Genomic DNA, 144,179 nt, shown 5'->3' with positions numbered 1-144,179 from the left:
ATTCCTTCACATTGCCATCTATGGACTGCATAAATAAACTGCACACCCCAGTTCATGAAAGCCGTCCACTTGACATACAAGGACACGATTAATTTGCTTCTCTGTCCACAGCAATGCAAAAACAAATGCTTTGTATCTGCTCGGGAAAATGATGCCACTTGTGCGTCAAGGGGGAGAATGCGCACAGCAGAATCGCTTTTTCTCGTATCGTTCATCAACTTTCAATTAGGAGTATCCCAAAACTGAGATTTATTTTATTTAACAGAATAACTTTGGAGAACAATATTGCACGAACAGGCTCCTTTTCGTGTTCTTCTTAAGGAGCGGCCACTGAAGGGGGCTGCGGGTTGGGCAGGGATGCTGCAGGAAAAGAGCAGCAGCGTCTGTTTGCCAAACTTGCCTTTACACAGAAACACATCTATAATAAGCTCGGGATACCACCAATAAGGTATTATATTCTCCTTGCAGACATTCACATGAAATACCAATATTCTGCTTTTCCCTACAACTTCGAGGCGCAGCGTCGCGCAACGGAGAAAGTGGCCCCATAAAGCAGCGAAAGCCGATTCCAGGAGTGGGGAGGGGAAAATAAATAGTTTCCTTGATTAATAATTACAACAATCAAAAAGGACAAACAAATAAAAAACTTTGAACTTATTCGCTCACCTACCTCATATCAGCACCGATGAGCGCAGTCAAAGGCAGCACAAGTAATGGCAATCCACTGAAACTTGTCGCGGCTCCGCGTTTGGCACAGCAGCAGCAGCGAAGCAGTCCAGTCCAGTCACATCTGAGGCACCGCAGCACTCGGTGAACGAGGGAAGTAGCCACCTTACGCCGTCACCGAGCCGCAGACTGGGCGGCGATGCGAGGAACACCGCGGGATCTCCAAGGGCGCACGGAGTGTCGCCCAGTCACGATTGGTCAGGGAGGGGCGTGACGCACCGGCAGGTGGCACCCCAGTCCAATTAAAAAAAAAAAGGAAAAAAAGGTCCTCGTTCATTCAAAGACAATAGCACAGGGGAATCGCTGGAGTGCGAGAAGAAGCAAAGGTTCTGTGACAGACGCGCAGGAACTGTCAGGGTGATCCCGCTTCCAGCTTCGTCTGGGACAGAAGTTGAGTCTGGACTCCGTCACATCCAAAGCTGTTCAGTGTTACGCACAGTGGGTTGTTGTTTTTTTTTATGTGGAACATGCTGCGTTCTGCACTCTTTTCCCAGAAACTAAACATATAAAAAAGACAAAATGAACAGAGAATTATATTATTATTTTCCCAATAAAATACAATGCAGCCTATGTGAATGAAAATTATATTCCGACCCGTACTTGTAGCTTATGTCTGAGCATCACTGTGACCAAATGGAAGTGAGAAAATTAAATAAGGTGTTTAATCAGGGGTATAAAAAGAAAATCTGTTTACTTGTGTTTATTTTTTTTCTTTCTTCAGAATAAAGTAAGTGGAAACAGTCCATCCTGACACTTGTCTGAGTGTAATTCCGGGAGCCAAAGCAAATGTTTTAATATTTTTCACAAACACAAATAAGGAGTGAGTGTTAATCCTTGGAGGAATGTGGAAGCCAATTACAGCTGGCTGCAGGGACTTGTGGAATGAAACCTCAGAGCTTCCTGCTCAGACTCAGAACAGAGCCTCGGACCACATTTCCCGCTCGCAGCACATGGTCTGCGTCTTTATGGAAACATAGAATAATAAGAAACCTGAATAGGATATTGCACTAACTTCCTCCGACATTCATCATACTCTCATCAGTGGAGTGTCTGCTCGAGGCCGGCTGTGCATGCTTTCCTATCAACAGCTTGTTTACATCTTGAGAGTAGTCATACATCCCATTCCATCTGGATGCTCGTGCATGAGGAAGTGTACATAATATTATGTCTCTTGTAAATACATGAGAAGGATGTTGCTGATCTGGTTAGTTCATTTCACAGAGTTCATACTGAGTGTGTTACATACTCTGCTATGGCTACAAGGATATTTGCTCTTCTTCAGGTATTAATGGGAGCTTGCAAACGTTTTAGGGGCCAAGATGCAAATGATCAACAAGAAAAATCATATTTTACTTTTGCTTACGTTTAGGCTCAGAGTAAACATAGCAAACAAAGGCTGCAAATGACATCTGGGATACTGGGGATAACTTCAGAACGCAACCATTGTGTGATACATCATGTCATGAGCGGGAACAGCAAGTTGATGGAAAAACCTTAAAATGGTCTGACATTAAGATCTGCAGTTGGTCCTGTGTCAGAGCTAAAACAAACGAAGGCATAAATAACATAATCATGAAGAGGAACCCAGTTTGGTTCTTGCTCTGCAGTGGCCTGCGATAAACGCCAACTCTGGGCTGAGTCTCAACACTCAATGTCCTGCAATTTCACACTGTCTGATTCCTCAAGAATTGCATGAACACACTGATAACAAAGTTACCGTAGGCCACTGGTCTACAGAGAGAGTTTTCGCTTCATAATGGTCTCTCCCGTCCAACTCTCCCTCTAAAAATGTGGCAACAAAATCGCAGATTACACAGGAATAATGTAGATGGATGTTTCACTTGAACAAACCGCTGCTTTCTGCTGAAAAAGTCACGGTTTTCTAGAAATCACAGCAACAGAGATCCAGTTAGAGTTAATCAAACAGATATATTCTACCTGTGCGAGGACACACGGTTCTACCGACACATTTTCTTTTATGTGAAGTAACATTCAGTGAAAAGGAGTAAAAAGCTTTGCCCTCAGATACTGCAGGGACAAAAGGTGCTGCGAGGTGAACGCATGGTGGGAAAACATAAACCAAGTATTTGTGATAGCTAGTGCGCACTCAGCCCATTAAAAATATATGATGAATGCAGAATCTCAAAGGCTATGAGAAGGAGTAGGGGCTCAGCTTTTCTGAAATGAAATTCACAATCAGAGCGCACATAACTCTTTTCTGTAAGCACATCATAAATACATTAAATACAGTGTGAGTACTTCAAATATAACCATCAAATAAACTGTATACTGTATTTTTTCCTTTTTTTTCTTTTGGCTGAGGCTTGAGGCAGGAGATTTTCAGGGCTTCTCACACATAAAAAGTAAACCCAGGTTGGCCATTAGAGAACGAAAATAGCATGAAAATCAATGTGAATGATGAAACTCCTCTCTCTGTGATGGCTCTCACTGGAGAATCCCTAAAGGGTGGTCATCATAACGTTAAAGACAACATCTCTTCAAACATCAGTTCAGGCTTTAGATCAATACAGTTTTATAGATAAATGCACAGGAGAATCTCCTGCCTTTCATCAAATTCTCCCACATCCGCTTTCTCTATGAGGGACACTTGTTTTAGCATAACCATCCAATCATGGGAAAAAAGTTTGTTTGGTTTTTTCTTAGCTTTGTTTTGCACTTGGGTCAGTAACATTTTTTAAACATTTACATTTTGAATTTGATTATATATTTGAGTAAATTATTAAAATGAGAAAAAAAACAATACCCACTTGGAAAGTATATTCCTACTAATATTTGCACCCTTAAATGCACTCATCTTTATTGATGGTTGTTTGTACAGATTTGGGGTTGGTTCCAGAATGATTCACCAAATTGTACTCTCACTGGTAGTACTCTTGCTTGTACAGGCAATTTCATTTGTGTGAACTAAAAGTTGCGTTGGAGAAAGCAGTTTGAGATGACTGGAGCTTTGTGACACCTTGTCTTATCCTGCCGCAAGTCGGACAGAAGATGATATTCCGCGGTGCAGAAAACTTTGACATGTTCCACAACAGTTCCCAGATGAAGTGTTGGTGCTGAGGAAGAAGTTGGTGCTGAGGGGAAGACATGAAAACATCCACCAGAACATCTTTAAAACAATTGTGTGGATTTGTGATCTTTCTTCTGACCAGGGGGTATTCCGGAAAGGAGGTTCAACAATGTCTGAGTCTGGACCTAAAGTCTGAGTCGACTCACTCTGAGATGGAAATCTCAGGGTACATCCGAATAGTCCCTCTTTTCTCCTTCCCTATCTACTTTTCCTTAACCCCGTGATGTCACCCCCACCCACACACACTTTATTACCCACCCCCCCAAAAAAAAAAAAAAAAAAAAAAAAAAAAACAGTAGTTTCACTGCGAAGGTGACTTCTCTAACCGCTCTACACACTGTTGTTTTACCAATATTATAAAGAAAAGCACCATTTTGCACACAAAAAAACATAATGCTGTGCAAAAAATGTGCTCTGATGTGAGCCTCAATTCGGGAAGGAATTTCCCCCACGCGGGATTGCAAAAAAAAAAAATAATAATAATCTCATCTGGGCCGGGGGACACGCTCAAGTTGCAACACACCTGATTGCAATGAGGGGCTCGTTATTGGGCTTTTTCACAACCTTGGTGATGACATCATCATCATCATCATCAGATTCAGGTATGCTGAAGCAGGGAGAGCACTAAAACATGCAGGACAGGGGCTCTCGAGGACCAGGGTTGGAGACTTCTGTACTTAATTCATCTCAAATCATTTCTGGGAGCTTCAGGTGGGAGGAGACACGTAGAAACACAGGGTTCCCTCTACAAAATCTGACAGCTGGCAGGTTATGTTCACAGAGTCCGACTTATTTAGAGCTTAATTCAGCTGTGAGTTTTCCGTTCCAGAAAGAGAGCTGAATTAAGCTTGGGGTCAGTCACCACGGTAACAGACTCTTTGAACTGAACCTGCTGGCTGGCAGGTTTTGTAGAGGAAACCCTGAGGTTCTACTGTCTCCTTCCACCTGAAGCAGCTGCTGGAAATGAATTGTCCGTTATTTCCAAACCCGATCGACATCAAGGCAGGAATTATTTGAGATAACTTATGTTGCGAGAGTCTTCCGGCCCGAGAAGATAATCATTTTTTTTACTGTATTAATTCCTTCCTGAATCGACCCATGCCTCACATCAGAGCACATTTTATGCACAGGATTGCACTTTTTTTTTTTGTGAAATGGTAGTTTTCTTTATAATATTGGTAAATCAACAGTGTGTAGAGCGGTTAGAGAAGTGCTCCTCGCACTGAAACAAGTGATTTTATTTTATTTTATTTTTTTATTTTTCAGGGAGAGACTCAAAGATTGTTGAACCTCCTTTCTGGAATAACCCCCTGCCGCATAACTTGACTCAATCTTGTGTTTCCAGTGTTTCCATTGTTTTTGTTTTATTTTTTTTAATTATCATCTGGGTCCAACAAAGCATGAATGCTGAGAAAACTGGCTCACATCTGGCAACATAAAAAACATGTTTAAAGTCACTTGCATCACCTTTATAGTCATCGAAGGAAACTTAAAGGGCAGCCTTCAGTCGCTTTCACGACTAAATGCATTGGATTGCTACTGTATGATTGGCCGATTGGATATATTTGGCTGAACGATTGTACTTTATGTTGTAGTCAATGAGTGTTTCCTCACACTCATCACCCACTGACATGATTGATCTGATTTGAAAAGTTTATTTTGGACATGAGGCAACAACAACAGAAAAATAAAATAAAATATAAGCATATAACATAATTTTCATATAATAGGCAAGAACCACTTTTTACTTTAAGTTGATGTGTTTGAATCAAGATAAGCAAAATAATTTGTGTTTCTTTAAGCGCTAAAGGCTGATTGCCAGACGATGAAGTCAGATCGTCAGGGGTCAGTAGCTATCAAAAGTGGTCCAAGGAAGTAAAAGTGGCGATCAATAACAGTCAGTTGTTGCATATGGTTTCTTTGAGTTCTCACCTCACAATTCCCAGGATTTATATCTTAGAACCAGATACCACAGCAGATCTTCAAAAATCTACTGAAGTCCAAAGCTGTTTTAACAGAAATAGAGAACTATACAATATAAGCCTGGAAGTCATAATGTCAAGTTGAATTGGTGTATATCATAAAATCACAGTTATTCAACACAAGTATCACTCTCATTGTCACAATATTAACAAGCAGACACTAATAATTTAGTCTTAAAGGTTTGTCAGCTAGTCCAGGTTCTTTTAAAACAAGATGTTTGCAGCTAAAATTAAAACAAAAGAAAAGCATCTAAAGACAGCTTTACTAAACTGCTTGGGAATATCTTTTTGAGATATGATTACCTAATACTTTCAGGGATTTATTTGTTTACTCAAGGTTAACTGGAACTGGTGCGTTGAATCTGAATGCAACTACAATTTATTTTTTTAAATAGTTCTTGAAAGTCCATGTGATGATTATTTCATATGCGATACAGCTGAACGTTATGAATGGAATATTTTTAAAAAAATAGTGTGAAAGAAAACTCATGTTGAAGTTTTGTGGCTTGTCCTACTCATATCCAGACACTAAGATTTTAATTGCACCGTGTAAGATACTTATCGTAAATAAAAAGATGTGGGATATACATGTCTGCTTCTCATATACAAGGTTATTCTGGGCCATAGTCAAAGGAAGCATTGGCTTAATGTTTTGTTTCTGATTTCACAGCATGAGTAATTGAATTTTAGAAGATGATTACAGCTCGGACATAATGTTATGACGCTTCAAAGCCTCACAATGGCAAATATTTCCAGGAAACACATCTGGACTGATTAACAAATTACTACCACTAAGGACTAATTATCATATTTTAACATAACCGTTCATTTAAAATGTGGATGAGCAGCATTTACAGATAGAAAAAATGAATACTAGGTTTTAACATATTTCGACACTGTCCACTGGTGGTGATGGGATTGTCTTTGATGTTGTGGACGGCTTTTTACGAGATCATTTTCCTTGAAGAATAATCAGACGCTCTCAGGTTGAATAGTGTGTGTTCTGTGTCACTGTCCGCTTTCTCAACATGTGCCATGAGATATTATCTCCTGAATGCTAATCGCATGAAGAATGATGAGGGAATCATATTGCTCTTCATATTTTCTCTTCGTTTTTTTTCTGTCATGAATGATATCCAGTCCCGTATTTACTTCCTTATATAGGCATCTTTTCGTCGGCCTCTTCACATGAATAAAACACCTAATCCTCCCACCACACCTAAAGAATTCTGCATTTTCATACACATTTTATCTCTGACCTTAACTAACCTGACAAGCCTAACTTGTCATATCAACTGTCAGCCTTGTTCGCAAGCAGGTTTGTTAGTGGAGCATACCAGCAGGGCCAACGTCTACAATTTATTTTACATTCACCACAAAAACCCCTTAAATCGTTACATAAATGATCTGATTGCAGTTTTATCATCGCGGCACTAGGCACGCATTCAGTTCCCGCAAAACAAACTTAGACAAGCAGGAGACATCAGCACGACATCCAGACATTGCATTGTCCAAATCTTTAAGGTGACTCATCCGCGAGGAAACCTTGGGGCGGCCAATCAGGCGATAATCGCTCAGAGGTCAACAACCTGTAGTTACAGCTCGGGCTCTGACAAAGAGTAATCACAATCAAATGGAGCCAAGTAGAGAGAAAAGGCTTCTCTCCGTCTGGAGAAGTGGTGCATGACAACTAATGGCTGGATTCAATCAACTTTCCACTCAGCTCTGAATCAGAAGGCTGCATTGCTTTAGTTTCTAATTAAAGTATAGATGAAGACGACGTGTAACACTGCATCATGTAATATCCCCGCATTATTAAATAATGCGACAGAACGTCATGAATTTACCCTTCATTATGTAATAACACTACTGTTTTGTAATAATAAATATTTTTGTAAGAACTAGCCCAAATGCATTATGCAATTTATCTAAGAAATTCTCACATATTACAGTGATTATCACATAATGCAGGAGATATATTTATATATAGTTTTTTCTCCTATAGGAATATGTTTCATTCTCTCATGACCAAACAGAAATAATGTATATAACCTTAAAGAAAAGTTAAAATACATATAATGACTATAATTCTTGCATCCTAACATCAATATCATTTGCAAAATGTAAAATAGGAACTTCAGTTGGTCAAAACTACATTGGGTTTTTATATTTATTGTATACGTTGATGTAGATACTGAACAGCAACAGTTACACACACAAAAAAATAATGTGAGTTAATCAGTTCAAATGTACATATTCTCTAAATGACCATTATTGGATGTTCAGGCAGTAAAATCGACCATACTGTAGGATGAACATGTAGACTATTAAGCTTTTGTAATAACTGCTACCTACCAGATGGTTTATGGTACCGAAGTCTAACAAAATGGTATAGCAATGGAGCAAAACTCCAATAAATCAACCTGTATTACTCTGTAGTGGTTAAATGACCTCTACAGTATTTTATGTGCTGTGACATGTTGGTCCTACAGAAATGACAGAGGGTGAAATACAGTATATTGTTTTTAGGAAAGTCATTAATTATTCTTCACATGGATAATACTTTAAAGGGGGCCTCAAAGTCAGGGTTAAAGAGAAATAAATCTTTTTTCTTTCTTTTTTTTTCATTCCCATAGAAGATTTTTCTAATTTATGGTTGCAAGGTGCTGAACCATATAAGCATAGGGAGAACACGTAAACTGTGCCCCCAAACTAGAACCAGGGATATTTTTGGTTAACTCAAACATCACCAAGCAATGAGGTCAGAAATCTAACCAGGATTTGTATGATTGAAAAAATTGGCATACATAGGAATTGTATTTTTAAATTGCAGGAAGTCTATCTGTGGGCTGACAGTTAAAAACTTTCTTTACCCATTTTAAGATTCTTGTTTAGAATGAATTCTATGATAACCACAGCATCAACAGACACACTAACTCATGATAATTAGAGGGCACTAACAATAACAGGATGTGTAGAAACATTTATCCACGACCTTGTTAAAAGGGATTTTCTGCAGAGTAAGGTGGAGCCGGTCAGTCTCAACTCAACATCCAACAGCATACTCCCTAAATAAATCCACTACTTCATCTCAGAATTTCAAAGAAATGTTCGTTGTTTGTTCCCTTTTGAGAGCGGAAAATAAATCAACTCAAAAATGTTAAACTGTCTCTATTCACATGATTTAAGCATATATGTCCCAACATTCCGAATGCATTGAAAAAAGAAAAATGTCTGATGTTGCTTGATCCAGTCTTTAAATATAAAACTGGTGGTCATTTCAAACGGGGGAACCCCTCGGCTCGGCGAAATAGATGTCTCACTGCCTCGTCACACTTGAGTCAGATGAATGGCTTGTTATCCAGCCACTGTGGGGTTTGGTGATGGACCATCTATTTGAATCAGGAGCGCTTTAGCAGAAGAACATCTAGATCATAAGGGTGAGGGGGTCCCAAAGGAATGTGGCGGGAAAATGCTGAGCTGAAGAACTGTGAAATCAAGATTGATTGTTATTGTAAACCAGAGCAGTAACACTTTTTCATTTTTTCAAAAAATATTGGCAGATAGTAAAATGACGGTGATGATAATACAAGTTTATATAACACATCTTTGAAATGAGCCTTATTTGAAGTATTCTGTGTTGCCTAAAGGTCGGATTGTGCTCTTCAGTCACACCATTCATGGACGTCTTTTCTTATTCTAACTGCTTCAACAGCGTAGTCTTTTATTTTTTTGATGAGAACTTGACTGAATATGTTTTTTTAAAAAATAGTAAAATTTTAAGCAGCAAAGAGCATCCAAACTGGCCAATAATGTTAGGTTTGCTTGTCTTATAAATGCGTCAAACATTTTTCTCCCTTCCGTCTATATTTTGCACCAGAAGGTTTTTAAAAAAAAAAAAAAGCTTTCGGTGGAGATTGTGGTAATCTTTGGTAAAAATTGTTTGTTTTTGTGAAAATCTCTAGACATTTTCCTCATGACTACTCTGCACCATGACAACAAAGACAAACTTTAAAGTTTAAACTTAAAGGTTACTATGACATGACCTGACCAGTCTGGTCAACCCAAGATAAAATTGAGCTGTATGTTGCCCCTGAACTGAAATGTGTTTGACACCTCTGCTCTTGTGCGATGTCAATCTCATTTCGACCCCGGAAAGACTCACAAACACGGATATGCGTTAGACAAGCTTTATTAGCTTCAGGAAGTTATTTGGTGCTCAGACCCCAGCGGGAGACTGTGAACGAAGTTATGAAAACATGGACACAGTGATCTGGGATTAGTCTTCCCCCAGGGTCTGGACACTGGTGGTGGCGAGTATGAGGATGAGGCTTGAGGCAAATGGGGATCAGAGTCACTTCATGCATGTAGCACGGTTACTGTGCAGACAAACTGGGTGCTTCGAGAGAAAATCCAACAGATCCCAGTGAGCAAGCATGAGCGACAGTGGAGAAGAAGAACTCCCTTTTAGGAAGACCCCTTAGCAGAATCGGGCTCGGAGGTGTTCTGCTATCCGGTTGGGGTGAGGATAGGGAAGAGGGGGATAGACTGCAGAAGATGGGGGGTAGGAATTCGGACCCTGAACCAGGTAGGGTGTGGATGCAGCTGGATGATGTTGAAGAGACGAGACCAGGTGGAGGTGGGGCGGAGGTGGGTTGCAACACAACAGGGATTCGCTGCTGCGGGGGAGTGCCTGGAGGCGAGCGTTGATTGGATGATAGGCTGGAGGACTGTCTTCCAGGTTGAAGTAGCGCTTAAGCTCCATCAGACATTACATCTTTTAAACCTTTGCAGAGACTTCACTCAGTACTTATTGTTTTCCCAAATGTTCACGTATAAAATAAGTGGCTGATCATGTACTTCTTACAGCAAAAAAACCCCCAAAAAGTTAAATCCTTAAATTATTCACATATTCTGTAGTCAGCGTTGGACTCAAGGTCGAGACATTGTCATTGCTGGTTCATTGGGATGCATGTTACACAGTGTCTTTCATAAAGTCTCACATGCTCTCATCCTCACGGCAAGTGGATAAATAAAAAGAGTGTCTGAAGAGCAACTTTGTTGTCCCCAAACAGCAACACATGTGAAGCAGTAGGTTAAAGTGACTCTGCAGTAGCACTCGTGTCACCATGAAGATCCTTGTTTCTCCACGTCCCATCTGTCATAAGTCAGACGCTTTTCAGTGAGAACACAAGTGAGATTATTGGGGAGTTTTAATTACGTCGATGAAATAAGCTAATTAATTATCACTATCAGTGGTATGGAACAGCCCTTCAGATAAAGAACCAGAATCTAATTATCTTTTGACCTCTCTCTGTTTCCTCCATAAGCTTCTCAGCGAGTGTACAGTCGAAACAACACACACGCGTACTTGAAAGTCATTCATTATCATTCTGCAAAAATTTCACCGCAGACATTTGCAACAAATCACATTCGCTGGCATCCTCTGTCCCACAATCACACAGGGGATAGGCAGCAGCTTTTCCATGCTTGAGATAACTTACAGCATGGCTCGGAGCTTTGACAGACCCGGTTGGACTAATTCCTTCTCTACCCGCAGACACAGGGCTTTCCCCCACATACAACAATGCCACGCCAAAGTGCATGAATCCCTTATTTGTATCAGCATGCCATGAACACACCACTCGGTTGCCATATGCTGCTTTGTTTTCCGTCCCTGAGCCCCAGCTCCACTCCTCCCGAATCGCCAAGTGCACACCTGGTTAGTCAAAACGCTGATCTCCCAGTCCTCACAAAAGAAGCCCTGTGGGGGTTTTACTGGGTACAGTTCAGAATCCAACCACTCATGGGATGCGTGTGCGCATGTGATAAGAATTGAGTGTGACGGTGAGAAAACAAGTGATATAAAAATGAGTATGATAAAGATGAATTGAAATGCAGCGCTATTTCTGCTTTTTGAACCCTTATATGTACTGGATAATAGCTGAACCTTCAGGGCCGATGTACAAGGGCTCATCCTTTTTGTCTCCATAACAGATTCTTGGCTTGGTTTCGTCCTTTTGAATTAAGCATCCAGAAGTCCAGATGTGGAAAAATGCCCAAGAGATCTAAAGGTTTGGGAGAAGTAATGAAGACAAGCACAGTCAAATGAAGGGATGCGGTACGATAGTGAATTAACGTGTGTGTGTGTGTGTGTGTGTGTGTGTGTGTGTGTGTGTGTGTGTGTGTGTGTGTGTGTGTGTGTGTGTGTGTGTGTGTGTGTGTGTGTGTGTGTGTGTGTGTGTGTGTGTGTGTGTGTGTGTGTGTGTGTGTGTGTGTGTGTGTGTGTGTGTGTCTGCTGACTGTTGGCATGCGTGTCTTTAAGCACCCAAATTTATTCTGTGATCTCTTTGCACTGATGAAATCAGGTTAAGCTGATAAATATCTTCTTCCTCCTCCTCAGCTCTCCTGAAAAAAGACCACATCTGGTCTTGGTTGTTAGATTCATATTAGCCTTTCATGCAGGTCTAATCAGAGCCATCCCCGCCTGGCTTACAGGATAATGCTGGATCATATCGTTTTGATGGACTGGCATCCGGCGTTCTGCTACTAGTTCATCGTGTCTCCTACCTCGAGGACAAAATCTGAACTGGGAATTCAGCAAAATAACATCTGCATGTGACAGTTTGGAAACAAAGTACAAAAGTTCTCAATTGCAGTATTTTGCTGCAACGGGAGGTTTATTACATGCACAAGATATAAACACTTTATAAAAAATAAAATTTTAACAAGATTTTAACATCTTGACCCTTGTCAGACTAATATTGCTTAAAACAGAAGTTGTTTTCTTGACCTTCTTAGGTTCTTGGAAAAGTCTGTTATTGATAGTTGAAGAGTTAAATGTAAGATTGTTTATGATTATTGAAACACCAATGGCTGGTATACAGAAGCATTTGGCCAAATGAGTACGAACACATCATATCTGCCATATGATATGTTTGTTGTTTAAACTATCTTTGGAATTACCAAGGAGTGATTTAGATTCCTGTAGCATGAGACCACAGGGTTAACCAAAGCATGTTTGTGTAACGTGAGTAACAACATGCTTAATGTATCAATAATCTCAGTCAGGACCAAAAAAATAAATTTCTTCTTTCTTAAATTGTGATGTGTGCAAGGTTAAACAGCTACAATCATCATGTCATCTTGCAGATACCCATCAGCGTCCTCAGGAGAACAGTGGTGTATCAAGGTCTGCAATCTAACAATCAGTGCACTGCAGTTCAAGTGCATCTGGTATCTTGACGTATAACAAATTAGAAACATGTGTTTCTCTTAAAATCTTAGACATCAATACAGCAAACAAGGCCTCAGACATTCGATTGACGGCTGCGTCCATAAATACACTTTCGTTTAATCAAACAAATTTAAACAAATAGCACGTTCAGAGCTCACCTGTCAAGCCTCGATGTAGTTTGGAGCTTCTCTTTTTGTCAAAGTAGAACTTGAAGACAGTATCAGACATACAGGATTTACAAGGTTATCTTTCTGCGACATTTTGCCACTCATTACGTAGATATTTCGGGTTTGTACCGAACAGATTAAAAGCCTTTTTTTTTTTCTCATGTGCAAAGCTACTTTGTATTCAATGTACCAAACATACACACTTGCCATCGGTATTATTATTCAATATTCCATTATCTGAACCACACCTAATGACCGCCAGCGTTGCCTCAGTCTGATAAATTATTCAATGCCGCACACAAATGTTTTCAGGCTTTCTCTATCACATATGCATTATATCATGGTAAAAATCACTGGCGGGGGAAAAACCAAAAAGAGAAGAACAGCATTGCTGAGCTGTCTCGAACAGTTAAATCTCACAGACAACATACCGGTAACTCAATAAACATACACGTCAGATAAGGTCATTAAACTGACAGATTATCACAGCACCAGGGGCGATCGACAAAGACAGATGAGCAGTACAGACAGAGAGGGAGAGAGAGACACGTATTCATCGCACTCTACAGTGTAGTTGCTTGTTTTTTGTCAAAGATTCCAGAGTAGATGACACATGTCGCGTTGTTACTGTATTTCCCCCGCAGTGAGATGAAACTGGAACAACTCAACTTTAATGTTCATATTTTTTTTGAAATATTTGAAGTCCATGAGAGCGTGAAGCTCCATCTCTCCGTCGAGTTTCAAAAAGGAGTCTGTGGCTCCCGACACGACCATGGTTCACTTATTGAGCTCTGATTAGAACAAGATTTAATCTCGAGTTAATTACGAAAGATGATTAGATGCGGACCTGAAAAACCTGCCCTCATGCAGATTGAGCTTCATATAATAAATTAAAAAAACAAGGTTTGAAGCAGACTTGGGATTGGGAGTTCGCAAGTTCGAATACCACACCTGACGTGTCACCACTGTGGGCCCCTGAGCAAGACCCCTGACCCTCATCAGCTCCCTGAAAAAAAGAATTTCCCGAAGGGAATTAATCAAATATGATTAGTTAGTTTGGGTTCAGGCTAAACATACACATATTCAGTTTATCATTTAAAGGGGGGGTATCAAATATAAAGCCTAAAGGTCAAAACAGGCTCCAATCTAGGCCATCAAATGTAAAATATCAAAATTACAACAACAAAAAAAAGAAAAACAGATTTTTGGATTTAGGATTAAGGTTTTTATTCATTTATCTATTACATTTCACTGCATTTGCAGCAGAAGGTTTCATTAAAAGTGGCTTGATGTTTTAGTAATTCTTTGTTTTTTTTAGGAAAATATAGGCATTCTCATCACATATACTCTGAGCCACAATAAAGAAAAACTTTAAAATGTTTAATTTAAAGGTTATTATGGCACTATTCTACTGGTCCTGCCCACTGAGGATAGAACTGGACTGTATGTGGCCCCTGAACTAAAATTTGTTTTCCCCTCTCATAGGAAGACTAAGAGAGAATGAATGCATTATTAAACTAAACTCAATGTAATCTGGTTACTGGAGAGTTGCAGTACATCCAGTAGGAAAAAAAAGCTAAAAGCTCAAATAAACTGAAGGCAACAGCTGCAAAACTTTGCAACAGGACTTAGCTAGACTGTCAAAGTATGTAAAGTACTGCAAGTTCTTACTTACTAATTCTGTAGCCTGATTAAAAACTTTCCTTTTCACAAATATCTGCACAGTAGATCAGAGCAATGCCAGTTCATTGCTCGTGAAATAGCTTCTGTATAAAGGCCCCAGATGAGGGTGAGTTCTTGAAAAAAATGCACATTGCGCTCTGCGGGAATTGTGTGGCAACGGGCAACATGCTGGAGAGAAAGAAACTTTGGTTGATGGGATTTAAGAATGCACTTATATTTCCCTCAAATATTCTGGCTACTTATATATGTTTGTTTGTTTTTTTCCAAAAGAAAAGAAAAGGGTTCATTCAATGTGAATCGATGTAGAAAGTACTTGCTGCAGTATTAAGATTAAACGGCACCTAAAAGGAGCTTGAACGTCCCTCATCAATTGTCCAAGTGTATTTCTACATCCCTGCTCCCAATGGCATTCTGAGCTCAAGCACATAGATGTGTGCTTCTCACTCTTAAATGCACTGGACTTTAAGCTCAAACATGTTTAAGTGCAGAACTGAGTGTGAAGGTACAATCTTAAGATCCTCAACAGCAGCATACATTACAGTACATAAGTGCAGGTATTTTCATCACTTAGCAGGGCTTGTTAGCACAGTCATTACAAGTTGTGCACAGACCAAAAATCTTGGCTGCTTCAAAATGAAAAAAAAAAAAAAAGAAAAAAAGGTTTAAATATACATTTCGGAATAGGTGCGTGTGTGTGTGCGCACATTACTGTGACTTTGCCAGGATCCTGATGTGTTCATGATCACACTTCTGTATTACCGGCTCTGCATTGAAAGGCTGCCAAGATCCAGCAACCACAGGGAGGACTGACTCAGGATGCAGCACAGGTGCAAATAACATCTGGGAGAGGGAGTCCACAATAAGTAGCACCCACAAAAAGAGACACAAAAAATAGATCCTGATGCCCACCTGCGCATGCCTGAAATCCCAGCGGTCCTGCGTTTTTATTAAAACCGGAAACTCAATTTCAATTGTCATGAATAAAATGGATACAAGGAACAGCGTACCAAAGCACCTTGTTGTCGTGGACCTCTTCCAATTGCTTTATTTGTAGATATTAATGCAAATTTGTGCCAGCAGTGTTGTTATGCCATCAGCGTTTCCTTTGTATATAAAGGATGGTCCTGCGTCCATGATGCAGTGTGAAAGGCCACAGAGGCCAACAGAAATATCTCCACCGGACGGAAGAGAGAAAAGTGGTGGTACACACACTCACAGTATGATCTTCTGTTTTCCGATAGAACAACAGAGTCGATATTTAGGACTATGGAAGACCTCTTACTGGTCTGTGTTAGTGGCTTTGTGCTGAACTCCATAGTAACCTTGTCGTTTGATGGCACAGATTCTTTGTTTTCACTGTTGCTCACACTGTGGAGGCACAGCCTTTTCTTACGCGGATGTATTCATAATGTTTGGAGTGAGTTTGACAAACAATTTGAAAAGTTGCATATTTCTTTTTGTAAATATAAAGATGATTACTTGTACAGAAACAAAACCCTGCGGTTGAGGATAGTCCACATTGCATTGGAAGAACCGACTGCTTTTATAGTCTATGTAAACATCTGGTACATGATGAGATATAAGGAAGAGATGTAAAACTGGATATGTTACAAAATATGTCATATACTGACATCAATTCGAATGGCGGCAACACATTTCCCGCAAAACAAATCAAGTTTACACAAGTTAAACTAAAAAGGAAAATCTCCAGGACCCAGTTTTAGTTGCAGATGTACATCTCTAATACGTTGTCAGTACCTTTCTGAAGGAAATTCGTCATTTCACTTACGAAAACAGGAATTTCCAGCATTTAAAATTTGCAGAACAAACCCGAGATGGTTGACATCTTGCAGTCACGGAAACGTCTGAAGGCAAGAAGTGATACATTTTATGGGAAGTATATTTCAAAGATTTTTTTCCGGTCGAGTAACTTTAATGTTTACTATTGCATCCCCTAATCTCTATTCAACAGGCCGTGCATGCTTCAGAAGTGAGGACAACACGTTCTGTGGCTCTGAGAAAGGACTATTGTCCTAATCCTGTTTGATGTAAGAATTTAGCCGCTCAGCAAACCTGCCTCTTCTTCGCTGGATTTGGTCCATATCAGCACCCGGGCTCTTCTAGCGCGAGGAATGCAGTATGTGGTTCGGCACAAAATATTAACTTCTCTGCCATGATAGATCCTATCTAAATTATATTGTCTGTGGTCTATTGTATTCTTACCATTTACATTTTAGAGAGTCGTCACAAATAATGACAGCTACACATTGACAGTGCACAAATCGACCCTCCTGCCAGACAAAGTAAAATACCTTTCGTGTTTAAATATTCATGAACGAAACACCCTGGAATCAGACGCTTAAGAAAAATCCCACTGCACTCAACCATCAATTTATTTGGAATATTAACATTTTTTCATGTCGTTTTGAATTTACTATAACAAGATCTCCTTAATATTTCATTTGTCACTATTGTGGTATAATTATGGCTTGAATACTGTAGTAAATGTTAAAATGTCATTACAGTCTGTCCAACACACGTGCCCCTTTTTGGTATTTCTTTCCAAAGCATTAGAAGAACTACGTGGCACATACTTGAAAATCCAACTTGTTTATTCATGTTTGACACCATGAAGATTTTTTTTCAATTTCCTACTCCTGTAAACAGCGCTGAGCCAAGTTTTCAAGAACATCAAATTAAAAAGAAGGCTTAAATGAACAAACTCCGGAATAGTTGTTTGTGCTCCTTTCAGTAAACAAAATGCCGTAAACAGGCGGGGTGAGATGTTTGTGTTGCTTATTAGAAAGGCGGCGGAGGATTGTGACGTGCTGGCTGCTCACTCTAAATTGGTCTGGGTTAGGAACCAATTAGTGCAGCGTGGAACAGTTAAAACTCTCATCCCCTCCTGTGCCAATCATCATAATGTAATTTCTGCTGACAAATTAAGTCAAATTTATGGAGACAATTAAAATAAGTAAAAGCAAAAATGAGCTTTGGACCCTTTCTTTTCCCACAAGGCTTGAGATAATATGTCGATGTTTTCTTTTTCCTTTATCTTTTTTTTTTTTTTTTTTTGTAAAGTAGAATTGAAAAGAATAAATCTTTCTCTCAGCCGCACTCTTTGAAACGAGTCCTTGCACTATCCTCTTACACAGACAGGGGCAAAAGGAGAAATAGAGATGGAGACACAGTTGAGGGAATCGCAATTGGATCCAGAACGGCTGCATTGGAGATGAGCAGCCACAGGTCAAGGTAACTGAACAATTCCAATGGTGAAGTAACTGTCTGCCTGCCTACTCTGAGGCTTATTTACACCATACAAAGGATCTAGATAAGAGACACAGTGAAGTGTGTGTGTGTGTGTGTGTGTGTGTGTGTGTGTGTGTGTGTGTGTGTGTGTGTGTGTGTGTGTGTGTGTGTGTGTGTGTGTGTGTGTGTGTGTGTGTGTGTGTGTGTGTGTGTGTGAGCGCCGCAGAGTAAAAGTGATAAAGAAACGGAGCAGGAAAGCAACAGATCCCATTAGAATGGAAAGCTGACAATGAAAAGCAAGTGTCCAAGACAGATAGTAAGAGCAATCGATGGATGCCTGAAAGGTGGTGTTGAATAGCCACCAGCAGATAAAGAATCATTATTTGAAGGGACAACACAGTCAACCAGACTGAGCGACCGCAACTCGCAGACACTTCTTCATGATTCCAACTCCTCTCTCCTTCCTCCTCTGCATAACAGAAATAAATAGAAAACGAGTTTTCTGAGCAGTATCCTAAAAAAAATAGGGAGACGTGCAGCAGTAAAATATGGGAAAAGAAAAAAATCAGATTTGTTTCAATGACATTTTCTGCAGCCTGGGAATCTCACTTTCCACCAGAAACACCTGCAAGTCAAAACTTTCACTTCTACTGAGGGTAGAATGTGTGCATGTTTTGGAGAGGATTTCACAATATGAAGGAGATTGTAGAGGTAAATTGCAAATCATTCAATTAAATATTTTTAGCGATGACTATTATGTCAATAATGATGTACAGATACCAGTATCAGGTATCGGGTCCGATACTGCATGACTGACGTCATGCGTCAGCAGCATTTACACAAGAGAGCATGAGCCATGTCATGGTTTGGAGATTCTTTAATATTAATGAGAATGAAACCATTAAGGCAGACTGTAAATCTGAAGATGAGGGGCGAAAACTGCTTCATATGACACCATCAACTTAACCACCAGTGACATAAGCAAATGCCAGTGGTCTATACTGCAGTTTATGATCCCAGTCATGAACAGCAAACACTTGAAACCTTGTAATCGATGTTTTTGTCAAATTACATTGTGTTGAATTAAATTTGTATTGTGAAAGGGGAGATTTTTCTTTTAAAGAGGCAATTCTTTGACTAAAAACTAACAGTGTTACAATCACCCACATTAAATACATTTGCAAACGTATGAATTGACTATGGTAAACATCTTTTACCTTCATTATCATTCATCCTTATCCATTATGGAATGTGAACCTTAAAGCAAAGCATCACAGAGCAAGTATGGTGACTGGGTGCAAATACTCAATTTTATTGAAATTACTTATACATTCAGCTTTATAATTGTGGGTTTGTATAATTTTCTACTGGAACCATATCCTCTACTTTTACCATCATCGTTGTTACCTCCACCAAGGAGGTTATAAAATCACCTGCATTTATGTCTGTCTCTTTATATGATATCTCAAAAACTAATGATCTAATCTTCATGGAAATTGGTGAACAGGTGCATTTTGATCGAAGGAAGAATCCCTTAAATTTTTGTGGTGATCCAGACGAAAAATAATTGTTACAAACTTTCATTTCGCTATATATTGTTAAATGCTTAGCCTGTCACTTCACATGACAAGTGCATTGTGGGAAATGGAGTCGTAGCATGTTTTGGTTTTGGAAAAGTGTAGTTTGTTTTTTGTCCCGTGGCGCTTTAATGCAGGTGTGTGTGAAATGACCAGTGTTACTCCAGTGTGTGTTGAAAGAGGAATAAATGGCCACAATTTGGCAACGGGTAGCGTCTTCCCTTCTCCCTCCATCCAACTCCACGTTAGCATTAGTGGCTTCTCAGCTACAGTTCGGCTGATGATGACAGAAGGAAGTAACAATATTGTCTTTTCTTTTGTTCTTTCAATTTATGAAATAAAATCATGGGATCACCAAACTAAATAAATGAATAAAGGCAATTGGTCTGAATCTGAATCTCTGATTGCTCTTGTTCTAAATGTGGTGCCGTTAAAAGTATCCAACAATATTTCTGAATTTTTTTTATTTTTTTTTAAATACCACTTTGATTTGACTCTGATGCATGGAGAACTCCCACCTATTCGGGCAGAAAACAACCGGGCCGAATTGTAAATAAATCTCAATTTGTTTTTGTTGCACTGGTCATCTCGGGAGTAAGCTTGATTTGTCTTTTGAAACAAAAGCGGGGAATTAGCATTTCTCTTTCTGGAGTGAATGCGGCAAAAAGTCATCTCTTGTAGAAAGAAAGGGAATGCGACCAGAATATAAATTCGTCAGCTGGCACGACAGCATGTCTGTCCTAATCTATGGAGCCAAAAGGGATTACAAGGGAGCAATGTCCCAGCATTTTAACCTGACATATTCACAGACTGCAACACTCTCTTGGTCTGACACGCTCTCTGTTCCTTTTCCTAACTGGAGGCAACACCTCATTCCTCATCTGTCAGGGAGAGCGTATAGAGACAGACGGACAGACAGCCAATCAGAGGACAGAATAAGCGAGCAGCTACACTTGTCTGGGAACACCAAGTCCGATGATGACAACACATTCTTATCATAGCCACACAATGTTCTCAGAGTTGTACATCACAAAACATCCCCACAAAAGACCAATGGGGGCAAAAAAAAACAACAAAAAAACCTTTTCCCTTCCTGCTTCCAGACTTTATTAACTGCCCTGCAAAGTTGTACTTTCCAGAACTGTAAATCCTGTCAGAAGACCAGGATTGAAAAAGGATCAGCTTTGGGCTAAAGACAAAATATCTGGATGGTCGTTTCAATTGAAACAGAGCAATACAGAGTTTGTCGCAGCGTCTCATGGCCGTCCATTTTGAAAATGCAGAGCACATAATAGCACACGTAAAGGAGGTCTTTTTCACCCCAGAAAATTCTTTATTCAGAGAAATTAATTTACAAAACTTTTGGAATTTACGTCACATTCTTTGAGATAAGCTGGTTATCCATCAAACGCCGCAGGCTTGCCTGAGTTTGATTTGGTATGCATCCTGTTCCCCTTAATCCACATGCAAGTGGACGAGACTCATTGAAAAGAACTAAAACAAAAAGAGAGAGCAGTAAGTGTGGCGTCCATCAGGGTTCAAGCTTGAAATGTTCATTTTTCTCCATATTGACCAGCCTTTGGAGAAGGTCCTGATATGCACATATTCTGAAAATCAATGGGAAGCCTCAAACAGAGAACAGATTAGTGAAATCACTATATTACTGGGTGAAATAAATGAGGTGACAAACAAATCATGAAAACATTTTGGACCGAGAGACTTTCAGGATAATATAACATATTGTCCAGCTAATAAGGCAAACAGATAGAAAACTTGTGTTGTGACTTGTGGCTGTGTTGTCATTTGTTGATTACTTTGCTTATTTGCTTCCTGCCTTGAAAAAAAATGTCTTGTTTATTCCTTTAAATTTGTTGTTTGCTTTAGATTGGCTTTGTTAGTTTTCTTAAGGAGTAGAATGTTAATTCCTCCTGTCTAATTACCACAACTGCGCTCTTATTTTAAACTTTTATTTTGTAGCTTTTTAAAGGGACAACCAGAAAATTACCATTTCTGACTTTTAACAGAGAAGTGTACAAATGGTTATCAAAGAAATGTATACCAGTCAATTCAGCTGCACTCATATTGGTGCAAAACAAATGAAGAGGTCATTTTAGAAACATACATGGAAAAGATGTTTGCTAAAAATATGTGTATTGATGGAACTTTGCAGTCTGGATCATTGTGAGTCACATCTGCTACCCCTCTTGTAACTTTAAAGTTAGTTGGCTGTTCTCTGTTAATGGCACAATTTGTTTAATAAAGCTCACAGCATTCAAGAGGACATGAATTGTCTATTCCCAAAGCCTGCATCCTTATCTTCCACCCACATTTGCCGTTTATGTATGCTCACCTCATAATTGTAGTTGCTGACTCCGTTCATAATAACTCTGCTGTATTGACATGAAACTATCTTATAATTGTTCTGTATTCCAATATATCAAGTGGTTGAGAGATCAGTGGAAAGGAGGAAAAATGAGGTACCAGAGGTGGAACCAATGAATTGGTTGTATAGCGGTTAACTCTTGTTCGTGTTCAGAGTCTGCATGTCCCACCTGTACAAGTTTTCTCAGGCTTGCTCCACTTTTCTCCCACAGTCCAACAAAAAAAAATAAAATTATTTTGGTGACACTGAACGGCCGCTCTACCGACCGAGCCACAGCCGCCCATTTGTCTGTAGTTGTGAATGTGAGTGTGTTAATTATGTGTGTTCTCTTGTGAGTTCCCTGCCTTTACCCAGACTCAGCCGAGACATATCTGACTTGAGTTAGGAGTAACTTGATATTCAAGTCATACTATTTCAATCATCCAAATTTGGCTGGCTGGTTGAAAAAGGTTTTTTTGTGTTGTGAGAAACTCATTTATTCCCGTTTTACCTGAGCAGCAATTATTGCTTTGAATGGCAGCACTTAACTCAAAGCTACTGCACATCACTCAGACGTTTGAGTGTCAACTTTAATCTACTTAACAAGGATTTTATCGACTTTCATCGCTCCCTTATCATTGGCTTGACTTAGCTTTTTTTTTTTTTCTCTTGAAGTCACTAAGCAGCCTGCTTTCTCCTAATAATTAGTTTTTCTTGCATTCTTCTTGCACTTCTGCAAATTCTTTATAACTGTACATCAAAACTATCAGAGTCCTTGATAATCACGAGGATAAGACATTAGCTGGGTGGCTTTATTCCAAATGACTCAGTCCTGTATTTACTGGCCAATATGCAAGAAGTGATGCACGGACGGAACAAAGGCTTGTTTCTTGATTGAATAAAAAGCAAAGACAGTCTGGTTTTCTTGAGGAGGAGCCATAAAAGGTACTTATTCATGGATCAGCACATCCTCGGTTAGGAGGCACAGGCAGCGTGGGATTGAAGGAGTTGGAGTGAGTATGAAGATTTATTTCCAAAGCAAAATGGATTTTGCCTCGTAGCAGGAGGAGGCTCTCTTAAAATATTATGAAATGTATGCAGCTTTACCTTTGCTTTCAGAAGGCCTCTTTTCTCAACGTGACAATATGTTTACGAGGGGTTGTCCAATTAATTGATTGAACCATATATTGTGGTACCTTGAAGCCTGGCTACATTTGGAAGTGAGATGTATTTTCTGTCACCGCAGAGATGCAGCGACGGCTCCATGCTGTGATCTTGGCTCCACCGGCCTGGAGATATGCAGTTTTCACAAATGTCACCGTACTCAGAATAAAAACTGCTGCCAGCAACCCAGATGAGGGTTGTTTTATAATTAATGTCATCGCTCCGCCATTATTGGCTTGTTGGAAGCTGTATGCCACGCTCGCCGGGAAAATGCTCAGTTGACTCAGTTGGAATATGAAAAACTCACTAAACACATGCGTTCATATAGTTTATGTCAAGTCAGGTGAACACACTATTGATTTCCACATATTACTTATGGGCCCTGTTTACACGAAAATGCATCGATTTTGCATTATCAATTTAGGAACGATTTGTGTTTGTGTGGCAACATTTTGCAAACGATGTAGTTGTTTTTCTCATGAAACCAAGCGCAGAAAACAAGATGCGATAAACAGAAACAGTGGAGTCCACGGACATTCATATGGACGGACGGGCAAAGTTGGATTGCTGTTACAGGAGACTCTCAACTATAAAACTACCAAGTCCCAGGACCAATATGGACAGGGAGCCATGCCACTTTAGAGGCCGTCCCGTTGTGTAACCAAGGCCTTGGTTTCCATGCACACACCAGCCACTGCTTCCAACAATGAAGACATACCGAGTCCCACTGGTTACCTTAAACAACCCTACTTCCAAAGAATTGCCGACTCACTAAATGGAGACCACTGCATCTTGATCAAAACAGTACGAAGCTGTTCATAATAACTGGTATCAATCAACGTGGCACTGTCTGAGAGAAGACTGCAGCTTGATTATTATGAGGACGAAAACAGGCAAAAGGGACAGAGAGCAGTGGCAGTCATCCATCCCAATCACAAGCAAAACAATCAGCCCGTATTTATATTCAGAAATCTCTGAAGGCCACACACGCACCAGAACACACACACGCACACACGCACACACCTGCAGCCTCAATCAAGAGGCGGATCAGATTGCAAAAAACTACTGAGAGGGAAAACGTGTGCAGCTGAGATCCACCGTGACTCCGACTTGTGCTCAGCGTGTTGAACTGATTTGATGAGACTATTGCTGCGTATTTGCACGGATGGACACAAATTTTGGGAATGGCCGATGAAGCATTAATCAGCATTTTCGCTTAGTTTGATGCCTCCGAGTTAATCTGTTGTCACTGAACAGACTTCAGCTGCTCTGTGCGAACAAAATCCATGCTCTCAAATGTGGAAGTATTCACTTCCAATGCAAGAGATCCAACGTAAAGAGGCAGCGGACCAGCACGCTTTGCACGCATATACAGTATATGTTCTTCTCATTTGAGGTTCCAAGTAGCAACGACTAACAGCATCTCATTGAACCCTGCCTGAACTTTGACCTGGAGGAACTCCCGAGGGATTCAGTAACAATGTCAAGTCAATTTGTCATGGGCGATACCATCTCCATGATAACCACCAGCCTTCTGTTAGAAAGGAAAGGGCAACCCGATGACCTTGAAAGAGGAGCCAGCATATTTCTCACTTTGACCGCTTTGCCCCTGATTTACAGAAATAACCCCAGAACGGTATTCAGATCCAACAGCAACATGATAAAATGAGTCAAGGCCGAGAAACTCTCCTGGCTTTTAAAAGTCAATTATTTAGGTTCTTTAAAATGTAAATTTCGAACATTTACCCAGAGAGTGCCACAGTCATTTCAGTTGAGTCGGCCGCATAGAAAAACAGTCAAATGAAAACAAAATAACTGAAAATAACTTCCAGTGTGAACATTTATACATTTAAATAAAAATCTTTTCTCAAACCTGAACAAGTTGAAGGAAGCTAAATACAATTTTATCATGATGCCGTTTTTACTCCCCCCCCCCACCCGAACCAGTCAAATGATCCAAAACATTATTCATCATGTTAATGATGTAAAATTTTGTCGCAAAAGAAATGGGAAAAAATAATACAAAGAGTTTGCGCTTCAATCAACAAATATGCTGATGCTTTCATTCTTAACTGATAACACAGCTTGGGTTCAAGAATTGTTTTGTCTACCACTGTTCCCAAAACAGTCTGATCCTCGGTGAACAAATTAAAAACAAGAACTACTCATATTGGGGGGGGGGAAATAAAAGTATTTGTAATGTTTAATTTATAATTCTGCCAGCCGCATTGAACCCTCCTGCAGCTGGTTTTGATGTACGCTAAGATATTTACTTTCTGCCATACAGTCAACACCGAGTGGGCCAAACCACAAAGGAAGACAGTTTAAGATCTAGTTTACACGACAGTGTTTGAGTGGCAACATATTGTTTTTGCCTTTTTACTTAAGAAAGGTTCCGCGCTTACACCGCAATGCTTTGAAGTTGATGTCCATTTGCATTTATAAAAATGCTGAAAACAATGTAGTTTTCATGTAGGGCCACTAGGGAGGGGGTGTTGTTTGTTTTTGTAATGAAACTTCACACATGACTGTTGTTTGTATTAATTTGTGAGTGGTTGTGTTACATAAACACAACAACCACTACTGGTCCCACATGAAAACTACATTTTTTTACAGCATCTCTGTGTACAGCAAACGTTTTCAAAGCATTGCCGTCTCAACGCAAAACGTTTTTGAAGGAAAAATACAAGAAGAAAGTCAATTGTCGGTGACTTTAACCACAGTCAATGCAACCGCAGATGTCAAAACGACATGCCTCCATTGTTTTATTGGTGGCTTTTGACTGGCCCACACAAGAAGAACCAGATGTTGATATCGGTGCTTTATTGCAACACAAAGGTGGAAAATATGACTGTGAGCTCCCGTTGGCAATATCTGGGTCACTTAAGGAGACAAGAAACCAGCTGATTTGCCAGCAGTGCGGTTATTCACACGCTACCACATTTGCCCCCGATTCAGCTGTGCTGCCATCAAAGCCGACCAGCACCATCTGCCACCTTTCCCATACGCTTTGCCCAGGTAGGGCAGAAACGGTGCAGGCTTATCATTTACTCCCAGGCAGTGAGCAAACCTCTGCTTGCTGCAACCTTTCTGTGCAGCGTGTGCAACATAATGAGAATTTGGGTCTTCCCTTCACACAGACAGTCTGGCGAAAGGACCCATATTTTGTAAATGAGCGCTACCGTGGTGTGTCGGCCCTCAACATTTCTATGCAAACCTGAAGCTCAGGGCATAATAAAGCAGGTTGGCTTCAGCAACCGTGTGCCATCAAACAGGAGCCCCCGTGTGCTGCGGCTCGGAAGCTCTTAACACCAACCAAAAGTATGTGTTTGTTCACTTCTGTGATTCTATTTGAAGAAAAAAAGAAAACAATGATCTCAGATTAGCCAAGTCGAGTTACATCACGCTGTTGTGTTTTGAGAGACTGGACTTTGGTGCTTTATTACCACTTCGATTTCTATCTCTCAAAAGGATTTTCAGTGTGAAAAGAGGGATTTTCAGAGGTCTTACTATATTGGTCTGATTCTTACAGTATATGGTGGAAGAGGATTGTGGTTTAACTATAATGAAAATCGACAGCTCGATATTGGGCAAAAAAAGAAGACTTTCTCTGTGGATTCTTATAGGGTAGTGGGATCAATTGGAAAATTTGCCTTTAGAACGATTATAGATAAACCATTTACAAAACAACAGAATTTGACACTGTTCTGTTTTACCACATGTACAAATCTTGCTTATAACTGGCCAAATGCAAGATGGATAGTTATTCTCACGAAAATGTGTTTTTTTTGTTGTTGTTTCTTGTTGTAACCCTCAAATTACTCATAGATCAAAATTCTCACAGGAGTTTTTCACATTTTGCATCAACCAAGCACCAATTTTTTTAACTTCGCTCACAGATGCGATTTACGCGCATGGATTTGATGAACATATTTCAAAAACTTTGGCCACAACAGATTCTATTTCTGATCACAGAGAAGTGCGCTCGGTTATAGAGCGAAGATGCCTGTTCAAGGAAGATGAAGAAGAGCGTGTACCTGTGATGCTTAGGTGAGGAAATAACAGGAGAGAGTAAGATTCAAGAAGACGGCTGGCCGTGTGCAATATTTAACTTTTACGTTCAAATTCATGTATTTATTTGAAATGAAGATGTGTTATTAATGTTGTTAGAATAAATGATTTGATTAATTTGGTGAGTGATGCTGCACATTGGACTAAACCTATGTTGAAATGTGTTACTGACTTAAGGTGGTTAATGAATTTTTATCAAAGTACTGCATACACACACTATCCATGTTTTAGCATGGTTATTTAATCAGTTCCTAAATATGTCGTAAATAGTTTGGTAAAGTGATCCATCTTCCAGGCTGAAGGCTGGCGGTTCAATTCCACATCTCATGTGTCCCTGGGCAAGTCGCTAAACCTAAAGTTGCTTCCTACGGTGTGTATCCACTTTCCAGAGCAGCTTTAACCGTTGGTACTGTGAATGACTGTGTGCCTCTGGGTGATTGTGATGGATCATGTGAAGCAGGTTGAGATTCCTCAAGCAGTAAAATGTGCAGTGAAACTAATTTGCCAATAAGAAGTTGCACAACATCCCGGAGAGAGCAGATCTTTCGTCCACGTTTACTATTAGGTTTTTTTGTTGTTGTTCTGTTTCAATTACACACAGCTGGGGGCTGCACTGTGGAGTAGTGGTTTGCACTTTTGCCTCACCATGAGGTCATCCTCAGTTCAAATCCAGGATTGGGGAGGCTTCTTGAGCAGAGTTTGCATGTTTTGTGTAGCTACTCCTCCCACAATCCAAAAAAACATGCCAACGGAGATGATGTGCATTTATGTGGCTGTGTGTTTTGTGCTCTCTAACGGATCGTGTTCAAAGTGTATCGTGCCGTTGCTCAGTCAGCTCCAGCTTCAGCCAACAAAACAGTATAGAAAAGGTATGGATGGATATGGCTTGGGTAGGTTTTGTCTTTTTACTATGATTTTATGCAGATTTTTATGAACATTTAACTTTAAAAGCTATATAAAGTATTCTGATATCGTAAAATGTACAGGAGATTTAAATTTTTTTCCGTAAACAACAATATGAGGATGTGCAATAAATGCATTTTACCCCTAAGTTACCCATTGGTAACTTAATCTAATGACATGAACTTTAAAGCCGGGTTGGCCCATACGAACTGTTCATTAAATTAATATAGAACTTTGATAATATTAACACTGTTCAAAAAAGTAATCAAAGCACAAAAGCTGTGTGTTAAAAGTTGCTTAAAGTATTTAATTTTATAACAGAAGTATATTTATGTTGGATTGATGTCTAAATAAAAGAAGTCACACAATGTTGTCTGGGAATAAAACAATATGTCAGAACCACTGTGTACTTTCAGGGAGCGTGCAGTTGAACGCTTGTGTTTTAGCAGGAAGGTTATGGGTTCATGTCCAGATCTTTTATTGGTTGGTTTGAGGCCAACTGGTGATAATAAATTGGCCCATTGTTGGCTGTGATCGACTCCTAATTGTTTTAAGCAGATTACTGGAGCAACGGCATCCAGCAGAAATCTTGCAGTAAAATGTCTCAAATAAATAGTCACAAGGAAATTTTAGAAAGCAATGAATATTTTTAACTTTGTAATGCAAGTTCCTACACAACGAATAAATAAGTCACTACGGTAATAAATTCAAGTTGGATATTCTAATTGCATGATGTATTAAAAAATATTACAACCACAATAAATGCCACAGTGCCCTGCAAATACCCCAAAACATTTATATATATATATATATATATTTTATTTTTTTTTATTTATTTTTTTTTTTTTATGAAGAATCCAGAACAGTGCAAAAAGAAAAGCAGACACTATGAGATTACTCGGATGAAAGGTAGGCATGAATGATTTCTGTGTTCAAAGGAAAATTAAAACCAGTGGAGATGAACAGATGGACAAACAGAAGAGAAAGAACAAAAAACAAAAAGCCAGACAACACACTATGATCTACAATATATGTATGTTTGAATGATATATCTTCCAAGATAAATATGAAATAGAACTGAAGTATTTCTAAATGGCCTAAATACAGATTTAACAAGTCAAGCTGAAGCTGACATAAGGTTACCAAAGCTTCTGTCTTCCAAAAAAAAAAAAAAGAAAAAAAAAAGGCGGGGGGGGGGGGGGTGTCTTAATACTATGTCACTACGCTTCAGCCAAAAGTTTCAGATTTCTTCAAACTAATAAATGGGTTAAAGCAAAAGCTCCTGAAGTGTTGGTGAGTGCTTTTATGGTGTTGTGCACTCCATTAGGGAGTCGACACACACTCATGCTTCACACGCATAAACTAAAGATAACAGCTGAACAGGCAGATGTCCAGACAGCTGTAGACACAAAAAGCTATTTACAACTCTTTACTTTAAACCAGGCCAGAATTGAGACACTGGGTTTGAGTCTTTAAAAACTGAAAACAGTAATGATTAAGAACAATATTGACATTCATCCTACTTGGCTTGAGGTTAGATTTCCTATGGCTAAGCAGCGATATTCCTGATAATCCCTCTGGCCAATAAACAAGTGCTCCTCAAACTTTGAGCTTTTGAGTAGCACATAATTTCACTGGGTTGGAAAATGGGACACTTCCCCAACTGTTCAAGCTTACCTTTGGGTGAGCCAATTTGCCCGTTTCAATTATTAAAAAGCAGCACCTGTCTCCTTTCAAAATTTCAGAGGCTCAGATCATCCCTGCAGAGGCGAAATCCACTCCATCTGCAGGTTTTAAAGTAAAACCACTGAGACGTAGTAAGATGTTGGTGCGATACCGCGTTTAAAGAGGAGTGACGTGAACAGACCTCATCTGCTGGGATATACACTCATCTCCATGCCATTCCCTTTCTGAGGCGTCATTGAGTAATTGGCTTTCTCTTGGCATGAAGTTGTCCAATCTAAATGGTAATTTGGGAAGCCGGCCTCTCCTCGCTGGTGGTAATGCTTGTTTACAAGAAGACAGTTACTCAATACGTAAAATTAGAGTTGTAATGAGAAGGCAGGGGGTCTGTCTGCCTGACTGCCATGAGACAATACGTATCAGATCTGGATCACGCCGCGTCATAAACTACATTGCCGGCAGAGTGACTATGATATCCGAAAGACAAAAAGTTCAAATTAAAAATGTTCTATACATGTATACAATTAATTCATCAATGATGGTGCTTGCCTTGTTTACCTGTGGTTTCCAAAAGGCACTATGGTCAAAATATGTGGAGGGAAGAGGAAATCCCGTAATAGTCTGCAGGTATAAATTTTCATTCTCTTTGTATTAGCTCTGATGGATGTGTCCTGTCCAAGGTGCTTCCCTGCCTTACACCAAAAAACACAAAAAAACCCTGCTGGGATGGGACTGAGGACACATTAAATCTAAATGGGAGTAATGGAGTAGAGAATCCTGATAAATCATCATGTTGGGAAAGAAATGAGGCTGCACAAATACAAGTACAAGATTTAGTTAAAGAGTTTGGACTTCGACAATTAATGCAAGTGAATTTGTGTCAAGTGAGCTCTGTATTGAGAAAATAACTGTCAGGGAACATTTCATTTGTCATTTTGACAACAAAGCACAGCTGTCAAAGCACCAGAAGAAAAGTCTTCCGTCATACCCTCTGCTCTATCATTTTCTGTTTCCCGACCTTGCAAAGTCCAAGCATCTCACATCGTTTTTTATATCTTTAGCTTTGGAGAGCATGAGAGCACAGAGTAGAAATAGAAAAATTGCAGCAACAAAGCAATGTGGTTACACCCTTCCAAAGCTCTAGGTGGTTGTCTGGTCAGCTTAAAAGTGAATTGTATCAGTAAAGGGCAGTTTATTAACGCTCCAAAGGCTGAGACAGGATTATTGGAGTTGCCTGTGTGCTCAAAGTTAAATCAGATATAAAGGTGTTGTTGGATCTTTATCTGTTGCACACACAGAATTTCATACTGACAGACCTTGTGGCGTTGTCTCATTCTCACTACAGTTATTAATGAGGTTGCATTTAATCTCTCTACAACATGCCTCTGGTGCCAAAATTTTATAATGTGCAATATTCTCATTTAAGCCCCATTTACACAACAACGTTTCAAGTGAAAATGCATAATGGTTTTGCATTTTTGTTTCAGAAAACCTTTGCCTTTTATACAGCAACATTTTGAAAACAATGTCTTTTTACAAGTAAATGGCAGAAATGCTGAAAAAAATGTAATTAGCATGCCAGTCCACAAGTTGGCGCAGTTGGTTGTTCTTTTTGCCTGAAACTACACACCGCGTCTGCAGAGAACAATATGTACACAGACGACCAAGTTGGATTGCTATCACGGTGACTCTCACGTATAAAACTACAAAGTCGGAGGAGAAGATGGACGGGGAGTCATAACATGAAAACATTCTTGTCCATCTATTCATGCATATGCAGAAAAACTATTAACTACGGTCGTGGTGCCTATGCACAGTAGCAGTGTTTTCAAAAAGTTGTCTTTTCCCCCTTTACTTTGGAGCAATTAAACTAAAGCTGCAGTTCCAGTGGCTCCAGCACCGAAACGCAACAAAAGTTTTGTGTTTTCAAATGAAAACATTGTGCTGTAGACACGGCCTAAGAAAGTGATGAAACCCCAATTTACAAGATGCTCTAAATAGAGTTAAGACTCAATTTCCAAGGCTGATGTTTGCATTGCTGCAGGAACAAATAATGGATGTGGTAATAATTTCAAAGAGCTGTAAAAATGTAATCAGATAGCTTGAAGGGTTTCTTTACAAAACCATGATAAGAATGATAAATACAGTAGAACCTGTGAGGAGCGGACCCGGTAGGAGTGGACACCCTGTACCGGGCGGACACGTCACTGTGCACGGACACATATTTGACTGTTAACACACCTTAATGAGCAGACAACCGGCCGAACGCGGACAACAGACAGGTTTTCCCGGCAAATTTCAAGCTGAGTGACACTTAAACGGCCAAAATACTTGAGCTGGACCCGAATTTTGAAATATTTAGACGTTGTAGTGTCAGGAGATTAAGTTTGAGATCTGAATAATCGCCGCTTCCCCGCAGCACGATGCTGCTCTGTAAAGCTCCTCTGCGTCGGCCCCTCCGTGATTTCCGCATTCCGTGTTCGCAGACGCGGGCCGTGGGTGTGAACACGATTTCCTCCATACTACACTCTGGACACACTTCCGTGCGCGTTCCATAACGTAACGTAACGATCCCGAAACTATCTCCACTCCTGCTGCCCGGCGTTCTCCACCTTTCCTAAAGTAGTTTATCTTTCACTTCAGGAGTTCTGAGTTGTCTGGCTCTTTATTTGCTTTTAAATTGTGATTGTTCGGACGGAGAGACGGAGGATCTCCTCACACAAGCGCCCATTAGGCTCTGGAGCATGAGTAGTCGACGCAACCTGTTACAAAATTTGGGCTGTGCGGTCAGCTGAGTGTCGGAGCGGACCCTAGCGCACAGGGTGGATGACGATTTTGACGTCACGCGAACTCTGCGCACACGAAAGTTTAGAGTACATAAGGCCCGTGGGCCAAAACCAACCTGCAAGAACCTCAAATCTAGTCCCACCAAGCAAGGAAGTTATATAGGATTTATACAAGTTTTATTTTGACATTTCATTGTATTTTGCACCAGAATGTTTCATTAAAATTGACTTTATGTGGAGATTTTAGTCATTTTCAGTACTAACTGTTTGACCTTGCAAAAATATAGACGATTTCATTACATCCACTGTGACCACAACAAAGAAAATCTTTGAAGTGTAAATTTAAAGATTATTAATATTTTACAAGTCTGGTCCACTCAAGATGAAACTGGACTGTGTGGGGTCCCTGATGTAAATGAAATCGTATTTAATAATTATTTTCTATACATCTTATATACATGTGTATATATGTATTTATATTGTATAAATCTTTGTATTGGTTCAGTTATGTGCTTTTCAATAACCATAATATATTTGGTGTTTGGTTCCTTCAATATCAACTGGTCCTACAATTTGTTCTCGTGACCTGTCCCTCCTGAGAGAGAGGACACCTGCTTCAGATTTTAGGGCGTCCCTATATCAGAGGTTTTACTGTATTGGGGACAACACCATGGGGGAAAAGTCAGTACAGACTGATTGTCAGTGCATGGGTAAGACTGAGAAGTTGTGTGTGCCCCCAAGAAGCCTTCCAGTACTACACAGCAGGCCGGTATCAAGTGCCTTCCTAACAGGCAAAAGAACAGTTTACTTAGAGATATCAGAGGATGACAGCATAGATGGAAAAATAGACCACTGCCCCAGTTTAATCTCAAAGAGATGATTGCTCACTAACACACGTAGTCCTCACAGTATGTACTAGAAAAGATGAACTTGATCATATATGTTCATATCACCAAATACATAATTTCATAACTTCAACATTTTGGTCTTGTTGCTTTCAGAGAAGGACAAAAAAAAAATTTTCTACTGATGTGGAAAAGCAAGCAGGGAAAGAATGGCCATGTGTTGATATAAAATCAATACAGAGCAATTACAGAAGTGTAAAAAAAAAAGGACTCTTTTGTACAAAGTTGTCACAGTTTGAAATCTGATTTAAATCAGTGGCAGTGAATGAAATAAATACATTACACCTTGTGTTTAATTCTCAATAGTTGGATTCAGGACTGAGTTCACAAATACTCTTTTTTTTAATCTCGTCATGTTTGGATTTCTAGCAGATTACATCTTTATATTTTCAGCCATGATACATCTCAGTTACCCCACAACATATGCTTCCATATATATAATAGCTTTACAATTCCTTCAAAACAAAATCTGAGGTTTGACGTCCATCGAAACCCATCTGGTCTATTTCCTTCTTCTCTTTATGCTGGCTACATAAACTGCAGAGTAACTGAATGAGATTCTAAAGGCACTAAGGAATTATGAGTTGCTACAAAGTCCCTAATTAATAAAAAATAACAGGAGTGCTTAACAAAAAGAGTGTCCCCGTTCCTGGTTCACAGAATCGTCTTAATTGCAAAAGGGACTTTTCTGCATTGCATGGTGTTGATTTTGCACTTATAATCTGGCAATTTTGTGTGGAGCTTACATGTTCTTCTTGTGTGCAAGTCAGTTTTCTCAGCTGAAAAAAGAGTTTTGGGTAAAACGTGTCTCTTAACTGGTCATAGGTGTTTATTTGAATGTGCTCTGTGGTGAACTGGTGACCTGTGCAAGTTGCACCCTGCCTTCAACCATCATAAGCCAGGATGGCCTTATTCGCCTCGAGATCTTAAGTCTAAGAAAGAGGGATAATCAGTTTGAATTCTGCATTGGAGTGAAACCTTAGTGTTTAGTAAAAACATGCCTCGACAAACTGATATCCAAATTAATCTTCATTTGGATTAATGCCTTCGACCACCACAGGATCTTGACCTGTGTCACGCAATCTGTGACAGCACCGTTCAGTACGAGCAATTCCACCACTGAGCTGCGCTACACAACAGAAACTACATCCAGACCTGCTGGCCGTGGCATTACTCAACAGCAGCATGGAAAGGTCATGGAGTTTAAAAGGGGGAGCTTGGCGGCAACAAGCGAACATCCATCTTATCCACAATATCTTTTGATCCGGCAAATGTGGCCATTATTGAATGAATGGAAAAATATGTTTAATTTGGATTGTTTTGAAGGAATAAAGTCCCAAATGTGGTGTTCCGATAAATCAAGTGTTATACTTCTGAATGTGCACCCCGTGACTCCTGCTGGTCTGTATGGTCAGAGGGCTGCTGAGAAGGGATGTGGGTTGGAAGTTATGACAGTATTATTACTATTTATAATTGCAAGAATGGGGTTTTCAAATGAAATGGGCTTTTGATGAGTTTTTTCCTCTTTCCTTGACCTCCGGTCTAAAGCTTAAGTGGCATTTGATCAGCGATGATCAGAGTCCTATAGCTCAGGGACTGACAGGTATGAATGTGCAACATGCCACTTGTTGTTTGCTAAAACCTTATTTAATTTGTGAATCACTAAAACTAAAATATAATGACTCAATCAACAGTCAACTTGGATTAACATATATGTAACTGAAATTGAATCTTCCTGCCACATGACTTTGTGATGAAGTCACCATTTAAAAAGAACCGGTGGCTAGCGAAAGGTTTTGACAATACCGTTGTTCCGATACCAATTTTGTGTCCCGATAACGATACTTGCCGATACCGCAGTGTTTAAAAAAGATATGGCCTGTTTTTCTTCCAATTCTTAAGAACTGCATATTCACTTGGTTGTATAAATCATAACTATTATGGCTTCATTTGGCACTGCTTAAACCTTTGTGAAACAGGGAAATAACACCAACACAGTAAATGTAGGACAACTTTTATATTTCCTACCTGGTATGGGTGAAACTGAAAAAAGAATAAACTTTTCTTAAACCTGAGTTTTAGCTCACAAATGCCAAAAAATAGTGCAATATCCATGTACCGGTAAATATATGTAAAACAGTAGTCCAACCCCAGTTAAATTTTAATTAAAATAACAAATAATATAGTTATGAGGCTTTCCTTGGCATGCACTGAATAGGTCACCATACATGGATCAGGAGTCAGGGCAGCAGTGAGTGAGAGTAGGGAGAGAGAAAAACACACGGCGCTGCGTATCGGCGTTAATATTAATATTAATAGTTCGTACCTGCCGATACCGATACCAGCTTTTAGTGTGGTATTGCCCCCCCCCCTCCCGATACTGGTATCGGTATCAGCACAACACTATTTATTTATAAACTAAATGCATACAGGAGAAGGTGAAACCACCTTTTATCAAGCAGTCGAGGACAATGCAGATATAACAACAACAAAAACAAGCATTGCATCAGATTTAAGGGTAAAATACCTGAATATCAAATACGAGGAAGTACAATACAGCAACAGCCTGTCAGGAGAGGAAAGGAAGGCAACAACTCATCTATACTTTAACATTAAGGACAATAAGTGATTACAATGGAAGGCATTTAGTATGAGTATTGATATATTTCAGAAAATTAAAGTATTATCATATGAAGGTTATTGTCTTTATGTGGTTAAATATCAAGGCAAGTATCTATTTGGCTACCTTCCATGCTATGCTGTCTGGGTGAGTTTATGAAAATGATGCAACAGTTCTAGGAGATTTAGGGACATTTCACTGTTTAGGTATAATTCAAATTTGCTTTATGGTGAGATTGGAGTAATTTTTAGTACTAAATTGTTTGGTTTTCCAAACATATAGACATTTTAATCATGTATACTCTGTACTACAACAAAGAAAAACTTTAAAGGTTTATTGTGACTGTATTTACCAGTCCAATGTGGTTTAAAAGCAAAAAAAACCCAGAAAAAAAACCCAAAAAAGAAAATACACACACACACCGCTTACAAGTTTATTTTGTATAGTCATATGAAATGGTCTTCTTAAAACATTGCGAGAATATTTCCAAGGCAGGGTTGTTGCTATTGTTTTACAACAAATTGTAACCCAAGTTAAGGAAATGGGCAGCAGATGATTTTTCAAGCAAGAATGGTTGAGCTTTCCCTGACTTTGACCAAGTCAAAGTCATCGCTAAATCTTCTCTGTCCAATGTGAAAATGAGACCATTTTCCATTTTCTTCTTTTAGCCCTCCAATCAGTCACAACCACATGCTTTCAGGTCACCGCTGTAATGCAACATGAATCAGCAGAACTGTATAAGCGCAATGCACGACCTTTGCATAATGAGGACAATAGCCATAGGTGGCCCTCCCATGCCTGTCACCCCGCTGATACTCAGAGCATTCACTAGAGCCCACCCTTCTGTTTCAGCCGGTGGTTTGTGTCCAATTATTCCCAAAAGACTTCTGGGCACATCGGAGGCAGTTGTCAGTCACACGGTTCAGATCAGTGATATAATTCCATATTGACCTGTATATTGGGAGAACTGCCGGCATCTTTCAACACAGCTGATAATGAGGAGGAAAAGAAGAGACGAATGGGGGGGGGGGCATGGTCGGGGGAGGGTATAAGAAGTGGGATAGGGACAGGAGGAGAGAGATCCCGCAAAGATGAACACAACAGACAAGAAGAGAGAGCCTCAAGAAACAGATGAGGGTAAAAAGAGCAAATGCCACAGGGAGAGTGTTTATCTGGATGTCACACTGGGAGAAGGGATGGGAGGCTGTGATTAGAAAGACTCCTCCATTTATTCTAAAATCACGCAAGACACATCCAGGCAGCAAAATGCTACCAGGCTAGATTTGAACATCCGGCTTCGCCTGGGCGAGATAATGATGTATAAAGCAGAGAACTGTCAGATTGCACAGTATTTCTGTTGTACATTCACCAAACCACCCATAATAGTAATTTTCCTACCCACAGGTTACTGAAAACCACATTAGGTTAGTACAAAGCAAAAGAATCAAGTCATTCTTGCAAACAATTCTCGTAATTTAATAAAACATACAATGGAAATACTGGTGGTTGAGGTTATAGTCAATGCAAATTCAAATATCAATATAGTGGATTCACACAAAAGGCAGGTAATTCAGTGACTACAAATATGTTTTCTGTGTAATGATACTATCTAGTGAAGCTTCAGAGCTCTTAGAGTTCCATTTATCCCAGCTGATCCTCGTATTGCTTACGGAAACAGTCTCCCACTGGAAAGAATTCCCAGCAACGCTCCTGGTACATTTTCCACACATACGATTCCTGGCAAAGTCAACAGAGGAGTCATTAATCCAAAAGTTGTTGCAGTTATTGAATGGATTTAACACTGAGCTCATTATATGAGTGATATTGGAGAATTGACGGAGTCTATAGAGAATACTGTTTGTACTACAACTTTATCAATTTTACAAAATGTCTGGGGGATGACAGTGAGAGAATCTTTACAAATCCGACCTCCTTTTTGATCATCAACTTAGAAAAATAAAGACAGAATTAATAAAATATCGAGAAAAGAGTGCCACAACCCGGAGTAGCAGTCAAAAGTCTAGACACACCTCCTGTTAAAAAGCTTTTCTGGTTATTTCATGCTGATTGACATATCAAAACAGAACATCCCAAGTGTGAAAAAAATTTAAATAGACGAGCAAACAAAAAGTCTTAAAACAAGGCAGAATGTGTGTTATATTTTAGATTCTTCTTCTTAACTACCTTTTGCTTCAATAGCAGATTTGCATACTGTTGCGGTCATCTCAAACAGCTTCACCTGGTAGTTTCCTCCGGACTGGTTTTCCTACAATCTAGAGGAACTTCCCAGAGGTGTTGGCTGCTTTAAATCTACAGTCCAGAGTGCAACTTGACCGTGCAACGCCCAACTCTACAGTTCAAAGCACAACTCAACAGTTCAGAGCACAACTCTACTGTCCAAATGATCCCAAACCATTTCAATTGGGTTTACATCTGTTGCCGCACCACGTCACGCCCATTGGTCAAACAGGATTGTCACTTCATGACTCCATCTGTGTTACTTTACGTCTTCAATCTACTAATCTACAAAGTTCTTCATGAATCCATCTAATCTTTTTTATTCCATTTTTGCCCGACTCAGGGTTATGTGGCACTGGAGATCATCTCAACTGAGTGTATGTGTTGTACACAAGGCAAACACAGAGAGACAAACACAACAGCACTCAGATTTCTATCAACAAGGAAATCTAGAATCACTCAAATGCATGTTTTTGGTCTGTAGTAGGAAATGGGACTATCCTAATAAAATGTGCACACAAGAAGAATGTGGAAACTTCTCACAGAAGACACAAATTGGGAGTATTCTCATTATGAGGACGTAAGGCTAACCAATATAACTAAATAACCATTGAATGAGAAGGTATGACCAAACGTTTGACTGGTGGGATCAGTCAATCTGAAAATCCCATTCAATGATCTCACTAAACATATCTATTAATTCTGCAGCGTCATTATAACATCATATGTTAAAAGTCAAATTGATTTAAAATGTGTATACAATATATATCTTTTCAATTCAATGTAACATCAAACAAGTCCTTATTTAAATGGATGCGTTTGCTCACATTGAGAGGGACAAGTGAAAAGGAGATAGTGAAAATGAATTGAAACGCATGAAACGTGAAGTTATGTGGGTTGAATTTATTGCTTTATTCTACAAGGGGTTTATGAGCAGAAACGGGAATTGCAATCATAAGGGGTAAGTCTGACATGCATATTATCATGAAATGTCAGGAGTGCATTGACTTCTTCCAGCAGGTGAAAAGGCAGCTTTTGCGTTAGTGGAAAAAGGTTAACCGGGAGCTTTGCCGATATCATGGCAAACCCAGAAATTAATAGGCCAGTGATAGGTGGCGGAACCGTGAAAAGATACTATAAGCAATGTAAAATTCATAACCGTGTTTGTTTAAGAGCTTAAAACGTACAAAGATATGCCTGGCTTTGACCTGATCATGCAATTGAAACGGGAGAACACTATTATACCTGCCCCGTGTGTTCTGTTTCATCCTTGTTGATGAGATACATCAGAAAGAATCTGCAAGGACACAGGATACGGAAGTTGAAAACCTCCCACACATAGTTGTATTTGACATGGAGAGTTTAAAGACTTGCACAGGAATTTTGCAGCATTAAAATAGAAGCTTGTGCACGAGGAATGTGATGATGAAGAAGATGATGAATATGAGTGTTGAGCAGAAGTAACAGCTGCAGTTTGACAGTCAGGTGTATTGTTTCATTTATCACTGCGAGATCTTTGATGATCGACGGGGAGCGGGGAATCCTAGTCAACGGCGTGATCATTAGCAGGTGAGCCAGAAAATATGAACCAGCGTAAGTGACGAGTCGGAGGAAGCGCCTGCCAGGATCTATACTAATTAGACTCAATAAGCCAGAGGCAATTATTGATAAGGTGAAAGTACAAAATGCAAAACCCCCATGAAAGCATCTATTGCAACTTCCAGTGGAAAAAAAAAGTGTGACTTTTCTGTTCCAGCGGAAAAGGTGATTATCACTTTTTCTGACGGGTAAAAACCCTTTATGACTAATTTGACCAAGTTTTTATTTTTTTTCCAGTTATTTTAAGGCTGTAGAATTGTCATAATCATGTGCCAATGAGTGACCACTTCTGCCGCCGGGTTCCATGATAACTTCAACATTTAATAGATATTATATTTCACTGTGCTTTTGATGATACTAATGATGCAAAAGGGTTCAAAGACCATCACTATGGTATGTGTATATAGGCACAATGCTCTATTTGACTGTTTTCAGGTAGTTTTAAAATGGTAAAGATTTTTAAAAAAATGGTCTAGGAGCTATAATTATGAGATGCAAGCTTTCTATAAGTGAAATTCTGTTACTTTTCCATAATATTTATGGAATATGGATTCTGGATACCAGTATCGGGTCCAATACTACACTTGTTCTCGTGTAAGATCCCCGATACAACTCAAGAGAGCACTACGTGACGTCACGCGTCAGCATCGTCAGGGTACGCTTCGAGCCGCGCAACACGCAAAATTGTTTCGGGGCTCACAAAACCACATGATTAAAATGTGACTGATACACTCCTTCACAGCGAGCTGGAGCGTGTGTGTGTGCAGCACACAGCAAGCTCGGTCCACTGGTTTATAGTCCACAGTACACATAGTGCAGAGCGTAGTATGAAATAGGCTTCATTGCATTTAATAAGTACTCATATTGATACTCGGTGTCGGTAAGTTGCTTAAGGTTCGTACTCATACTTGCAGGCCGATTAAAGATGTGGTATTACTGCATCAAATAAAGCATAACTAGACTTTTTTCAAAGAGTTCATATCCTTAATCATTTCAGTAATTGGACATTTATAGAATTATAACAAATTAGGAAATGTTGAAATGTGATGTGAAAACGTTCGTGTGTGAGTAAAAAACGTGAAGGCACATTTGAATTACGAACACCGCAGCATCTGATTGAGGTGTTTTCCAAAAAAAAAAGTAAGTGCAAGAAAAAGAGAATCACACATAATGAATGAGTAGCTTATAGACACATACTTTTTAACAAGTAGATGAATAATCAACCAGTAAATCAACACGGGTGCAGATGTTAGTGCAGCAATGAATCTTTGTGCTTTGTTAGTTATAAAGGTTTAATGAAAGCAGAGAACGCGAGTGACTTGCATACCTCAAAGGTCTGCAGGCGCCAGGGGGCCTTGTTTGTGCACACAGTGCTTTGTCACACAGCATGCAAACAACTTTTCTTTTTTTTTTTTTTTTTTAGTGAAGGTAGATTTTTGTGAGCTTTTGCACAGCAAGTTGAATGATACCTTTGTGTAGCAGTGAGGCCACAACAACAAATGCAGGCCTTGTCAATAGCTTTCTAAAAGGATGAGGTTTCAGCTCATGGTGAATGGTCAATAAAATGCTGAAAAGGTAAAACATGAATTTGTAGAGACATGTGACTAAAACAGTGTATTTAAACAGGATATGCATTGAATAAGTACATATTTGTATATATGTGGGATTAGAGAAGCATTTATTTATAATTAATATGAAATGAATATTGGAGTAACAGTGAGCATTCAATAACTTCTGGAACATTTCATAACGCTAATTTGTTCCTAAATCTACATATTAAACTGAAATAATTTGCTGAATATCTACTGCAGCTTCCTGATTAGTCATTTTCTAACATTACTTTGTGTTACATAACCTTGTCTCTCTTCATACATTTTATATGTAAGTATACCATTGTGCAGATTCATTAATGAATATCACAAGAAGTTACAAGAAGGTCAGGATGATATAGAATTCTTCTCTTTTTGAGTCAAGGGGAGTGGTAATCTTGATAAAATGATAATGAATCTATTACGTTTTGGAGGATGAACTGATATATAAGCGTTTCTATGCGTTAGTTTAACTTTCTGATGCTAAATTTTGCATTGCAAAATCCTCCTGTGTAAGTAGAGGCATCAGGATGAATAAGGATGTTTTACCTTTTCAGCGAGGTTACTTCGTAGATAGTTTTACTATTCGTTAGAACATTTCTTTTATGGCATCAAAAAAAACCCAGGCATGAAAGTGGTGCGCATGAATCAACTCACAGATAGTTGGCCAAGTTGTGCTCCTGCAGAGTGTGAGTCTCAAAGCCATGAGGGACTGTATCAAAGTACTCACTTCCTATTCCACATATGAAACATTTGGTCTGCAGAAGGAAAGATGGAGGCAACTTAATGATTCATGACAACCGGATTCGACAAAGCCGTCTCGAGAGAACAACAGAAAATAAAACAAAATAAAAACAGCCAAACCTCACGACCGGAGGCCCCTCGCTTCAGTCCCCTGTGACTCAAACGTGGGATTAACATTGCTCACACCACAACATAACACGTTTTTTTTTTTTTGCATTGACACTTACACCCACATAAGGAAAAATAAAGCAATCTAATACTCACTTTGTAAGAAGGAGGAAAAGCATTTGAGCTGAGGTTTTTGCAACATTTTGTTGATACCAAATAGTCTGATGGTTACCTTTGCTGGCACAGAACCTGATAACAACCAGCGTGTGTTTTAGGCGAGCCTTCTGACGGCTGCCGTAAGTAATTGTAATAGAATGAAAGTACAACCTGAACCTGACCGGCATGCATTCTTTTTTCCAGTTTAACCTTCTCCTTGGGATTTATGGGAACGTCCCTACATTTTACACTGTTGCTCAGTCTCGTCTCTTCACCATCGCTGATCTCAGTGCCTAAATCAAGAGAGATTTGCAACCCTGTGCAATTTGTGGAATTATAATCACGATTGAAGGAGGACTGCACCTTCATTTGAATTCTTTTGCTTCTTCTCATTTGGCTTCCTGAGCCCCAAATAATGTCGCAGACAACACGACGCACATCAGTATGCAAGCATGAATTTAACGAGATTGGCAGTGTAGATGATTTTTATAACTAAAACATTCTGTATACACTCAAGAGAGAGTGTCTTTTTAATCCGATCATGAATTTTGTATGTGGACTAGTAACTCTTAATGATTGATTGTGGTGGGGGAGATTTTGTTATGAACTTAGCCACTAATTATCCACAAGAAAGAGAAAATGGTATCGTCTTGTTAGGACTAATGGTGTGTTTCCTGTGACACGAGCTGCCAAAACAACTGAATCTACTTACTTGTGCGCCATATCTCCACACACACTTAAGTTACAACAGGCCAAGAACTATTACTCGTGTCCTTTAGTGAACTTTATTCGTATCTCTTGTGTCGCATAAACCAAGTTTAAGCAATGAATTTCTTCTGTACAAGAGATTGTGAGATCGATTCAGACAGCGTCAGGTATATTGAACAGCCTCGATACCAAAGGTAATGCGATTGAAAGATGTTCTTCTGTTTTCATGTGTGGAAAAAATGTTCACAATTTTTTTCATTTGCGTGAAAGACGTTATAAGAGCTTACCTCCATATCTTCTTTCACCTGTTCCTGTTGGTCCCGAAGCTCTCCAAACGCGTCAATTATCAAACCTGACAAAGGACAGAATGGTGTGTCTTTATGTATTTATGCATGCGTGGTTGTGCGACGCCGAGAATGACAGCCGTCAGTGAAACTTAAGAACCCGGTGAGAATAAACACATACTTGGCTGCTTTCCAAATCCACATGAAAAATGCATGAGCCAAATTCCACCGAAATATTGTGAATAAAATGTATGTGTGCAGAACGGCACTTGTAAAGCACGTCTCACCCTGGATGATCGCCAGCAGGATGACGATGACGAAGAAAAAAAACGTGATGTCAAAGACGATTCGTTCCACCTCAAACTCGTCTCCAGCAGGATCCTCGATCTCGTCGCCGATGCCTCCGCCGGCGCGCACTCCCACATACATGTGGAACATGTAGCACTGAAAGACAGGACACGTTGCATCGATACTTTAAACCCAGGAAGGATGCACCATGGGGAGATCACCGATCCACATCAGCTATTTTGGGATGTTATTTCTGAGTATATAGAATATACGCAGTCATTTTTTTCTCAACCAAAGTAGTTGTAACTTAACATTCAATCTGCAAACAAGCGGTTCGCTTTCATCAAGTATTGAAAAGTTTCAAACTTGGAGCACATTTAAACATTTTCAGAAAATATAGGCTTCTTTTTCTTTTTTCTTTCTTTTTTTTTAATAAATACATATTCACCACCTCAAACAAGGCATCCCCTCAAGGAAAGAAGAATTAACATTCAAGCTGTCAACCAAGGACTGAAAGATGCTTTTAAGTGTGGAGGAATGGTATTTCCCTCCAGGAAATTGAACAGAAGAAAAGAAAAAAAAAGAACTTTCAAGGAGCTGTTACACTTTCAAGGAACATTAAAAAAAACGTTGTTTTCTTTATGTTTGTTATTTCTCAAGACACTTGAAAGAGATGTTTTCTGCTTATTGTTGAGGTTGGGCTTCTCCACCCAAATGTGCTGGAATCATAATAATAGTAAGATTGCAGATAACAGCTGCTAAAGTGCTGTTGAACATGAAGCGCAAACAAAAACACAGCCCGTGTGGAAAAAGATTGAATGCATTATCCCCTGCCTTTTAGAATATGGGGCTTTTTATTTTCTTCAAATGCCATCCTCGGCCATTCACCTGAACGCGTGAGTGACGTTGGACTACACGTCAGAATGAACGTGCTGCCGAGAGTTAATTTTGTGAATGGTCTAACAAAGAGCTATATCGCCGCTGCATGGGTTGTTTTGGCTCCGTGTGTCCATCATTTTGAGAACAGCGTAGTGGCAGGGCTAAGACAAGAGGCCTCTTTCACTACAACAATGGGGATCACTGTCAAAATCCTCCTCTATCCGCTTTCAGTCTGCAGGCAGAAAATGAGGCGTCCGCGACTGTGCCTACGCTCGGAAGATAAACAGAAAGATCGAGAGGATAGACAGAGGCGGGGATGGTTGGAAAGACAGCTTGAACGTGTATGTGTGTGAATGTGTGTTAATATTGTTGCACTTGAAGTCTGTTTTACACAAAAGTGCTCAATTTCTCGCCAAAGGCACATTTTCAGGTTGGACGGTCGGTAAGGGGGCAACAATAACCCTGGTTTTGGTTTCAATGTGGAGTTAGCGCGTTATCTGCATGAATCCACGTGCAAAATATACAGGTTATCTGGTGGCTCATAATTGTTGGGTGCAAATGAGAGTGAGGCTGTTTGTTTCTTTGTCTGGCAAAAATATCCAGGGCATTCCCCGAAGTCACATGTAGTCATATGGGATTAACTAAGCAGTTATATTAAAAGCAGTTATTGTCAGGCAAATAGTAGGTATAACTTAGTTTAAAGCAGGGGTGTCAAACATAAGGTTCGTTGGTCAAAACCGTCCCGCCAAGCAAATGGTAAAAAGTTTGAATAAAGCATCGCTTTTGTTTGAACTATTTTCCAACACAACACTGAGACCCGAGCTGAGACATCGGTAATGCTGTCGGCAAGCAAACTAGTATTAATTAGAGCTGTGTTGTCAAGGGGTATTTGTAAAAACACCCATAATGCAACAGCTATAGGTGAAGCATTTTTGACATTCCACTGTATTTTGTGGCAGAAGGTTTCATTAAAATCGTCTTCATGTCGAGATTGTAGTAGTTTTTGGTTGCAATTGTTTGGGTTTCGGGAAAATATAAACATTTTCATCAGGTATACGCTGCACCACAACAAAGAAAAAGTGAAAAGTTTAAATTGAAAGGTTATCGTGGCACTATTTTACTGGTCAGACCCACTCAGAATCAAATCGGGCTGTATGCTAGAAATGTGTTTGACACCCCTGGTGTACTTAAAGTAAGTCTGCAGGAAATGAATGAGGGGCCAATTAAAGGGTCCCCGAGGACATGGAAAAAATGTGTGTGTGTGTGTGTGTGTGCGTGCGTGCGTGCGTGCGTGCGTTTTATTTTAACAATGAAGATTTAACTCACAGTGAGCATGTCGTTGCACTTCATGTCTTGAACGTCGCCGTCGTCGCTCTTGTTGTAAAACTTCCTGAAGAAGTTGAAGGCTACGACGGTGTAGAGATACACCACAACTGCCAAGAGCCCCACGGTCAGGGCCAGCTGACCAAGGCACACAATACAGACATCAGACAGACAGAGGCAGATGGGTCTTAATTGAGGTCTTCATCTCGCAAAGGCCCAGTATAACTACACAGCGTGAAAACAAACACCAGTCTCCCTGACCGCATGTATGAACACACACACACACACACACACACACACACACACACACACACACACACACACACACACACACACACACACACACACACACACACACACACACACACACACACACACACACACACACACACACACACACACACACACACACACACCTGTTTCCCATTGTGTGTGACAGAAGAAAGGATGGTACGAAGCGTCTTGAAGCCCATGGCGATGTCCAGAAGGTGGGCGGCAAAGAAGAAGTTGTTGTAATGACCCAGAACCGACATGATCATGTACCAGGCCAAGTACAAGAAGGACTGGAAGCACACACACATACATACATGGAAACAGACCAAACAGATCACCAGAATAGATAAGGATGCATGAGTGTGTTTTAGATAAGAGCAAATGACAGGATATTACTACGCTCACCTCTGCTGCGTGAATATTAGTCTCAAACAAAATCTTAGAGCTGTAGAACAATAGATTCAGCAAATCGACAGTTTAATGGTCGACATAAATTGCAGCATGCAACACCTTTATCTTTAATTTGGAGGTTTAGGAAGTAATCAGCAGATCAAGCAGACGCCATAAAACATTAAAAACAAACTTACGCCGTCCGTGAATGCGACTCCTAATTTCCACACCTGGTACTTCACGTCAACGGAGTTGAACCTGAAATAGAAAGCACTGCCAGAGTGACGAATGGCAAAACGTACCTGTAAAATAAGGTCAAAATGTCTGCAGCTAAAATCAAACCGTTGAGCGACAGTATCGTTTTGAAAAGAGCCTTTTTGTATGACATCCTTTGAGAATACCGTGTTCTTCCTCAAGAGTTGCATCATGTTCTAGGACCGTTTTTGTCTGGCCACTCATTAGGGAGCGCGCGCATGCACGCACGCACACACGCACACACGCACACACACACACACACAGACATCCTTACAAACAAGTGCACTGATAGCACAATTATTATTATTATTGGCATCCTCTATTGATCACTTGGTCGAATTATTACACGGGTCGATCATCGAGCATTACAGAAGAGCTAGATGTAAACTATGAAGGGGGATGTGTATTAGTTGAGCTAATTTAGAAGTCCCATTAACTTGTACAGGCCATAAATGGCTGCATAAATTTCCATGCTCCAACTTTTCTTTAATCAATACCAGTATGTTTGCATACAGGCAGCTATCCTCCAGAGAAACATGCTAAATTATCGCTATCACTGCTTTGGGAGCAGCTGCCTACTCACTGGCATATCATAAAAATGGCCCATTGAAATTTTTAGCCATTTAGAAGATCAATGCCTTCATTAAAAAGTTTAAATAAAAAATTAAATACAAGGAGATATTTTTAAATCTGTCAAAATGATCCAGATTAAATTAAACGGCAGACTTCAAAACTAAATCAAACCAGACATCTTCAGTTTCAAATGGATCTCAATGAGATTCAACATTTGCAAAGACAATATTGGAAATTGGTTTTATACTCACAAAGCACTCCAGGCAGTGTCTCTCTTGAGCCTCCTCTCCTTCTTTCTCTCCGAGCTGAAGTCTAATGCTGCGTGGTCCAGACCTAAGAGTTCACTGATCTTCTCACGGCCGTAAAAGTCACCGTACTTATCCATCACCTGACAGGGTGAGGAGACCAGAGGTTCAAACAATGGCACTGACTGCTGTCTCTTCGCTGTAAGTTTCTCTGAATAAAGCATGAGACAGTATTGGATAATTAGCTGAATTCCTCTGCAGAGCCATAATGAGGTGGGGGCTTGGATCTGCTGACAACACCAAGAAATTTCCCAAACCTGTATTGCAGGTACGCCACTTTTTTGGAGGCACAGCAGTTGTGGCTTCCAAAGTATAATTATAGTTGAACTGAATCTTGGTCTTTGGTCTAATACGGACTGATCCATGTAGACATTTTTTCAATTTTCAGCCCTGTTAAAAATGCAGATTTTAACTTAGCTGGAATGTGTCTTTTTACATAACCGTTTAAGCAAGTTTGTTCCCATTAAGCTGCAATGACTCACTGACAATTTCCCACTTGCTTTATTGATAGAAAACAAAAGCCATAAAAGATGAGCTTAAAAGTATTTGGAGTAATAGCACAAAATCAGATGGGGTTTACCAAACAACATTACCTTGAAAGCATTATACCATCAATATCACCTCTGAAGCAACGACAATGTGTGATATTAAATGAGTCAATTCAGATATAAAATCAAGCAGACATCCTGTTTAGTGGCAAAAAGCCAAAGTACTTTAAAACATTAATTCAATAAAATTCAATGTCAGAACATGTCTTTCATGAGAAATTACAAGCTGAGTCATTGCGCTCACTTCAGTTAATATGGATGTTTTTGAGGATGATCTTTCAAGCGGGGGTCACACTTTAACGGTCCTCGAAACTTTGTGATCACGAGTGTCACTTGAGCTCCAGCCACACAATCTGCCCTTTTACTCAAATTTACACTGCAAGAAAACCTGTAGCAAATGAATCAGCAAAGATTCAGAGCGAACAGAGAAGAAAATAAAATGGGAAAATGGGTAGTTATAGTTTAGATTCAAGCAGTGGTTAGTATTCATTCATGCCATTCACTTCTGTTATGGGAAATTCAAGGATGAAAGCAAACCTTTGAAGATCTGTACAGGTGAGCACATACAAAGAACCTGTATCAAGTTTTAATTGAAACATTCACATTATTTTTTTTGCAGTATTTCTCCAAAATGAATAAAGAGAACTGTCTAAAAAAAATAAAATCCATCCATATTACTTCATGACATCAGAAGTAGTCTGAATGAGGAGACTAAAAGCGTTGCTCTGTCTCGAGAGACAAACTCATTTTGGTACTTGACAGGGAAATGATTCTACTTGCCATTAAAGGGTTCATTAAATTTCATTTAGTTTGTTAACTACAGTGCCACCGACTCAAATATGCAGACAATTACAGGGATGCATAGGTGAAATATAGAATGAAAGCCCTGCTATACAGAACCAGAATCTGCAGTCCTCACCTTCCTCTTGACAAATTTATCCCAGTAATTGCTAGGAAATGATCTGAAAAGGATTAGGGAAGATTTGAGTTAAACATTTTTTTAGATGGCTTAAGCCCTTCACGTGAGCAGGTGAAACAGCAGGTTTCAGTAATGTAAAGTATATAAAGCAATTGACATGTAATATTAATAGAACATACGGCGTGTTGATAAGCAGTCTGTCCCACTGCCCTTTGATGTCTTCCTCTGGGGGTTGCTCCGTCACATACAACCCGTCAAACTCCAAACGTCGCGCCACTTCCTTCTCACGTTTGAAGATCACTAATGGTACCTTTCAATAAAAACGCACTGAGTTCATCACTTGCTTCTTGGTCTAAGTAAATGTGTTGAGGTAATTTGTCTGAAATTGAACACAGTCTAATACATAAAGATTTAAAATTTGATTTAATTAAATTCGAAAACTGGCACACCTTGAGGCAGTAGTAACCAATAATACAACAGAAGGAGATGATTGTGTGTGCTACAGCGAGCAGGAGGAGAGAGGGCTCCATGTATCCACTATTCTCTTCCAGTACAAAATAATCACGGCCTTCGCTGTGGTCTTCATCAGAGGAGTCCATCTGTTCGCTGTACGAAGACGCAACCGCTTTTGACGCAGGTACTGACTCTACCTGCGAGGAGAGCGAGAGAAAGAGAGTTTCCATAAGACTAATCATACTCTGACCTTTTTCATGAACATGAAATATAACAGTGCTGGACCACCACTTCAATAAGGTTGACAGAGCTGGATCAGTTTTCATTTTCATTTCAGAAAAGGTTTAGCGTCTACACTGCAACATTAAAAAAAATTAATTGGCATGTAGAATCTCGAGTGGATACTGATGTTTGTTCTTGTGATGAAACCACACATCCATGTGCAAAGAACAATACGCTAGAAACATTAACAATGGTGAGGATACAGATATGGACAAATGTTGGATTGTTATTAAAGGTGACTGTCAATTTCAAAACTGCCAAAATATACAAAATACGCAAAAAGAGTCATGACACTCTGGTTATTGTTGTTATTGTTTATCTTTATCACTATTCAATATGGCCATAGTGTGCATGCGCAGTTGTGGAAGCATTTCAGAAAGGTTGTGTTTTCCCTTGTTTACACAGACTTTTCAAAAAGTTCCCCCTTGGAAGCTAAAGTAAAAGTAAAGAGGGCTTGTTCTGCTTGTTCCCTGTGATCAATTCAGTTCAGTGAAGAATATTCCTATACAAAACGGTTATTTATTCCATATCACAGTAAATAAAACTGCAGGTGCACACTGACCTTGTAGAAAAGAAGGATGAAGTTGATTGCAAAGGCAACAAACAAAGCCAGCAAGCGCATATTATAGAAATTCCTTGCAAAGTAGTTCTGGGGGAGAAAAAAGGAAAAAGCATTCAAGAATCATTTGCCTCATTATTTTTTTTTTACTTGCGAATGTAAATTGAAGTGGATGTAAATATGCATCCTTATCTGTGTCGGTATATGATACATGCACAAGCATGTGTGTGTACTTGTACATTACCAGCAGTCTCTTGTAATGAGTGCTTATCATCTCCCACGAGGCAGAATGTTGGCTCTGCGGCTCCTTTGACTTATTGTAGCATCTCTTGGCTCTCCACATTTCCTCTGCTTTCCCATCTTCAGGATCCTTCTCAGAATTTTTCGACCTGGAAACCATTCAAAACAAACAGATGGAAAGCCAAATGTGTTTATTATGACAATTTGTTGCCTGATTTATTTGGACGTATGCAAAATTCGTGGATAACTGTGACACGAGTCACTGTATTCAAAGGACGAGGGCTATCTAGCCCCCCCCAAACATAAAAATCCAGATTTCCATTGTATTTGCTACACATGCAAATTAAATACTTAATGAAATAAATAATCTAAGAAATAAATGACACCATAGACTCACTCTATCTCCTCAGGCATGTCTTCATTTCCATCTCTTTCCTCTGTGGTTCTGTCATCTTTAAACTGCAGTCAGTAACAACCATTGGAAAAGAAAAAGTAAAAAAAAAAAAAAAAAAAAGTTAAATCAGATTCAAAGCAGTACCAGAGCAAAAGTGACGGACGCAAAATAATTGTGGGAAATTTAACACCTTGAGCCTCACAGTTAGAATAAAATGTGAGAATTGTCACTTTATAATTCATACCGTTGTCTGACGAGTCTCGCTGTGATCAGATGATCTGAACGACGTGTTGAGCAGGTCAGTCAGACTGGTGGTGAATTCCTGAGTTAGAACTCTGTACCGTCCTTCCTCCTTCTTTAGTTTGAGACCGAATATGTTGGACAGTATGTCCACTTCTCTGTGGGACGTCACAGCTGCCACCTGCCCGATGTTTCTCAGTTCTCTTTGGGATGAGAAACTGGCAGAGCGCTTCCTCAGTCGATCCGTGCTGCCCGGGACGTCCATGACCTCATCAAGAGTCGGCTCTGATATATCGCCGAGCAACTCCAGTACGCTCATCGTTTTGGCTCCCTCTACAAGCCCGCCATTAACGAAGGCTATGTATAGCACATACAGGATGCTGCGGATCACAAAACAAATGCACCTGACCTGAGCCAAGCAAATCAGTCTGAAGAACAACACCAGTGACGTGACGATGTCTTTCAGACTCATCTTCATGAGTGTCTTCAGGCTCTTCATTGAAAGTAAAGATGCCAGCAGGTCGTCCTCTTTGCTGTCACTATTTTCTTCTGCTTCTTTTCTGCCGCACCTCTCTCCGGTGTTGGAGCCAGATATTTGGGCCGCGAGCTGCATTTCGAAGATGGTGTCCTCACAGAAGTTGACAAACATCTCCATCTTCTCCTTCTCGCCGCCCTCGTTGACCACGTCAAAAATGAACTGCCTCTTGGACTCTTTGACCTGCGGCTTCTCCCACTGTGTGCGGCTATATTCACTGATCTCAAAGTAGACTCGTTCGAAACGCTTCCCGCTGCCGAGGATCTCGATCCGTCCGAGAGAGGGCTGGAAGTAAGTCAGCACACACCCCGCCAGCTCCAGAAATGTCTTGAGTCTTGAGTCGTTGGGCATATGTTCGGACAAATTGGTGAGGAGAACGGCAATGCTGAAGCCGATGTCTTTCGCCGGCTCATGGAAACGATTAACAAAAGCCTCATAGTCGACAATGTCACGCTCATCAGTCTCTGTGCAGGAGAGCAGGAACTGAGTCTCATCTTGGGAGAAGCGCTTGCAGTTCTCCATGGCTTTCTGGAAGTCCTTTTTGGAAATGCTGCCCTTCTGATCAGAGTCGTACTCTCTGAAGGCGTCCGAGGAGGTGAGGTCTTTCAGCTTGAGGAACATGTCGAAAAACTTGAGAATCATCTCCACATTGTTTGACGATTCCACCAACATATCCACCATCTGCTTCCCTATTGTCCCATTCACAACATTTCCTGCAGGACGGACAGAACTTGTAAGAAAAACAAGCCGAGATCATCATATTAGAAAACAAAAACAGTAGCTGTTTACCTTCTAACATTGAAAGCAAAAACACAACCATGTCCTTCTGCAAATCCATCAGCTCTTTCAGAAGTTCAATTTGCCTTGAATCCTGCATATAAAAAAAGCGTATTGCCAATTACAATTTTAGTAAATTGAACAAGTCATTTCACATTCTGTATTACACATACAGTGCACATTCCCAGAGGCATGTTTAATATTAACATCAAAAGCAGCCTAAACTGCTGAGGTGGAAGCCCTCAGGTACTGTGGCACCTACAGTATCATCCAGGTTATGTTCAATGAATTTTAGATTGAAATGAAGTACTTATTTTTCAAGAGCATCAATACCTGAGAGAGTTTCATCTGGAGGTGGGCAAACACATGGAGAAATCCCACGACAGCATCCCAAAGTCGACTGTGAGCGAGACTCTGTTGGTTCCCACTACATGGGCCCTGAAGAAACATGCAGATTATAACGAGTTGTTCATGGGAGAAGAAAAAAAAGTGATGAAATACTGGATGCCATCATGAGTGAGTCCAATTTTAACAGTGACCCCACATGTACAGCGAGCAGTGAAGAACCATTTCCTGGCAAGAACAACCATTGCCCCTGCTATACTATTGTATTTAATCAATCTTGGACTGAAATTACTTTCTTACGATCGTTTGCCTCTGCGGCAGAGACGTTGAGGCGTGTCCAAACTTGCATATGCAGAGAAGAGTATTGATGAAGTTGGTGAAAAGCACCAAGCTTACCCGGGATTTAGCACACACAAAAACTGGGATAGCCATCCAGTGATGATAGCCGGGACGTCTCACAACCAAAGCCTAAGTAGTTTATCTTAAGAGAGCATGAATGCGTGTCCCAAAAATGGAGAAATCTATTACAGCCATTTTAACAAGAACAGGATGGACCGACAACTTCAAAGCACCCGAGGAATGAAAATGACGGTGTTACTTTTGAAAGAATCAATCACTCGACCGGGAGTCCCTGAAACATCTAAACACTATAATGTAAGGACATATGCTCACTGACCTGTATGTACTCAGTGAGTGTGTTGAAGACCTGTTTGGCCACCTCGATGGCCTTGGAGAAGTTACACTGTCCTTGTGCATCAATCACATCCTTCCCTGAGTAGTACCAGTAGAAGTCACTGATTGACTCCTAAAAGATATGACACAGCCAAAAAAAAAAAAAAAAAAAAAGGGCATAGATAAAATGGACAAATAGAATTAAAAAGTTCAAGTGAAACATTATAGTGATGACCAATTTATTTTGGTTCAACATCATTGCAGACTCACCTGCACTCTGAGTAAATAATCCACCGTGGAAATAATGATGTTGACCGTGGTATTGTTTCCCGTTTGTGTCCTCAAATAATTCTGAAAGTCTAGCAGATATCAAACATAAGTCGGCGTTAATATGTGGAAATCCACCACTACTATGTACATATCGTGTGCACACAGACTTTCTGGGACAATGTGATAAGAAAATAATAAAACGACATTCATTTTTTCTCATTATTAGCCATGTTGTAAAATGTAGGACTAATTTAGAAAGACACAAATATAGGTTTTGGTGGACTCTGAATGTGTGTATGTGGGTAAATAACCTGCGTTGTGTCCTTCGCAGAGCAGCTGGAGGAAACGGAAGAGGTCACAGGTCAGGTCTTTGTCAGGCATCACCTTCTCTCCTGAGATAATAAAACAAAAGGTCAAAACACACAGGCATGAAGTAAAAGTATAACCCCATGATGGACAGGCGAACCTTTTCACGGAGTTTGCCGCCTTTTGAACAATTTCAACTGGGATCGGCTCCAGCAATCAGATAGGATATAGCGGACACATCTATAATGCAGTGATGGACGTATTACAGTGAAGATACAGCAGGGATTGTAAAGGATGTAGATAAAAGATGAAATTGGGCCACATAGGAACAACTATGAGTAATGTTTGATACAAAAGGGGGAAAAGGGAATTTAAAGTGTGATTTCATTGTATGATCTGAGGCCAGAGATCTCACAGCTGTCTCTACAAAGACATGAAATCAAAGTGATGGATCTGTTAGTGAATACTGTACCTGAGCTCTCGTCCATGGCCATGCCTAATCCCTCCGCTTTGTTCTGCCTCTCAAATGCATTCAGATCCAGAACACTAGATAGCACAAGCACACACATACAGGAGGATAAGCAAATCCCCGGCAGCCTTTACCATTCCCGTTCATCAGTGTATAAAATCCAGCATGTGTGATATTTGACTTGAATTGTTCTGCATCCACTTACCTGCATGACCGCATGAGTCCAGCCATGCTTTGAAAGAAGCCAACATCTCGCTTCTCTCTCAGATAATCCAGCATTTTCTATCACACAAAAGCACCAAAGATAAGCTTTGATTTATTATTATTGAGTAGGAACTCCATCATGCAATATGTTAAAGATATCCTTTTTACGGCAAGCTTTGCAGCGGTGCCTCTCTGCCAGGTGAAAACACTAAAGATGAAAGTATTAAGTGGTTCTAATTCATTTAATTCGAGCCAAAACATCACTGTCGGCTAGTCAAGGTCGTTCGTATAAACGAGTGGCTCTGCATAGAAACTTGAAAACTATTTAATTATCACCTGCTCACCACTCACAGATGAAGTGGAAACCAATGAGCCGAGAACAACAGCTCGAGTAAACGCTGAGCTTTTCTCATCAAGACCTGATAAGAGTCAAATCTTTATGACCAGAAACCCAAGTCAGATGATTAAAAAAACTACTACTGCTGTTGATCTACTGACAGCAAAGAGAAACTAATACTCAGCCAGTGATAGGATGAGTAGAGAATCATGCAATTGTGACTCGAAGCCAGATCAGACTATAATTGCTATGACCTTTAGTATCTTAGTGGAGTACAGAGTAGAAAATGTATGGTTGTGCAGTATTGTACCTGCTGAACAGTGGCGTTCCCTCCGTTTAGAACAGCAATACCAAGCTTCAGTGTCGGGGAAATCATGGAGCTCATGGTGCCTAAACAGTCAGACAGCTTTTATTTGAAATGGTGCTTCTAGACGAAGCATATTTAAAACAAATATACACGCATCTGCTAATCTGCCTGAATGTTTACAATACTTCAAAATCACACAACAACTTGACAGTGACTGGACCACAAAGCATCTTGTGTTATGTTTGCAAAAGGTTAGGCCTTCTACAATAAGAAGAAGAAATATTGCTGTGTACATAACTGCACATTAAAATTTGTCCTCTGGATTTAAATTAGCACCATTAGCAAGAAGCTAACAGGTTTGGCTGCAGGGAGGAGCAATGCTTCCTGAATAATGTGGGCTGTAAATGAATTAGCATTAGAATAATAATGCGACAGCCTCGCCACATGCCCATTTCCTTTGACCACGGCTTTTCTCAATTCCTTCCAAAGAAATAATTAGCTGGCGGTCTATGAAAATAACACACAGCCAGTAGAGTATGTTCAAAGCCAGAAGAGGAAATACTTTCTCATACTGTTCCTTCACTCACTGTAAAAAAAATATTGACATCTGATTCACGTTCTTCAGAAGATATGTTTTTTTTTCTCTTTTTGCAAGCACACGACCCAACGCTATTAAGCTATTCTCTATTCAATCGATATGTCAGAATCTGTTAGTGAAGTCCTTTTCTACCTTTGCTGGCGCTGATGGTTTGCAGGACCATCTCAGAGGCGCCACGACAATGTAGCCTGGCTTGCTGGTACAGCAACTTCTGTTTCTCCATTTCTTTTTCCTGCTCAACAAAAAAGTACTTTTTCAAAAAAAAATTTAAAACCTTTCATAAAGACTATGAATATAATTATTGATTAACCTATTTGAAGCAGAATGGATGACAAAGAAAGGCCTTAATGCTGCCGGGATGAAATATTGGGCTTATATTTTCAAAGTGCTTACTTCAAAGCTTTGCACCTCTTGTTGTTCGTCATCGTCATCCTCTCTGTAGCAACTCTGAAACAGCAAAGCAAACATAGGAAATTATATATAGACCAATTCAGACATATGCCACATTTTTCTTGGGTCTACAAGTGAATTCTGTGCAATAAATTCAGAATGATATCCAAATCGGACAGGTCACCTTGGCCATGATAGCAGCGTAAGACTCGTAGAGAGAGTCGTTCCCATTACTGTGAGCAAGGAAAATAAATGACAGGAGATTACAGTGTGTCAAGAGATTAGTAAATACATTTGAGAGATGAAGCCAAAAATGAAGCCGATCATTGTAATGTTGAATGCAGCACAAACATTTAAAAAACAGGTGAATTTAACAAGACAAGTCAATGAAAGCAACGCGTGACTGGGCAGACTTCTGAATCGAGTGCACCGAGATTCTGAATGAATTCATTACATATCGGCAGAGACTTCACCGCGGCTCACGAACCCACCAAACAAACTGAGTTTATAAAAACACGCTATACAGAAGGCTGCAGAATGCAACAGTTATAGATGTTTATTTGGACATTCCACCATATTTTGAATTTTAAAAATTGGCTTTATGTTACGATTGCAGGTATTTTTGGTACTAATTGTTCCTATATGAGAAATTATAGACTTTTTTCAAAGCAAACAGCCTTTGCCACAACATCAAAAAAGTTTATGTTTAAAGGTTATTATGGCAGTATTTTACCAGTCCGGCCCACTCAAGATTAAATTAAGCTGTATGTGGCCCGTGAACTAAAATGTGTTCAACACCCCTGGCACAGAGTACAGTAACTGTCAACTGTGGTTCAGTGTCGCCACATGAATACAACCTGTATGTATCCCCAAACTACAAACTACAAACACTAATTGGTAAAGTGGTCATTTAAGGTAACAATTTGTATCAGAGTTCTTGCAAGAACATGGCCGTCCTGTGGATAGCTGGGTCGTATACAGGAGTACTTTAAGGATAATTTGTTATATCTTTGGAAAAAGCTGGATGAGACTGAAACTGCCTCTCACCAAAGGAAGCTGTATAATCAGGCTGACAAATTAAAAACCCTCTTGTTGCGTAAGCACGGCCTAAAACTACAGGAGAAAAATACAGACCCCTGAACCAGTTATTATTCCTGCGGGATGGAAAGAGAGTCGATTCCCAAAAACATATTACAGGCTCCAAGCTTTAAGTGAACAATGGTCTGAGATGCTGAAAGAGCCAACAATCATACCTATATAATGGGTTTGACCACGACTGGAAGCAAACTGGAATTTTTACCAAGGTGTCATCATTTTATAATGAACACACACACACCCACCTGCTTTCTGTCAGGGCGCTTCGACTGAAGAGTGTAATAAGTTGTAGGAGGGGATCGATCGGTTTGGCCCCCTCTTGCACATCCTTTCCTTCGTCTTTGTCGCCTCCGCACAGCTCAATCATTCCTCCCTTCTGCAATCCGGGGAAGAGAGAGAAGCAACTAACATGTGCCCTTCAATTATGTCACACACTGCAGGTGGCTGAATAAAGGCAACACACTGCAGGTTTTCCACCCCTGCAAATACACACAATAGTCACAAACACTGTGTGGCACCCTTTAAGTGCACAGTGAACATAAACTATATTCTCGGGAGTTCCGTTTCATAGAAAATGACACAAAAGCCCAATCGGTAAGATTTTCTAAATATTTTAAAAGGAAAACTAAATGACACGTTAATGTATGTACAGAGAGATGTGCTTTTGACACTGCATAATAATAATAACACTGAACTATCCATATCAAATTTGTGTTCGTCTTAAATTGACAATAAGGTTAATAAAATTGATTAAAATAATAAATCTTTCAGTGGCCTGTGAAATAAAAGTTGCTTGACAATTGTTGAAGAGCATAACGATCTGGCAACTGTAAAGAAGTTACCTCTGGGATTAACAAAAAGTATTTTTAGGAATAAAAAATATGTATATGAGATCTGAAACATAATCCGTTAACTGCTGCCGATCAAACAGTGAATGATCTACTCTGTTGGGTTTATTAATGTGTAAATCTGATTCTGCGTGCGTGTGTTTGCTTATCTGAACATGATTTAAAAACAAGGCACACTCTTAAGTTACTGAATTCACTGCATACTTCAGCTCTTGCCGACAGTCATGTTTTGTAACTCACAGCTAAATCCTCTACAAGCATCTCCTGGAAGCCGTGGTCCTCAGCTGATATCCAGGATTTATTGTAGCCTTGGAGGAAAAGGTTGATGGCTCGGTGCCTGTAGAGAAAGTGGGAAGCAATAAGAGTGTTGCATTTGTCTTATCTGCATTTTTTCAAAAATGCTCATTTGAGAATGAAAAGCAGCAAATATATGAGAGATGTTTGGAATTACGGATTTTGATTAGACCCATTATTATTTTCTCATGGAAGGCTCTTATGACTTTTCAAGGTTACGATTATTATATCCGCAAGAGGTGAACGACAATCATATTTCACAGAAACAAACAAAATTGGTTTCTTTTTCACCACCGGACCACATGTGTGCAGAGGGTTTCCACGTGCTCTGGATGGGACATGAAGCCTAATTAAAATTTACATTCCCTCTTTATCACAGCAGTGTTTGGTGTACAGGGCGGAGCGTCCATTAACACACCACAATATATCTATAGGTCCAGTTCAGGAATTATATTTATTGTTGTTTTTTTAATCTACACAGAACAGCAACAGGAAAAGAAACTAAATTTGAAAATGTAAGAAATAATTGGGGTTATTTTGCTCATTTGGGAGGAATCTGCAGATAAAAATAACTTCAATGCAGCACCCGTCAAAAATAATATGACTATTACGCTTCATTTCATCATTTTCCCTCTCGTCTTCTGAGTCTTCATGTCAAAACGTTGATCAGTCAGTGAACATGGGCTCACGCTGGCCGTCTAAAAGGCAACATTTTAAAACTGCATACTCTCCATTTCCATGTTTTCGTCTTCATGGCACACTTCTGTTGAATAAGCTATTAAATAAACAGCTGAGAGGAAGGTGTTCCTGTTTTACCTGGGTAGGTTGTAGAGCGGAGTCATCCTGAGGCAGGCCACCACTGCACGTTTCCTCTGTTTAGATAAGACCTTGTGCCACGCTGGCTTTTTACTCCTGTGTGGGTACTCCACCTGAAACACCAAACCAAAGACAATCTGAAGCAATACGGTGTTCTTAAACCTCCAAAGAGGAAAGGAAGTTGTGAATACGGTCCAGGTTGCTACAGAGGTGGAAACACTTGTATGTCTTTGCCCAGCAGCTCACAAGACTTATATCATAAGTGTATTTGAAAACAAAAATATCACCACAGTTCAAATCAAATGTGAGAAGGAAACAACTTAGATTTGCATAGTAAAATAAATTGAAAAATATTCAATTCAACTCAATTCTTACATCACTTTAAAAATAACCAGAGCTGAAAGAGTGCTCTGTATAAATAGACATAAAAACCTAGAAACATAAAATGCAAAATAATAAAGCAATTCAAAAGAAAAAATACAATAAAAACAATAAAATGGTAACAACAAAAAAACAGAGCAGAGTCTCAAGCCGAGTTAAAAGCCAATGAATTAAAATAGGTTTTAAGATTAAAAAAAAAAAATACGAACAATAAAACTCATTAATTGAACATAATGGTTTTTTATAATTATTTTATTTTCTTCAATAAATTGGAGTGCCGTAGATGTTTTTCATCAACATCAAATCCTTTGTGAGTTCATAAAATGGTGTCATAAAATGTAATCTGACATATGGCTGAGATCTAAAAAGAGTTTTTGTCAGAAATATCTTAAATGGATTTCACTTATATTGCATTTGAGCGGCCCTGAAAGCGAGTTCCACTGTTAATCGCATTCACACACAAATGGAGGCGCTCAATCAATCCATTGGGAGCAATTTGGTGTTCAGTGTCTTGCTCAAGGACACTTCAACATGTGGATATGGGGAATTATACCTGATACACTCAAACAAACTGAACCCCAGCCGCCCCAATACATTGAATTCTCCAAAGCATGGGACGCTAGAAAGTGAAGTGGCATAAGGCAGCAATAGGCAAGGGTCACAAAAAAGAAAACCAATCTGTTCACTTATTATAACATTATTAATATTTTTGCTATTTGCTGCACTATAAAAGCAGAATGAAGTACTGAAGGCTTGGATAACATTATCCTCTAAAATTCTAAACACGGTGTAGTTTTGTAGTGCAGAAACAAACGAGGTAAAGACAAAAACAGATAATGATCTTTGCTTGGCTGAAATATGAAAAAGTTGCTTTTCTTCACTGTTATTTGGGGTCTGATGACTAAATTCACGAGTGTGAAGAATCTATCGATTGCAGATAATAGAGATCTCACTTTATAGATACCAAGCCAAATGGTCAAATGACGTTTAAATCAGAGTTGATCTTTCACTGAAGGGAAAAAAGCTCACCTGGTCTAGGTAATAAAGGACGCGAGCTATTTCCAGAATCCTGCCGACAGTCCTTTGTGTATCACTGACGGTCTCACGCTGGGATAGACGTGCAGCAAGGATCCCCTGCCTCAAGTCGTTTGTTGCCTGCTGTCATGAACAAAAAAAAAAGCACAAACAATAGTACAGTCATTTAATTTGTTCCAGGGTGCTGCTAGTCAAACCATTCAATTAAAAACAAATGTAGACGCCCGCTGGAAAACTCTGTGACTCAATGACAAAATATTAATGATGAATAAATTTAGAGACAACACAGACAAACCCACAAAATGAAACTGAGCTCATAAAGAGCATTAGTGAATGAAGTCTGTTACAACTTTTGTATTCCCTAAAGGTTGTTTTCTCTCGCTCTCTTTTTAATTCCATAATGGAAATCAATACAGATTTACTTTTGGAGGTTTATCAGAAAAAAAGAAAAAAAAAGCGCAACCATTCATTAAATCAACTGAAAGTCTGAGCCAAACAGAATCAAATTTTGAAGTTTGAAAAGTTTAAGCTAATACCAAAGCAGTACTGTTCACCACTGACTTCTGAATAAACATATTTATCACCGGCTCATGAATACGGAAACGCTGCCTGCATATTTGGTGCAGAGCAACGAGTATGTCATATTCATGTCTCCAGTGAACGATGAGTCGCTGACTGAGATTATTAGAGCGACGGCTTTGGTTTTAACCAGCAACGACAACATTTTCCAATTCAATTTACCAGACGCTTGTTGCACAAATTAAAAGTTGCATGTACTCAAGCATGTGAATGAATATGCAGGATGTCTGCCAAGTGCGGACAAGATATACAGTTGTTTCCCAACGGATCGTCCAAAACGGGGAAAAACACCCCACCAGTTTGCTTGTTTTTTTTGTCATTTTCAAGCAACTTTTACTCACTAATACAATTCGTGTCGTGAAAATATGATTTACTTGTCGAAGAAATACAGATTATGTGTTGCTGAGGTGGACTTAGATTCCAAAGAAAATATATCTGCCACTATAATACACTGACAGTCTTTACCTGACTCTGAATGTGCATCAGACATTTGGAAATCTGGTCTTGAATCTCGTCTTCAGTGTTTTTCTGTGGAAAACAAATCCGGATTACATAGAGTTTAATGAGATCAAATGTACATGTCAAATTTAAATGTTTCCAATTTTTATGTTTCAAACGGACCTGAGCGAAGCCGTTCCTCGCCAGCTCAATGAGGCTCTGGTCACTCGGAAAACAATTGCTGAGGCCCACAGGGACCAGCCTCTTCACTGCAGCCACGATGAGAGAAGTGTGTGCAGAATAACGATCCCCCTTCCTTTTTGTCCTCCTCTCATTTTTTACCTGAGTATTGAACAGACTTATTAATGGAACTATTAATCATGCATAAGTAGTAAAGAGTTGCAGTGATGCTCAGGGGTTCGAATTATAACTAAGGCAAACCTTGGACATCTTGCCATTATTGACCAAAAAAGCCAAATTGTTAATTTCATTTTGGACAACGTAGTTCTGCTCCTCCCATTTGAAATTCTGTTGTGGTGGAGAGAGAATTAAAAAAACCAACATTCAAAACTGTGAAAAAATGTGTGAATATCATAATAACTTGCATAGCATTACCATGAGTGGAATAACTTAAAAATAAATATGTGTCTCTCTCACATGAGATTTGGCCCAGAATATAAAGACCTCTGCCACCATGCTGAACAGCTGCTCAGCCTCGGGGTTCTGCTCTTTCAGCCATCTGGCTCTGAGACAAGACAGAACAAAACACATCAACATCACAGAATTTACTCCTGTAAAGCCAACAGCCCACGTAAAAGCATACGCCTGAGGTCACAACTGGAATAACTACACTCTGCAATGTGTCTCTTTTTAAGTCTCCAAAATCATACATTTAAAAGAAGTTGAACGCGAGCAGCGATATGGTGTAAATTTGGTGTCGTCAAAGGACAAATAAATTTAGGGATCATATCAGTATCAACACGTTTCAAGCTATTGATCTCCGACATTGACTTTGCCTTTCCACATATGAGCTCCCCTGGGAAAGCCTCACCGATTAGAATCCACAAACGGGATGAGGAGGGGATAGAAGGCGTAGAGGTCTCGGACCAGGACAGCAAACTTCTCCTGTATCTGCAGTTCTGCTTCAGAGCTGAAGGTCCCCTCTGCCTTCGATCGCTCCTCCTCCTGCAGCACACACACTGTCCTCTTCCTCAGCTTCCCCATGAGAGGCAGAAAGTGGCTCTTTAACAGCTCAGCGTGCGCTTTGCTGATGACCGGCTGAGAAAAAACTGACACATGAATGACAGCTGTTAGTACCCAGCATCATGCATAATAAATTGAGAAATAGATCCAAGTGGCGAGCGCAGCATGACTAGAGTACCTGCCAGCTGTTTCATCCAATCTCCCTGGCTTGATCCCACGTGGTCGTGGATGATGCGGAGAATGTGGCCAAGTAGGTCACTGGCATGTTGAGGAATGACAGAGGTGTAGATTGGGTTGTCTGGCTGGCCCTCCGGGCCCCAGCGCCACCAGTGGGAGATGTAGCTGCACAGCATCGGCAGGGTGACCTCCGTGACATGGACGTAAAGAGTCTGGCGAGCTCCAGCGCCAGCACTCGCCAGCTCCTCCACCTCCCTCAGTGAACGTTCCAGAGAAGGCAGGAGAGGACACATGTCTTCCACCTGGTGCGGAAGGCCCTGGTCTAACAGAGGCGAGAGCCTTTTCCAGGGGCGCAGGACAGAAATCTGAAAACTGTTTCTGTATGCAGCGTATGTTCCTTTTCTTACCTCTCGCCTCAACAGCACTCATGCTATTGTAGATGGAGTGAGGATTGTTTGGGTTTAGAAGAGGCTCCAGGAAGCATACGGGAAAACAAGCGGTCAGCGCTGCCAGACAAGCTCCTGCTGATGACCTCTGCCTGCACAGAAATACAGTGTTAGCACATGAGCATAGCAATGATGGAGAAATGTAGTTATAGAGTTCTGGGTAAGAATGCAGGTCTATCTTGCTCCTACACTAAATAACAAAAAAAACGTGAATGTAAACTTTTTTTTCTTAGAATATCACGTTTATTTTACCATGACATAGAGATGGAAATCTTTAATACATTCCGATCAATGGATCAGTTAACATCATCATGCAACATAATAAATCACTGGACAATAAAACACAGTGCATGTAGCACATAAAACTCCAAAGAAAAGCTGCAACAATTATTCTTTATTACTGAATATAGGACATAAACTGCATGTGAAAAGCCCAACATAAAACATAATACATAATCATTGAAATGTGACATTTTCCGACCAAAATGTGCGCATAAATAGACGGTTTGAGAGAATTACTCATAACGCCAATGTACCCTTCCATGATGATTTTGCCATCGGTTCCAAGAGAGTAGAGACTGTTCAAGATCCTGTAGCAAGAAATCTGGATAGCACCAACTGAAAAGACAAGGTCACGATTCCAGATACAATCCCATAAGCTTTCATTTCTTATACAGCCAATGACGCCGAGCACCGAAGCCGATTGCCTTAAATCACAGAGAGATGGCTAAGCCGGACGCCTGCTGATTTAGGCTGGAGGGATTCGTAGAACATTAGAATATTAGTTTGAGTAACAATACGCTCTTGCCGATCTGTGACCATGACTGAGACACTTAATGAGAGCTGATTTCAAAGATGTGGAGGGTAAGCAGTTGCGACAAGGATATACCCCAATGATTACACGTGTATGAAACCAGCTGTTCAGTAGAAGCGAATGAGGCTCTTGAAAATGTGGATGACGAAAGGTGAGAATTTCATTAAAACACATTGGTCGGTGCATCTTTTAATGAACGTGACCTTGTAAAGGCGGGTCTTACCCAGGAGGTCCGTCCCATAATTATGGTTGCCAAGATGACGGAAAAGAGAGGTGAGTGTCGGGAGGAGGACAGAGGTTGTGTAGCTGAGAACTTTGGCAGCTCCTCTCGCCAGCTGACCCCTGCTCTGAGGTACAGAGACCAATGTATCTGAAAGCTTTTCCACAGTCATCTCCAAATCCGATGCAGCTGCCTCAAAATAGGAGTTCAGCAGGGAGTGTGTAGACTCAGAAGCCGATTTCACCAACGCCCTACGAAGACAGAATAAAAAAAATAAAAAAAGGAAACGTTTGAACTTAGGAAAGGAACAATAATAATGGGAAATGTAAAGTGTACATAATCCGAACGTTAAAGGTCACACACTTGCAATTTGTTCATCTGGCAGAAACAGACCATTTAAATTGACCAAATCAGTCACTAATCTGTCCATCAGACATGTCTAAACGGCATCAATCTCAGCAAGGCCTAAACGGTACCGTCGTCATGCTTCAGAGGCATTGTCCTTAGGGAGTAAAAGTGATATCAGCCACAATTAGATAGCATCAGAGAGCTCAATTACACCAGTCATCTCATCCTTAGACATGGTGGTATGACTCTGAAGTGACTGCAGGCACAGCGAGATCGATTTTAGCGACGTGTGACAGTAGTGCCATCTAGCTACCTGGCATCCAGAGCCTGGGCCAGAACGTCGAGGCAGCTTGCGACTGATGAAGCTTCGTTCCCTGATGAAACACAAGCTACGAGCATGAACGCACATACATATTTAATCGGGATGCAAAAACATTCACGAGTCAGGGAAATGGAGACAGGGATCTGAATTACCGAAGTCTTGACAACCACTGTACGACCCATGCAAGTGAGCAAAAAAGAAAAAAAACAAAGGTACGGAATAAATACATGTGCTTTCAAACAGCAGCCTTACCAAAGAGGGAGATTCTGTGCCTCGCCAGAGCTGCGAGCTTACAAAAGAGGCTTGATGTGAGCAGATATTAGAAATAATGAGAAGAAAAGAATGGGAAAATATATTATAGGACAGAAAATTATTAGATTGACAGTAAATTGAAAAACAATCATTTATAGCTTCTGAAATGAAAAAAAAAACCCAAAGAAAAGCTATCTCATTATAATGAAGATCAGCATATCAACAAAGTTTTGTAAGGTGCAAGACGTACCAGGCAACCATCTCCTTCTCTTTTTTGGAGGCATGGCTTCTGTTATAAGTTGAGCAAATAGAAGCAGACAGGAAGTACAGATGATGGCTTTTCATGTATTGCTCCAGAAGTGGGAGGATCACCTGTTGAATGAGGTTGATAGGCGCTGGTCACTGCACATACACGTCTCCAAAAAACCACAGCTTCTTTGAATAAATACATTTCTCACTTACTGAGAAAGAAAAAGAAAATCTGATTTCAAATATATAATCATACATCATAACATCATGTATAAACATCAATCGATAATGGCAGTTTGGGGCCATGTGGGATTTTTAAATATGGCTTCCAAGGTTAAACTGTTTGAAAAAGCTCTGACTTTATCTCTGTGTAAACAGGGAAAAAGCAACTTTTGGAAAATGCTCCGTGTCAGCGTAAACAGGGATGGGGATCATGTGTGGAGATACGTTTTATTTCTTAAAAAGAAGTGGTATTAATTGGGGCATAACAACGTAAAAATACAGTTGAAAGAAGCTTACATTTTTACAACGTTCTGTTCTGTGGGGTTTTTAGGCGGTTTTATCACATAATGTGTTCAGCATTCCTGATGTTGCCATTTGAATCTTTTTCTAAATGTTGCCGTTCAAACGCAAAGGTTTGCTGACACCTTAACGTAAAAACGTTTTCATTTGAAAATGTTGTGTGAACGGGGCCTCAGTTGTCTTGCCGTCAGAATGTTACCCTTATTAAATTTACTCAAAGCTGTGTGCTTGGCCATTTATACTCAATTGTAACAGACTGACTTGTGTGTGTGTGTATATATATATATATATATATATATATCCCACTTATATAATATATCCCACACACTCGCAGGTGCCAACTTAAAGAATTCATCTGTGTTGTTCACTTCACCTGTCAGTTATATTGCTATAGTTCAGTGCATCACTGATCACAAAGAAAGGACAAGGATGAAGACGAAGCCATAGATGACTAAGAAGTTGGTGGCTTGATGTCATATAATTTGAAATAACCTTCGTTTCACAGTTGTTTTTTAATCTTCCTGCTATGAACATATTAAGTTATTGATCAGAGTATTTGTATTGTATTACTTCAGTTTCTGTATCACAAGCGTTGGAATGCTCCAAAATTCTGCATCATACGCGTATAAAGCACTGTCGTCGATGAATAGCCAACCAGAAGCAGGATTGGGAGTAGGAGTTGTGGAGTACAATGATGTGAGGTCGAACTATTCATGGTCTCGAGTGACTCGCCACGACTCAGGAGGAAGAGGTTCCAATTAATAAAAAATGTACCCTTTTTTGTTAGGGCTCTATTGTGGTATAGCAGTGTGGGAAGCTTTAATCAGTGTGCTGATGGCAATTGACACGCCCACATGGATTTTCAAAAAGGTTCAATAAATTACATTGTGGCAATACGCTTTAGTGAGCCAGGTTGCCAGTGGCAACTATGAAACAAAACTTATTAGATGGCTTAAACGGGATAAAAATAAAAGCTCACGAGTAAACGTCAATGCAAGAATTGAATCGAGGGGGAGGGGTCAGTATTTTTATCACAAGGTGAACAACGTAAATGTGAAGCGGAGACAAACCTTGTGGAAGAATATTATTGGTTGCTGTTCAGGTATTGTTTCGCCTTTAGTCTGTCCTCGAGCTTGCATCACTTCTGGGAAAACCACAATAAAGCAAATTGAACACAATAATATCAATAGTCCTAATATTATGGATTATATAAATAAAGCACATATAATCTGCTCGATAACCGGTTTCATGTACTGAGACTTGATGTGCACCATCCTGTCATGGTATGAATCAAAAGTAGCCCGAGGCAGAACTGCTGAATGTTTATTATTCAGAAAATGATCTGAGAAGATTCAAGGTTAATCAAAACCTTCCAGTATAGCACATTGATGGCATATATTAGCAAATATGTTTTAAGTTACATTTTTAGTTTTTAATCATTTCTTCCCATCTACATTCATATAAATATATATATATATATATATATTTTTTTTTTTTTTTACCCAGTTTTAGCAAGTGCTCTTGTGCCTCCTCAGTGTGAAACAGCAGCCGCTGAAGGAGAGTGTAACCAAAGCAGTTGGACATTGCCGGAAAGTCCATTTCCAATGTCTTCCGATCTCTTTAGAGTGAAAACAAACAGGATTTTTTTTTTTTTTTTTTTAAATGTTCCATCCGAAAAGAAAGTCAACTTTGATTTAAAACATTTTATTGCAAGAATATTTATGCAATGTTGCAAAATAATAAAAGCAAAGATCATTATTATCATTATCTTTAGTATATGTGATCTATAGCTGATTCTGGTATGAAAATACGTAACGCTGAGGTCTGCTTTCTATAGTGCTTGCTAAAAAAAGTCCCAACAGCAACACCATTGTAGAATGTCAGTCACACATGTCATTGTCTCACCTCCACACAGTGAACCCATTAAGCTGAAAGAACTTCAGGACATCCTGGGCTCTCTCTCTGAATTTGGACTTCTCCTTGGTGGTCAGGGTATCATAGGGTACAAGGATTGAGTGGCCGCCTCCTCCTGAGAGCAGAAAAGAATCAAATGCACTTCAAATTTCCAAGCAGAGGAGCAAAGAGAGCAGGAAGCAGTCATTTTCTTTATGATACCTTTACTCTCAAGCTCCAATTTCTTTGTCTTAGCCCAAGCATTGTGATAGTTCTCAGCCAACTGTTCAGCCATTGCCTATAAAAAAAAAAAAGAGCATGGGAATTGTATCAATTTCAGCAGTTTAAATGGAATATTTGTTGGGGTTTTTAGGGGCTACACAAAACAATGGCACCGCAACCACACATTAAATCAAACTTGTGTTGCTGCTCCTTCTTTTTGGTGCTCAAATGTGGTCATGGTATTTATTAAAAAGAAAAATGCATGGCTATACTTACACACTGATCCCATGATAACGTGATGCTGCTCATGTCCATAGGTTTTGGGCTAAAGGTTGATGCTCCTTCAAAAGACAGCTAGGACAGGAAACAAATTTGTTCGTGGAGAAAATGCAAGGCTTTGTGATTATGGCCTATGAGTACATATACCTGTCCAGACTGAGAGACCCGGCGTGTACAAGTGTGCATGCCAAATGCGTCTCCTTCTTTGGTCCTCTCTATAGTCCATCCAAAGGCCAGCATCGTCTTTATCGTCTCCTTGATGGCCCAGCGGTATGCCTCCTTCTCCTGGAAAAGTCAGAGTTTTATAGAAACACTCATGTGAAACTGCAATTTATGAGTCATCAAAGGACAGCAGAGGAGCAGCAGAAATGTGAAATTTATTTTTTGGGGGGGAAAAATTCATACCGAAGGTGTTGTACACTCAATGTAGCGGGATTAATAATGAAAGAAATGCAGTCATAATTCAAAAACTACAAACCATGGCATTTTAATTTTTTATACTGCACACATCACATTCGGTATGCAGGCACCTCTGGGATATGTCAGCTCACTGCTTTTGTTACTGAAGTACATTCGTACACACTCCATAGAAATGGACTTTTCACGCTACCTTCTCCGCCAGAGCTCTGTATGGTTTCAGTAACGGGTGAACCTTGGTGTTTTCACACAGCTGCTCTCCGTGAACCCAGCCACAGGCAAACTAGCAGAAATAACCACATTGACAGTCAGCTATGTGTCAGGTATTATATAGACATCAACATGTCAACAAAAGGAGATTTTAGACCAGAGACGTTGAACATAAGGTCCATGGGCCAAAACTGGCATGCAAGAGGCTTCAATCGCCAAACTACCAGGCAAGTTGTGTGTCACATGTCAAAGAAAACGCATTTCTTAGGCCAGCAGACATTTTATAGATTTAAAAAGTAACTCTTGTGAAACTACCTTGTTTAGTGACCACTTCTCATGAGTATGCTCTGCATACTTGTTCACGACAAACTCCAGTCGCTCTGGCACCGACACTCTAGAGCAGAAAAAAGAAAATGCTTAAACGTGATTTCAGATTTTCTGAGCACCGCCTCTATTAGATGCTATCCACTATAGAAAAAAAAAAAAAGAAAAAAAAAGGTTTGAGCAAATAATGTAAAATCAGACATAATCAAATATTCAAAATACGTGGCTTACTCTGAAGTATCTACAGGTTGGGGGTCAAAGTGTCCGTCCGTGTCGATGGAGGTCACCCTCTCCATTTGAGACAAGCAGCTTGGGTCCGTGTGATCGGGAGGCAGAGCTTTTGCTACTGCAGCCAAACACTGCACACACAGCTTAAATAGCTGAGGACTGTACGGCTTCAGCGAGGGAGACAAAAGAAGGAACAAAATAGAGCACAGTAGACAGTAAGCTTGAGGAGAATTAAATTGTAGGAAAAAAGTTGAATGTGATACAAATTTAGTTCTTGATGCTGCCAAATCTAGCCGGTCAACCGACTGAAAGCTTTAGAAAATCTAAAACAATAAAAAAACGTTGGGCTTCGAGAAACTGATCAGACTCAAATTTGCCCATCGGTGAACAGATACATTGCACCCATAACCCAGCTAAATTAATTTTGTAATGTAGCAATGTGCTTAGTTAGTTTACTTAGCGGAAAACAGAAAAACATTTGGACAAATACTAAACAGAACTTTATTAATGAAGATGACTAACTGACAGGCATTTGTTGCAGCGCCGGGTTCTAGCGGCCAATAAATAACATTTCATCAAATGAAAACGTCACAGTAATTTTAACAATTAGGTGGAGAGAACTTGTCTATTGTCACGTGTTTTTTTAAGAAGTGAGATGACTGCAAAATAGAGCTTTTTGTTGCAAAATGGAATATTTTCTTTCATAGGTGCATTAAGTAAAAAAAACTAAAACAAACAGGCGAAATAATATATTGTCTGATTAAATAACAGACACAGATCATTTTTCAGAAGCTGAAATAATTCTGTGAAAAGCTGAGAGCGTCTGAAAAGACCCAACACACACATTTTTCAGTTTTACTGTCTCAGAAATATTTATACAAATAAATGTACAAAGAAGATTCCATTATTGATTATATCTCCCGCCAGGCTGTTTAAGAGGGAGGTTTCATACCGGGGTATGAAAAATTAACACTTTTATCTCAAGTGTGCTAGACCGTCCTGCAGTCCACTCAGGCTCTCTGGGCACACGACGGGAGAACGGGAGAACATCACAAATGCATTTTGCCGTTTCTCCTGAAATAGACTCGGCAAGTGGAAGAAGGAAATACAAGATAAAGCAATGAAAGGATTACTGCTAGAATAAACTCATGCTGAAACTCTTTGTAAAACATTCAGGCACTTTGGAAAACGTTATTGCAGCTTTCTACTGTGTGTTTACCAAACAACACCACACTAAAATCCCTCAGATTTGATAAATGCCATATTTTTAAGGCCCTAAGTTTTTTTTTTATATAATTGTGAATATTTCCCCCAGTCTAGTTCCCACAATAAATCAAATTTCTGTCTAACTTTACAGTGTCGACGTACATACATAATTGCAACAACTAAAATAAAGTTTTCTCCTGTAAAATGGTTTTAATATGATTGTAGGACAAACACAAGTATTCATTACGATTTACCTTTTTCACCAAGGCATTGAACAACCCCCAAAACAACTTTCTCGACAGATGTAGTTCTTCTTCGGAGGCCAAGCCGTGGTCGTCCTGACCCACCGCCTGGAAGTAGTACTTCCACTTCTCCTCGTAGTGGCTGGTCAAGAGCTGGCCCATCAACAAAATGAAACATGTCGACTTTGCAGATTGACATTTTTTAATATAATGTTCGACTGGGATTACCTTCAATGGCATTTTGCTGTGTTCTGTGAGATGTGGGACGTCAAAAACAAGCCGTCGAAGCAGAGGCTGCATCATGGACGGCTGCAGTTTACTGAGGACACCAGCGCGTGCAGAAATAGTCACATGAGCAGCAACATCCACAACCACAGACACGCACAGGATGAATCATGGTCCGAGTGATTATTACATTTCAGAAGAATGACAAACAATTCCACGGGCATGATGTTAATTAATCTGTTGACTTGTGAGGAAATTATACTTCAATGGGGGGGGGGAAGGGGGGGGGGGGGGGTGATTCATTATCTATAATGAGAAACACTAAGAGTGCGCAAATGAGGATGAATTTGTAAGTCGGTTTTATCTTATTCTCAAAATCATTTTTCAACACAGCAAAATGACAGTGGATTTTACTTGATAGACAACTGACAGTGGAAGGGGGAATTACGCTTTAATTCAGAGCGGGGATCAGATCTTTTTATTCAATTACATCTTGGATTTGGTCCCATTTTGATGTAAGTACTGCATTTTTCTGAGACATTTGCATAATTCAAAATGTTTAATCATTTTCTTTTTAGCTGGCATTGAAAACATATACTCTTAGTGATTTTGCTATATTGCCTAATAGAGTATCATGTCAATACTTAAGGGAAGGATGGAACTGTCCTTGTTCAAGTACATCAGGCACATGTGCAGGTTGAATTTGTTACACAAAAATTCAAAAATAATTTATTGTAAAAAGATTTTTTTTAAATTACAAATGTACTAATTGTAGCAACAGAATCCAGTATTGTAAAGGGTTTCTTCTCTTCTGATGACTGAGAAAATACCGTTTTTACACGAGACCAGTAAAAGACCGTACCTGCATAAAGCCAACAAACAATCTTCAGTAGTGTCTCTCTGGGCCTTGGTCAGGCTGAGAGCCCTCGAAAGCCGGTAGATTGCCTGAATGAGACAGTCAACCAGCGAGGTGTGATCCTCTAAACCAAGAAAGAGATCAGAGCATTTGCTCAGCAAAGGAAGGACAGCTGCACACAAGTATCTGTTGAGGGCCAACGCCATATCCGTAGATCCCAAGTCAGCCTGCGATGAAAGAGAAAGATACTGCACTTACAAAAAGTCCAAATATATGAGTGAAAGAAGAGACAGGAACCACAATGAAACATCGTTCCAAAATATCTGACAGCTCACAAAAAGGATTTGGTTGAATTGTGGTAAGCAGGTCTTAAGTAGGAGTAGCAGTTGATCAGTCAAGTCATGTTCACCACTGGCAACTGAGTTCAGCTTCCGTCATTTCCCAAGTCACCCGTCACTCCTGCAGCCTTATTCTGAAATCTCTGAAGTAGACGATCAAGAGAACAAATTGAAAGCTTCTCAACTCACGGTGTCAAGAGAGACGGCTGTCTGAAGGTCGGGCAGGAAGCCAATTTCCAGAAGGTGGAGAAAGAAACTCTGGCCTTCGATGCCATAAACTCGATCCAAGAACAGAACCATAGCTGCTTTATGGTCCGGACAGAAAACCTTGGATAAGTCCGGCGCCACCAACAGACCATCTGGACAAACAGTTCAAAAGAAAGAATATGTTAACCTATTTTCTATAGGACATGTAGACTATGTCTTGTGGTGTGCAAAACGCTCTCTGATGGGCTCTGTATGTGGCTGTGGATGCTTCAGGCAGACTGTGCAATGTTATGTCGAATGAATAATAAAAACCCCACATTGGGACATGTCTTAACACCGACCGAAATGACTGAAGTGAAAAACATTTAACCTTGAGACACTGAAGGGATTTGAAAGGAGATGCTGACGACGCCAACTAGATCCTGAATAGAGATGAGGGACCTCAGGATTTCCCTGACGCGGATGGCTTCTCCTTTGCCTCCATGAATCAACTGGACAACAAATAAAGAAGAAAAACTAACTGGCCAGCAACTTACAACTTGGAAAAACAACTATTTCAGTGTGTTGCACAGTATATTATTAAACAACAACAAAAAAAAAATGGTATCAATCAAAATGAATAATAAAGAAGCTTTTAATTTTATACCTTTGAGAAGCCAATGCAAAGCTCTACTGGTGACTGTGTGCGTAGATCGATTTATACAGTGATATATTCAGTCAAACAAACTAAGTATATATTTTAGATTTACTACATATACACATTTAAGGTTATATGTTGATGGAAAAATAAAGGATGAGGCTCAGTTTCCTGATCTTAGGTGAACAGAAATGCCTGGTGAACATCAAAGTTCAGTATGTTGCTTTTAGAGAAAGCCTCCATTAAACCCCTACAATGTTCAAAGCATCTGAAGCAGGAGTGTCAAACATGTTTTAGTTCAGTGGGAACATACAGCTCAATCTCACCTTGAGTGGGCTGGACTGGTAATATTTTCCCACAATAACCTTAAAATAATTTTTTTTCGTGGTTGTGGCAGAGAGTATATGTGATGGAAATGTTAAAATTTGCCCAAAAACCAAACGATTACCAATGACAAGTACTACAATCACAACATGAAGCTAATTCTAATGATACCTTCTGGTGCAAAATACAGTGAAATGTCCAAAAAAAGAATGATTTCATTTACTTTTTTATCATTTGCTTGGTGGTTTGGCCATAAAAGACACGAGTCTCAAGTTTGACACCCCTGATCTTATATATCTTTCTTTTCTTATTTTGATTCTCAGTCACATCCTCATTTTGCCATCTTGACTGCACCCATGACTGAACTGCACAGCCACAATGTCAACAAGTGTGATGAAGTTGCATTTGTGAGGACGAGTGTGAAGGCATACAATTGAAAACTTTCTCCATCTAGGCCACTTTCTCTAATGTCTCCATATTGTTCAAGCTCTCAGTGGCTATTGACAGGAAAGGGCAACTGGAGGCTGCAAAAATACTCACGTGCATCTCTGGAGCACAGCGGCCCAACAAGTCAATAAGGGCTGAGTAGAAGGTCATGATGGCGTGACCCATGTGAATGGGGTCATCGTCATTGTCCTGAATGACATCTCTGTTACAGGAAACAATTCAAAAGCTTGCCATGAGCCAAGGTAAATCAAGGACTTAGAAACTGATTCACCCCAGCAGCAACGATTCAGTGTGAAGTATATGGGTTTTCATGCAACTCATTGAAAATGACTAAAGATCTTGCTGTTCCAAAGAGTTCAATTCATGCACACATATCTTATACTGACAGTGTTGTGTTGGATTGGTCGGTGGTGCAGGGTCCATCTATAGAAGGGTCGTCCAACATCTTGATTGCTTCCTCCATGGCTGCTAGGAGACCATGTCCTCCATCACCTTGCAGAGCGGGGCCAAAACACTCGGGCCGACGAATCAGCAACCTCAACACCACATAAGCATTCTCCTCCACACTCTCACCTGTGTTGAAGGAGTGCACACAAGATTAAAAAAAAACACTATCGGAGAGGAAGCTGTGGCAGAAACATCAGACATTTGAAAGGAGCGTCACTGAAAACAATGCGAGTACAACTCAAAGACTGTAAAAAAAACCGGTGTCGCTGTAATTACTGAGAGTTATGTGCTCCAGGAAGGCAATGTCATTTGACAAAGTTGTCAACACCCTCAAGGGCGACTTGAACAGATGACCTCCGGGCACAACCTTCGAGTAAGTGAAATCAATAAAGCAATTATAGCTATAGCTTTTCTGTAGGAGACTACAGTATATAGAAAGAAGGAAGAAATACCCTGAACAGTTGACGTATAACCAAAAACCTACAGAACTGATATGTAAAGCTTGATGTCTACAAACATGCAAGACGAGCAAATAAAACATGATTTTCTGTAGCCATTTGAAGCTATGTGGAAAAAAGCTTCTAATCAAACACGTATCAAAGTATATGATTCAAATTTACCATTGCAGAAGACAGCAAAACGTAGAAAATCCAGATAACGCTCCCCCTCAACAGGGTTCCACCCGATATCAGTGTAGCCTTTTGAAAGCAGCATCGAACAGCTCTGCAGACCACATCCTGCCAGGTACTGAACCACCTGGATGGTGGATTCCAAATTACAAGAAAGTTGGCTCATATAGAAATGATATATAACAAAGATATTTATTGTTTTGCAGCAAACATGGATAACATTGTGTCTTTTTCAAAAGCTGAGCCAACATCAGCGACCAACTTGCAGCGAACAGACCATTCAGAATCCCAACAATAATCAATTTAATCCAGGTGTTATACGCAGGAAATTCTCAGTGAGGAAAAGATACAAAAATCCACAATACGAGCAAAATCACAAATCTAAGAATCCACAAGAGAAATGTTTCAAACAAATGTAAAGACAATCGAACAAACAAAAGGTGAGTGAGTGTGCAAGTAACCTCAGTGACTGAGCGTACGTGAAATAAAACGAAAACGAAACATGACCGTAACACAACAACAGCTCACCTTCTCTAGGTCGGATTCCCTCAGCGCTAAGGCCAGTTCGTTATTATCCATGACAGAGGCTGCTGCCACATCCAGAGGGGTGGCCCCGCGCATGGACGGGGAAGCTGGAGGACAAGGGCAGAAAGCAATTTCAATACCATTTAATAATACACAGAATGTCAGGTTATTACTTTCTCTTATTGACAGCATGCAAACACCTGCGCAGGGTGTCTGCCAGGGGTGTCCGCTCTTTTTCCGCTCACAGTGACAAACAGAAGAATATATACCAAAGGGCAACTCACAAGAGGTGAATATTCTCTGCACTCGCTGGCTTTACTTTGGTTATGCCATTTTAAGTCACCAGCAGAAATCAGAAGAAAGAACTCAGCAGTAAGATTTCTCCTTGATTAGCCATGTTTTGCAGCAAAGCCACAAAGCGTTAAAACTCGGAGGTACAATCCAGTTAAGTGTATAGGTTTGATCTCAGGGAGTATTTTGGACTCATCTGGCATAAGTGAAGCAAACTTTTTCAAACTTTTATCTGCTTCCCACTTTAAAACATAATATCCAGAATATTGAGTTCCACAGTCAATTTCGGCTGCTCCATATGACATACTTGCATAATTCAATACAACTATATAACAATATTTTACTTTCTGGGGAAAATTAAAAAGTAACTCGCATTTGTAGCAACACTACAAATCTCCCCTCATTGCGTTTTGCTTAATGAATGAAGCTACAGTGCGTCTCACAACAATTCTTAGCAATAAAAACACAAAGCGGATGAAGTGACGTGATTCACCAAGTCCAACACTGCTGTTTTCCAGTAAGTAGCTGAGGTGGTCGAACAAGGCTCCCTGATTGTGACGGCTGATGCGGCAAAAGTAGCACAGGAATCGACAGCAGCTGGCCACCATTCTGGGAAAGGTGATCTCCTATGGGGTGAATTTCAGGTGGCGGCGTAAAGGAACAGCATAATAAGAAGCTTAATTAGTGCACATGAAACGAAAAGCATTGCATTTTTCGGTCGTGCTATGACTGTTTAGCAGCTAAATTTGACGTTAAGTTTAGATCATGTCACAACCAATGTAATTATTATATATATTTTTACCTTTGATTCCTTTTCCCCGAGAACATTTACCATCACTTCCATCACTGTCTCATGCATACCCAAAGCCCTCATTAGGTCAGGGTGTTGGTAGAAAACTTTATTGTTCATGATGTCTCTGAATAGAAGAAAAAAGGAAAACTATAAGAATGTTTCTTTACGTCGCCTTCAACATGCAAAACTCTTTATTCTGCAAGGCGTCATATTTCTTTTTCCTGTCACTGGTTTCTACTTAACTAAAAATGATAAATTAAAATACTAGAACAAAGAAAAATAGTTGAGAGAGTTGGATAGATAGATAGATAGATAGATAGATAGATAGATAGATAGATAGATAGATAGATAGATAGATAGATAGATAGATAGATAGATAGATAGATAGATAGATAGATAGATAGATAGATAGATAGATAGATAGATAGATAGATAGATAGATAGATAGACAGATAGATAGATAGACAGATAGATAGATACTCAATCTGCACACGTTTCTAAGTATCCCACAAAAATGTGTTCCTACCCGAGTCTACTGATCATTAGCCGCTCTTCTTCTTTCCCCATGCAGACACTGAGGAGCGAGCGGATTTGTCCCAGGGACGTCAAGAGGGCCATGGTGTCCTCCACTGAAGCTTGGCTTATTGTGTAGGCCTTGCAGAGGGATCCCCCCATTTGCCCCCCGAGGCCCTGATACTGTCGGTGCAGCAATGAGAAGATGGCAGCAACAAGCTGCGGGTCCTGTATCTCTTCCTCCTGAGCCCAGCGCACCATCGTTTCAGAAATCAGCGTTTTGAGGGACTCTGGGAAGGCAGGTGACATATGTGATAAAATCAGAAGAGGGAAATCACATATTCTTTTTTTCTGTCTGATGTGACACTTGCAGGTCAATATTTTTTAGTAGATTGTGGGAAATCATTCAACAGGAGTATATAAGTCACGAGCACAAAGCAATGTAAAGTATATTCAACGTCAGGTCTATACCTAATACTGATAAAGTCACTTAGGTCACACAAGCAAAGGAATACAAATGTAGTGTGTAAAGTCTCTCCTGAATGTAACATACAACCTGGACTTACTGGGATTCTGTGATCTGCAATCCTCTTTGTCTGTGGGTGTCTTATGAAGCCCAACGACTCTCGCCATGAGACTGAGAAGTCGCTCTTTGACAGACATTTCACCGTCCTCTTCAGCCTCTGAGTCACAGTCCGATTCAACGCCTGCACAATGACGGCAGAGTCAGATAACATTTCCCAACTTAAATTAACTACATCCTCGGAGTTTCTTGTCTGAATGAAAATGAGTCAATCAGTGAAAGATAAGGGGTGCTCCAACCGCAGTGTGTGTTGAGGAGATGATGAAAGTCTTGCAGGAGACGTTGAATTTCCTCTGGACATGGACACTGGTCTCGTTGCTCTTCCTCTCTGAAGCTCAGCAGCATATTAATCTTTTAAACAAGAGAAACAGACAATAGTGTAACAAATGCCAGCTCCCTAGAGATTCACTCTAACCAACATGGGTGATATTATAAATTAATTTTTAAGGGTGGAAAATGACTCAATCCCCAAATCAACCTGCTCCTTAGGAGGAAGTCTGAACTCCTTGGTCTTTCGAGCAGTGAGGGCGGCTGACATGTTGAGCGCTTCCATAACCTGGTTGTAGCGAAACCGCTGGTTCCCCTGTAACTGACCCACAAAGTTGTCAGAGAAGCCAATCACAGCCTCGACCCTGCGGCGAACCTGGCAATCGCACAGGTAGCACAGCAGCTGGCAGAGCTAGAGAGAGAGAGAGAGAGAGAGAGAGAGAGAGAGAGAGAGAGAGAGAGAGAGTGGAGAAATATCACTTAATAGTTTCTTTTGAATTTCTTTCATCACAAAAAGTAAGAATAAACCCCCAAAAACTTTTGGTTCATTCACCTCAAGTTTGACAGCTTCTGGCAGCTTCATTTGAAGGAGCCCCAGTTTGTTGTCAACTTTTTCATCATCACTAACTTCTCTCTCTTTCTCCTCTGTCTCGTCCTCCTCTTCCTCAGAGGTTTCCGTATTAGTGGAGAACACGCCTGGCTCCAACAGTCTGAGAACCTTGCAGAAGTCCTCGTCACTGAATACCCCCATAACCAGGAGGCTGTAGAAGAGTCTTAGTAAAGGTACAAGCAGAAGCTCAATGTTGCCTCCTGCAGGATCCCTCACCCCCTGCCTCACAGCACAAACTCCAGCAGTCAGCATTTCTACAGTCAGATTTTTCAATATGTCCAGAGGGATTTCTGGGCCGTCTGTGCAGGGTATTTCAACACCGCCAGCGCTGTCCACACCATCACTCCTGACAAAACAAGGGGATGAAAAATGCATCCGTGGTTTGAGAGACGTGCTGCGACTGATGCTGGGAATCCCCCCTGGAGGGTAGCTTTCCTCTTGATTAGCCGAACTGGGATAAAGGCTGATTTCTCCCATTTCTTCAGTCATAGGAACGATGTATTCATTGTTCATCATCAGACATGCTGTGGTGTGGCTGCTGAGAAACACCTGGAGGAAGAAGTAAGCAAGCGTAAATGAAATAGAGCTATAGTATGTCCATTTCAAATGATTAAAAATATAAAGAGAAAGAGAGCAAACACCTGAATCAGCAGCTGATAAAACGCAGATCGGAGCGGACCGGGGAGGTGTGGATTCTGAATAGCATGAAGGACCTGGGACTGGTCCACATAACTGCAGAGGGCATGGCAAACTCTGGTGTTGCCGAGAGCTCCCAAAGAGCAGTAGAGGAGGAGGGTGTGACAGTGAAAGGTCAAGAGGTCCTCAAGTTCAGACAGCTCCAAAATGTCTACAGACCTGCGTAACACAAAAATAAATCAAACTCTTTTCATCGTTGCTACTTGTTTGAAATCAACTCAAAGTTCCTAACCAGGGTGTCAAACTCATTTTCATCAACCGCGTCACCATGGCGTTTGTTCTGAAAGGGCTGGTTGACGCTTCAAAGTTAGATGACATAGAATAACACAGCGGTACACAAGTGCCTTTGCAATTAACCTTTTTCATCGTTTTTACATTTCTCTGTTACTAAAATATGAAAATGAAATGACTTTGTTGTATTCGGCGCTATATGAATAAAGTTGAATTTACCTACATGATTATCAAAAGATCAGATGGAAGATACCATGCCAACGTATTTCACTGTCACTGCATTCTGCTTTTTGAATATGGGTGAATTTAACGGGTATTTTGGAGGCTAAACTGAGCACACCTCACTCATACAGTATATGTGATAACATTTTGGCACCAGCATGTTTTTTGATTATCATCTCTCATTTAACTCTGAGGTACGTTGTTGTTGTTTTTTGCAGATTTATGTCAATTCAATTGGTTACCGCCAAAACTGAAGCTAAAGATCAAGATGGAAACGTTGCATGCTCAATGCAGGGGAGTGTCCTTTTTGCCACAAGATCAGTATGTATTGCAATAAATGCAGTTTGTTGTTAGTTCTGGACTTTTAAAGGACTATCATGTAAATTTCAAGCTTGAAGGAGACACATAAAAACAACACGAGAGGTGGATTTGGCCCACGAGCCTCGAGTTTGACACAAAGCTATTCAGTTGAATGATCACAAGACAGAAAAGCTTCCAGGTCGATAGAAATGACAGTGGAATAGAACTGATGGGATCCTCAACCTGTGGAGGTGTAGTTAGACCAGACTCTGCTCCCAACAGTGTGCAGGCGGGTTTTGAAGCAGTCGTCTGGTGTGTGAGTTGAATGGGTGAATGTGGCAGAAGAAAACATGCTAAGAAAGTGTTAAAATGCACTATATGTCATTTAAATGTCATATTAGGGTCAACAGCAGAATTGTGAATGAAATGTGGACTTTTGAACCTGTTTTCATCAGGGATCTGCAGAGTCATGACTTGCACTGGATCGTAGCATTGGATTCTCCACCCGTGATGCTCATCCGGCCGATCCACGAGCACTTTCAGAGCACATTCTGGAACTCTCGTCCAGGAAACAGGCCTGAGGTGCTGCACCTGAAACCTTGGAGGACACTGAGGACTGGCATTCCTTCTTTGGCTGCGAAGCAAACCTGATGAGAGCGGCATCACATTCTGGATGCGGAAAAACACACAAGGATCATGGATGATTCCTGGAGCGCCTGCACCAACACCCCTGATTGCACTGATTATATTGGAAAGAGGCTTTCTGCCGTTCTTGATGATGGCACACTCATTTGGTTAAAATACGTGTTGAAGAAGACAGTGAGAGAGCAGTAGCCCTCCAGGAGTACAATTTTAATGAATTCTAATTCAATCTACAAACTCAAAACGTCGTACTTTGAATGTTAAAACTGGATTTTTTTTTTATAGTCAGTACCCAACAAGTGATAATAAGAATACTGTAAAATGCCTGTTGGATATGATTAATCAGTGATTACCTTGATTCGTCCGAGCTCAAACTGAAACATGTTGGTGGTGGTCGGTGTGACGAAAACAGCAGGGAACAGCTTGGTACTCGCCTCCACCTGATTCAAAATTAAATGAAGTCAGAAAAATATGATAATAGAATATAATTACTTTTCTGGGTTATTATCGCAAGAGTGACATCCATAACTCTAATTAAAATAGTGAATACATTAAATGACACAGGATAAATCAGTAGAGTCAGTTGTGACCTACTTGATAGAAAGTGGCCATCTCCACTCCATTGGAGGTAAAGGTGAGCAGTCCAGTGCCTGTGTCAATTAGGCAGCCAATTTCCAACCCTGCACTCCTTCGACTCTGAGACAGGCCTGTCGCCTCTCCAGCACAGGTCATGTAACAGTTACACCTCTTCACACTGTGCAGAAGGATAATAATGTGTTTTCACTATTGTGTTTTTGTAGCCAAACTGATACAAATGCTAAACTGTGTGTATCAGTTCTTCTGTAGTTGGGTAAATTGAGTAAAATATCAAAGACATAATCACCACGACGAACCACAGCAACTCTGACATCAATTATTGTTTTAAGTTTTGTGCAAATTCCCCCACACTAACGGCGGCGTTGACGCACACTGACCTTTCCTGGACTTTGCCACCGTCATCTCCCAGAGTGACAGTCACAGTCGAGACGACGTTGGGGTCAAACGGTTTGTCATGCTGATGAAAGTCAGAGGTCACCCAGCCCACCCACACGTTAAAGGGCTCCTGGCCTGGAAGAACCCTCACCGAGTAGTAATACTGAAACAGAAAGGTCACTCGTTGAGACCGTTTGATATTTGCATCTTGCTCTTTTGGTTAGTGTGGTTTGTAATTACATCTTACTGCAAAGGGAGAATGCCGCATGTCGATGAATATTGCTTAATACCTTTACGTAACTTGCTGGTGTATTACAAAACTCTTTATTAGCACCCATTCATTTTTATGAAGGGTAATCGTTTAGTTATGATGAGATCAGATGAGTAGAGAAATTCAAACGCTTACTCTGGAGCTTTGAATGAGTTGATCATAATTGTCTTTGTCAATGACAACATCTTCCAGAAGCCGTGCAGATGAGTTGCTACTGACTAAGCCTGGCTTGGTCCTCTTCAGCATGAACCTAAAAAAAATAATAAACGGATGGAGCACATTAACGTTTGACATGATGTGTCATTTCTATTCAAAAATGTCCTGACCTTCAAGTAATTTTAATTACAAATGATATAACAACAATATAATCCATCCAAATCTAAAATGTAAAACAATAAATTTCTGGCGAAATATTCTAAACATTTTCTTTATCTACCGCTGTTTCAGTTTGGACGTTTTATCTTGGGTATGGTCCTTGTAGTTGAGCTCATCTCTTGATCCTGCAAAGCCGTGGGCTGACTTCATCAACACTTCAAAGTCAGAGTCCACATCCTCCTGCTCTTTCCTTCCTGGAAGGACAACTGGCATTAATCACAGCACAGCACATCGGGAGCTTAAGCAGGACAATTTATCAAGGTCAAAATGTCAAAATATCGGTGATCTAGACAGTGGAGGAATTGGCTAACGCCTGCTACCATGGACACAAATTCTTGAATCAATATTTCAATACCACTCAATGTTTCTATGTTTGCCTGTTGGCTCTGCGCCTGTAGGGTTTTATTCCCCCCAGCTATTCTGGTTTCTTCTCACAATCCCCAAACCATGTTTTAGAGGTTTATCGGCAGCTAGAATATTGATAGGTGTAAAATCGAGTTTGTGCGACTGTCTCTGTGTTTTCTCTGAGACTGGTGTCTAGGGTGCACCCTGGATGGATGGATGGATGGATGGATGGCTTAAACGATGTAATACCAGACATTGATAACTTTATGTTAAGCAGAACACGTCTTGTGACAAGCATGTCAAAGTTTTGTCTGCTGTTGAAAAAGTGTTAACAACTAACTAAATAAATAAAAAATAAACTTACCTGCACCTGGAGAGAGCGCGCTGGAGGCCACTGGAAGCACACCGCCCGCAGGGCTACGAAGGATAGCGGCGCATTCGATGGACATGCTGAGCCGAAAAAAGCCCATCTCACCCCCTCCACCATGGTGAGGAAACAAGCGCTGAGCCACCCTCAAGCTGGATAAGGAATCCATTGAGCCACTGACTCTGGTGACCTTGGAAAAAAAAAAAGATTTTAACAAGGTCTTCAAAATTAGTGTTGCGATTTAACTAAGCAGCTCCTGAGCCTGCGGAGGCCCCCTTATAAATAATGCAAACATTATTGCACCGTACTTTACAAGTCCAAAGGCATTTCAGCTGAACTACTGGGTAAAGGAAAGCTTGGAGGGGGGTAAAATAACCTGTAAGTTGTGATCATCAGGCAGTATGGAAGCAAACTGAGGCTGCTTCCAGCTCATCCACAGGACTGGGTCTCGAGCCATGTTGGCAGCAAAAGGCTTATAGCCCTCCTGCAGCCCGCACGCCGTAAAGTATTTCAGAGAGCCCACCTGACAGCCCAGATTTAGCCTTCCCACCTGGTTCACACCCACACTAACCACGGGTAACAATCCTGGAAAGTATGGGGAAGGATACAGGTAAAAGTACAGCCAAAAATAACAACCTGGATTTAGTTCAATAGACAGTATCGGCATGCAATAGAGAAAGCTGTTTAAGAAACACATACCAGCTCTGATATCAAAGTCCTTGGCAGCCAGCTCTGATCCCCTGTCATTAAACAGAGCCTCGCCGTTAAGCGTGACCATCATGGTGCGTTCAGTCATGTCAACCAAGCAACCCACCACATCACCTCTGAGCCACAGACGGCCCAGAGGTTCACTCCCCTGGTGGTGCCACTGAGCCTGAAAGCAACAACAAGCCAAGGAAACAAAGCTTTAGAATGGGTCACTAGGCAGAAAATACTCACCTCAAATTCAGGTATATTTAGGCATTCGATTTGCATGGCCATTGTTGAAGCCAATGCAATATAAACCCTGATATTTATATAAGGATAAATGCAAAGACAAGCATGTTTTTTGTTTTTTTTTGCAAGGCTGAATTGAATTGTGCAAGAGATATTAAGGATTCAAATGATTAAGGGTGAAAACAGATGGGGAAAAAAGAACATATTGTTCTGCTTGTTTCATCTAGAGCAAATTATTGTCACAGAAATTTCCCCCAAAAAATCTGTAATGATCAAATAAAAAAATAAAAAGGTTTTGGAGTCAGTCTAAATGTAAATAAAAATGATTCTAAATGTCTAAATTTGACAATGACAAAGATGCAAGCTTCATATTAAGATTTACACAGACTGATGGAGTGATTCTGACTGAGATTCCACCTGCAATTTTGAGAAATGAGTTTGAATATCTTACTTCGGATCCATCAAAGACGTATGCCTGGTCATCTGAGCCGAGCTCTTTATCTGGAGTGCAGCCTGGCCGGACCCAGCCCACTCTCATATTCCCGGCTGTCAGTATTTCAAATTCAAAATACCACTTCCCCCGGGTCACAGCATAAGATTTATCTGGTCTGAACACTCTGCACTTCTCAGCAGAGAGGAGACATGGCTTTGATAATGTGGCTGCAAATCCAGGAAACAGACATAATATGGGCATCTGCTGGACTAAAAAATTGATTTGCACTCGAGTCCCATTAAATCAAATCCTCGCAATGCAAAATCTGCTGTATTTTGAATACTCATCAAAACACTACCGTGTTAGGTTCAGCCAATAATACAAGCTACACGATGTAAAAGTGACATTAACAGAGGTGCAATTGATCATTATTCTAAACAAGATTTTGGGAGGTACTTTGTTCGTGGTTGAGCGGCTCCAGACTGTAACCATATGCCAACAGGGTGCAGACAGCCTCTCTGACACCATCTCTGCCCACTCTCTGAGTCCTTTCATCTAGGAGGCTGTAGGGCACGAGGTGGGGGCTTCGCTTTGCTTTCACATCCTGAAAAAAGGAAGAAGAAAAAAAAAAAAAAAAGATCCAAACAACAAAATGGTGAAACAAAAAAAAAGAATGAATGTTTAATAGGTGTTTGCAAACCTGTCTGCAATTATGTACGGTGAGTGGCAGGATAAAGACATTATATATATATATATATATATATATATATATATATATATATATTTCTCCAACCCAAAAAAAAAAAAAAAACATATATACAACTTATTTGTAAACTCCATTTTTATTTAAAAGGAAAAAAAAGCCTCTGAGGTCACTGGAAGAACGACGAAGAATGATGAAGTGATGAAGAAAACAATAGAAAGCTAATCGTGGACTAAAAGCATGACGGGCAGAACTGAGGAACAAATTCCCAGATGGGTTTTGGAACAGCAGCTGCTGGCCGAGGCTTATACACGCTCCAGTTATGTCTTGGCATGGAAAAATAAACTCATGTTATACACCAGTGCCACTTATATATGTAATCATTTTACCTCCTCTTGACACATTTATTTATTTATTTTTTTAAACAGATGTTACTTATACTCAGGTGTGACTTATAGTCTGGTAAATAAAGTACTTGATATTCTTCATGAAGAAGAGTCTTAAGTAGACTTCCACACTTCATCAAGACTCCAACTCAATTACATGTTCAAATGTATTTTCTACTGAGAAGTGTCTGATCAGCACAAATAAACCATATAAACCTGCTGGGCGCCATAGGTCCATCCTTGCTTGATACGCTCTCTGGCCCACACGTTGTGTTCATTCTCTGCCAGCAGGTGAACTATTTCTTCGTGGTCTGGGCTCAGAAAAACCCGGCTCAAATCCACTGGAGCAGGTCTGTAGCCACCCAACTGCTCATACCTAAGGAGGAAAAAGAGGAACCGGGCTTCTGAAAGATACAAGTGTTTGTGATGTGTTTTCGCATAACGTGAAATGTGACTTTGGTTACTTGGTGGGAAGTCGCATGTATTTGACGTGTTCTTCAGCATGATCGTCCCTTAAGCCAATGTGGAAACCAAGAGCCAGAAGAGTCCTGATCAACGAAAAAGCAAAGACGATCACTTACACAACAGTAAGCGCTCATTCCCTTTTCCAATAAAAAAAGCATTCGGCTCGTTGATGTTGTTGTTTGTTGATTATTTTGTATGCATGATTCACAATTGAGCTCACCTAATCGTGTCCTGAGCCATCTGGAGATTCTGATTTCTTTCTGGTTCTGGAAGTTTGGAGAACTCCACTAGGCATGGTTCATGCTTCTTCCCTTCATCTCTCACCTATTTGACAGAGACATTTTTTTTTTCCCTCCCCACTATGCAAGCAGTGTGTTATATGCAATATGGAAAAGGTATGATAGATTATGCAATGTACTGTAATCTATTTTTTGACGGTGTACGACTTTTCTTACTGGTCCGTGCATCCATCCAAGGTCAAGCTTGTCCTTTACCCACAGCTCATGAATATTCTCTGCCATTTTTTCACGAATGTCTTCAAGTTGGAGGGGCAATACCACCTATGAAGGTAACGTGGATATGTGAAGGTCTGTCTGCACGAATCAGATGTAAACATGTATATATTGGGGAATAAAATAAAATCGGCCTCTGTTGATTACCTCACTGATGTCTATTGGCGTGGGACTGAAGGTGGGTGGACTAACAGGCACCAGGGGGCCAATCAGCTTTTGCTTCCCTTCTTCACAAGCCAAGATGTATTTTTGACATGGCTCAACTTTTAGTTTGACTTTTGGAAGTAGAGCTTCAGAGCATGACGCGAAACCAGGTGGTGGCAGAAAGCGAAACGCTCCATGTCTCCCCCCAAAAAGAAAACGAACCCTGCTTTGCAAGAAGAGGACAGCGGAGGACAATTACAGTTAAACAGACCTTTCATTCTCAAACTGTTGCAGTTGTCAAAATCAATGCCATATTGACTGCAGAATGACTAGTTAAAGTAAGACACAGTCTGTCAGGTCCCTTGGATGTTGTCACTACAGACCTGACTCCAGCAGAGAAACTGACGACTGGATGAAGAAGACCTCCACCGCTGAAGTTCTCCAACATGCCCTGCACCGGCAGTCCGTTCACCCGGAACGAGATGCAGGGGACGGTGAGGTCGAGACAGCAGCTAACCACATCATCATTTCTCAGCAAATGAGGATAGGGAGAGCTGACTTTGCGGCCCACGCAGCCTGTGATTCAGGAGACAGAAAATCACATTTGCATGTAATTTGTCCTCCTCTTTGTGTACATGCTTTAATAAAAACAAAAGAAAACACAGAAATGTTGAATGGGTGCTGCTGGATAATCAAGTGTGACTGAAGAGCAGCTGAGGGCCATGCGCTGGTTTAGTGGTTACACCCACACCTTGAGAAAATCCCTGCCTTTAGTCTGGGCTTGGGAGTTTGCATGTTCTCTTTATGCATATATGAGTTTTCTTTCGACAATTTTGGCAATTTTTGACAATCAGATTGGCAGGCGGTCAACTGTCCAGGGTGTACTTGGCCTTCTCCCATCACAACTTTCCCATTTTATGTGAAACAAAAAAAAACAACTATGTAATTTTTTTTCAATAACTATGATAAAATCCCAGTTGTAATTTATCTGTAGAAAAGGGGTGTCAAACTCGTTTTAGTTCAGGGGGCCACAAACAGCCCAAATTCCTCTCACGAGGACCAGACCGGTAAAATACTTTAAACTTTAAAGTTTTTCTTCCCCATTGCACAGACTATATGTTTTGAAAAAGTCCATATTTTTACAAATCTAAACAATTAGGAACAAAAAATCCTGAAATCTCAACATCAATGTAAGTTTAATGATGTAAAACACAGTGAAATATGTAACAAATATTGAGAACCGTTGCATTTTGCAGCTTTTTACATGCATGTTTTTACAAACATGGCTTTGAGGCTACTGCAATTACGGTAACACGAGGCATCAAGCTTTCATTGCAGCATCACAAATACTGCATAATTTTGAGTCTCAGTGTTGAATTCCATTAGCTACTCTTGAGAAAGCCGTGTTAAATTTTTTTTTTTTGCTTTCTTTGCTATTTAGACGATTTGCTTGGTGGGATCGTGGGCTCTTCCCCATGAATATTATTCAATCACTTTTCTTCCGACCTCATTTGAGCACATCCTCACCTGACCAGAGGTGAAGTCCATCAAAGCCGTACGAGCAGAGGTCATCTCCCACGCCATTGCCGCCCCAACCCTCCCCGCCTGTGGGTCTGGGCTGGTAGCCTTTCGTGCAAGCCCAGCCTACGCGCAGGTGTGTTGGCTCGGATGTGAGGAAATGTTCCACATGGTCCACAACCAGCTCGTAGTACCACCTCCGAGGCTGGGCTGAGTGTTCCCCCATAGCCAGTAAGATGTTTGGTCTCATGCTGAGGTGGAGTTGTGTGGGGATAATGACAACCAATGACAAACAAAATGCATGTTAAACACTCACACAGATGAAAATAGTTACGGGTAAAAAAATAAGAAATTGGACGTGGTGATATTTCTGATGAGCAATGATTACAGATGATCTTAATGACAGTGTAAAGAGGAGCTGTGCCACTGCCAAATGTTTGTCCTTTCTGGAAGCAGGTGGCGAGACAGACTCAGTAAATCACTGCTGTGCACTGAGTCAGAAAATGTTTGAGGTGAAAACTGGCATTACTCTATAAAACCAGTCAAAGTTTCAAAAGGCGAACTTTAAACAAAAATAATCTCAATCATTCATTTAGTATTTGGAGTATAATAAGATAAGTTGTACCAAGTGTGCTGGTTATTATGTTGTGGGAATTTATATTTGACAAGTATTAGGCACTTTGTGACTGTATATGGACTTCTACTTTTTTTAAAAATTTTAAATTCAAAGAAAATTAATGTGGCAGATTGGATAACAAAAATGGAATTAGAAAAGTAACGAGAAAGGACAAAAGAGCAGCTGGAATATTGGACAAAATGTGGCAGGCGATAAAGAAGAAAATGGAAAAAGAGAAGGAAACCCGATGAGATAAAAGGAGAAGAGCTGGAAAGCAGATTTACTAATAAAGCATTTAGTTGAACAAGACGTAAAAGTGATAGATCGAGACATGGCTTAAGGAGAAAGAGAGCTGGGGAATGGACTGAGCAGGTGTGAGGAATATGAAACAAAATAAGCTATAAGGCCCAAGGAATCGAATGTGCCGCTGATGGAGGAAAGCCTGATAAAAGGCGGCAGCTGTTGACAGAGAAAGGGCAGATCGAGTAAGAAACAAGCTCAAAGGGAAAAAGGAAAGGAAAGGAAAAGAGAAATGGAAACTGCCTGGAAATTTTTAAAGAAAAAAGAGTGGCATAGTGTGCCAAAACATTGAAAACGCAAAAACATATGAAGAAACTTCCACAGAAATGTCCGGAGTGAATCACTGAGTCATAGCACCTCAGGCTTTGGGCAACTTTCCAACGTCTCATTGGACAAGGCCGAGTTGAAGACATCTGTGCTCTGACATTATTGGTCTCATCTATTCAGACAAGATGTACTGGTGCAGCAAATGAAGGGGAGACACTGAAGGGGGACAAGTAAGTCTTCAATTAAGTCCAACAGAGTGAAGCAGATAGCTGTAATAGAGAAAGAAATCTCAAGTGTTTCTTGAAACTCTTAAGCAACGGGAACTTAGTCGATATGTCCTGTCGTACAAATGTAAACAAAATGCATGAGGGAGCATGAAACAATCCAGGGAAATAAGACCAGAATATTTTCTTGCAATTCGTGCTCCGTGCCTTTTTGTCGTTACCGTTTCACTCGTCTCGTCTGGTGCAGTTTGAATGTTTGATTTGGTGTGCGGCAAGTGATAAAAAAAAAACAGAAAAATCAAAAATCAAGAAAATACTGAACAAAACAAGAGAAAATGAGAAGAAGACAAAAACAAACAAAAAGAGTGAATTATACCTGGTGACCTGATTAACCAGACGTGTTTGGAGTAGCAAATCTCTGTCTGGCAGTAGACTGTCGCAGATGAGGTTCTGATTGGATCGCACGGCCACACCATGGCACGCACACACGGAGCACAGCACCTCCAGCACCTGGAACACAACCTGTCAGTGCCTCATGCAGCAACAGCTCAATAAGCAAACAACAAATTATCCCAAATTATTCCTAAAACGTTCATATCAATCCTGTGGTACTTGTTTTTGTGTTCATGACACTCAGACAGCAATACCAATTGTTGATGGTATACTGCTGCTAATAAATACGCACACACACACACAAAAAAAATAGAAAATATATATATATATATATATATATAAGTCACAGTTTTGTGTTGAATATTAATGAACCACACGCAGAATAAGATTTGCGAGAGGTGATGGTGGAGACACAGTAAATAATTGAAACTACAGAAACAAACCTTAACTTGCTTTTGTAACAGACACGATAAAGCCCTGACTATCCTGGTTAAGTTGCTATGGAATACTAATGGTTTGTTTCAGGACCATGTCCCTGTCACAACATATTTGAGATACCACTGAATTTAGATTTAAAAAGCTCCCAATGGCACTGCTCAGATTTGTGTGGAGCCTCGCGAGCAGGGGTGTCAAACTGATTTTACGTCAGGGGCCAAATACAGCGCAATTTAATCTCAAGTGGGCCAGACCAGTAAATCATTTTAATATATAAATGAAGAGAACTCAAAATCTCTGTCTTTGTTTTAGTGGAACAAAGTATGTCACTGAGAAGTTCCCATTTAATGAACTATCCTTTCACAACACGTAGCAAACCTGAAATATGAATGAAAGAGCTGCAATTTCAACAATAATATCAGTTAAACTTGCAGAACACAGGGGTTTTTACAGTATTTACATCTTCAAAGACATAAAAAAATGTGGCTGGAATTTAAAATTATTGCAGACGAGATCATATCATGATCAGAATAACTCGAATATTAGAAATGATCTTTAATGTAGACACATTTCTACATCTGTGTGGTAATCCTGATCACCTTAATACAACCTAGAGTTTAAAGAAAATAAGTAAAAGCCCCCTGTGTGCCCCTGGTGGTCAGATCTACGTATGGAAGTTAATTACAAATGTCATCTTGTTGGCTGGATAGGACTCCCTGGAGAGCCATCACATGCCTTTTAATTGCACCGAAATTTTATATCTGTGATATGCATCTGTGGAACAGCCTGAACGAAGACGGCAGGATTACACAAAGTGTCAACAATAAACTGAGGCCATCATAGCTTTTCGTCCCGACTTGTAAGTGAATTTTCTATTTGAATGTGGTCTTAGTGTGTGGCTATCAATCAGAAGTGCGGAATGCCATACCCTGAAAAACATGCACTCAACCCCCCTAAGGGATATCATTCTAGCCATGTACACATTACCTTGTGGTTGCACCCATGCCTGTCTAGAAATGAGATGATAGATTGAATGTGTCCATCTCTGATGGCACCGAGTGCTTCGGGACTTTCTACAAGGACACAGTGCAGAACCTCCAAAACTCCTGTGAAAACAGGTTTTCATTAGTGCATCTCCACACCAGAATATCAACCTGTATATCTGCTGTTAATGGAGACACATGTTGACAGTGTATAGCAGAAACACTTCCCTGTAGGATTGTCTATGTTGAACAATTCTCATATTGCATGCATCATATGTACTTTAACTGGTATTTTCAATGAAACTCCCAAAATCCAACCGACCAGTAGAGGCCTCCAATCTGTCCAGCCTGCTGATGAGCCAATCGAGAGAACTTGAAAAGTGTGCACAGTTTGTGCGGTTTCCTCGAATCAGAGCAGCTTTAGAGGGAGAGAGAGAGAGAGAGAGAGAGAGAGAGAGAGAGAGAGAGAGAGAGAGAGAGAGAGAGAGAGAGAGAGAGAGAGAGAGAGAGAGAGAGAGAGAGAGAGAGAGAGAGAAAAAGAAAGACAAGTTTGGTGCAAGTGAACGTTTCCAATTGGTTAAATATCAGAAAATTGATGCATCCAAGTTATATACAATGAGGTGCAAAGCTAATGTTTCCCAAATTGGACAGATTATGCCAACGCTCACCCAGAAGGTCATAGAAACGGTTGAGGATGGTCTCCCATTCTTCTCCTGTGTCACTCGGAGCAGCTTCTGCAAAATGCAAAGTGCCACCGTTCTGGTGGAGGCGGTCAATGCAATCCAGGACCAAATCTATCACACCCTGAGAAGAAGAAATGATGTACTTAAAAGATCAAGAAAAAAAAAAGGGGGGGGGATATATCAAATGTAAAGACAATTACACATATAGACTGACCTCCTCCTGAAACATATTCTGTTGATTCTTCAGTGCTGTCATGTTGTTCTGTTTCGCTTCATGGCTGAGCCCATCCAGTGGAGGCTGGAAATAGTTTATCAGATCCTGCAGACTCCGTGTCACCGTCTCCATCGACAGGTTGACTGAAGGAAGATTTCCTTCTTGATTAAATCCATCCAGCTTCCTACATGAAGGGTGAGAAGTCATTTTTGTTCCCTTTTTTCATTTGGTTAAACTAAAATACCTTAAATCCTATTGTGTTACAAAAACCACAGATTTATAACCAAGTAATCTCACCTGAACAATTCTTGTATAGATTTCTGTCATGAGACTTTATCAGGTTGAAGTCATTAAGATGTGTTAACTCGTTGCCAATGTAACAATGAGGACAAACTACTATAAATTTCAAATATAATAATCAGCCTGACAGACAGAAAACACATACGGCACACAAGAGTGAAGCAGCATTACAACCACAAGATGGCAAAAGCGTGCAGCGGTAGACACAAACCCAGCCATATACAGGCAGCAGCAAACATTAATCTGGACTACACAGTACCAACCACACTGATTGGTAATGAAGAAGTTCACCCTAAAATGAGAATTGAGGGCATAATCAAACACATGAAGTGATGAAAGTAATTTCATGTTAATTAGGCTGATGAGACTCCGTTTTTGTTTTTGCACTGAGTAGAGTGGGTACATAACATTTGCAAGGTATAGATAGAAAGTATTACTGCATATAGGGAGAAATTAAAATGATACTGCTAAAGATATGTTGAAGTCGTCACATTTGTATTCTGACATGGTAGTCAATTAAGTCCTGGGTTACGCAACGACGAGAAGAGAACAAGAAAACCCAGTGCATGTTATCTGTGGTCATTTTCACCAGTTTCAAGAATTAGATCATGACCATTAGAGTAGTAAAAGAGCAGGAGTGTAAGCTGAAATGCAATGTTCTGAACGTGGCATAAAAATATGTTTAGTGCATACAAATGAATCTATTTGTTCCAAAATTAATGTGTCACTGATAATATTCTGTTAATAACTGTAAAGTATTAAATTGTCTCAAACATATTCATATAAATAGTTAAAAGCGCAGCACAGTACATGTAGAACTCAAATGTACATTGTCTTTTCGCATCAAATCTAAATTTGTGTCTTATTGACAATTGCAATCGACCTAATGGGTATTAATAAATTAACAATATTTGAGTAAAACAAGATATCAAGTGTATAACATATAACTCACTCTAGTACTGAAATATAGTATTACAAAATCTCATATATGCTTTGCCATTTTTGCTTAAACTCTATTGCACTGCCCGGACAGGTTTAGAAAAGCATTAAAGGCAAAATATGGAATATTAATTCAGAGTTACAAGTCTGGGTAGATTTAATGACAATGCATTGTAAGATAAATGATCTTTGAACATTTTAACAGTTTAATTGTTGCCTCACTTTCCAGTCCTTTCAATTCACCCTCAGATGATCACGTAGTGTAACATTCAGTTTCCACCCCGGTATTGGGAGAGTCGACACCACAGCAAACGTTCTTCAAAATGTCAGACTATGTTATTGAACCCTAAACCCCACTCCTGATTAACTGAAGGTCTTAATCCGGCTTCCAATACCTTATGAAGCGTGTGAGGAGGAGAATGGCACTCCGGATTAGTCTGGCGGTGTGAGATTCTTCCCTCAGAGAGCGAGATAATGTCAATCCATCGTCCATGTGGCCCTCACTGTGCAGAATTGCCTGAAAACATTATTCAGTGGACAGTTTTACTGTGTTGCAAGAAATAACACAAGAAATGACTTTTATACTTTGGGGTAATCAATAGTGAATATATTTAATTGTAATAGTTTCGCTACCTTTCGCTGAGATACTCCAATGCGTGACTTTGCATCAGCAGCTTGGTACGTGAGCCAGAGCCCAGAGTCCACATGTTGCACATAACAAATGGAATCTCCATATTTTATCTCCGGGACTCCCATCCCATCAAGGTTAGTCTTTGTGCCACTGTCAAGCTTCTCCTGGAGGGTGGATATAATTATTTTTAAAAATAAAAAAAATCACATTGCATGCGTCACATCCTGCTTAATTATACTTTTGTGTCGGTGTATTAAAGATGTGATACTAATGATGGTTTAGTGTAAAGTTCTTCCATCTGTCACCCTTCAGGGATCGTTATTATTATTATGTCCTTCATGAATCTTCTGAGGTCTTCCATATCTCCTTCTGCCTGGCAGCATCACCTCCAACCTCCTCAGCCCAGTACATCTTCCATCTCTCCTCACTACATCCAAACAACATCAACCTGGCCTCTGTCCTTATTATCTATTCGTTTTCACTCCTCTGGTCACGCCCAGTGAATATCTCAGCATCTCCATTGACATATGCAGATAATATGAGCTCAAAGATCATAAAAACAGCCAAGGTACTTCTGAGGTAACTCCAGACCTTCGACGATCGGAAGCAGAAGGAAGTGGTGTTAATGTCCGCCTTGTCCCGTTCCACCAGGTACAGGCCTCTGTCCTCGGTCAGTCCCAGGTACCTCCCGGTGGTCACATGACACAGTCTGAACGGCTGACCCCAGCATGTATGTCTGCCGCTCCAACTGAGAAACACCAAGAGTGAGCATTTATGGTTTTTGTTGCTTTAAGTTGTGATTTGAATGAATGAGAGGAGAAAAACAAAACAAAAAACATGGATTGTCTTTAAATACTAGGAAATGATGTTGCATTCCAGCAATATTACATGATGCGATTCTTTTTTGATACAACTACACAAATCTTGTGATTTGAATTGTCTTGAAAAGTAAATCGATTAAATGTATTGTTTAATGGTAACTAGTGTATGGATAATGACCGTGGCCCTTCTTTATATTACATTTTTTAACATTCATTCAAACATTTGTTTGGAATGCTCATGTTGAAGTTGTAATTCTGTCTGAAGTGTCTTTATAGGTGCAACAAATTTGATGCAGTTTGCCTTGTAATCCAACAGAAGGTGCTCTAACATTACACCATCACCGAGCCATGCTCCACCAAGCCGATGTGTTTTGCTATAAAAAGGAATGACAATGGCAACTTCTACACCAGAACGGCTCAGAACCCAAAGATAATACTGTTTACTGTCTTTCTGTCTTTTTGAGGTCGTGTTTTGCTGTTTAAAGGATTATTAATATACATTTCTTTATTTTTCAGACTATTTTAAGGTAATTTGAAATACACTGTTCTAAAGAAGTGACCGCCCTAACCCCTCATACTCTCTTACACGACACGATGAATGTCCAGCCTCCACAGGGAGCGGGCATGGCTGGAGACCGATCCAATCTCATAATGCATTATCCTAGATGAAGAAAACAGGCATCGTCACGCTCAACACGCGCAGGACACTTTCTCGAGCTGACGCCGGAGGACACTGGTCTTTGTGACCTCACCTCTGACGCTCGTCCCCTTGCTCTGCGGAGGGAATGGTCAGACAGGCGTCGCAGTGGCTGTGGAGGAGCCGCAATGTTTCGCCCCCCTTCAGGTAACCTAGAATAAACACAAGGAAATACCCTTGAAGCAGAGCGAGCTTAGCAAGGCAAATCAGTGACAACTCTGTGTTTCAAAAAAGCTTTTATCCGATCCGCAGCCACAGTTTCTACAACAGAATACCGTTACATGGAGCTTTAGTGTCTCTTTGACTTTACAGTTCATTGGCACGTTATGTAGTCAGACCTTATTGTGTTTTGTTCATTTTATTGAATTGTAAACTCAATTATACAAGAGCAATTTAATATTTTCACATCAATCCAGTCCAAATGCATGTAGAGAGAAAGTATTTCAAACCATCAAAACTATTCAAGACCTTCACTATAGCGCTCTAAATCTGTTTTATTCTGCTTACTGAATATTCTTTGTATTTATCTAAGATCTGGCTGAAATCCACGATTTGGAAAAACCACCTCATACAGGTGAGAAACTGGGGGTGTTCATAATTCACAGAACAGTTCTTGCAAATGAAAGTTTAAAGTTCTCTTTTTTTCGGTTTACCTTTCAAATACTTTAATAAACATGTCCACATTATGGGGCTGCCAAATTTACAACACATAAGCGGGCAAAAACGAGAGTCAGCAATTTTGTGTTTGTGGGTGAGGCATAAACAAAAAGAAACCTTGCCTTGAGCCACTGCGCCCCCGGAGCAGACGGGAGCAACACTCCAGAGCGTCTGCTGGAAAGCTGCATTCACCACCAAACTGTCACTCAAGCTTTTGTTGTCCCATTCAGCGCCAAAGGAGAGGTGCTGGAGGGGGGGAAAACAGAATGGTAATAATAAAAATCAGGCTCATCAAAAATAAATACAACTGCTGATTTTCCCTTCGCAAAGACCGTTATCATACGCTATTATTGTAAATAACTAATCAGGGGCAGAGACACCGCATGTTGCATGAAATTAGACGAGATAAAGGTCGTAGACTTACTGAGTGGTGATTTCTAAACAAGTGAAATGATTGTGAAAGATAGAAGGACAAAAGGCAATTGGGAAAAAATGTACAGGGAGCATTTTATTTTATACTTTAGTCAACTTAAGGTATTAAACATTGTGACGCCCACACTTTGGGCTGCACAGTACACGCCAGGGAACTCATTCACTTGCTAGGATTTCTAAGAATTCAATAATAAGTACAACACAGAACAGTTTATTTGAATAAACATTCACGTTTGCATGCAATTTCTTCTTGTAAAGCCAAACTTTATAACAGGTTATGAGCATTTATTCTCAATTAGCATATTGGTCCAAATATATAACAGGGTTTTTTTGTTTGTTTTTGTTTTCAGAAGAAATTGGTCTGAAAAGATGAGGTTGTCTTACATTCAGGGTTGAAGGAAAAAGAGATATCTGGTCTACTTCGTCTTGTAAATGTCAATAAACATAGTCTGACAGAAATTGCATTTCACAAAATAAAAATATTTCTAACATCAGTAAGCTGTGATAGTGGTAACTGCAATTTTTGTATCTGATGGCGATCAATCCAGCCGAAACTTATAATAATTGCAACTCTGCTAAGAAATATCAGAGTTTCACTGAGTGCGAAGTAAGAAGATTTAGAGCACAAAGTCTGAAAAGCACAAAGAGTCAGGGGAGATTGCACTGTGGCCCTCAAGGTGTTTTACAGACAGAGACCGGAGAGGGAATCCTTACCGACTGAGAATCATAAAGACAGAATGAACAGAATCAGAGCCGTTAGTCAGCTGCAGGCACGGAAAGTCTTCAAAGACCTCAACGCCCTCAATACTGAGTTTAAAGTCGGTCGGGGCTGGTGGTGGAAGATTAATGTGGTCTGACGGACTGTCTTCATAGAGAAAAAGAAAAAACAAGTGCGGTCCAGCCTGAGCTCAGATTACACTAAGAAGCTGCTGTCTTTAAAGCCTCATGACATCAATCCGAACAAAAACACCCACACCAGATCATGATTATGTGCAGGAAAATGGCTGCACGGAGCGTGTGAGTCCTGAACAAAAAAAGGTTAATGTTTATTTGTTCATATATGTGTTCAGTTCAATGTGACACTAACCGCTAACCCTGAGAGACGTCCACCAACACAGTCACATCTACAACTCTGACGCAAAAGACCCTTGACAATACATAATGTCCACTGACACATCATGCCAGCTCAACAAGGTCCTTTTTCTAGCCCTGGTGAACTCACCAGATATCTTTCTGAAGACACGCTGACAAGTATGAGGTCATCTCCAACACGCACCTTTTCACCTTCTGACCTCTGTCTGGAGGCTGGGTGGACCGTCCACCAACACGCCTCGCCTGAGTCACACACACATGCGCGTACACACACCAAAAAGAAGCAGGAATTGAATTATTGTCAACATTGAAAACATCTGAATTGTTGTTGTTGGTTATTTTACCTACACAGACAACAACTGTTTTTTTTTTTATTGTTTCTTAAATGTCTTATACCTCCTTTGTCCTCCTGCAGACCGACATCAAAAGCCAGTTTGTCAGTCGAGGACTGAGATGAAGACAAGCAGCTGAGATACTGGGAAGGAAATATGCAATAGATATCTCAGTCACAGTGACGAAAAATTATTCACAGAACTGCATCCCTCTGATGAATGTGTGGAATCCATGAGGAGGACTCACCATGCCACTGTATAGGTGTAAGAACAACACCGCCTGGCCATACAAAAGAGTGCGATGGCTTCCTCCAGTTCCCGCCTCAAAAATCACAATTTGGAAGAGTCAGCCCACAAGGGTAAAACAATTATCAAATGAATGAATATTCAAGTTTTAAGGCAGTTCATGTTTTATAACAATGGTGTGAGTCTCAAGCTTACTTCTGAATATAGCACAAGGCTTCATTAGAATTAAGAGAACTTGCAGAAAAACCTAATTTAAAGGAAGGAATGTATGGCTAAATTCAGTCAGTTTACTATTCTTTTACAAAACATACAGTCTGCAGTACTTTGCCATGTTGGCTATTTCTGCAAAATAAATGTTGAAACAGTTTGTGTTGTAGAATGGATATGCACTGGCAATGAAAGGAATACTAACCGCTGCAGCCAGGTGCTGGCTGTGGGTGAGCATCTCCTGCAGGGCTCGGACAGAGAGACACTGAGCCAGGACAAAGTCACATATAGACAAGTCTGGTGGAACATTCTAGAGAGAATAAAAAGACACAAGACTGAGTTCTTCACATCTGTCTGCTTCCTTCCCAGATAAATGATGCAGTGTAACAGGGCAGTCTATAACAGCAAAAATTGGAAATCTTAACAAAAAAAAAAAGAAAAGTGTATTGAATTGAGTCTAAAAGAAGTAAATTAAGACTATAGGGAAATTAACTTTTTAGCATGTCACACTTTGAGAAATGAAATGAAATATTCAAATACCTGTGGACAAATTTTAGTAAATGGACTGCACTGGCAGTGAGGAAGAACCCTGCAGTCACTACTCGGGAGGTCTTTACCTTGCAGTTGGAGGTGGGCTCGAGCCGGCAAAGTCTACTGCCGAACCCCTCAGCAGCAAGACAGAGCTTCACATGTTCCTCATGGTAGGTGAAGGTACTCTGCAAAACCACCTCATCCCCCTGACAGAAACATGCACAGAGTGGTGACTAAGACAGTCAACTATTTCAAAGCAGGAAGTTCTTTTGTCATTGTTTGAAGCAATGGTATAATCAAAAAAGAGACGGCGGAATGGATGGCTTTCGGTGTTGATTACTTAATGAAGCAACCTGAATGAAGTAAACATAAAGCGACCATAAACCCAAGGACATTGTGCACAATGTGTGTATGATTGAGTCCCATACTGGAGTAGTTGTAGCACCAGAAGTTCAGACTTCAATACAAAAGTGAAAAAGTTCAAAAGACCACAATATGCTCAAAAACTGTTCTTTTGTTTGTTTCGATTTTTCTTGACTCCATAGTTTTACTTCAGATTCCACATTGGTTGATATGCATCCTATATCCAACACTCAGGTGACCAAATCGTGAGGGAAAATATATTTTCACTTTTACTTTTCATTGTAGCCAGTACCATGTACATGGTTCTACTACGAATAAATTAATTCTAACATATCAGTGACACACACACACACACACACACACACACACACACACACACACACACACACACACACACACACACACACACACACACACACACACACACACACACGTGTGTGCGTGACATTAGCAAACTGTTATGCGCTGTGACATTTATTTTTATGCATTGTACAATAATAGCAGGGCCTCAATACAACAGCATGTACAGTAGCTCTCCGTCACTTACCATTTATCTTATCTCCATTTCAGTGTCACATGGAACCCATCAAATAAATTAGGCATCTCGAGCTATTTAAGGAACTGTGGACAAAAGCAACAGACAACCGGTCTCTGGACTTCAGCCAGGACACCTCTCAGTGGCCAGGCTGCAGCCCTCTATTTTGGGACGACATTGCACTGTCTGACCCGTGATTCACCCCCTCTTCAACTCTATCAGCAGTACTCTGCAGTCAGTCAAACACACTGCCCATTACAGTGACACCGAGAGGTATTCGGATGGTCAGACGACCAATTCTACTTTCTAGGCTGATTATTGCAAGTGAAAACTCTTTGTCCAACAACAATTAACCCAAATGTCACCAGCACTGGGAAAAAGCTGTGCATGATTGTCAAAAGGAGGCATCAGCATGTCTTGTTCTTAATTTCAAATTGATGCCATTTTTTTTTTAAGTTTTCTTGTAGCTTATTCATGGTATCAGACACAAAGGAAAGGTTTTTATGACTTAAATCAAGTTCTATTTCACATATTCATTATCACTCTTAATCAGTGTGACGTTTACAACAGCTTTTTTTCTTTGATCTACAACTTAAATGAACCCTGACAGGAGATACAGTGGAATGTGGGCTGTTACCCACCATGCTTATAAAATGCCCTGTGGGAACTCTGCATTTCATCGTGAAACCACGTATGACATCCGATCGAGCAAAGTTTCTTTGGTTCAGTCAAAATGAATGGGGTTAGTGAGTAACCCATGTGTACTTTTCACATCCATGCCAGCTCTCCCAGTGACGTGCCCTTATCAGAGGGCAAAGATTACAAGCTGTTGGAAGACAACTTACAACCAGGGATCAATGATAACGTCTTGCTGTTTCAGTTCAACAAGTCACTTTTGGACTTTCTTTAGCATCACTCATTACATGAAAACAGCACAGTACATTTTAATACTAACAATGACTCAAAGTGTGGCATTTTATTTGAACTGAGTTCATCACTGGATTAGGAGTGATGGACATGCATCATGAAGTTACACTTGATCCTAAACAGTAGATTGAAGTAATTACAAGAGTGAAAACACAATATCAACAAAACAAAAACAACTACAAGGCCAGAATAATGACAGAGTATGAATACAATAACGTGAGCAATGCTGGTTGTAAAAACACTCAAAACTTTTTAATCCTGGATTACAGAGGTACTTATTAAAAAGAAAAAAAAAAACAGTGACTCAATGGCTTCCCTACCAGCTTTGATTGGTAAGTAATGAAACCTGTGGGGCAATTTGGGCTACAGTGCATGACTCTGACGGGGATAATTAATAAGCCTCACGTGTTTGAAATTAGTGACTCACCGTCCGTAGAAAGAGAAATTCTTCGTCACCATCTCCAGCCTCATTCATTATTTGTATCAGAGCAGCAGCATTAGTGCTTCACAGGAAAAATGAGCAAACTGGAGGAGCAGGAGCTGCAAGGTGCAACAAAACCGTGGGTGGAGTCCCCTGAAGGATTTGTAATCCTACTATGGCAGGGCCAATCAGAGACCGCTGTAGGCCAGCTCCAGGTTTCACTGGGGGATTCCTCAATTTTGTTCAAAATAAAATTTTACAGAGGCAAGGCAAATTTATTTCTTTAGCACCATTCAGACACAAGGCAATCCACTGTGCTTATTAGGACCCCTATTCAGACACATTGTCTTCTTTTTTTTGTATGGTTTTGACATGTCTGGAATTTTTTATTATTATTATTATCATCATTATTATTAAAAACATAAATGTATTCACACAAGTCAAATCTATTGTTTATTGGAAAGACTGAGCAAATAATAGTGTTCTATGGTCTGATTGTGTGTCAGCATGTATGAGCTAAAAGCTGCTTCACCTTGTTTGCTTCTGACTCTGAAACACTGAGTAAACCTCTTCCTGGGGACCTTAGAGATGGATGTTTTATATCCAATGAGTAATACAAAAATAGGTGTAGATTTCTTCAAAGTTTGAGGTATTCTTGTGAAGCACTTTGACTTATAATGTACCTAATATCAGAAATGTTCATAAAACTACACGGACACTGACCAGTGGCTTTAAAGCAGAAGCTCTCAGCTCCTATACAGTGACCTTTGTAGCACAATCAGAGTTGCTTGGGTCACAAATAAGACATTTCAATTGTCTAAGTGAACATGGCAACATTACAATATAACAGCATAGCATTTCTGGGTTCTTGTTCAGTACTTTCTCATTATGTACGTACTTACAAGATGGAGTTGCTGTGTTGTACTTATCACTGTTGCAGCGCTCAACAGATAGAAACAGCATCCTGTTGGTTGAACATATGTGAGGGCCAGCAGTTCAACACATTCTAGGTGAAGCATAGTCCAGATTCGATGTACCTACCCTTCTTGTAAAGACATTTTTAATGTTCACGATTATACACAAAATCCACCCTCCTTTTTTCCCCCAAGAACAGTCCAATTACTCTGTCATAGAGGTTATCCATATATTCTAGTTCCAACAATATTTAATTTTCTATCACCAAATTGGCTCCTGTCTCTCTCAGTGGTCACACAACCCCTTCACCCTTGCCAGACTGAACTGTACACCTAATGTTTTGCCCTGCAGTATTACAAAAAGCACACCCGAATACTCCAAAAAACCCATTAAGTGTGTGAAGCAAAACACAGAACTCCAAGGTTTTAAAACATACTTTGTCTTGTAGGTGTGCGGCCGTGCTCTGGTGTTTCACAGCCACTTTAGATTGACAACTCAAGTCGGCAAACTCAATGTGGGTCCAAACCTCAAGTTGATGAGATGCAAATAACGGGCATTCCCAGCAGTACAATTTACAGCATTCCTGTAAGCCAAGGGTATCGATCATACTGTAGCTACTGAATTGAGCCCTTTCCAGGATTGTGGCATCGTTGCTAGCTTCGGAGTTAGCTGACCTCCCCTGATGATGTCCAGCATTTCTAGAAAAGTCTGTCTTGAAAACAGCCTTGTAAGTAAATCTGCAAATCAATAACAGGTGTAGTGCCCTAGCTCTGACCAGTACGCTCTCTGACCATACAATCAATGGATTTGAAATTGCTGACATTGTTGAATACCTGCTGGATGGCCCCTTGGATGAATGCAAAGTCTGATTGGTTAATGAAACTGTTTTATTGCCATTTAATTTAAGTTACAGCTCCCTGCACTGTTGATTCTAAGGGACCTCCAGGCAGAATTCCTTGAGCAACACATGATCAAAATATGATAAGCATAATAGCTCTGTATGAAGATGCTTCTTAGAGAGTAAGGAATATCAGCTTCACATCAATGTGACACGTTGGATAAGCTTTCAAAAACCATGTCTCCTTTTTGAGCGGTCCATACCATCATGGACGAGCTGGAACCAGCAGATGGCGGGAGTGCAACTTCAAACCCAAGTGAAGAAGAAGAAGAAGAAGTAGGGAACCAGTCATCAGGCACATCAAAAGAGGTAGGAAACAATGAAGATAGACACAACCAGCAGATGGCGTTAATGCAACTTTATGGGTGCAAACTGTCGTTAATCACAAAAGAAGAAGAAGAGAAGATTAAAAAATAAATAAAAATAAAGACAATTCAGATTAAATCATTACATATTAATTATCAGGGGGAATAAATATGAAATTATAAGTTAGTAAGAGAATGCCTTGATGGACATGACAGCCCACCACAGGATGGCAACCCATTTTAGGAACTGAGCCACAGTTGCACACAGCAGATAATTTACCAAGAAGACCAAAGACCCTTTTCGATGGTGCCTGAAATAGCTGAAGAGTAAGGGAGAGGAAAAGAGTTGAAGCAATACAAATAAAAAAACATATTCCAAATCCAGACCCGCATCCATTTGGATGACAACTGTTTGTTAGAAGTATGGTTAACTGAATGGGAACTTTGTCAAAATGTGGCAACCTGAGAATGAAAACTCACAAAAAAAACATAAGCAACGACTGAGAGAGATATTGCAGTGAAGTATATTTATTGAGCGATCAGGGAAAACTTTACAAAGAGAAACATAACTATCAAAATCATAAACCAAACCCTCAAAGTTTATATACGCTCAAGAGTAGATAATAATCATTAAAAAGATTTAGCCAAAACAGAGAAGTAACTCAAATAAATGACACCACAGGCAGAAAGAAATTTAAACACGACCCCAGGGATTGCCACTGGTAGAACAAATGTAGATGGAGTAGCAGTTGATGTTACTCAGAATGGATCGATCTTTGTGGCTGTGGCAGTCGTTCTAGCAGCAGTCGCTCTGGCAGCAGTCGCTCTGGCAGCAGGCGCTCTGGCAGCAGTCGCTCTGGCAGCAGTCGCTCTGGCAGCAATCATTGCAGCAGTTGTCGTCGCAGCAGTTGCCGCAGTCATTGTTTGGAGGAGTTGTTGTAGTTGTTATGTCAGGAGTAGATGTAGTTATGTCAGGAGTAGTTGTAGTCATTGTAGTAGTTGTAGGAGTTGTTGTAGTTCTTATGTCAGGAGTAGTTGTAGTTATGTCAGGAGTAATTGTAGTCATTGTAGTACTTGTAGGAGTTGTTGTAGTTGTTATGTAAGGAGTAGTTGTAGTTATGTCAGGAGTAGTTGTAGTCATTGTAGTAGTTGTAGTCATTGTAGTAGTTGTAGGAGTTGTTGTAGTTCTTATGTCAGGAGTAGTTGTAGTTATGTCAGGAGTAGTTGTAGTCATTGTAGTAGTTGTAGGAGTTGTTGTAGTTCTTATGTCAGGAGTAGTTGTAGTTATGTCAGGAGTAGTTGTAGTCATTGTAGTAGTTGTAGGAGTTGTTGTAGTTCTTATGTCAGGAGTAGTTGTAGTTATGTCAGGAGTAGTTGTAGTCATTGTAGTAGTTGTAGTCATTGTAGTAGTTGTAGGAGTTGTTGTAGTTCTTATGTCAGGAGTAGTTGTAGTAGTATGTATGGTAGTTGGTTTGGCGGCAATATAACAAATTGGATGGCTATAGAGTTTCCCCCCTTTCTCTAAGAAGGGCAGGAAATCCAGGCTTACGGCAGCATGACACACGTTTTGAGTACCACAGCCAGCGAGGTGGAAAACGTGAAAAAATAAATTCACTGGGGAAAAAAAGGACATTATATATAAATTAGATCAACAAAATTCAAGAGAGTTGTCAAAGCCATTAAATGTTGCCTTGCTGCCATCATGTCGTCATCTTTAGGTACTGTATATTCTCTAAAATTACTATTGTGTTTATAAAATGTGTTAAATGTGTTGACTTTAATTTATGGGTGAAATAGCCACATTTGGTGACTTCCAGCTTTTTCTTCTTACTTTAAAACTAACAAAAATAACGTCGAAGCAAGAATAGAACACCACTTAAAGAAAACAAAAACAAACAAAAAAACACTTTCTGAAGACATCCATTGAGAATGTATGGCTATTCAGGTTCACAGTGTAATAATAATAATAAGAAGAAGAAGAAGAAGAAGAAGAAGAAGAAGAAGAAGAAGAAGAAGAAGAAGAAGAAGAAGAAGAAGAAGAAGAAGAAGAAGAAGAAGAAGAAGAAGAAGAAGAAGAAGAAGAAGAAGAAGAAGAAGAAGAAGAAGAAGAAGAAGAAGAAGAAGAAGAAGAAGAAGAAGAAGAAGAAGAAGAAGAAGAAGAAGAAGAAGAAGAAGAAGAAGAAGAAGAATATTATAATTTCTCACCAGTCATTTGGAAGCAGGTGTTCTCTGCCCCTCTACACCGCACAACGGATTTGCAAAACGGGGTGCTGGGGCTACAACCTGCACACTGTAAGCCGTTTTCTGGCTCAAGGGTAGGACCTAAAACACAGCAGAAAAAAAAACCATCTATGAGTAAGCGATCTGATCTCAAATATTTTATTTGAACTGTATTTTTCCTTTTGTAATCCCTCTCTACTCACGATATATTTTTGGTTTTTTGTTGCAGTCATCTGTGTCACAGCACACAGCATTTGCAAGTGAACTTATGCCGCCCAAGTTGGTTGAAATTACATGATGGCCTGCTCTTGGACAAATGTGCTTTTCGACACAATCCTTGTAGAGTCGATGAGTTACAGTCCCAGACATATTGGCTGCAAATTCAAATCGCAGCTTTAGAATGTTCATTAAAATCCCACACAAAACAATGATACAAATGCTTTATTCAAAAAAGTGATAACACAAAGAATTCCTTACTTAGAATGGAAGCCGACATGCACACTGTCTTACGGCGACAATTACGAAGTCTTGAGCGTTCGCAATGTGGATCGTTGGGGTTTCTGCACCTTTGACACCGGATAGCTGCAGCTGAAGTAGAAAAAAAAAAAAAAAAAAAAAAATTTAACGAAACATCAACACATTTTGCTTCTTCAATTCACAATGGTTTGATCATTTGTGCTTTTATGACCAGGGATTGTCTTTTGTAATAATGAATCTGTGATGGTTAAAAAATACTACAAAACTACTCAAATAGAGATACTGTCCCGATCAGACAAGATAACCTCTTTAACAAAGGCAGCGAAGTTAACACTATCTTTTATGAAATGCCTTCATTTTAGGGATATTTCAAGATGCAGTTCATTTTACTCAGCCCCACATGACACCCAAACTCGGACTGATAGCTCCCTGTTGTGCTCACATGTATGTTACAGAACACCCGATATTTACCGCGTTTATTAAGTGACCATAAAGTACTAATAAAGTAAAATAATCCTACAATTGGAGTGTCAACCCCATACCTCTTAAGTGAACAGATTTTTTATTTTTTTTCTAAGCAAACTGACTGCGTTTTAGTTTTAGTTTTTAAGAAGACAGCACAGATTTTTTTTTTCTTTTTTGTTCACTAAATGTCATCATTTGTAACTTACCTATACCAGCCAGTGCGCAGAAGACAGTCAACGAGATGATCAGCTTCATGATGATAACTCCACACGAGGATCACCACCTCTTTCTTTATGTATAGTCTAGATGTTGCATACTAATGTGAAATTAAACTGAATTATTGGGTGTATACTTATTTTTTCTGGCATTATTTCCATCTAACTGATTAGAAAATAATCACTTATACCCACACCCATGTTTTATTTAGATACACCCCGTTTTTATTTTGGGAGAGGGTGTGGATACCATGCACCAAGGGAAGTAGTTAGAGTTTTGTACAAGCTCATAGAAGAATACTGAAAGGATACTTACTTTCAAGTTGTTCGGTTTCTCTTGTGATCCCAGCTTCTGGATTTTTATTTTTGTTTTGGGGAGTTGTTTGGTTTTGTTTTCCCTTTCTGTGAAAAAAACATATTGTTATGGAGAACTTTCATCACGACATTAAAGGTATTTCTTCAACACAAAACTCCTATGTCTTCATGACATTTCAGTTTAATGTTGAAAGTGTTATGTAACTAGTTCTGATCACGAGTTATTCATATTATTTTTCCTTCCAACAACACTATTGTGAATATTTATGGACTTGAAAAGGACAATGCTTGAGGGAGAGGTAAAAAAGTTAAATTAGGACTAATTAACTTTTAATTTTGTTTACAATTGTCAGGTGGTGCCCTTTGCATGAATGCCGCATAGAATGCAGACTGCGTGAATACAAATTCCACTAAGCACAGACAGTTAATTATTGACTCTCTCCGCCTGAAGTATAAAACTCCAAATACATCACTTTTGGCAAGATATCCACACCTTTTGTCAAAATAGAAAAGGGTGTATCTAAATAAGCATGATGAAGCTGATCATCGCACCGACTTTCTTCTGTGCACTCGCCAGTATCAGTAACTTCCTTTTTACTTTTGCAAATTGAAGTTTGGGCCAAGGTCATGCTTGTGTCATGGTTATGAAGGATACATGGCATGGAGGTAAAACATGCTATATGCAATGTCGAGAGTGTTTTGCAGCTCTCAGTATGTTATGTTTGGTTGGGAAACGGGTGCAAATGTCTCTTTAAGTGTTTAAGGATGCTGGCCCCTGGTTTAGGTGATATATAAAAATATATTGCAGAGATTGATAACAAGTCAAAATGTTTCCAAACCAATAAAGATAAGCAAGGGCTGTAGGTAGAGCTGCCTTCTGTCGCTCCTGTTGTTTGCATTAGCCCCTTGCAGTAGCAACATATATTCACGCACAGCACAGTGAAAAAAACTGTGGGCCCTACCAAATACAGATTAGTTTTCTATGACACGATGACACGATCAATGCAAATAATCACTGACACGACCCAATTCAACTCATTTCAATGTGGAAGATCAGTTTAAATATTTTGGAGTATAGATTTTGTCAGAATTATGAAACTTTAATCATTGAAATCATTGAGTCAATCCATTGTTGGATGTCATTTCCACTATCAACAATTTAGGGATTAGCATTTGGAAAATGAATGAACTCCTTCTATTTCATAAGATACCCGTCCTGTCTTTTGATCGATTTCAACATGGAGCCTCGCTATTGTGTGAGCCCCGAAACTCACACAGTAGCGTGACTGTGCATTTTTCTCTCTCATCAAAAAGCTCATGTTGGGGGGTCCAAGATGGCGGCTTATGTGGCACCCTGGACTGTCCAATAGTGAATATAATAGTCCAGAATTATTAGTTGTTTTGATTAGTTTGGTCCCCCATTATTATTTTTCTGATTAATATCATTTAAAAGGCATCTCACCTGTTCTGTTTAGGTATTTTTGAGGCGATACCCACTTTTGTTAGTAGGGGTCAGTAATGCTCTTTTGCTCTGGAAGATCAGCCGTTGTCCTGGCAAACAACAGAGAAAGTCAGCCGGACACGCAGCATCGTGGTTTTGCAAAGGAGTGACCAAATACTGAACAATTTTCTGTTTCTTCTGTGTTTGCAGACCGTTATTTTGTTAAAATAAATGTGATCACCCATGGATTGAACATAGTCATCATTGTGTGCGGGTAACACTTAGTAGACAGTCGTCTTGCTGAGCTCTGCCTCGCGGCGTTGATATCAAAGTTATTTTTCACACACTATTGCACACTTTGTCGGCGCATCTCCACCAGACACGGTAATATGAGCACCGATGAATACTTTTTGAGCCACTCGCAAGCCATGCCACCCAAAAGCACAAAGAAGCCGAGTAAGAGTGACGGTGCTGAGAGCATACGTAGCTCGCTGGGAGCTAAGGAGCTAACTGCTGCTAACAAGTCCGGCACACCTGACCTGATCTTCGCCAAGCCATCCAAGAAATAACAGCGAATGTCACGAAATGATGGACGATAAACTGAACCCTTTATCCCTAATGCTTCAGGCACAAGCACTGGAGCTGAAGGACCTTGTGAAGAGAGCCAACGAAGTTGAGGAACGAGTCTCGGTAATAGAGGACGGATCGTCCCAAGCTAACGCACGTCCTGAAGCGCTGGAGGAGGAAGTGGTTAAAATGGGTGAACATATTGACGGCCTGGAGAATAGAGGCAGGAGAAAGAATATCTGCCTTATTGCTCTGCCCGAGGGCGTTGAGGAGACCCGGCCGGTGAAGTTTTTTGAAAGCTGGCTGCCCGTCTTCCTCCAGATAGAAGCCAAGGCAAACCGGATCAAAATAGAGAAGGCACACCACACACTGCCTCCCAGTCCCGGACCGCACCAACGGCCGCGATCCGTCCTCATCAGGTGTCATAACTTCGCCGATAAGCAGAGGGAGCTTGAGGCGTCCAGACTAAATGGGGACAGTGGACGACCGCTGAGGTACGAAGGATCGAAAATGATGCTTTTCCAGGATTTGTCAGCTGCAGTCATATGCAGACGCAAGGAGTTTGATGAGGTGAAGAAGCGACTGAGACTGACTGGTGTACAGTACTCCATGCTCTACCCAGCCCGGCTGAGGAGCTCCCACAACGGGAGAATCAAGGTGGCTGAATCCTACGTTGAAGTTGTGGCTTTTCTGGACAGTCTGGGGTCCTTTCGACCTTCAGTGGAATTTTTTGGGGTTACTTTTTTGTTCTGGAGAAAATCTTTTTGATGTTTCATATCTGCTCCAGTGGAACCGTTATAAAATTTGAGGGTTTAGTTTCTCATTCTTTGTTCTGTTTCTGTTTCTAAGGTTTTCCCTAATCATTCAATAAATCTAATGCATAATCTCACTCAGACACTGCTTCAGTTGTTTGTTTTTTTGTGAGTTTGGTGACAAAGGTCACGTTGAGTGAACAATATTTTAATGCACTGATACTGCTAACAAACAGATTCCAAATAGATTGGATTGTAAAATAGCTTTTTTATTCGTTTTGCTCCAATCCCCTGCTTATCTGCTCTATCAGGCACCATCTGAGAGGGTCTTTGGTCTTCTTGGTAAATTATCTGCATTACCTCAAATATAAATCCTGCCCTGACAATACTGACATTTGCAAAGTTTCTATTGTTTCAAAATTGGATTTATTAGCAGACACCACTAGTTTCTTTGTTCATGGGGGGAGTTATAGGAACTACAAAGGACAAAGAAATGTGTGAATTAAAGAATTAATTTGACAGGATTAAATCATCACTGAATCCAAACAAAACTAAAGTTATTCTATTTAGGAATTCTCAAAGGGCTATTAGTGCAAGAATATAGATGGATTGACGTTGCCAGAATTCATGAAACCAAATTTCTCGGGTAAAACTGGATAGAAATGATCTGGAAGGTAAACACGTACAAAACAAACTGTCATGAAGAATGTCACCACTTGGTAAGGCAAAACACTTACTTGACCTCAGTTAACTCCACATTCTCTCTTGTTCGCTCATATAACCATATTAAAATTACCATGGAGAGATTCAGGTGAACACTTGCAAATGTTGAATACATTCACTGTCTATACAGCAAAAAAAAGGGCCACCAGAATCATTCACATCACACAAGTCCCCTGTTCTTACAATCAAAACATTTAAATTCACGGACCTGGTTCATTTTCAAACAAGCACAAATCTTGTACCAAGCATCAAATAACTCAGTCACAGGAAATGGTGGTAAGGTGGGAACTACATATTAAACACTCCTGCATGACTTAAAAAAAATAAATAAATAAACAAATTCAATATGTGGATTGAAACTGAGGAACACACTGTCAGGGGAGCTCAAGCAATGTCCAACAATGAAGCAGTTTGAGCAGCGGCACAAAGCAATGGGTGTTCACAAAGTACAGCGGAGAAGAAGGGTGGAATATGCACCAGGTCAGGGGTCAGCAACCTTCAACACTCAAAGAGCTGTTTGAACCCATTTCCCACCGAACAGAACACACTTGGAGCCGCGAAAACCTCTTGACATAAAAAGGATAGAAAGATAACACTGCATATATCCATTTGGACCGCTATGCTACCATACTGGGAAATGGTGGATCGGAAATTAAAAGAATAAACAAAACCGCATTTTTAAAATTCACTAAATATATCTTAATAAATAATGCACTAATATGGACTCGAATCCTGTTGCTCCCCGCATGGCAGGTAAGAGAATTAACCAATGGACGACAGCCATTTGTGCAGATGAAGCAGCTTCCAACAAAACCCCACTGCGGGGCCGGCTGCCGCTATAATATTATTTAATCGGTGCATATACGCGTGGGTTCCGGGGTTTTTAGGACCATGAGTGTGAGTGGCGCGGCTTTAAATGTCCTCCAGTTATTGTGTAGATCCTGATTATTTGACGTGAGAATAATTGCCGCTGCCTGTGGCAGTGAGGTGAAGAAGTGAAGGACCTTCGTCAGCGTCGTTCCGCCACACGTCTGCTGATTGATAGTGACGGTCGTCACTCTCGACAAGCAACAATATTTAAATATCCCATCGGCCACAAAGGCAAATATTGTGTTTTTCCTCCCAGATGAAAACAGTCTGTTTTGATTTGTAGAAGCATGTCATCTTGACTATAGTTTTAATCAGGTGCAAGTCGTAATTTTTTATTTCCAACAATATTATTATGATTAATTTATGCTCATGAAAAGGACAATGCAGGAGGGAGCGGGAAACCACTTAATTTAGGACTAATTAACTTTTAATTCTCTCCTTAACAGTAAGGTGGAGCCCTTTACATGAATGCTGCACAGAATGTAGACAAACGTAACAACACGTGGTTCAAAATAGAACAGGGTGTATCTAAAAAGCATGGCTGCAGTTATTAGTGTACAAGATAATTTTCCATTCGATTAGATGACTATAATGCTAGAAAAATAAGTATACATGCAGTAATTTAGTTTGATTTCTCATAAGTATGTAACATCTCAACCATATATATAGAGAGAAGTGGTGATCATGAGGTACAGTCATCATCATGAAGCTGATCGTCTCTTTGACTCTTCTCTGCGCACTCGCCAGTATCGGTAAGTTACTTTTTTTCTTCATAACCAGAGAAATGATCTAGTATATGTATACTTTGAAATTAACAAGGTTTTTTAAACTTCACATGGTTAAGAAATCACATTTATGATCAACAATGGATAGATTTTTTTGTTTTGTTTTTCTCTGCTGGACAATGTCTGATGTTTTTTTTAAATATGCTTGCTGACAGCAAATATGGTTCCTGCTCATAGAAACACTAATGATCTAAAAATTCTAATCAGAAGGAATTAGATATGTTGATGTTTCATTAATTGTTGGGTGTTTTTTTTTCTTTCTTTCTGTTTTCACCATTACAGCTGGAGCTCTCCGGTGTAAAAAGTGTTCAAACTCCAGAGATCGATGGTGTACACGCACAAGAAATAAACAGTGTCCCCGCAATTCAATGTGCATAACAGCTTCCATTCTAAGTAGGGCCATCCTTGCATTATTCTTGTTTCATCCAAAGATTTGTATGAAGATATTATGTGGGCTTTGAACATTCTTAAAATGTGATTTCACTCTGCAGAATATACTCATGGGGTACAATCTCTTCACATCTACAAGAATTGCGCAAAGAAGAAACTGTGTCCAAAATATGGCTATCATGTATTTTCAACCAACTTGGGTGGCATAATGTCAATTACAAATGCTGAATGCTGTGGAAGACATCTCTGCAACAAAAAGAATAGTCCTTGTAAGTACAGACGGAAGTTAAAATACAGTTCAAATTAAATATTTTGGATTAGATTCCACATACCAGACTGTGTGTGTGTGTGTGTTTGTGTGTCTTTCAGTTCCTTCCTTTGGATCCCCAAACGGCTTACATTGTCCAGGTTGTAAACCCGGCACGTACGATTGCCACTCCAAGGTGCATTGTAAAGGACATGAGAACACCTGCTTCAAAGCTAAAGGTCAGTCATCATTTATTAACAACAACAACATTAATGATATACAGTTTTACTCCTTTATGTATTTTTTTATTTTCTTTAAAACATTCTACATGTTTTGTCAAACTGAAGTGTATTAACCTTGATGAACTATAAAACTGTAATACTGGTCTAACAGAGACTACAAATACAATGCTGCTGAAACCTGAGAGGGGCTCGTGTTAACAGTATAGCAGCAGCGTATTTGCTAGGGTAATGTCTACTTTTCTAGTTCTAATGGCAAAAGAGTCTGATTGCACTCAGTGTTCATTTTTCAGGAGTATTATCCACCGAACGAACAGTCACTCAGTCCCGCCAGGATTTCACGAGTCTTTTTTTAATGATTGTCGTGGCCCCAAATCCCTGATTATCCAGGAGCTTTTCCAGGACCTTGTGATTAAAGTTGCTGTGTTTTTGATAGGTGTTTGTTGCGGCGAAATTGCAAGAACAGGTGCAACATTTCATGAGTAGTTGCGATTTCCCCCTTTTTGCACAGGAAATTAAAATTGTTTTGGAAAATGAGTAATTAACATTCTGAATTAATGACATACTATGACTAAAGAACAAAAACACTGAAAATGGTCCTCTACTTCACCTTGACGTGACAAAAAAAGAGATTGCCAGGACTACAAATATGTAATTTTGTGGACTGAAAAGAAATTCGATCAAACTACATCCATCTCATCTATTTAAGACGTTCATCTCAGCCTTCACAAAAATACAAAGAGATTCGCAGTTCAAAAGTTAAAGGGCACAGAATCCCATAGCAAATCCATAATGGAAAATATAAAATAAAAATGTAATATAGAATGCACATTCCACACTCTCATTGGAAATACAACACACACACACACACACCCCACTCTTTTGCAAGACATTTAGAAACAGTTTTTTCCCTGTCTTGAGCCGTAATCTTTGTTGGTAAATGCGACGACATGCCGATGTAAATGCGAAAATAGAAAACCTTTCCCAACGTCACAGTCTTACGACGATTCATTTAAAATTGTGCAAAGGTTTCTGGGATTGATTACATTTGCAGGTCGTGTTAGAATTGCCAGGATTTGTTGAATATGCATCAAGAGTGACTATCGCTACCTCGCAAAATTCTGGAGGTTCTGGTCAATTAAGTTAATCATTTGTTCATTCTCTTTATTGGGTTACATCTTGCAGCACTGGTGTGAGCTTTCTTGCCCCATTACTTACTCCTAAAATAGTATTTTGTTAATTTGTCACAACTGTATGTCCACAATTGGCCGCTTTAGCAACGAGTCACTGGATCTGATTTGATGCAATTTTTTTCGGCTTGTTTCTGACATTTTACTGCCAGTCTCAAAAGACATGGTCAAAGGTTATATTTATATAGTCAGAAACAATGAAATTGACCAAAATGACATTTTATAACAATGCAATGTGTTCCGTAAGTGCTATGACCTTATATGGTTAAATTTGTTCTATTAAACAAGAAAAAGGAAATAGCGATGTGCTTATTTGACCTATAAAGTGTTAAGGTGCAGCAAACATACAGTAAACAATCTAAGGTAATGTTTTCAGCACAAGTTGCAATGAAAGGCTATACTGTATGTGGGTTGGAAGAGCATTCCCTTTGTGGCAACAAAGACTTTGGGTTTAAAATACTTGGTAAACACAAAATAAATCCCCCAAAAAACTAAACAGAATTAAACATTTTCATAACTATCTCTAAATCTTTTTGCATGGCTAACTTATATACTGTACTGATTTAAAGTGTTGAAAGTAAAGAAAATCAAAAGAAAAAAAAACCCACAAAAATTTCCTTTTTTTCCAACAGTGAGGAACGGTTTTCGTTACACCACTGTTTCTGGTTGTGGTACTGAAAACGTGTGCAAAGCTTCTAAAGCCCTGAGGTACCTGCCATTCCTTAATATGTTGGGCAAGATCAAGGGTAAAGCAAAATGTTACAGCGCTCCCAGACCAAAAACTACTACAACTACCACAACTACTACAACTACTCCTCCAACTACGACTACAACTACCCCTACAACAACTACTACAACTACTCCCCCAACAACTACTACAACTACTCCTCCAACTACGACTACAACTACAACTACTACAACTACTCCCCCAACAACTACTACAACTACTCCTCCAACTACGACTACAACTACCCCTACAACAACTACTTCAACTACTCCCCCAACAACTACTACAACTATGCCTCCAACTACAACTTCAACTACCCCTTCAACAATTACTTCAACTACTCCCCCAACAACTACTACTAGTCCCGTAACAACTACAACTACTCCTCCACCACCTACTACAACTACTCCCCCAACAACGCCTCCCAAAAACAAGTGCTGCAACAAGTGCTGCAACAACAAGTGCTGCAACAACAATTGCTGCAACAACAATTGCTGCAACAACAATTGCTGCAACAACTGATGCTACTACTGTTGTCCGATCGACAGAGATTTATGCATTTAGACTCAGAATTGTTGCTCCAACTACAATTGTTCTATGAATCACAGTAATTGCTTCTTTTTTTCTCACTTCCTTTTGTCATGTATTCTTTCTTTGAGTAACTTTCGGAAGGGGGGTAAATATTTCTTAGGTTTAATGTCTATTACACCGGAGCCTTTTTAAATTTTGTGGGTTGTTTTTGTTTAGGTTTTTGTTATGTTTCTGTTTCTCAATTGTTCCTTCCGCATAATAAATACATTTTCATGCATCAACTCACTTGTTTTCCTTTTTTTTTTTTTTTTTTTTTTTTGCGCTCAGTGTCTTCTGAGGTCAAATTTAACTTAGCCGGTTGACAGATGTTATGGCAAAAATATACAGTTCAATTTTATTTCAATAATGCTAAATACAACAGAGACATCTCAAGACACTTTTACAGAGAAAACCCCAACGGTTCCACTTGAGCAAGCGAAGGTGACAGTGGAAATTAAAACCTTTGCAGAACTCGGCTGAGAGGTCAAACACTTGTTGGTCTGGTTGAACATGTCACATCACGTTTTTTATATTTCGCACATTCCCCTTTAAGGAGCCCCGCTTATGAAGGCTACTCACTTTACTGCATGCCCCGTCAAAATAACACCACCCGAAATCAGCCAGCAACTCAGCTAATGTTAGCGATGCTACATCGGAGTAAGTTGGTCAGTTGCTTTTTTGACGTAAGCCCACTGCCCACTGTCTCAATTCCGCTCCACCCCCCCAACCCCACCATAGACGATACTGACAGCGGAGGAGATGCTGTGTTTTCACTCACAGCCAAAGATGCTGGTGTAAGATTGGAAATGGACCCCCCCCCCCCCCCCTTAATATTTGCACTGAAATGTTAATACATTTTAACCACATTTGAATATACACGACAAAAGACAATAGTTAGTGAATAAAACCTTTATTACAAATCACTATAGAGTAATAACAGGTTCACACAGGTTCTTCAAGAACATGACTTTGCCTGATGGTGCAGATAGAGATACCCTTGGGGTCAATTTGTCTCCACAAAATGATTTACAGGACATTGTTGACCAAGTTTTTGGGTCAAGCACTTTGTTTATTTGTTGAACACATAAGTGACCCCTTGAAAATGAAACCTATGGGTGACTTGACCTGTCCTCTAGCGCCAAAATCAGGTCAAAGCTTTTAATTAGAATTGATGTATCTTGAAAAGTTTTCATCCAAATCCTCCCAAACTCAATGGCAACATTAATGGCCACTAGAGTTTGGTGTTAGTGATGATGTGTTCATTCTTCAGTTTATGACGTTATTGTAATGGACCCGTTTCAAAGTGAAGATATTTAGAAGTCACACCTTAAGTGTACCCTACTACCTTTACCTTACTTAATTAAGAACTTTAGATCCTTGTTTGCCTGGAAGAATTAAAATGGTATACTTCTTAGTGTCTTACGGAGTTGACGCAAATCAAGTTCGAAAGAGAAACATGTTTATTAATCAAACAAATTGTTTTTATTTTGAACCTGTTCTTTTACATGATTAAGACTTTTCTTTACAGAAATATAGAACTCTGAATAATATTGTGTGAATCAACAAAAATATGTGTAACACCCGTTTTATCCCAACTCTAAAGAGTTAGTGATATATTGAATGAAATCTTGAATATATTGGGTGATACCGCCAACAGACCAGCCTATTTGTAAACTCAGACAGATCTCTACCAGGCATGTAGAGGTGTAATAAACGCACATGATCGATGCACGCTCACGTCATGGACGACCTGAAGCCATCTCTTCTGGGCACCGGTAAAGGTAGGTAAGTTACTTTTTTCATCATACCAAAACATTGATCTTGTGTCTGTAAAACATGAAATTGACAAGAACTTTGAACTTCATCAAGTTAAAAATCTATACTTATGATCAACAGACATTGACATTTAGTGAACATTCCATGCTCTGACAGTTGCATTCTGAGTGTAAAGAATAAACAATGAAAATATTGCAGTGAGTTTGCAGATATACAAATACCTATCTGAGCCAAATTTATTTAAATGAAACATTGATAAGCAACAGGGGTCAACCAAAATGCCACTACAATACAATAAGGTGGTTAACAAAAAAAATCTACAACAACAACAAGACATAATAATAGTTAGACTGAATGGTCTGGTGAAGCCATTTAAAAAAAGTGAGATTTGAAAATGATTATGTGAATTAAACGAAGAGGATCTTCCAAGGTTTTGGCTTGCAACTTAAAATGCTCTGTCTGCTTGAAGCACAGTGGGACGCCAGAGAAAAGGGATGGGTGTTGTTCATATGGTACAGTCTATTTGTTTTGGCTTTCATTGTCCTGTAACGCCTCCCTGAGGGTAGCGGCTGCATCGAGTAATGTGCTGGGTGGGGCGAGCCTTTCAGGATGCTGCGAGCTTCTTGAGCCCTTCTCCTGGATTACTATTGCAACAACACATCATCAGTAGGGTAAAACAAAACCTGTCTCACGACGGTCTAAACCCAGCTCACGTTTCCTATTAGTGGGTGAACAATCCAATGCTTGGTGAATTCTGCTTCACAATGATAGGAAGAGCCGACATCGAAGGATCAAAAAACGACGTCGCTATGAACGCTTGGCCGCCACAAGCCACTTATCCCTGTGGTAACTTTTCTGACACCTCCTGCTTTGCAGCTGGCAAACCACACTGGGAATGCAGTATGTAAGTACACTTTAAATGTCCTTGCCAAGGGTGTTGTTCCTCAGGGCCCTCAGGAAGTGGAATGTCGACTGTGCCTTCTTTTCAACTAAGATAAATGACTAATAAATTTGTCTTTTTGTTTTTCATTCTCTTTGAGTTGCAGCTTGAAATATTGCTGGAAACCAATATTTTGCTCATATTCACACAATGCATGTAGTCTGTTACTCCCGTACGTGAAGGTGGGGATGTAGACAGATAGCTTTGCTTTACAGCTCAACTCCCTTTTCACCACAACAGTTCAGTACAGTGACTACACAGCCGCCTGTTCAAAACTGTGGCTGAGCTCATGATCCGTCCTCCCATCACTCCTGAACAAGACTCCAAGTTATGTAAATTCCTCCACCTGAGAAAGGTCTTCAGAGTGTTGCCAAAGCAACAGCCAATTATAACTGTCAAAGACTTCAAAAACTCACATATCAGAATACGTTTGTGCTTGAAGATTTTGGCAGATACTTGTTGCCAGAGATCATCTAATAACTGAAACCACAGGGAATGAGATGCTTTCACAAATAAAGTCATAGAATTAATTCCATCTTGGATGAAAGAAATAATCTCTGACTTTGTTTTACTTACTTAAAAGGACCTTAATCATCAGGGAATCTATGATGGTGCTATTTGTCTTTCATATGACACTTTCTATCTATGTTACAACACTTTATTTCAGTACCGATACTTTTTTGAAGCTGTGACATGATTGTTGAACTCCTTAAATCCATACATGAATATCTGATCGTGAATTGTAATTAATAGTAATAAGTTGTATATCCTTTTTGTTTTTGTGAAACAGTCGATAGATAATTGCATACTTAACATATTTAACACTTTCAATCCTTAAAGGGGATTTTTTTTCTCTCCATTAGAATGAATTGAACACTTATTTTGCTTCTCTTTGTTTCTACTTTCAATCATTTGTGAATGACTTATAACTTACACACCATTCTTTCCTCATCCTGTTGGCTGGGTGATATACAATGCCATCCATCAGGGTGGCCCGTTGTCCCGTGAGAAAGGAAAGAGCTAGGTCATGTTTCATATTTTAATCTTTATTCAACATGTCAAGGGGTTTGTTTTTGTGTCCATTTCATTTGAGTCTTCAAATTACTTTGACATAAAAACTCTTGCAGGTGAATTGATAACAGTCTGGTCCAAACAATATTAGAAAATAAAGGTCTACAAACCAAAGAAAAAGTGTATTACATAATCACAGTGAATGGAAGTGAAAAGAAAAAATCAGATGATCCAAAGTGCCCCGTTTGTCTAACCCTAACCCAAACCCAAACCCAAACCCAACCCATCTTACTTCTGAGTTAATCCAATACTTGTTTTTGATATACTTAATGAATACACTAATCCATTAGTGTTTAATATTATATTCAAATATAGGAGCAGCCCACAATTATAACAAACCCAAAACAGCTTGAATAATCACACAGTCAATGTTATTCAATCAATGTTTACTGTTGATTCATTAATGAAGATAAAGTTGTTGTTCTTGTGCATGACAATTTGTATGAAGATAATTACGTAGTAAGAAAAATGCCTTGACTATTTGACTTAATGACTTTATACAGAAGAATATAGAATAAAGAAGATAAACTGTTGAGGGTGAAGTCATTTGATCAACCCGTTCTCAGCTTTCAAAGTTGCCATTTCAGCAGCTGTTGTTCTGACAACAGTTGTTGTTGTGGTTGTTGTGGTTGTTGTTGTTGTGGTTGTTGTTGTTGCAGTTATTGTTACAGCTGCTGTTGCTGTGGCAACAGTTGTTGTTGTTGCAGCAATTATTGTTATTGCAGCAGTTATTGCTGTGGCAACAGTTATTTTTACTGCAGCAGTTGTTGCTGTGGCAACAGTTGTTTGGACAACAGTTGTTGTTCTTTGGGCAACAGTCGGGATGTGTTATTGTGGGAGTACTTGTGGGAGTTGTTGTATGTGGTGTTGTGGGAGTAGTTGTATGTGGTGTTGTGGGAGTAGTTGTATATGGTGTTGTGGTTGTAGGTGTTGTGGGAGTAGTTGTATATGGTGTTGTGGTTGTGGGAGTAGTTGTATATGGTGTTGTGGTAGTAGTTGTATATGGTGTTGTGGTTGTGGGAGTAGTTGTATGTGTTGTGGGAGTAGTTGTATATGGTGTTGTGGTTGTGGGAGTAGTTGTATATGGTGTTGTGGTTGTGGGAGTTGTTGTATATGGTGTTGTGGTAGTAGTTGTATATGGTGTTGTGGTTGTGGGAGTAGTTGTATATGGTGTTGTGGTTGTAGGTGTTGTGGGAGTAGTTGTATATGGTGTTGTGGTTGTGGGAGTAGTTGTATGTGTTGTGGGAGTAGTTGTATATGGTGTTGTGGTTGTGGGAGTAGTTGTATATGGTGTTGTGGGAGTAGTTGTATATGGTGTTGTGGTTGTGGGAGTAGTTGTATATGGTGTTGTGGGAGTAGTTGTATATGGTGTTGTGGTTGTGGGAGTAGTTGTATGTGTTGTGGGAGTAGTTGTATATGGTGTTGTGGTTGTGGGAGTAGTTGTATATGGTGTTGTGGGAGTAGTTGTATATGGTGTTGTGGGAGTAGTTGTATATGGTGTTGTGGTAGTAGTTGTATATGGTGTTGTGGGAGTAGTTGTATATGGTGTTGTGGGAGTAGTTGTATATGGTGTTGTGGTAGTAGTTGTATGTGTTGTGGGAGTAGTTGTATATGGTGTTGTGGTTGTGGGAGTAGTTGTATGTGTTGTGGGAGTAGTTGTATATGGTGTTGTGGTTGTGGGAGTAGTTGTATGTGTTGTGGGAGTAGTTGTATATGGTGTTGTGGTAGTAGTTGTATATGGTGTTGTGGTAGTAGTTGTATGTGTTGTGGGAGTAGTTGTATATGGTGTTGTGGGAGTAGTTGTATATGGTGTTGTGGTAGTAGTTGTATGTGTTGTGGGAGTAGTTGTATATGGTGTTGTGGTAGTAGTTGTATATGGTGTTGTGGTAGTAGTTGTATATGGTGTTGTGGTTGTGGGAGTAGTTGTATGTGTTGTGGGAGTAGTTGTATATGGTGTTGTGGTTGTAGGAGTAGTTGTATATGGTGTTGTGGGAGTAGTTGTATATGGTGTTGTGGTTGTGGGAGTAGTTGTATGTGTTGTGGGAGTAGTTGTATATGGTGTTGTGGGAGTAGTTGTATATGGTGTTGTGGTAGTAGTTGTATATGGAGTTGTAGGAGTAGTTGTATATGGTGTTGTGGTAGTAGTTGTATATGGTGTTGTGGTAGTAGTTGTATATGGTGTTGTGGTTGTGGGAGTAGTTGTAGGTGTTGTGGGAGTAGTTGGAGGTGTGGTTGTTGATCTGGTGCCAAAATAACAAATTGGTTTCTTATGGACTCTGCCCACTTTCTTTAAGAATGGCAGGAATCTCAGGCCTTTGGCAGCATGACAGATGTTTTCAGTACCACAACCAGAAACGTGAAACACACCAGAATGTTTCCTCACTGTGGGGAAAAAAAAGAGGACATTTTTATGTTAACAGTTTTCTTGATATTATCGTCATAGTTTACTCAGATTAACAAATTTTAAAACATTCATTAAAATCATGAAAATTTTTCCTTGCAGCCATCATGTTGTCACTTTTAGATATGTATTTATGTATCAAACAATAGTATTTGTTTGGAACCTGTTGTGTTTATGAAATATGTTAAGCCCAGCATTGCTTCTGCGTCACAAAAGCAATGCTCTTCTAACCCACATACAGTATATCATTGCTACGTGTGCTGTTTACGATACCTCATGATTATGATGGTTTATTGTGAAATACAATGTCAGTTTTATGGTTTCTGACCGATATTACATAGTTATAACATTTTGTTATGTCTTTGAAGACTGTGTGTAAAAAGTCAGAAACATAAAAAATGCATAATGGTGTCATTCCGACATGTGACTATGTTTTGGTTGTGCACGTTGTTACTTCCTTATTAGTCGCAAATATTTGATTCCATTTCAATTTGTACCATGACACAATTCAAACTGACAGCCCTCACAGCATTATTTGGGGTTTTGCCTCCTCCTCTGTCTCTTCCTAAATATAAGGCTGACAGCGTCGTATTTGTTACCTTGTTAACTTGACTCCTCCCTCAAATTTTTTGTGGATCAAGGACATTCTTTACTTCATTAAGATGTAGACAATCAGGTGGACGTTGTCAAGTTTAACAAACGCTGGAGGTCTTTCTTCAAACAAATGTTGAGGGATTTGTGTTCGCTGCTGTTCCAGGCTGACTGATTTCACTAAAGATCCCTGACGACATGTGTGTGCATGAGGTGGCTGTGTAATGTTTATATTCTTTTATTTATTTTTTCTATTCTGTGTGCACTTTATATTTTACTTGATCAATATATGGTGACTGGGAGGAGAGTGTTTGTTTGTTTTTTGTTTGTTTTTGTTGAAACATATAAAAGCATCAAATCAGATCTATACGAGACAATTGTGGGCATATAGTTCTGATAAATAAACAAAGTAGTTTGCCATGAGCAAGTAGCAGGGCAAGTTGTAAAAAAAAATCCAGCATTGTACTACGAACCCATTAAAGAGAATGAGAAATTACTGAAATTTTAATTTCAAAAATTTGTTGAAAGTGCTTCTAAAAATGTAAGAGTAACTCAAATAGCTAACCCTAACCCAGATTTAGGGAGATCGTAATTATAGTTTCTTGTTTGGACCAGCGTTATAAAGAATCTGAATACATTATTATTATTATTATTATTATTATTATTATTATTATTGTTGTTGTTGTTACTGACCAGTGGCTTTGAAGCAGGTGTTCTCAAGCCCTCTACACCACACCATGGAATTGCAGTATTGGCTCCTGGAAATACAGCTTGCACACTGCAATCCATTTTCTGACTCAGGCTGAGGATCTGAAAGATGGACAAAAATATAATCAAAGAGTGAATAATCTCATCCCACATATTTCATTTGACATTTTTGTTCGGCAATTCATCTGTACTTACGAGACACAACTTTTTTGTTGCATAAATGACTGTTACAGCATTCAACATTGGCAAGTGAACTTAAGCCGACGATGTTGGTTGAAATTGTACGAGGGCCTGTGGTTGGACACAGCTTCTTATTGGCACAGTTCTTGTAGACTCGGCGAGTTATGGTCCCAGAAGTATTGGCTGCAGAGTCAAATCACAGTTTTAAGAATGCTCATTGAAAGCCCTTATAAAATCTTGACAAAAATATTTCATTAAAAAAGAAACAGTGAATAATACAAGGATTGCCTTACTTAGAATGGAAGCTGTTATGCACATTGTCTTGTGGCGACAATTACGCAATTTTGAGTATGCGCAAAGTGGATCCTTGGGGTCTGCGCACCTTTCACACCAGATAGCTGCAGCTGTAATGGTTAAAAAAAAAAAAGTTAATAAAACATCAACACATTTTGCTTCCTCAAATCCTTTGCAACGCAAGAGGATTGGACAAAGCTACTTTGTCTGGCACCATCAACGTAATCACTAGTGACATTTGGACCAGTAGCAATCATCAGTTTAACTGCTCAGAGCACAACCTGACAGTTTTAATTTCATTGAGATAAAAGTTTCATCATAGTTTTTGTATTGATGTGTTTGGACTGGAATAAAACGAGATGTAAACTATATAAAAACAACTGCCTGAGCATAAAAACTAAGTTGGATATATCTAATACTTTCTATAACAAATATAAAAGAGATGAAAATTATTATTGAACAGAAAAAGACAATTTAGTTTTGGATGAAAAACTCCCTGACCTCACTGCTCACCAGTGGGCTTTTTTGAAAAAGACCCAGTGACTGAAAAATGTATGGCATAGCCAGATTTAATAAACCATTGGTAAAAATAAATGTAATACAGGTATACTTAAAATGTCATTTATTTTATTATTTGCTTTGATCAGATGTGTTCACTGATGATTTTCAAGTCATTAATCTACATAATTTTTCCTTGTTAATCCCAGACTAGCCAATATCAGCACTATTACGAATTAGACTTTCAAGTTAATATTCTTGCTGTCTTTACTTGAAATAATTTTATGCAGTTTGTGTATTGGTTTAACAGATTTTGTTTGGTCTCTCTAAGTATTTTAGTCAAAGATTCTTGTTTATAAATATAATTGGTATATTGATTTTACAATCAGAGTGCAATTGTTAAACGTAGGAAGTTAGCTTTTGTTCACTAAATATAAACATCTGTTAATCATAAGAGTATATATTTTTTAACCCAGTAAAGCTTAAAATCCTTGTTTATTTCAAATGTTCTGGTAATATAATAAAAAAGTAACTTACCTATACTGGCAAGGGCACAGAAGAGAGTCAGTGAGATGATCAGCTTCATTGTGGTAAATGTACCTTATGATCACCACCTCTCTCTTTATATATAGTGTAAATGTTGCATACTAATCAGAAATAATCAAAATTATTGGGTGTTGGCTTATTTTTCTAGCATTACTTTTTACCCATTGCTATCATTATTGAGTGGAAAATAATCACGCCGACTTTTCTCACACCAGTTTATTTTTAGATGCACCTTTTTCTGTTTCTGAAAAAAGGTGTGGATTTCTGGTCATACATGAGGAAGTTTTGTACTTCTGGAGAGATTCAATACCTGTCTCTGCGTAATGGAAGGTCACACAGTCATAATCTACATTTTATGCAGCATTCATGTGAAGGGCTCCAGCTTACTGAATGTAAAATAAAAAAAGTATTAATTGCTTATAGTTTAAAAATGTTTCCACTCCAAGGGCATTGATTTATTTTTGCAGGACCATATGTTATTCATCATAATATAGAGCATAAATGTTACATAGACACGGGCAATCAAATATGGCTTGTTGATGAAATTACATTGGCACTTCTTACCTTATCTTATTGACAAGATATGGCATACATACTTGTTATAATCATAATCCAGAGAATGGGTGCTATCTCAGTGACATTTTGGGCAGTACAACTGTCACAGGGCAGATTTACCAACATGTCAAACACTTGTAACATGCGCTTTTCAGTACTGTCAAAAATGCAAATACTGAACAACTGCCGGATATTAAAAGTCAAAGTTATGTTGGTGAAGAAGCACCAAGTCATTGTGCCGTTTCTCTTTCTTTTTTTGACAGTTCTACTGCCATAAAATCTGGATAGATCCATCTCGTGAAGCGTTAACCCCAAACAATGACATTGCAATGTGTGTTTTTTTCTTTTCTTTTCTTTTGAGATGAAACCACCAGATCAGAGTTACTTCTCATAAAACTTCAAATCATTTTTTAATAGTGGATGTGTATTTTCTCCCACACATTTTTACAGTTGTCTGAAAACAGAATATATCATTGTCAATGCAAGCGCTTTCATAACAAGCTTTATTCAAGGGAGTTTTCTTTGTCTTACTGTGTGGGAGTGACCAAGCAGAAAATAGGTGAAAGTTTGACAAACACTTGTGACGACTAAACCTCTGAGTCAGAGTTTCTGTGAAATTGAAGCTCTTGCCAGGTGTTCCTTGTGACCAGTATATGACCCCATCATGGCAGTGATGGCCTAAAGGTTTTTAAAGTTGGGTTTGAAATTACAGTTGTTGTAAACAGTAAACATGACAAAGGATCCCTGAGTAGCAATGCTCAAAATCATTGGTTGCCAGTAAAGCACCATTTACACAACATTTCAAGTGAAAACGTATTGTTTTTTCTTTAAGAAAGGTTTTGCATTTACACTGCAATGTTTTGAAAATGTCTGTCTATTTCTCAACATATGGTATCAATTTCTGATCATAAGCGGTGAGACATCAGTAATAATCTGATCTGGATCTGAAGATAAGACCTTTTTTTTGTTTTTTTGTTTGTTTGTTTTTTTACAATGACCAAAAATGGCACAACCTTCCAGGCTTCTGGGTGTGGGACTCCAGAGTATGTGCTGCTGGTGAGAGTTTGAATCTCCTGCCTGTCTTTGATGATGTGGGTCTATTTCCTGGTAAAACAGCCTGGACACTTACTGCTCCCCAGAAAGAGTCCAAAAAGCATCGCTTTGAAAACTTGTTTTTGGAGGTTTACTTTGTTTGCTGTGGGATCATGCACGATTGTGTAATTTATGAATAAGCTAAACTAAACCTAATCATACATTATTACTCTTATTGTGGAAATTTATTTTTTCCCATAACCCTTCCTATAACGGTGACCTGTCGGCTTTATGATTCAAACCTGCAAATTCCCAATCTCAAGTCTGGCTTGATAATCTCTCGGCCATCACTGCCCCACTAAACCAAAGGACGTCTGCCACATGTTAAGGTGCTCTATCCACTGGGAGCTTATCATGGCCACGAGGTGAAGGCAATGACACACTCAGGCACAGGTCAAACACATACACATCATACACATCAGACTGGTAAGGAAAGCCCGGTTCTGTCTTGGGGACTCCGCAATAGATCATCGAAGAGGTGGGTGAGAGGAGGATCCTGGCAAAGCTGGAATCTATCATGGATAACGCCTGTCATCCCCTCCATGACAGCGTGAGAGCATGAACCCGCTCCTCCAGTGGTAGACTGTTCCAGCCACCATCCAGGAAAGAGCGACCACAGGTCATTCATACTTGCTGCAGTGAGTTTGTTCAACAGCCGGAATTGAGTAATAAACTGTTTAAATGTGGCACAGCAAGTATTGCAAATATTGTAAATATTAATACTACTGAATATTTCCCCCATACCTTTTCTGTGTGTGTGTATATATATATATATATATATATATATATATATATATATATATATATATATATATATATATATATCATGATATTTCTTATCATGCCTTGTAAATGCCTTGTAAATCTGCTTCTTTAAAAAAAAAGTATATATATATATATATATATATATATATATATATATATATATATATATATATATTTATTAAGTATATATATAAAGTTTATTGGGACTTCAAACAACTGCAGATACTCTCACTATGCTAACCACGGGCACCACTGTGTGGCCCTCGGAACTTTTGATTGTCCTTCGAATGAAAAAAAGAATACGAACAATTAAATCATCAAGTGGATAAACGGGCACTGATGTGTTTTTCCCCACAACGCCCTGTTGTCAGATCACTTCCTGGTATCATTTGAATTTACATTAACTTGCTTTATAGCCCCTGAAAATAAATTAAAATATCAGAGATTTCTATCAGACAATGCTGTAGCCGAATTCAGGGAAGTAATCCCATCACTATTGACTTAAATTCCATCCGTGGATCTTGTAGAAAACAGCTGTCACACCACATTATTTGGTTGTAGATAGAACAGCAACCTTACTTCGCTCCACACTTCTTTCCATTGCCCCACACTTCATTCCATTGCCGCCTTGAACATAAAAGCAACAACTCAGTGGAGGATATTCCGATGGTATAATGATAACTTGGGAACATTAAAGAAATCAGCACGGAAATTGAAGAAGAAATGGCACCCAACTCAATTACAAGTATTGTGAACAGCCTGGAGAGATAGTTTGTTAATCTATAAAAAAAAAATCCCATTGCAAAATTCAAAGTGCCTGCTATTCCTCCTTAATAGAAGAAAACAAGAGAAAGCTTAGATTTCTCTTCAGTGCTATAGCCAGGCTGAGAAAAAGTCACAGCTCTGTCGAACCTCATATCCCCTTAACTTTGAGCAGTAATGGCTTTGTAAACTTCCTTAATTTTATCCCTAATAGATAGAATTGTGTCATTAAAGACTCACTGCCCAAAGTAATTGCAGACCGATCAACCACATGTTCAGATTTGTTAGTGATGTTGTTAGTTGAGTTATCCTCAATCGTGGCTTCAATTAAACCAACAACTTTCCTGTTAGATCCAATCTCGACTAAACTATTTAAATACATTTTCCCCATGACTAGTACATCAATAATAGATCAGATCAACCTATCTCTAATCACAGGGTATGTTCCACAAGCCTTTACGGTTGCTGTTGTTAAAACTCTTCATAAAAAACCCACCCGTGACCCAAGGGTTTTAGCAGGCTACAGGCAATATCCAACCTTCCCTTTATTTCTAAAATCCTAGAAAGAGTGGTTGCAAGTCAGCTAAGTGACCATTTAAGCAAAAACGACTGATTTGAGTCTTTCCAGACAGCTCTGGTCAAAGTTACTAATGATCTTCTGGCCTCAGACAACGGACTGGTTTCTGTTCTGGTCCTATCAGATCTCACTGCTGCATTTGATACTATTGATCATAACATCCTATTACAGAGACTAGAACATATCATCGGGCTTAAAGGTACAGCACTAAATTGGTTCCGATCACATTTATCAGACAGGTTCCACTTTGTCTACGTTCACGATAACTCTTCAGCCCAGACTGAAGTTAAACATGGAGTTCCACAGGGTTCTGTCTTAGGTCCTATACTTTTCACTTTATACATGCTTCCTGTCAGGAATATTATTTAAAAACACTCCATTAACTTCCATTGATATGCAGATGACACACAAATCTATTTATCTATGAAACCTGACGATAATAACAAACTTTCTAAACTAGAAGCTTGTCTTGAAGACATAAAGGCTTGGATGAGCCGCAATTTCCTGCTTCTGAACTCGGATACAACTGAAATTATTATATTTGGCCCAAAACAGCTGAGAGAGAAATTATCTAAAGATATAGTAACACTAGATGGTATTACTTTGTCCTCCAGTACCACTGTGAGGAACCTGGGAGTCAATATTAACCAGGATTTATCCTTCAACTCCCACATTAAACAAATCTGCAGGACTGTCTTTTTTCACCTGCATATTTCCAAAATTAGAGACATGCTGACTCAGAGTGATGCCGAAAAACTAATCCATGCATTTGTTACCTCCAGAGTAGACTACTGTAACTCCCTATTATCAGGGTGTCCAAATAACTTCTTAAAAAGTCTTCAATTGATTCAAAATGCTGCAGCGAGAGTCCTGACAAGAACCAGCATTAGAGATCACATCACTCCAATACTAACTTCTCTTCATGGGCTCCCTGTTAAATCTAGAATAGAATTTAAAATCCTCCTAACTTATAAAGCTCTTAACAACCAGGCTCAATTGTATCTTAAAGAACTGTTAGTCCCATATGTCCCCAGAAGAGTTCAAAGTTAAAAACACCTAGAAATGACTGTGTTGTATTTGGTGCTATATAAATAAAGTTGAATTGCATTAAATTTAATTGAATTGAACACACTGTCATGTCATTTGTGTCCGATTCACATTGAGGTTTTTATTTAAACCAGCTCATCATGTATTCTGTGACTAAACACAATCTGTTTAACCACTTAATTTCCCTTTTCTGTCCCTGTAGTCGTTGTACCTGTGAAAAGGAGAACACTCTCGACATGTATACAAGAAAGTGACTTAATTGGAGGGAGGGTGATTGCTATGTATTTTTGCACTTAACTGCACTCTACTAATTGAGCCTCTGACGTATTTTTAGAATTGTGTCACTCAACATGAATTTGCAAAGACTTCATACAACTCGGACAATTCAAAGATACAAAGTGGTTGCCTGTACATTTTCAACATTACCTCTACCTCATGTTTGTTTTGGACTATGACTCAAATGAAGAGCTAAAGAACACTTATCCAGCCTCATGTCATTACGGTATGGTAAAATGATGCTAGGCTCTGTAATCTTTATTCAGAGTATAGTATATATATTATTTTTGGGAACAAGAGCTGTGACCCTCACGTTTATCCTGACCGATTCATGCAACAATTCAACAATCTTAAGCCAACCATTCCTGTAGGTTTGGGTTTTGTGCCAGACTTGTCATTATTTGGTCTGAAATTTTCAAAAGTCCGAGCACAGCCTATAATATAACTAACACTCCTGAACCTCTGCTATCCCTGTTTGGAGCCCCTTTACAACCGTTTATCATGAGAGTCAGGCAGACTTTTCTTGCCTTTACCACTCTGCGAGCCAGGCGGCTCATCCTACTGAAATTGGAGACACCGTCATTCTCCGCCGCACAGCAGGTGGCTGCATGAGCTGTTACTTTCCATTAAGGCCCCGACACACTGTGAGACCGGGTCAAGGACGACCGTTGTCGTGCGACCAAAAACGATCTGTGATAAAATTCTTACAGATTTAGATATTTGAAGTTATCATGACTGTTGCTGTTTGTTACGTTTACATGGTTTGTGTTCTGCTGGAAAATGAACGACCATTACGAGGTATGTGAAGACCACGGCCGATGGCGGCCGTTATTGGCTTCCCGATTCGCGATCCCCATTTTGGACAGTGACGCGCTGCGTCTTACCCGGAAAATATGCATTTTGATTGGATAGTGTGTCCTATTACGTAGTCGGGAAACTCCTTGTCCGCCGCCATTTTTCATTTTTTCACTTCCGTCAACATTCAGATTGTCACCAGAATGGATTAAAAGCTCACTTAACTTCAACACATAAAAACAACTTCAACAGATTAAGTGACGCTTTTAATAGGTAAAACAACATATTTGTTATTATTTTGACTTTCTAATCCCAAAGTTCCATAACTTTTGATGGTTCAGAAAAAAAGTTGACCGAGCAAGAAGAGGAGGAGGAACAGGGACAGGATTTGATTTGTTATTGACCAATATAATAAAAATACATGACACATATTTACCATGCTATTAAAAACATTAACATTTATATGGATAAAAAGTGACTAATAAAATAAATATGGTGTGGTAGTAGGTAGTATAGTAGTAGGGTGTGGCAGCTCCCATCTTAATACCATCAAATTTAGACCAAGAACATACTTAAAATATATATTATTATTCCTTCAGATTGAAGAGTATAAAGAGATACACCTTCCCTGAAAGTTTCATTGAGATATCTTGATTATAAAAGAAACTACAAGTGTTTTTATGTAAAATGCTTTTGGTCACGGATTTGTGCACTAATTAGTAAACTTCTTTTGCCTATAAAGTCCTTCTTTGTTAATAAATCTGAATGGTTTTGGTGTCATTTTCTTTGTTTTTTCCTACTCTTTCCAGTGATACCAGCCAATTGCAGCCAGCAATTTATTTTCTTCACACTAACATAAAATGCTAGTAGATGATAATGTAAAATGCTAGTAGATGCTAACAAGAATGTACTTCAAGTTGTATTTGCAAAAGTGGAATTCCATATTGGCCTCTCTTTCCGAGCCACAACCATGTCAATATTCTCTTCCTTCTCCTATTTTCTTACTCTATCACATCACGTCGACTCATGCCGCAGTAGGTTGCATTTTCATCGCGCAATCTGCAGACAGTAAAACTTCATGTCATGGCCCAAAGTTTATTAGACTTGCATTGTATAGTGTGGCTAGCTGTGAACTTATAAGATTGCTCAAATTGTTTGCAGGCGATGCTTTTAGACATCATGAGTCCTCCACACTGCCCCCCACCCCATTGTTTTTAAATTATTTTAAAGTAAAATTCAAACTGACTTATTTTATTTTTGCATTTTTGATTCATTTATCTTTTTTATAATTTGTGTGGAATGGGACTATAATTTTCATTATTTTTTTGTTTGCTTGTTTTTGTATATTGCTTCCAATAAAGATTAATCAGAAATATGTATGTATTATTTTTGAGGAAATGTTTGGTTTGAATGGACTTCATCTCCAATTAAAACCAATTCATGTTTTTCTTTCATTCACTCCATTTTCTGCCTTTTAATTTTAAAACATGCTCATGATCAATAATGTTAGAATAACCTTTTCATGTTTTTGTTGTGTTTTGAACTTTTCTCAGGCTTTTCTCAGTATTGATGCTTAGGACAGATCCTACTTAACACACCCTCTATTGTCATTTTTAATGTGAAAATTATACTTCAAATGAGGAGTAATGGGTAACCACTTAGGTGTGGTGATTATATCATGAGGAGAACTATGAGGAAGTGTGTGTCTGTGTGCGTGCGTGCGGTTCTGTTCGTGTATGATTCTTTGTATTCCCATGTTTTAAGTGCACAATGTAAAACAAAACACCAGAACGTTAACAATTCCTCTCACTTTCAGGTAAAACTTACAGCAGAACACTTAATGATAGTTTTGAAAATAAATGCTCAAATGTTTATGCCGAATTTAACCAAATCGTATTATAAATGTAATCATTATTATATAAATCATCATCAACTGGGGAATTTTTTTGGGGAGTAAATCTTTAATTATTCCATAAATATTTTGTACAATTCTGTAATATTTTGTAAAATCTAAATTAGTAATCATTCAGTTTTTTGCTTATTGTGATGCAGCCTTTTTTATATGGAAAACCCAAGGTGGAATTTTTATATTGTCCCTGTGCAGTTTTCTGTAGGCACTCCAGTTCTCTCCCACACTTAAATGTTTTCTATTTGAGCAAGTTTTATTGAGTTCTTCAAAACGCCATTGGGATTACTGCACTGTGAAAAAGGAAATTTGGAACGTTTAGAAACAGAAAAGATGATATATTTCAAAGTGCTGATGAAAAAATTCTTCATCTACTTCCTCTCCATGTTCTCATGATACAAAAGCAAACAGGTTTTCTTTAATTTGTTCTGGTTCAGATCGGTCCCTGAGGTTTTCCCCTAAGGTAAATGTTATGTTAAATTGTTGAATTTCCTCAATCAGTTTCATGTCATTTACTTTAGTAATTTCTAAGAAAGCTCAGGGATGCATCGAGGCAAAAGGAAACAACACTACACATGTAAATGTTGTGAATAATTTAACTGAATGATAAATTTCTTTTTTTTTTTTTTAATTGAATGTTAAATTTTCTTTTTTTAAATATACAAACGTTTGCCAATTGGTCATGTCGGTTTTCATGGAGAAAAACAAAAAAACATCTGGGTGTGAGACAAGTGAAAGGCGAGTTTCGAGGTAATTGCTCAGTGTTTTTTTTAGAGGTGTGGAAATTGGTAGCCCTCTTTTATTGTGGTGTGGTGACGCTGCAGTTTATTTTTTTCTGTGTGAGCCCATTGCACCACAATTTCCTACCGCTGGCTGCTTTCTCAGTTCTACTTTGCGGTTGTTCGCTACTGGGTCTGTGTTTTCTATTTTTGTTTTATTGAGTGTAAACATGGACAAAATACGAGGTGCGAAATGATACATTTCAGTTGATTATAATAATTTGGTTTCTGAAAGCACTTCTTTGTCACTCTTTTTTTCCATACAATATTCTCTTTTTTGATCAACGTTAATCATGATTGTCATCATTACCTTAAAGACGTATTTTCTGTCCAACACTAAAAATGACTCAAAAACCGGAAAATTACAGCATGAGTTAAGCTTTGTTCACAAACATACAATGAGTACTTTACTATTCTACTAGTACAAGATTTACGATTAACCCCATTTGGTTTAAAATTCACATAAATTGACTGTATTTGTGCAAACCTGTAGAATAAGTATGAGAACGAGGCACCACAGCAGATGACACAGACCACATCAGCGGTGTTTTCCCCAGGGGTACAGAGGGATCAGTAATCCACTTTGGAGATATACAAGTATAGTACTGCAGTTTTAAATAATGTTTTCTGATTATCCAGTTGTTACGATTACTTTAATTGCTAGTCAACATTTGAAATGTTCCTCTTCTTTTTCTCATCGTCGATATTAAAGACTTTGCTTTGATGATTCAATGTAAATCAGTCTCCGGTATTTTGTGAAATTCCCAACTTTAAATGGTTTATTCCACAGAATCACATGAATGATTTAAACCCCACATCTTGGGATTTCTTTCAGCAAAGCGTGGTCTATCTTTCCAGGCTGCCACTCACCTAAGTCTTCCTTTCCAAGTCAGTACTGGTAGAAAAGACATTACCTAAAATGTACTTAGCATATTTGTAAAATAATGATTAAAAAAAATTCTTCTATGTTGCACAAATATGAAACCACTGTATAAACTTAATTTGTTCTTTGCAGAGGATAAAAAAACAAAACATAACCTTTGATCATATTAAAACAGAAAAAAGATCATATTAAAACACAAAATAAAGTAATATCCAGAATATTTAAAGCAAATCCCATTGGGCATCATAAACATCATTTGGAAGGAATATTTTTTACATCTGTGTTTTGTCAAGAAAACAAAACTTACAGAAATTTCACTCAATTTGTATTTTCAGATGAGGTACACCAAAACAAAGTCAGTTACTAAGACAAAACAATAACATGCCACGTTATTGTTAGTACTGTATAACATTGTGACCCGGAGAAACTTCAAGGAGGACGCAGGACAAACAAATGGCTTGTTTGGCTTACTCTACTAGAACATGGCAAGCAGCACAAACAGAGAGGGCGGGAGCATCACATAACAGGATCTTCCAGTCTGTAGTCTCCCTGCCACGTGACTCTATGTGTCGGGGAGGACTCTGGCTGCAGCATTCTGGATGAGCTGCAGTTGTCTGACAGAATCTTTTCAATAATCTAACCTACTGAAAATAAATGCATGAACACGTTTCTCAGAATCTTGTTGGGTCAGAAACCCTTTGATTCTTGCAATATTTTTCAGAGGGTAGAAAGCTGATTTTGTTATTGTCTTAATGTGGCTGTTGAATTTCAGGCCTGATTCCAGAACTACACCCAGATTTCTGCCTGGTTTGTTGTCCTGAGTGACATGGAGTCAAGATGAGCACTGACCTGTAACCTTTCTCCTTTGGGGCCAAAAACAATGACCTCAGTTTTCTCTGGGTTGAGTTGTAAAAAGTTCTGACACATCTACTCATTGATTTCGTTTATGCATTTACTCAGCCGGTGTAAGGCGGCGTAGTCATTCACTGACACTGATATATAGAGCTGTGTGTCGTCTGCGTGATTATGTTAAGAGATGTTGTAATGTTCCATGATCTGAGTCAGTGGGAGCATGTAGATGTTAAATAAAAGGGGCCCAAGGATGGAGCCTTGAGGAACCCCACAAGTGATTTTAATTTGCTCAGATTCATAATTGGCTATTGACATAGACTAGTCGCGATCTTGCAAGAAGGATTTAAACCAACTTAGGGCAGTGTCAGAAATTCCCAACCATATTTCCAGTGGGTCCGGCAGTATGTTGTGATCAACTGTGTCCAAAGCAGCACTAAGACCCAGTAACAGTAAAACTGAGACTCTGGAAGTATCACTGCTCATGTAGATATCATTCAGCACTTTAATAAGAGCCGTTTCAGTGCTGTGGTTTGACCTAAACCCAGATCGGAAAACATTTAGGTAATTGTTTTGTGCCATAAAAGCATTAAGCTGTGTAAAAACTACCTTTTCAATAATCTTACTTAAAAAAGGTTTGATATGGGCCTGTAGTTACTAATTACTGAAGCATCCAGATTACTCTTTTTTTTTTTTTTTTTTTTTAAAGAGGTTTGATAGTTGAGCTCCCACAACAGCCTGCGACCAAGATTCAAAGGACATCAGTTATCCACTAGGAAGAATTCTACCATTTCAAAACAGAGCGGTTAGGTTACCGGAGGATCTGCAGCAGTAGCGGCTGGCCAATAGAGGGCGCCAGGGCGCCGCTTCCACCTGTGTAGCAATAAGGATTTTTTTTTTTTTTTCAATGTAAAATATATTAATAATCTGTCATACTGTCAAAATCTGTTTATGCCAACAAACTAACAATGGGCCCTAAACAATATTCACTTCATTTTCTATCGCTAATCTTCAATAAAAGAGGATTTCTTGATTTCTGTGTGTGTGTGTGTGTGTGTGTGTGTGTCTGTCTGTGTCTGTGTCTGTGTCTGTGTCTGTGTGTGCAGAAAGCCGCCCCGAGGAGGCGGGGCTTAGTGACAATCTCACCAATTAATTAACACCTGAGTGACTGACATGTTGGGTACGTCCGAAAAGTCCCTCCAATCTCCTTAACTATGGACTTTACCTTAACCCCATGGATGACGTCACGGGGTTAAGGAAAGGTGTTAGAAGGCTTCCTGAAGGAGTTAGTGAAAGGCGATCACGGTGGTGTGGCAGTCAGACTGCACTTTCACTTAGTGACGTCAGAATAATGCCACGGCGGAGCAAGTTAGTGACGTCCGCCATGGTGGGGGGAAAGAACTACAAGTTTCTGAAAATGGACGACAAGAAGCGCAATTGGGCTTTATATGATTTAAAGTTGTTCAAGGGAGATTATTCCTTTGGTCACTTACATGATCTGCTCCCTTTTTTACGACATCTTGAGTTTCCCTGAACGCTCGGATGAGCGGGTCCCTTTAAATGTTGTTGCCGCAAGGAATTGTGGGGGAGCATGAGCTCGCCTCCTTTGATAAAGGATGCATCAGTGGTTCCAAGGCTAAAGGAGGTTCTAAAGGAAGCATCAGTGGTTCCTAAGCTAAAGGAGGTTCTAAAGGAAGCATCAGTGGTTCCTAAGCTAAAGGAGGCTCTAAAGGAAGCATCAGTGGTTCCTAAGCTAAAGGAGGTTCTAAAGGAAGCATCAGTGGTTCCTAAGCTAAAGGAGGCTCTAAAGGAAGCATCAGTGGTTCCTAAGCTAAAGGAGGTTCTAAAGGAAGCATCAGTGGTTCCTAAGCTAAATGAGGCTCTAAAGGAAGCATCAGTGGTTCCTAAGCTAAAGGAGGTTCTAAAGGAAGCATCAGTGGTTCCTAAGCTAAAGGAGGTTCTAAAGGAAGCATCAGTGGTTCCTAAGCTAAAGGAAGCAACGAGCCTCCTTTCTTTTGATTATTGAGAATTCAGACAGTCTTTATCATGGCCGCCAGACAAAACACTGGGGTGAAGGAAAAGTCGATAGTTTAGGAGATAAGAGGGACAATTCGGACGTACCCAATGTGTTCAGGATTTGTAATATTTATAAATGTCTAGATATGCTCATATTTATTAATGACTGGTGTGTAAAACAATAGGTGTGCTGTCGGTGAGCTCCTCCCTCCTCTGCTGCATGCCTGTGTGGCTCAGCAGGTGCGCATGGTTTTTAGGTGATCAACATGTTATTCTGACTGTTTGGCATGCTTGCTGCAGCAAGGAGGATTCAGACAGGATGTGAACAGCAGTACTACCAGGCACTGCATGGTTGGAGGACTTTCTCAAAACAAACTGACTCGCTCAACTGAGAAGGCATCGCCGGCAAGAGCAAGTTGCTCCGTGGATGCGCTCCGGTTACCGTCTTTAAAACACTATTTGGATATCATTTAAGTGCTTTTGAATAGAGACGTTTCAAAGCTTGTGGAATATATTAGATATTAAGGTATGACAAATTTGGATAAAATATGAACAGTGATTTAATATATAAATTAATAAATCTTGTTAAAGTATGAATATATAAAATATTTACAATGTGAACTTAAATCATATAAATTTTTGGATTGCAATGTATTTTGACATGAAGAATGCCTAGTTTGTTAAAGGAGTAATAATAAAAACAGTTTTCTGTTACTTCATTAATTGTTGATTGTGTTTAATGTTTTATATCTACAGACTGCATAAAGACAAAATAAAATAAATGCATGAAAGAATCCTGGTGTCTGAGTGGGTTCCTGCCGAACGTCTTCTGAGTGGGTTTCTAGTCCTATCAAGTGTGGTACAGTTATGAGTGAAAATCTAAGAACTTAAAAAAAAAGCACACAGTATATTTTGTAATTCTTTGTTTTGTTTTTGAAGTTTTCTGTTGTTTGAACCTGATATACCTTTTGTTTTCCCTAAACTCCGACTTTCATTTGAAGGAAACCAGCCCCAAAAGGCTTTCATTTTCTAAAAGCCACTAATCAAGCATCTGCCTATTATTTGTTTACAAGTGTGATAAATAAAAGAGTCATCTTAATAACTGCCCTCTATTCACTAGTTGTTTAAAAGGGCAATAACTTGACTGGGGCCTCTCTCAAGCCAAAAATGACAAGATTGTTGTAATGTGGTTTATAAATGCACTGCATTTAAATGAAGTTAACATTGGCTGAAATCAAATAATAATGAAGAGTCCCACTTAAAGAAATGATCACCAGCCGCCACTGATCTGCAGGAACTTGACATGGACTTGGTGAGAGATGTTTTAAAGTAGAACATATCTCTCATACCTCTATCTTGAGGTATTTAACTAGCAGGACCCAGTCTTCACCTTGGTTTTTGTTGGTTGCAAATTAACTTTTGTTAAATAAAGTATCCAAACCAACAAAGACATGTAAAGTGTCGCAACAGGAACCATTGTTATGTGTTGCTACAGAGACGTATTAGTGTGCGACACCTGAGATACCAAACCACGCTGAATTTAACCTCACATGCAGAAGTTAAGAAATAAAAGTTCCACACCTGTCAGGTGGAAAAAAGACGAGTCTGGAGTTTTACTGTGAGGAAGGAGCAGACTTTAACATATAGCGCCACCCAGTGTCTGCATCAATCCACTATCTGGGATTGATCTGTTCTGACTCGATGTGCAGGGGAACCAATCAGGTGTAAGGGTCCACCCACTGACGTTGACAGGTGAGTTTGACAAATTAAATAAATTCATGTAGTGCTATACCTGACCTTGAAATAATTAAATACTGAAATAATTATATGTATTTTTTAAACCTAAAATGAATTGGTATTTTATATTTTTTATTCCAATTTTATGTAATTATTGCACACATTCAATTAATTTCATTGTGGTACATCACATCATACAATCTAATGGCTCTGCTGTATATTATGGCTTTACAATGGTGATATTGCTCTATGTTGATGGACATCAATGGAGAAGTTTAAATTTATTTTGCAGGTTGTGTTTGAGTCAGAAAAAATTACAATTAAAATTGCAGTTTGAGACATTTCTCATATAGTGGCCCAACCACAGCCCCCAGAAACTACTACTTAATAAATCCAACAAAGAGCCTAAATATAACCTCACTGATGATTCCAGAAGCAGTACTTATAAAAGAGGTGTTGAATTCAGTCACATTAAATGATACGACTTCACTCATTAAAATGGCCAGTGAGTTTATTGGATTAATATCAACTCTAATAGTCACTTTTATAAATGTCAAATCAACTGAATAGCAGTTGTATTTATATCGTTTTTAATGTACCGTTTCAGATGAAGTGGACATTATAGATTGTACCAAAACAGGTCGTAATAAATAATGGGCTACTGTATATGCAAATCAAATGACCTTATTGTAGTCATCAAATTTACCGTAAAACACATGAGCCAGGAAAAACAGAGCATTGATGTAATTTGTATTCAGTAACACCTCAAACACCGTGCAGGTATTAAATCTACATGTACAATTTTGTATTTTCCTCCACACAACCAAACAAAAACAGAAGTAGTAGTTCCAAATGTGCAGTGTTCTTCAAAAAGAAAATCCACAACTCAAGCTTCCACGCAAAAGATCAAAAAAAGTGTGCATCATTTCACTAGAATCACCTTTCCGGTCAGTATGAGCCACCATTCCTGTCATGTTTTCAGTTAACTTGATGTTATTAGCCCCATCTAGTGTTGATGCTTGGTACTGACATATCTATGCACTCGCAGCAGATTCACTCTGTGTAAGCTGCTTTTCACACAATAAACCTGTAGTGCTGTTACTATTATATCTCTATCAAGAATTTTACTATAAAAAGTCACATTGTTTAAGTCCTGGATCATGAATCCATGTCAGCTGTCTTGTCACAAAGAGGCTGTGATGCTCACAAACGGCTATTTATATCCTGAAAAACAGGAATGAGGAGAAGTGAGGCCGAGAGTTACAGGGACTCCCTCAACATAATGAGAGACTTCAGCACGCTTATCTCAGTCTCTTTCTGCCACCGTCTGTCTGGCGAGAGGTAACGCACACACACGTTTAACCTTCTGCTACTCAACTCAGCTGCAAACTAAACCGAAACTGAAAAGTCTTTACAACTTTTAGATAACTCAGCATTAAATCTACTCAAGATCGCAGTAAAGCTGTATTTCAACAGAAAACCACATAGCACAAGGAAAAAAAAAAAAAAAAAAAAAAAACGGTACTGTACAGGTCACATTTACATGAATGCTTTTTGTCTCAGCTCCATGGCATTATCATGTCTTGTGTTTGAAGAATTTCTGCGACGTCTCATGCAGGTTTTCAGTCAAAGTAGGGAACTTAAGGAAACGTTGCGGTATAAAATAAATTGATAAACTGTAAGAAAGTCCAATATGTGTGTGCCAACAAACTAACGATGGGCCCTTGGGGGGGGGGGGGGTTGGAGAAATCGTGGGGCATGTTTACCCTGAAAAGAGGGAAACTGCGTTTTCCGTTTCAGTGAGAGAGCTGAATGAAGCTCGGGGTCGGTCACCGCGGTAACGGAGTGTGAACTGAACCTGCTCGCTGGCAGGATTTACAGAGTAAACACTGATTTTCCACCTGGCTCCTCCCTCCTGAAGCAGCTACCACAAATGGCTTGTCCGCTTTTCTGCAACCCGATCGACACGGAGGCACAAATAATTTGCAGTGTCTTACACCGTGAGAGCGTCTTCCGGCCCGGATTAGACATATTGTCCTTCCCAGAGGATTCCCTTTTCGAACGCCACCCCGCCTCTCCTCAAGCTGCATAACATATTTGGACAACTTCCTCGGTCCACACATCGATAACCTCACACACCGCGCTCACATCAGAGCAGAATTTCTTCACAACTTAATATATCGGGGACGGGCACACAGAACATCTTGTGAAGGCCACAGTGTGTAGAGCAAAAGTGAAATGTCACGCTCGCACTGAAACGCCTGTTACACTTGATGGTGGTGTTCCCTGGACGAAAACCAGTGAGACCCATCAAGGAAGAATTCCACAGGATTGCAGGTGACTGATGGAAGAATCAGATCCTCTATTGTAGTACTGTAAATGATGATATACATTCAGCTGCAACCCCACAGCTGTCATTTTGCAGGGCTTCCAAATGTGATTGGATGCATGGATACGACACACATACCCATCATTGCTCCTGCCGAAAATGAGGGAACCGGAGATCATTTCACACCATCAATGTCCAGGTATAGGACCCACCATCTTAAAAATAATGTACATTAACCTGTATGTTTAATGACACACTGCATGTCATTCTCTGCACTGTGAGGATCATACTGTACGTGATGCGTCCTGCATCATCACCAATGTGGAAGCCAAGTGGCCCGGCTCTGTTCACGATTCCAGTATCTATCGTGAGTGGAGCCTGAGCGACAGATTTGCATGTGATCAGGAAGTTACAGCTTTATAAAAACGTTTTATTTTTTTTAATCTATCGTTTTAATGCACTCAAATGTGACCTATAATATCACAGGAGAGTTTGATGGCTACCTGCTGGGTGATTGAGGCTATCCATGCCAGCCCTCTCTGTTGACCCCTGACCCTGAGCCGGGGCCCCAACAACGCTTTAATGTGGCAGACTGCAGGACCACAGCTGGAAGGACTGTCGGGAACATCTTTGCCATAAATCACTTTTGTGAATTAACAGTCAAAGACAGATCATTCATATATGTGTTGGTGTTCTTTAGTGGCTAAAAGTATAAAAGAAACAGTTAGTATATGTAATTCAGTTGCAACCATTAACATATTTCACCTGTGACAAGGCACTCACAGTTTGATATGCAGACCAAACATAGCGTTGACTGAAAAGGTCACTGTGTGAAGCTGTGGAAGTTGATGGATCCTCCTCATGATGCACAGCCATGCTCTGTTGAAGGACAAGAATGTGCTCATTGTTTGTTCATTATTTTTGCTCATTACTTTAGTTTGCATCTCAAAACCTCCAAGTTACACGCAGAGAATGTACGCAAAAAAGTATTTGGCAGCCATGATGTACACGTCATCACATTTGAAATGACTCCACCCTAATAAAAATGTGTAAACATTGTGTTAATGTACTAATTAGGATTTTAAGGCGAGGAAAATCTATTTATAGAGCACCATTCAAACACAGGGCAATTCACAGTGCTTTACAAAGAGGTAAAATAAACTAAAGAAATAGAGAAAAGCGTTACAAAGACATAAGCAATATATTCATAAAAGAAAAACATTAAAGCTTTAAAAGAAATACATCAAAACAAATAATGAAGCTTTAGGCTCATCATAAATCTAGCCAGAGGACTACCAGAAGGTGAAGCTCCTGTGCTATGACCTTCACCCTTTCTGATACTCCGGTCAAAGTCTCTGCTCTCATTCCCGTGAATTTAACCTTTCGCTGAAGTACAAAGCATAAAACTGCCTAAGTTCTTTCATTCGGTACAAAGAGCAAAATACCCAAAACCCAAGTACTAAATCTACCTTCTCTGGCATGTTTACCATTAAATTAGAATCGTCACAAAAGTAAATCTCCAGATCTCTGCGTTTCCCACAAGCACCGACCACACGGCCCACTCTGGGAACACGAAGAACAAAACTCAGCAACGGCTCACCATTAGCAGACATACTGGAATAATGGAATACACTCTCTCGCCATAGTCAGTGGGTCAGTTCAGGGCATTTAAAAACAGCATCAAAAGATTTAAAAACGGCATAGAAAAGCAGAATAAATAAGGTAAGAGAGATAGAAAGATACATTTAATAAAGTAAGTAAAATCGTATTCAAAAACCTGTGCAAATAAGAATGTTTTAAGTCCTAATTTAAAAGAGGTGAGTGTGTCAGCAGCCTTCAGGTGCTCAGGAGGTTTGTTCCATTAACAGAGAGGATGAGTTGAAAAACATATTGTTGGGGGTTTAAATTACTACTTGAAATAGCTACTGAATGAATAGTATCTTTTCCATTTTAATAGCCTATGTCAATTTAAATAAGACACTTAAAATCAAAGCAAGGTGCAATCATAGCAAAACATGCCTTACCATTTTGAATGATTGTTTTATATTTCATTTTTAGCCGCTTCCAAGTTGCCTTTCTCCTGTTAGATTGCATCTAAATGAAACTCAGATTTTACACCTGCTTATTATTTCTACCTGTAGGCTGTGGTTAAATGTTACGTCAATGGAGTAATGCATTCAAACTTACGTGTTGACACAGGCTCCCATGCTGCCTCGCTC

The 144,179-nt window shown here is 39.6% G+C and overlaps 2 protein-coding genes across 2 annotated transcripts; one reads left to right on the top strand and one right to left on the bottom strand.

Annotated features, from left to right (window-relative positions):
- Positions 1–37,844: 37,844 nt before the first annotated feature.
- Positions 37,845–102,306, bottom strand: ryr2b (ryanodine receptor 2b (cardiac); the record flags this gene model as incomplete). The annotated part of the gene is made up of 103 exons (XM_080481009.1): positions 102,283–102,306; positions 100,117–100,236; positions 99,705–99,809; positions 99,294–99,368; positions 99,111–99,189; positions 98,845–98,957; positions 97,313–97,436; positions 96,589–96,685; positions 96,423–96,497; positions 95,607–95,763; positions 95,018–95,179; positions 94,780–94,901; positions 93,146–93,329; positions 92,917–93,052; positions 92,571–92,666; positions 92,253–92,371; positions 90,814–90,947; positions 89,040–89,281; positions 87,896–88,088; positions 87,516–87,735; positions 87,312–87,416; positions 87,077–87,180; positions 86,856–86,939; positions 86,608–86,767; positions 85,759–85,906; positions 85,321–85,529; positions 84,633–84,807; positions 84,310–84,518; positions 83,931–84,123; positions 83,283–83,415; positions 82,982–83,096; positions 82,578–82,738; positions 82,198–82,357; positions 81,957–82,043; positions 81,404–81,630; positions 80,154–80,367; positions 79,456–80,061; positions 79,114–79,314; positions 78,875–78,986; positions 78,619–78,759; positions 78,066–78,342; positions 77,549–77,663; positions 77,240–77,372; positions 76,459–76,562; positions 75,922–76,057; positions 75,241–75,427; positions 74,948–75,056; positions 73,817–73,937; positions 73,429–73,598; positions 72,908–73,128; positions 72,049–72,139; positions 71,833–71,973; positions 70,376–70,539; positions 70,136–70,214; positions 69,804–69,893; positions 69,341–69,478; positions 69,191–69,268; positions 68,915–68,990; positions 68,705–68,828; positions 68,302–68,417; positions 67,870–67,943; positions 66,279–66,400; positions 66,029–66,078; positions 65,768–65,828; positions 65,110–65,357; positions 64,609–64,690; positions 64,034–64,164; positions 63,628–63,948; positions 63,298–63,535; positions 62,904–62,991; positions 62,688–62,774; positions 62,430–62,588; positions 62,274–62,336; positions 61,224–61,349; positions 59,814–59,926; positions 58,944–59,040; positions 58,101–58,231; positions 56,945–56,993; positions 56,764–56,817; positions 56,503–56,602; positions 55,776–55,855; positions 55,130–55,206; positions 54,928–55,001; positions 54,461–54,541; positions 54,150–54,238; positions 53,884–54,012; positions 53,196–53,300; positions 52,875–52,956; positions 51,652–52,798; positions 50,921–51,065; positions 50,676–50,766; positions 49,832–50,028; positions 49,562–49,692; positions 49,383–49,425; positions 47,862–47,998; positions 46,980–47,040; positions 46,536–46,682; positions 46,123–46,257; positions 43,917–44,073; positions 43,633–43,697; positions 42,287–42,387; positions 39,687–39,738; positions 37,845–37,940 (listed from the first exon to the last, which is right to left on the bottom strand). Exons 3-103 carry the CDS (start codon positions 99,735–99,737, stop codon positions 37,845–37,847), a joined length of 14,391 nt encoding a protein of 4,796 aa, XP_080337135.1. The 5' UTR covers positions 99,738–99,809; positions 100,117–100,236; positions 102,283–102,306.
- Positions 102,307–113,130: 10,824 nt separating this feature from the next.
- LOC308120595 (uncharacterized protein) lies at positions 113,131–116,828 on the top strand. Its single transcript, XM_080481288.1, has 5 exons — positions 113,131–113,191; positions 113,507–113,617; positions 113,716–113,883; positions 113,984–114,100; positions 115,923–116,828. The coding sequence occupies exon 5, from the start codon at positions 116,047–116,049 to the stop codon at positions 116,377–116,379; it is 333 nt and encodes a 110-aa protein (XP_080337414.1). The 5' UTR covers positions 113,131–113,191; positions 113,507–113,617; positions 113,716–113,883; positions 113,984–114,100; positions 115,923–116,046; the 3' UTR covers positions 116,380–116,828.
- The last annotated feature ends 27,351 nt before the right edge of the window (positions 116,829–144,179 follow it).

This window comes from Lipophrys pholis (genome assembly GCF_963383615.2).
Source record: "Lipophrys pholis genome assembly, chromosome: 15".
NCBI lineage: Eukaryota > Metazoa > Chordata > Actinopteri > Blenniiformes > Blenniidae > Lipophrys > Lipophrys pholis.
Note: the sequence above shows the minus strand (reverse complement) of the source record. Positions and strands in the feature narration are given on the sequence as shown.

Bases quoted from the DNA above. Each gene is read 5' to 3' on its own strand.
- LOC308120595 (XM_080481288.1), top strand. From the start codon at position 116,047: ATGTTACAGCGCTCCCAGACCAAAAACTACTACAACTACCACAACTAC.